Source organism: Sciurus carolinensis, chromosome 2, assembly GCF_902686445.1.
Source record: "Sciurus carolinensis chromosome 2, mSciCar1.2, whole genome shotgun sequence".
Taxonomy (NCBI): Eukaryota; Metazoa; Chordata; class Mammalia; order Rodentia; family Sciuridae; genus Sciurus; species Sciurus carolinensis.
The window spans coordinates 114,263,981-114,408,159 of NC_062214.1; positions in this window are offsets into that span (position 1 = coordinate 114,263,981).

The window sequence follows — 144,179 nt, forward strand, 5'->3', positions numbered from 1 at the left end:
AGGATTAGCTTATTTTTGTTTTGCCTTTAAGGGCAATCCTGCCTAGAGGCTAGGATGAACCAGGAGATCTCTTGAGGTAAGATCAAGGACTCCATAAGAATTTCCATTAATCCTTTAAAAACAAAGTAATGAACTGGCCAGAGCCTGGATGTGAACTAGGACTCATGAGTTTTAGCCTCCATCCGAAATGGACTGAGTTACAGAGTGATCTGAGTTACAGACTGATCACCTTTATGCACTTTAGCTGTCTGTCCAATTAAATGGATAAAATAGAGTTGCTTTAGTTCTTTCAGATGTTTCCAACAGGATTAATTTTCAGAGAGGCATTATTGTAAAACCTATTGGAGGGTATGGACTATTTTTTCTTTTGTTTTTGCTTTTCATTTGTATTCCCAGTGACGAGCGTAGCTCTGGCTCACAGTTGTAACCCAATAAATATTTGTTGAATGAACAAAGGAAATCAAAAGTACACAATGTTTTCTTTTTTAAGATGGCACACTTTATTATTTGCTACTTTAATGATTAAAAATTTTCAATAGTGGTAATGATAATAATACCATACACACACACACACACACACACACACACACACACAGTGCTTAAGAGGCTTACAAAGTATTTTTATGTATATTATCACAATTTTGTCCTTGGATCTGTAATTGAAAAAGCCAGGGTTCTGAAATTTTAAATGGATTTTCAAGGTCAGACACAAAGAGGGTGACCCTGTAATTTATTGTTCAATGGGGATAGTTTTGAGAGTGAATGAGAGTGTCATTTATAAGCATGGCAGTGTAATAGCACCAACTAGGACTGACAGGGAAACTCTGAGTGTGTGGTCATCCTATCAGCAAGTGACAAAGCCAGGACTTGAATACCTTACCTTACCATTATAGGCAAGTATCTAAGGATGAGAGTACCATCATGTTTTCAGATTTTCTGTTGGACTTTTGTCCATTACAGCCTTATTTCTCTTGTTAGTGCATTTCTATCCCTCACATAGCATATATAGAGAATTGGAAATATTTCGTGTTTTAATTAGAATGATGGGGTGGAGTGATGGCTCCTCTATCTGAAATAAAAACAGCAATTTGGAAGCCAGGGTGAAATCACACAGAACAGGGCTCCTGAAAGTGTATGTCGTGAAGATGTTCTTTCTAAAGTGCTACGATCTACCTGGACCACACTGTTCTTCCTGTCATTCAGGTGAATAACTTATTTCCTTGAGTTTTCTTTCTTCTTTTTACCTCATTTTCAGTTATTCCTTGCAGTCTGAAATTATTTACAATAAATTAGATTATGTTATGGTGACAACATGAAACTCTATGTGGTTGACGACCAAACCTTGTTTATTTTTTACAAAGATCACTGCTCCATGCTCTTGTTCCCTTTGGGCCCAGGCTGACGGCACACCCATTGTGAGAATGTGGCCATTTTCAGGGACCAGGGAAAGAAGAAACAGCCAACCACATACTGACTCTGAGAGGTTTGCCTTGGAATTGCAGTTGGATACAATTTATGTTTCTTTGCATGTTAACAAGGGTTTTAATAAGAGATGATAAAGCACAGAAGATCCTGTTGTACTGTATGGATCTTCACAAACCAGAACTATATTCAACATAGCTTTGGGGTTCACTATTTTTCTGTGTTGTATTTTCTGATTCCTTAGAAGTTGGCAGACTTCATAGATGGAAGTTCTTCATTGGTTTAAGCACTCAATTCTCTTATTGTGCTAAATAATAGAGAGTTCTGTGTATTCTTATACATATTTACAACAATATTTTGCATATGGAAGATTTTAATAGTTTGCCCACTTTCTAGGCAAACTATTATATTATCAATTACTAATTAGAAAATCCCATTACATTTCCTGAATACAAAGAGTGTTATTTTGTTAATATTGTCTTATTATAGTATCATGTCTTAAATTTTTTTGTTACTTTCATCAAGTCCTGTATAGTTTTCAGTGTGGGGGCTTTAAGTGTTTAACTAGTGCCTGGGTCTTATACTTCTTTTAGAATAATCAGAAACTGGACTTGTGGATTCTGCTTTTTCCCACTGGAAGGTAGAGAAGTTTGTTGAGGTGCCAGTGAACTGGAAACACTGTCCTGGTGTCCCATCAAAACTCATAGGGAGGCCACCTTGGTTGGGTGCCCATGGAACCTACTGGTGGGCATATACTTCTGGATCCCTACACAACACTGGCCTGGAAGCCACCTGCTAGCCATTGTGTGGTAGGAGCAGGAAGACAAGACTCAGAACCAGGAAGAAGCTCCTTGCTGTCCTTCAGCATTCTCTGCTGTCAAGGCCTAGCATTATTATCTTGTCCTCTGGCAAGGGAGAGAGCTCATAGGTACAGTTCCAGTGCAACAAAGCTCAGCAGAATATGCAGAGAGGCTCCTCAACTTAGGCTGGGCTATGTCCTGATAAACCCTTCATAAGTCAAAAGTATACTAAGTTCAAAATGTAGTTCATATATCTAACCTACTGAACATCACAGCTTAACAACACAGTACCAGGTACTGATTGTTGACCCTCATGGGCTGCGGCTCCCAGCCATTGCCCAGCATTGTGAGAAAGAATCATACCATATATTGCTAACTCGGGAAAAGATCAAAATGCAAAATATGAAATGCAAAATTTTCTACCGAAAATTCAAACTAAAGATTCTACTGATCATTTACACCTATGTAAACGAATTATCAAAAGTCAAACTATTGTAAGGATAATCTATCTGTGTTCAGAGCCAAGAAGCAATAGTTGAAACTGGCACAGGAACTGTAACTATACAATTGGTTGTCTAAATAAGAAAGGATAAGGGATTGTTATTAGTATTTACACTGAGCCAATGGGTATAGATAAATTAGTATGTGCTGTTCTTGGAGAAACTGGAGATGTAGAAACTCCCTATGACGAAGCTGAGCATTGAGGAATGAATAGAATCTGGGTGTGGGGAATAAGAGAATCAGTGAAGAATCCTGTGAATGAGAAGGGGTAAGCAGAGGTGTGAGTACTGGTAGCAGGTAAGCTTCAAGTGTGGCGTGTGAGGGAAGTAAATGTAAAGATGAAGCAGTAGTAGATTTTGAGTAGAGCATTTGAAAAAGAAAGACGGCTCAACAAATTTGTCTTATTGTCCTAATATAAACCCACAAATTTGGAGCTGTTCTTTGCAGGGGTATGCATTCTCCTTGCCATGGTTTGCATCTTTAGCACCCGAAGCACCTTCATCAAGCATACATACATGTGCTTCGCCACATGCTGGGAATTCAGTGCCTTCTGTAGGTTTAATGTTCAGTAGTTGAAAGAAAATGTGTTTTGTTCTGTCTCACAAAATCAGATGAAAGAAAATTAGTGGAGAATTTGTTCATAGTAGATCTTCGAATGTGATTATATTTTCATTTTGTAACACTTAAGTATCTGGATATGAGAAATGGAAAAGTTGACAATTTGTCTTTGTGTAGTACTGGCATGATTCATAGGAAAAAGAAGTCTTTGCAGGGTATTTTTTTCAGTATTGTACATGTGTATATAAGTATGAGAGCGAGAGAGAGAGAGAGAGAGAGAGAGAGAGAGAGAGAGAGAGAGAGAGATTATTCTTAGCCTATGTTCTAGAATGTAATTTTAAGAACAAGAGTATGTATTTATCTCTTCTTCCTTCATCTCCTGAATGGAAGCTCCCAGTGTAAGATCCCTTGAAAGAAGCCTGTTATTCAAATTCTTTACCCTTTACACAGGTGATGGGGACATGGACGTTCAGAATTGGGGAGTCGTCTGTCCAAGTCACCAGACTCTTAGTGGTAGAAGCAGGGTTTCTGCTTCTCAGGTCAACATTTCTTCTCAGTCCAGCAGGATCTCTCACTTCTCTCTAAGCCCAGGGAGGCACACATGTCAAAACATCAGCATCTGAATTTCACATGGAAATGGAAGTAAGCCCCTGAGATATGCCTCTGGACATTTTCGCTCTTGACAGAGGGATGCTGGATTAAATCTCTATATTTCTGGGCATTTCTTCCTCAGTACTCTTAGTCTACTTTTATTCTTTTCCTTTCTGGACCAGTCCACCGGGTCTCACTCTTTCCCCACCTTTGTGGATAACTACAGGCTTGGAGAGCAGCTACTACATTCCTTTGGAAGCCAGGAGTTGTTCTCCATACAAATGGGCCTTCATCTTTACTTTTCTTGCTCATGTGTCCCCACACTGTTCCCTCCACTCTGCTTATTTCCTGAGCCTCTGGTCTCCAAGCTCCCTGGTCTAACTTTGACATCTGGTAAACCATGTTGGGAAAGCTTCTCCTGGAATTTCTATACATCCTACACATTCCAGATAATAAGTGAAAAGAATTTGGTAAAAAAAATGAGAAATGAACCCCCCTCAAAAGTTTACTTTAGACTGATTTATTGGCTGACCTCTCTGTTCCTTGCTAACAAAATTGCTATTAAAAACAGGCCCATCTATCCCAATTCACCATATGTGACCCCATTAAATTCATGGCTGGCTTTCCATTGTATGTAACTCTATAGAGATTTGCAGATCTATTTCCAGCACGTAACTTCCCAATGACTTTAATGATAGCTGAACATGAGGAAAACACTTCAAAAATTTCCATTTCAAAGATTATTATAGCATATTTGTAAACAAGTTGAAAATCCACCTTGTAGGTAGTTGCGAAATATTTATTAGTACCTTTGCCTGTTCCACTTTTGGGTGGTAATGTCTGTACAGAAAGAACAAAGAGTGCAGTAAGTCAGTAAGTTTGTTTGTTTGTTTTATCTTTGTCTCTGACATTTGTTTTTGTTTCCTGTACTAAATATGAAATGAAACATTTAGAGAAATCTTAGGAATGGATAGCCATTCCCATTTTTTCAAATCCATGTTTTGCAAACTTCTTAAACAAGTTCTTGAAAATTTGTAAGGCAGTTTTACTAACTGAGAAAATTTCAATGAAAGCCATAGTAATATTTAAAGAGAAGAAATATGGTTTGGACTAGTGGCATGATCTTGTTAGGAAGCCCTACTTTGTAGAAGCTCTTTAGGGCAAAAAATTATAAAGTAGCATCTCCAAAATTTTGAAAAGAGTCACACCACTCTTTCCTCTTGATTGATTTGAAAATATGTGAAAAAGTAAAAGAACTTGGGGTGGGGGGGACCCCCCCGTTCCCATACCCTGTCTGGCTAATTCAGACCAACTGGGAAAAATCACATGATGGAGAACACATCAAAAATCCAGGCTAAAAAACTGCCAGATCTATGAATAGCAGATATGGGAACCAGCCCAAGGCTTGTGTGTAGAGGGGTGACAGATAAAAATAGTGCCCTAAATTTTTCAAAGGTGATTTGAAACCTCCCAAGTATAGATGACCTTGCTACTGAAAAGAAGATGACAAGGGCAAAGTTGAAATTGGGATCCCTGGAAGTTTAGACTGAAACTCATATTTGAGAAAGGAGAGCTTTCCCCTATCAGCAAGCTGCACACAGGCATGGAGCACTTCTTTTGCTTTGGCGAGTTCTTAATATATTTATCCTTCCCCTCTGCTCCTTTCAAGAAAGGAAGACAGCAGCTATGGATCGTGCATTTTCAAAGCCTCCCCATTTTCCTTTCCCTCCTGCTGATGAAAGTAATGTGCAGAAGACAAGAGGTAGGATCAGTGTCAAAATAAAATAAAGACGACCTTCTCACAGGTTACACCATCCCTTTTTTTGGTGGACATTCTTCACGGAGCCTCTGTGTCCACACTGAGCTTGATATCAGTAGGGGTGTGTCTTGCTGCTGCTGAGAGAGAAGTTTTAAGCACTTTCTGTTCTCCACTTCAGCTACATAGGAAGATCAAGTTCATGCCATTTTTTATTGGTTTATATTTGAGAAGGGAAGAAAGGGGGCAGGAGGAAGTGGAACTGTTTTTCAGTGTCCATGTCTAAAGGCAATCGCTTCTCTGTCCTGCTGTTGATTAAAATATCTTTATATTTTCCAATGCTCTCTGGGTTGGGATGGGGAGAGTTTGGTGACAGTGTGGAACATCACTACTGAAGTTTCTTTTGATGACAAACAGATGTAAATGTGTCCATCTAATTCTCTACTCTCAGGTCTCTGCAGATAGAGGTTAGTAATTAGCAGTTGCACCTTCCCCCTCTTTTTTTAAAAAAAAATTATTTTTAGTTGTAAATGGACACATGCCTTTATTTATTTATGTGGTGCTGAGAATCGAACCCAGTGTCTGCCTTACATGTGCTAGGCAAGTGCTCTGCCGCTGAGCCACAACCCCAGCCCTACCTTCCCCCTCGATCAAATTGAATTATCCATTTATTCATCATCGTTTTTTATTTTCTCGAAGTAGCTGCCTCCCTGACAGTCTCTCTTTGTTGTTGTGTTTATAAATAATATATAACAGAAATATCTCTTCTTAGTCTTAAAACATAAACTAATGACATAGCACAACACACTGACCCAAACTACCTTCCACTTGGAAGGTCGGGGAGAGGTGTAGAGTGTCATTCTGAACAAAGGGAAACTGAAGATCATGTGGGAAAAAAAAGATAACAACCATTTTCAACCTGAATGCAAATTTTAAAGTTTAATTCTGCTCTTCCTTTCCGGATTCTAGCAGTTTAAGGCAGTTCCAGACAGCACAAGCAAATTCTTTTGTGATTTCTTCTCCAGAGAGTATACCTTGTTCAAATTCCCAAATACTCAATGCATTTCATTAAGCTATACAGAAAGGAGACTATTATTCACTTAAAACATCCACAGACACTACAAACATACCATGGTACATTTATTCAACAACTGTATGCTCATAACCCATGCACAATCTTTAAGCACCAAATTACAGGGATTCGGTCCAAATTAGCAATAAAATACAATGTGTTTGCCCTCTGCTGGGTAGTAATGACTGTGTAGTTTTCCTTGCATACCCAGTGGCCTTGTAGGCAGCTTCATAACTGTTTTATTTAGTCACTAACACAGTGTTATAAACAAATATGGCTAGAATTTGTGCTAATTAAGGTAAACAGAACAATGTCGAATCAGTTTTTCTAAGCTAAGATCTGTGTGGAGGTGGTTTTAAAATTTTTCTTATATTGCTTTAGGCTTGTGCATCACATCACAGGAGATAGCTTATAAGTCATCATTTGATATCCTGGAAATATATTCAGGTTGTAGATAAATAACCCGCCTAACAATGCTAATGCAGAATGTCTGGCATGTAATTTAGATAGGAATCTGAACACCTCCTTACATCAGCTGTTAAGATTTTGCACTGAAGCAGAAATAACGTCTTATCTTCCATCTGGAAACGGGACATAGAACTGTGACACAAGTTATTTACAGAGTTACCGCAAAACAAGAGCGGTAACAGAGTAACTACAAAGCAACTCCCTGGGTTACGGCTGCAATATAATGCCAGATAAATAATCATGCCAGGGTAAATAAATTGGGAGATGCCTTATTTTATAGAGCATAAATGTAGCTTGCATTCCTGTTGGGGTGGAGGTTTCCTTTACATACTGGCATCCGAAGCATCTTTCCAAGTCCTATCCGACCAGGCCGAGTCACAGAGTGTGCACAGAGCACTCGGTCACTCCTACCCCTCAAGGGGAGGAAGCCGTGTCCACCATGGGGATGGAGCCTCTATACAGTCCAGAAAGACACACATACCTTTGGGTTTAAACTGATTGAACGAAGTGACTGGGTTAGACAGGAGAGGAATTTGGCTGGTATTCCGGGTCAGCTCCTCTCACAGTCCCAATTGTCTTTCTCTTGGCAAATGATTTATTTTTCTCTTAAAAATGGGGTGTGATTAAATATCCTGACTTGGGGTTTGGAATGTTTTCTCCCCAGAAACAACAGCCTACCAGCATTATTGGTTGGAGTGATTCAGGCATGAAACATTAAGGGTAGCCTTTTTTTGTTATTGTTGAAGGACTAGGGGACAAAATAATTACTGGCTTATACCATAGCCCAACAATTAGGAAGAAATGAAATCCTTTCTTTGACTTAAAACCATTTCTACATAAGTGCTGGGGCTCTGCCTCCTCCTCACGGCCCACCCACAGGATATCCTTTCGGTCTGGTGGACTCTGTCTTTATCTAGGGTCTTTTGGAGCAGGGTTGTAGCAGTAGCAGTAGATCGCAGATAAACATATTTTTTATTCAAAGCACAGAAGGTGAAATGCCCTAGTGTCTACTTTGTTGTTGTTCCTTGGGAAATTGACATAAGTAACTTGACAGTGTATGAGGGTGGGAACAGGGAGAGGGAAGAAGGCAGGATGGGAACATTGTCTACTTTGGGATAGACTTTGCATGGGGAAATCATGGTGCTGACTTCAAAAGAAAACAATTTATTGGCATTGAGAGAACTGAAGGAAGAAAACCCTGTAGAATTTAGTTAATGGGTAATCCATAATTTGATGGTGGTCTGCTGGGATCAGAGCATCTCCTAAAATTCTGGAATTTTCTTAACTGACTCCTCTGTCATAATATATAAGGCAGGGCATTTATTTCCCCCTCGAGTCCTTACCATCTTGCTAATTCTGAACTTAGCTAAATGGCTGAAGATGTTTTGGTTTGTAAGGCAATTCTTGTTCCCAGCTGCATTAAACTGCTATTATTAATTGCCTCCTTTTGGCCTAACATTATGCCTTTCTAACACACGTATTGTCGGGCTCTCTGCGATCATTGGAAGGCTGTGCCATACACAAGGCATTAAGCTTAAAACAATAGAAGCTGCTTATTTGCTAGTAGAAGATGTCAGGTGGAGACAAGCAGAGTTGGCTGGAACTGACTTGAAGCTCGTCAGAGGAAATAAGGGGAGAGGTGATCACAGCGCGGCATTAACGGCGCGTGAGAGAGACACAATTCTACATGGCGGTTTCCATCGTGCATTTCCCATGGAAGAAGGGGGGAAATGGGCGCCGAGTAAATGATGGGTGAATACAGAATCAATTGTCGTGTGTGACAAGACACTTTCTCTCTTTGTTTAATATATAAATCAGGAGCACTTATGAATTGATATTAATTAAAATAATGTATTTGCTTTCTTTCAACAGTAATGTCAGCCTTGTTAAAAAACGGAACGCTAAATCTTCATTAGACTTTCAATATTAAAAAAATCTCCCATGAAATATGAATTAACATTTAACTTGTTGCTAGTTAGATGAGAGGAGAGAGAAAGCAATAGGCGATTAGCATCGTGGACCAAAGCAGAAGCGACTTTCCCAAACCGGGGAAGAAGTTGGTGTCCAGAGTTGCCGGGATCAGGGAGTCACCCATCATTACCTTCTAACAGGAGGGACTGCATCTCAAGTGGAAAGATGGCTTCTATTGCATCCACAGAAACAAGTTCCTGCTTCAGAGGCTAATGCATAGTGAATCGACAAAATGTCTGAATGTGAAAATTTAGCTTATCAAGATCCGTAGAGTTCTGCTGATATATATTTGGGGGTACAAGCAAAACATTCTTTGTCTTAGAAGAATGCACATATATATCTTACTATTCCACAGTCTTTTTCACATTTAGGAAAATTGCAAAAACTCAGTATTTTTGCCACTTAGCTATGTTAAATTTCGTAAGTCAGCAACAGAACAGGTGGGTAAATGCTTTTGCTCATTCTCTTCAGACAGATGGATATTTGATGTCCTCTGATCTTGTTTCACCAGTGGCCTGAAATTAGAACAGATGTAATTGGAAAGGCCAAGCTGAGACCTCATATTGCATCCCAAAATACATTATGAAACTCCAATGATCTTATTGGCAAGGTGTTGTCTTAGGTGAAAGCTGTTCATAAATGCGCTTGCTTATAAAGTACACCATTGATCTTATAATTATGTTCCACCTGGATTTATATGCTTGGAAAATGTGATTGAATTTAGCCCTCTCTCCAGGGGTGGTGTGCACATGCCCAGCAAAACCACATGGTGGTGGTATGGTGTCACATATTTTCAAAGAACAACAAGAAAAGGGGGTTTGTTTAATGAGCTTGCACTCACAAGCCTGCTCATCTAGTGAACTGTGACTTTTCAAATACCAACCTATTAATGTCAAAGGCAATACTGAAGGGAACGGTTCTGTTTGATTTAAAAAATACAGACAATGTGAAGTCCACTATGGCCTAGTATCTATCACCTATGGGGCTCCATTCATGCCTAATGCTTTATTCAAGCTAAGACCTAGTTTTTAGATATCAGATTAATACATATCTACAGCTTTGCACCTTTCTAGTTTGATTTTTTTATCATCAGGGCTCACCGGGGCCATTTTCATTCCCTTACTATAGCATCTGCAAGCAGGTGGATTAGAGATAACTCTCATTGTGCTTTGTTTTTCTCCCGACACTGTCATTAATCATTCCTTAAGCCACACTTCAACTTCTAGTAATCAGGACTGGCTGCTCCTGAGCTGCACAAGAATTGCCTCTTGCAGTGTAATATGGAATTGGAAGCGAATGGCTGAGGCCAGATGCCTCCTCTGCATTCCCCATCTATCTCATCATTTAGGTATTTATCCATCTCAGGCTTGTATGGGGAGCACCTCTCTCCTTCCCACGAGGGCGCAGATTGCAACAGAGGATCAGATTTGTTACCCAGGCTTTGGGCTTTGATTGTCCTCTTATAAGTTCGGGATTAAAGTGAAATTTCCCACAGGGCTATGCAGGATTTGCTAGCATTTAACTGTTTAACCTGGCTGTTTGTGAATGAGAATCCTGTGGTCAACTATCCCGTAGAGAATATTATGGTAAGCCGAGCCTGAATGGTACACATTCCGGTGTGTTCCTGTAAAGATGGGCGCAGTTGATTCCAATTAACTTCATATCTGATATCGGTTGTTTTCATGTCCACAGAAAGCAGTGAGACTAAGGTAAAAAGAAAGTCAAAGTATTCCCTTTTATGAAATATAGATGTCGGTTTTAAATAAATGCAAATCTGCTCCCACAAAATTATGATTTCCATTTGTGCTATTTACACTAATTGGAGAATTAATCAGTCTCATGTTGGGTTGTTTTCTATTTTGCGTACTTGTTTTATCTTCTGTAATTTGTTTATCAATCTAACCTAATGACAATTGATTCTTTATTCAACATACCTTTGAATATGACTAAAACAAAAGCAGAGATTTGAATTTATTTACATTTACTATATTTACAATAATAAATATGTATTAAGATCATCTCCGGTTATATGTAGAATTGACACAGATGTGATTCCCTAATTTTTTGTTATTTCTGAGAGGAAGATTTTTCTAATGCGTTCTTTATTCCGAAAACCTAAGAGACAGGAAATTGAGAGGACAATTAAAAAATGAAGTCCATATCATTGTTTTTTTTTCTTTTGTTGTTGTTATCTACTTAAAGAGAGGATTTGAAATAAGTCAAAATTATTCTGTTACCTACTGTTGAGGAGTTGTGCACTGATCCCTATAGTTATTCTAGCTAATGTGAATGTGTTTTTTAAATGCCTAGAAGGACAGTGTCCATTTTATATGTTTCTTCAGAAAGAACAGTGCAATGCGGCAACAGAAATATGGAATTTAGCAAATCATTTTCAGATTCAGCTTCTGATGGAGTCTTCTTTTGCAAGGGAACTAACCAAATCATTAAACATTTTATTCTTCCACAAATCCTCCATTACATTTCCTAAAACCTGATTTTGTGACATGAATAGGTGAAATACACTGAAAGAGAAATAACTTCAAAAATATGATACTTGGATTTTTAAAAAACGTCGGGTGGTACAGATTTGAACCTTTAAAATAAAACAGTTTTAAGCCTGCCAGTGGAAATGCTTTTGTAATGGCTACTCTGGGTGGCAAAAGGATCATTTTGGAGGAGGTGAGGGAAGGGAAATAGTGAGGCACCAGTGATCTGTAGACTAATTTATTTGTTTTGCTGTGTTGGAGTCAGATATCCTCTTATTAGGAAGCAGCTTTCAAAAGCTGCCGTGATGGACACTGATCTTCAGCCTGGTGGGAGCTTTGCTTGGGGTTAGAAAACAAGAACACGGCAGGGTTAGTACTAAATATCTTTAGCCTCTTTTAATATAGCCACAGAATTGAGGCAGCAACTGCATTGTGGGCATATGGGGGGAAAGCCCGCTCTCTGTCTCTGACATGCAAGCACAATCTCCAGATTCACATGAGTAATTTTCAGCTGTGTCTTATGCTCCTGAAGTAACCTCTTCATTCCCATTGTTTTAGTGTGAAATCATTTCCTCGGGAGATAATTAGAGTTGCTCCATTTATTACATTAAATGATTAGCATGCACTTGAAATGATCCAGTGTATTTTCCTTTATTGCTGATGACTCTTAAATATGGGCCTCCATTCTTAATGGATAAATTAAGGTTGTCTTGGCTCTTTGTAGCCGACTGTGTAGCCAAACAAGAGAGACTTTCTTTTCCAAACAGAGGCCAGGTGTGCTGTGACTGAGGTCTAGGTCTGAAGAGAGTCTATTCATATAGATACCCACCTGGTTCAACAAAGAGCTCAGTAACACTGCTTAAAGGTTTCTCTCCCAGCCCCCTTAATAAAAATGCTTTTAATGACAGTACTTTATCTGGCATTACTCATCCTACGTGTGGAGTAAGTAAGTTTAACATAAAGTGACCCACGATCACATTTCAAAAAAGTGCCTCACTGGAAAGGCATGTGCATTATCTGAGTAAGCAATATGCCCTCCAAAGCCCTGGAAAAATGATATTTTAAGAATTACCAAATATAGATTTCATTTGGATGCAAGTACTTTTTGCTTCCTTTGAACTATCCTGGTTGTGTCACTGACAGAGCCATCTAAAACCCACTGGAAAGTTCCGATGGAGCCGGCACTGCATGTTAAATAGGCACCATTGTATACATAATTAGAAAAGGAGGAAATACACTGAATGAATCTTGTAGTTAACTTATATGTTCAGATTTTCATGAGATGATAACAAATGAAATGAATTGGGCATTCAGTTTGTTAAAAAAAACTGAAACCAGTGTGTAGCTACAAGATGTAAACATGCACAGATGTATGACTGACCAGAAAGAGGACTTCCACCTTTGCCCACTTTATCTAAATGTGAGTTGATCTTTCATAAGATTCATTATTAAGAGAGAGTTTTACATAAAGAGAGAAAACAGTTTCAAAGAATATAATAAAACATCTCCTGCAAACTTCAAATCGTTTTACATATTTTAAGGACGAGGAATCATTTTCTGCCACCTAGATGTGATGATTCAAAACTGTCATTTTGCTTTTATTGATTTGTTTATGTATTTATTGTGTTCTAACAGCATTGTTATTTTCAAGCAAACACTGCAAGATGCTGCAGAAAGTTTATGGTTCACAGCAGCAACTGCAGAATTAAAAGGGGAGAGTAGAAAAGAAGAGCAGGGGTGGGGGTGAAGTCAGAACTGGGCACTTCTGCATCGCGGGGACAGTGATCCTTCCTGAATGGGGTCAGGCCGTTGAGATTCCCACACTGATTTCTCAGGTACAGTGAATGAGGAAAAGGTACCAGAAATCAGGTATTTTCTCAGCAGGTGTGAAAAGGAATTTACTACTTCCTTCATATAAGGCATTTACTACTTCTCTCTTATATTTCATATCCCCGGAACCATCACATAAAATTCTGTGTAAACAGTAGCTAGATTTCACCACTACAGAGCCAAACCAAAAGGACCATGGAAAAGTTCTTTGTATCAGAACTATGGTCTTCAGAAGAGAGGCCTGTCAATACTTAGTGGAAATAGACTTTATGTTTTAGGTCCAAATTACTACAACAACAAAAAACAACAACAACAACAAAAGACTTTTCATTGTGCTTTGTTTTCTTGAATCTTTGCTGTGCAAGCAATCTGAGCAGATGTGCAGAATTTCTTTTTGAAAGTTATTTAAAATGTAATAAATTAGAAATGGTAAGGCTCTGGTTAAATACCTAAATAATTTCAAATAATCCTGGTATTTTCTTGTTCATGCAAACGGATGAAAACTTTCCTTATTTTGCCTTTTATATGATAGCCAAATGCTGCCAGACTGTGCGGAGGCACACTGACTTTGGGAAAACCCGATTGTGGAGATACACCGTGTAATGACATTCTCTCAGCTACATGCCACATTGTCCATTGTCCTCCCAGTCCTGTTTACTCAGATGAGACACACCATTGCAGAGAGGAGAGAGACTTCTAAATCATCTAAGCATTTTTTTTATATGAAAAATGATAGACATGCAGGAATTTTTCTGGGCATGTGGAGTGGTCATGTCAGGACTTCCACCCAGTCCCTTAGCTCTCTATCCAGTGCTCCTCCTACCACCAAGGCAATACAGAACACAAGAGAAACACCCCAAACACCTCCTTCAACCTCTATCCTCTAGCTAGAAATATTATTTACAAATGGGAAATTGGGAACATTCCAGTATGATTAGGTATGATCCTTATTGATGAATATTGCCCCAAATATGATTTTAATTCTATGCAAAACAGATTTCATTTAAATTACTTTAAGTGGATAATAGTCAAATTGTATTACCCTTTAGCTAACCATACCAAAAGGATCTTTGGGAGATGGCAGATTCAATTAATATAAAGGCATTGACAGTCTGTTCATGGTAAATCTATCTTTAATTTCTTTACGAACTTCTGAGAGCATTGTCAATGCATGGTGCTCTGAATCGGAGGAGACATTATCCGAAAAGAGTGCTGTAGTGTTGTTTCGCTCTGACAGGAGGCTTCTCAGGGAGAGGATGCTTGCAAGTCTTCATCAGTGTCCTTATAGAAGGAATGATCTACTTGCAAATGATGGAGATGGGCAAGAGGTTTAAATTGCATTTCTTTGTAAAACTTTGTGAATTTCTTTTTAGCATATGTCTCCTTTTCAAAAAGATGAAGTTATAACAGTACTAATACTGGTGGTGTGAAAGGTTACAATGGCTGAACACCATCTCTCTCAAACATTTATCCCATTTAAACAAAAATACCTGATAGCGTTTCCATTATTCACAAGAAATCACACACTATAATGGTTTCTAGCACTCCTTTTGTAATAGCTTATTTAAATGCTTGGGGCTCCAATTCAGATTTCTACTTTGTTCAGACTTCACAGAAACACTTTATTCAATTGATCACATTTTAAAATTCTTTATTGTACTCTAAATCACCTTTGATTTCTTAGAACACCAGAAGTAAAAAATCAGGTTTGAACTCATGTAAAATACAAAGTTCCTCTCCATGCATTTACTTTGTGGGCAACAATAACAACAACAAAACCAAACAAAACCAAAAAAGCAATAAATACAAAAACAAAAGGAAAAAAATTCTTCCCCACCAGTAATTTCACAAGAATTTAAGCATGCTACGTTAAAGGACCACTTGTTCTATGGATTGTTTTAGAAATTTGATGTTTTGTACAAATAGTTTTCTGTAGGTGGGAATTCTGTTTCTCCCAGGAACCTACTGTGACATTAGACATTTTTGACGACAATTAGAGACTTCAGTTGATATTCAGTGATTACATCAAGTTATAGATAACCTCACCCCAAAAAGCGAATCTCATAAATAAACATGAATTCACAGAAACTGACTAAACTCCTAAGTTTTAATAAGCTTGCACTTTAGGCAAGCCTTAGTATTTTAAATTTAAGTTTAGAAGAATGACTGTAGCCATTGTGGCTGACAGGTCAGGGTGGCCTAACTTTCCTTTATTAAAACTTTATGCCAGAAGTTTTAGTGCACTTCTAGAGAAAAAAATAAAAGAGAGAGAAAATAATTTAAAAGAAAATGATGGTAACATAAAATACTTTGTTTATTTCAAAAGATCTTTTTAATTTTGCCTTTATGCAAATAAGAGAACGTCTGCTAAAATAAATTCACAAAAAAGAGCAATTCAGTCATTGCAAAGATGATGACATAAGCTGCCAAAGTGAAAGGAATTCAGACTGGGGCTGGGGCATTTTGCTTTTTATCTAAGTCCTTTTCAGGTGAAAATGGAGTACCTATAGAGGAATATGGGATATTTGACTTTATTATGGTAATGCTGCAGCCCCTGAAGGAAAGATTCATGGAAACATACCAGTGTGTGCCTTGATATAATACAAGTAAAAGACTCCACGGTTACAATACATAATTTAACTATGCAAATACAGACTTAGGTGTGTGGTGATTTATCCACTTGCAATAGCTTGAAATTCTTTGAGAGGATTTTTAAAGACTTTATTGTCTAAAATGAATATTTATAATGCTTTAAAGATAGAGGTTACTTATCGGCTAGGCAATGATGTTTGGAACCAATAAAAAAATGAAATGAAAAAACATATTTAGAAAAACTTCGGAGTGGGTTTTGGATATGTTCTATCAAGACATGTATCAAATTACTTGAATTGATATAACTCCTTTTAGAATGTGATACCAGTATGCATATTTGCCATCTATGTGTGTGTATATATATATGAATATACATATATTTATTCATATACATAAAACCTATGGAACTATTGAGTTTTAATAAACCATTCTTAGTGTTAATTAAGGGATTCATCTGTTTATTATTCTTTTTTTTTATTAGCAGGAAAATCTAAGGTTTTTTTTTTTAAGATCATATGAACGTGTTTTTATATACTGAAACAGAAACATCAAAATTCATTAAGAACAAAGCTCTGGCATATTAATCTGTCTGCCAGTTCTCTGCCTAGTGTGAATTCATCTGCTTGTAAACCTTGAAAGTAGATATCAAAATAAAAATATTCAGTAACGATTTCTGTGGTATTAACAGATTCAGCTTTTATTAAAAACACAAAAGCCTGATAATCTTGAGATGTTTGCAATCTGAATATATTGATCATATATTAAAAAAACAGGTTTCCTTCTTACATTTTACCCTAAGTCTATATGAAGGAGCATCATTACTTGAGGTTTCAAATGTTATTTGATTTATATGTACTTGAAAGACATTTTTCCCTTGAAACAAAAAAAAAGGGACAAAATGTCCAAAAACATGGTAAATATATAGTTTCTTACTTACAAAGCCAAAATAGATTGCACACAGCCTTGCAAAATCTAAGACATCTGCTTTGTTTGAGGCAGGAAGAAAGACATCTGGGGGCCTGAATGTTTCTTTGTGACCTGCTCTAGTGTGAGTAACCTGTAGTTAACTAGGCATTTAGTCAGGTCCCAGAAAGATCATTGCCCGGACCCTGCCTCTGAGGCTGACGAAGACCCAACAGGCCAAAGCTGAAATGTCATACCCAAAAGATCACTGAAGCCAGGCAGTCGGGGTGGAAGCTCCGTAACTGGGGCAGTGTAATAACAGCCTTCAACCATTTATCTCTCCGGCAATCACAAACCTACACACATGAAATAATCGATGGAGCAGAAAAAAAATTTAAAACCTAAAAATAAAAATGTCAGCACCAAATCTTCTATAATCACTTCTTTCTTGGCTAATTTTTAATTCTATTGTTATTTTCAAATATCTTTAAATACTGTTTTTCTTTCTTGTTTTGGGGGGGACTTTGGTGATTTTGCACGGTGTTAGTAGAATAAATCACATTGAAAAATTTCAGTTATGGGTTTCTGCAATTGCATTTGACATTGACTTCTGTAACTGCAAAGAAGCCCCAATAAAGTAGCTCTTCTGCTGTTTGGTTATATTCCTGGATAATGTTATGTGTGTTCAGTCTAGCACAGAGCAGTTTATTTTCTCAAAGCTGCCTCCTTGATGTTTGGGTTTATTTGCTTGCTCATTGGCCAAAATGAGTATCCTTCTCCTGGGGTTCCTGTCCCCCGTGTGTGACTTTGTAACAGAGTCCAGATGCAGCATGAGGGCTCGTGCTATCTGACAAACAAAACTAAACCCCAAACTGCCTGTGAGTTGTTGATAAATCTTTCTATTGGAATTATACTTGTCTAAGTGGCAGAGATGCAAGATTCACTTCTTATTCAGTATTTGAATGTGCAGAAGGCAAATTTAATTGCTCCCCATAGGCAGGAATTTGGCAGAGAGAAAGCAGCGTGTTTTAATCGGTCTGTCTAGCTATATTTTAAAGCACCCCTTGCCACAGTGCCTGCGTATTCCTGTTGGCATTAATAGAACAAAAATATGTATTGGACTTGAAAGGTGTTTTGATGGTAGGTAAACACATTTATTTTTCACCTGACTCTGTTTTCTGTACTTGTTCTGCCAAAAAGGCAGCTGAGAGGATGGTGCCTGCATCAGAGGGCATTAAGAACCAAAGTACCACCTTCAGAATGCAAATACAGGTGATTCAACTCAGTGAAAAATGCCCATGGTGGCATTTAGAAAACAGACCCAAAGAGCAAAGAAGAGAGATACATGTACATAAATAAAGCAAAACCGCTGCCAGTAAACCAATGAACCAAATGCTTTACTTTGAAAATATGTGATTTCCTTGACCAAAAAAAGTGATTCTTTTTCTGTTTATCATTACTCTTTATAAAAAATACTAACATAACAAGTGGTCAATTCTCAATGTAGAGAAAAACAGTGTAAATAGCCAGACTGCCAGATTTTATGAGCATCAAAATATTCAAAGTCGATGTTGATTTAGGAACAATATTAACAATAGTTTAAATAAGACAACTTTTGGTACTTCTCCAGTGCTATGCATTTCCTGAGCTCTCCATATATCATAGAAAGATCTCTTTCACCATAAACATGACTATGTTCAGATACCTTACTTCTGATGTGTTTCTCATTGTAAATTGTTTTTACTTTTCCCCTGCAAATATCATCTCATATTCATCTGCTGCATTTTACCTGGAAACCTTCTTATACTTGTTTGGAAATAATGTGGATTTTAAAAGCACACAAACTGAATTAAAATATATTCTTCTCTCTACTCATAGGCTTTTAGACACATTTTATGCCCCTCTCCCAGCCTTTCTACAATGACTGATGGAAATAAGGACATGTCTTCACCTTGCCACTGGCCTCCCAGGTTAAAGCAGGATCAGGTCATTGGCTTATGTGCAGGGCAACTCTTTTCTCCCTCCCTGAAATGACATCACATTGGTTATTTCACATCATTTTTTAAGATGTCAGGGGTATATAATAGCAGTAAGCAAAGTTTTCTGCTTTGTCAGGAAATTAACATTGTACCAAAATAAAAATAAGTACCAACAGCCTGCTGTGTGATGAGATGCTGGAAGCCAGTGAAATTGAGGCTGCTATCTTGACAGTTGAGAGAGCAGACTCTTAAGGAAGGGGGAAAAAAAAGAAAAGGATTTTTCTATAAATTTAAAGAATTTATCCCAATTATGTCTCCGTAAAGAATACTTTTCTGATGTTTAAGAGCAGTATCCTCTATTACCACAGTTATTATAGCAAAATGTAAGAATGCATGAGTGGTGGGTGTTTTGTTGTGACATCTGAACTATTTGTAAATATTGTTCACAGCTTTCTTAGCATATTTTAGCGAGGCAACATTTCAGCAAAGTATAATTTATTGCACATGATATAGATGGTGAGCTTCCCAACCCATTTGCTGTAGATGTGTTTTCACAAAAGAAAACCGACACTAGGCATATTAGATCAAAGTAAGTCTCAGTCTGTGGGTCTGGAGCCCTGGTGTGGTTGAACTGCCTTTGTGAGACCATCAGTGAGGTCAAGAGAGTGCTTTACTTGATGTCAGGGTCCCGAGTAATGTAGGTTGGTTAGGGGGAAGAGTGTAATTTAATTCTCTGTTGGTGTGACATGTGTATGCCTATATGCATATATGCATGGATGGATGGATGTGTTTACATATGTATTTATATGTATATCTGTGTGTCTGTCTGTCCATCTGTATTTGTGCATTTTTATCTGGGTGGATTCCTTGGTTGTGGCATGAAACCCCGATTCCACCATATATGGTAATTTTTTTGTTTCATTTCCCATATGAAAAAAATATATATACAGACTTTACCCCTATGGTTCATTTGGTTTTGTCTTATTCTTTTAAGTTTTCCTCAAAGGGAGATAAAGGTCTTGGAGGAAGTGTTAAGCTGGTTTCTTTTCTACCCTTTCCCCTGCCTGCCTGAAGTGACAATGAAAACAAATCCTACTTTAGCTGTTTTTTTTTTTCCCCTCCCCTAAGCTGTCACTTTGGAAGAAAGAGTTGAGACTATTTTGAAATGGAATTCTGTTTTCAGAATACAAGTTAACAGTGAATTGTTTAGATAGTAAAGCCTGTTTGTTTTCAATAATGGAAGTCTTGGCAAACTTCACCTTCCTCCCCTGTTTCTACTCCTCCTCCTCCCTTTATTGCTCCTTCTTCCTGAGCTATGAGGAGTTAGGTCAGCTTCACATGAAAGCTGCAATTATTACATGCTTAATAGTCTAGTCACTGTGGTAGTAACTTCGCAGTATCTCTGTAAGTGGGATTATCCCCATTTTACAGAGAGGTAAATTCAGACTTGAAGAGCTAAAATAAGTTGTCTGAGAACACACAGTCAGTGAGGCATGCAGGGATTTCAGTGTAGGGTTGTTTTTCAAGGCTGATGCCCTGGGCTGAGGATGTGCTCAGTGGAATAGCATCACCTAGCATGTGTGGGGTTCTGAGCTCGATCTCTAGCACCACACACACACACACGCACACACACACACACACACACACACATCTCCTGATACTCTTCCCTTCTTCACAACATTTATATAGTAAAGGTAAAGTACAAAGGAACAGTTATCAACCAAGGTCAGAATCACTTCTATGAAACTTTAAAAATGATGCAAACACTCAATTTCTATTGCTGAAAATCCAGTCCAGCAGATGTAGGGTAGGAAACTGGCACTAGTATGCTTTTGAAACAACACAGATGATTCTGATGCCCAGTCAAGAGCCACAGGCATAGAGTGTTCCCCCTTCCCCAGTCATGTACTGAGGCAATCTGAAAACATATGAGACATTTGTGCTAAGTTAGCACCAGATGAAGTACTTACTCCTCTTTAATATGGTTGATATACTGTTCTATCTAAGTTTCCCTTTGTAATTTTTTTTTGCATTAATTTTTTTTGGATTAGATAGTCTAGAATGGCCACTGCTAAATGCTGGTAAGCTAGATATTAGAACTGTTTTCAGAGGCATTTCATCTGTAGAAGAGAGCCACTACAAACAAAATGATGATCTATGGGGTAAAGGCATTTACCAAGTCACCCAATGTAGAAGTAACTTCTCAGTTTTCTTGGCTGATGGTATTTGTTTAATTGAATATCATTCTCAGTGGTTCTCAGTCCATACCTGATTCTCAGTGGTGTCAAAATCAGTGTCAGGAGAGATAATTGGAAAGCCTTATTTACCCACTAATTGCAAATTTGCTATTTGGTTTATTAATGTCATATAATATAAAAATGAATAGCAACTAGAATCCTTCTTTTAACTCTAATATTCTTGTATATTGCTTACATTATACATTAATAAACCATCTGTAGTTTGAGTAGGAGCACTCATGCCCTGTTTACATCTGCCTCTGGGCATTGAACAATCACAGATGCTATAGTGTAGTTCTATAATGAATTTTCTGAATATAGGCTAAAATGATTTTTTCCCCTATAATCTTCCAGTTAATGGCTTGTGTCAATAAATTCACTATTTGTGTAGAAACCAGCAGAATATGAAAATGCTCAGCTTATGGCTTACTAAAACTGGAAAAATGACACATGCTGCTGATTTCATTTACCTTAGTGCACCTCCCAAGTCTCAAAGACATATTTTCAGGCATTTTGCCATCAATGCATATAACTGATCTCGGGAGAATTACTCAAACAGCAACTCCAAAAAGCATCCTCAGAGAAATTTGATCTCAACTCCAAAGTCTATTTACCAAGTAACAGTCAAATTAAAATGGAAGAATTTTTCAAAAAATGATAACTTAGTGGTACCTTTCCTAGTCTGATACAGGATTTGCTGGCTTATAAAATAAACTTTTCTATTTTACAAAATAATTATTGGTATTTGTAAACAGCATGCCTGTGCATAACTCCTACACATATCTTAGTTTAAAAAAAAAAACTATTCAGTGAGTTTTTACAATAAAAAATGTTCCACTCTGCTCTTGACCTCCTTTCTCTGGCACCTCACCCCGTTGCTCCCCAGAAACAAAGGCAAAGATGTTGAAGCAGCTGAGGCACATCTATCTCTGTAACAGAGAAGTGACTCTGCATGACTGTCCCAAAGGTACCAGCACAGATCTCTGCCTAGTTGAACCCAGCAAAGACCCAATGATTCATGGATGACTTCCACACATTCCCCTCTCTCTAAGTAAAACTATACATTGAAAGAAACCTTCAGTTTATATATAAAGTATAAGCAGCAAAGGTGTGCTGTCTTAATTTTCAGCCTAACCCTGGAGACATCCTTCATGGCATCAGTAGTAAAGCAGGAACCAGGACTACATTTTCCTATTCGATAATAAGCTATGGAAGTTGCATGGGGTCGAGTCTCTAGGAAATCCCCTCTTTCTTTGAAAAAATGTCATTGGTAAGATAGGAGATTGGCACCACAATGAGCAAAATATAGTGCGGGCTGATACGCATTGTCAGGTAGAATTTGGTTTGAGACACTGACTTTTGTCTGCGTGGTGTCTCCGTTCCAAAGAAGATGGAAGATGCAAAATTGCAAGTTTCCAATCTCTGGTTAATGTGGTCTATACAACTGAATAATGTATAAGGAGATGTTCCTTTGATAATGTCACAATTATTCATTGTACAGCCATAAACTCAAATATTCACATTAACAGCTAGGTATTATTTTTCTTCTCTGAAATTAAGTGAGCGGCATCAGTGGTCATAAATGAGAGCATTCATCAAAGGCGGAGCCATGGCAGAGGATTAAGTGAATGCTGATGAAGTGTCCAGATTCCCATAACTTGGAATGGAGCTGCATTCAGCATTCCTTTATTATCCATCTGCCACATAACAAAAAGTCTCCTATATTTAATGCAGGTTTGCCCTAGGCCACGTAATAGGATTAGGAATAATTTCTACAAATTTACAAAAACAAATCACATGGGAAGGCTTAGAATTTGCTAATAATTTCTCCATAGCTGGGAGATCAAAGGGATGTAAGAGTCCCTAGCCAGGCGGTGGTTTGACCCTGGCCAGGCTTTCTTAATGAAAGGGTTAATCTTCTCCGAGGTGACCATAGAGGAGCAAATAGTGTGACCAAAGGCAGATTCAGGCCCCCAAAAAACAAGGAAGAAAATAGTCTGAAAAGTACAACAGCAAGAAAACATTTACAGAATCACTCTACATTTTCTGGTTAGAAAAAAATAAAACTGCAGAACCTCATTGAAAGGGGCAAGACAAAGGAAGAGAGCTGGCTGAGAAACAAGCCCAGGGAAGATCAAAACCCCTCACCACTGCCTGCAGGAATAAAAGAAATTAGGCTGCTTGCTTCTCTTTTTAAAGGTTTCCCCATTGTGGTCAGGTGAGGGCCCCAGGAATCTTTAGCCCACTCACACTGTTCCTGTTGGACTATCCGGAAGAGTAGGCTACCTGGCAGGGTCTGCTGGCACACAAAGCCAAGCCACCTCAGGCAGGCAGTTCAGGTGTGCCACTTGATAGATAGGCAAATTGGGGCTGAAAATCACGGATTCTTACACGAACTTTAACCACTCTTAAAGGGAAATGAAAGTGAACAAAGGCATAAAAGGCATACTAAAATAACCGAGGGCAGCAAAGACCAGCGGGATTGCTGCAATGTCTTCCAGGTTCTTCCTTACTCATTTAGACAAGTGGCAACCTTGAGTCCAGATCTCCTATTCTGCCTTTCCTTCCTAGGGGCCATAACTGGGTAGCCAGATGCATTGTGTCAACAGCTTCACCTGCCTTTTTTCTAACAATGGTTATGGGATCCCACTGTCAGCCCACATGACCTTTGTTAAGACATCCTGAACATAGGCCTGAGCTTCTTCTTTATCTAGCACATCACTCTTGAAATGGAGGGTTAAAACATAGAATCCATCTAGCATGAGAAATGGTGGATACCTGAATAGTCTCAGGGAAGGGAGAACTAGTCCTTTATGGAGATGAGAGGATTTCTATTCCCAAATCACTCAACCTGGGCATTGATCCAGCTAGAGGGAAATGAAAGGTGTCTGCTTCTACCACTGCCAGTGTGTTAAGACTGAGGGTGTGACTGAGATTAAAGTCTTTATGGAAAGCTCTCAAAAAAGATTAAATTGAGAGAAACTGAAGGATCCTGATTGAAAAGATGTCTCAGTAGTCAAAATGGTGGTCTCAAATAAGATAATTTTTTTTTTTTTTGAGTTATACCTCTTTTTCTCTCCTGGCTCCTGATGTGAAGCAGGCCTATAACCGTTGGCTCCTCTCTGTGAGGAGGTGAAGGGCATCATTCACTCCTTCACCCCAGTGCCCTCTGATTCTCTCACTTCTTTCCCTAGAATTGAGAGAAAACTGTCTGTAGACTGTTATGAGCCTCCCTGGGGGTGGTGGAGGAAAGATGCCAGTGTGGACTTCTGAAAACTACTACTGTGTCTACTGGTTTCACATAATGCTAGGTTTCTTGGTATGGGTGGCAGTGTGGAAGAACAGAGGTCTTCTGAGAGAAATGGCAGACTTGAGAGAAAGTACAGACTACCTTACTCTCCACTCATGAACTCAGGGAGTGCTAAGGTAACAGCCAGTCACATTCAGGTGAAAAGCTAAGAAGTCAGATTTAGGTCCACTCTTGGTTGGATTGTGCCCTATCTGGTAAGTGCTTTGCACATACTGGTTACTGTTCTGAATGTGTTCTGTGTATCAATTGATTTGATTTTCACATAATCCTATGATTGAGGAATAATTACTATTTATACCTTATAGAGGAGGAAAGTGATGCTTAGAGAAGTTAGATAATCTCCTTAAGGCTATAGCAGGTAATTGGCAGAGCCAGGTTTTCAATCTGCATGGTATGGTAGACTGTCTCTTTGCTCCTTTTTCTTCTTTGACTATTACTTGTAATTATAGACTAAGAGATGAGGAAACTTTGAAGGTTTCTAAAAAAATTTTCAGATTATTCCTGGCATGGTGGCGCACTCCTATAATCCCAGCGACTTGGGAGGCTGAGGCAGGAGGATCAGAGGTTCAGTGTCAGCCTTGGCAACTTAATGAGGTTATAAGAAACTTAGTGAGACCCTGTCTCAAAATAAGAAATAAAAATAACTGGGGATGTGGCTCAATCTCTGGTACCAAAAAAAAAAAATCAGATTATTAACTTGATTAAGTAATTGGCTTATTTAAAGTTGTAAACCAAGTAGCTGAGCTTAGATGAAAGAACCCAAGTGCCAGGCTACCTACCTATCCAGAACTTCCTTCCCATCACTTCTTAGCCTTGTGGCTGAGATGAAGTACAGAATTTCCTCCCAAAAGGCAAGGATGCTTGCCTCCTTTTTCACCAAGTAGAAAGCCCAACTCTCTTTCAACATCAATTTCCATCACCTCTTCAGATGCAGAACAGAGAAGTTCATTCATTTAAAAATCTATGCTAGTGTTAAATTTGGGAAATGTGAAGATAGACTCTTTCCACCCTTGAAACTCTTACTGTCTACAGAAGAAAGGTATAAAGAAGAGAGCTAGAAACCAGGGAGAATGGTACTATCAATGGATATCTGTATCCATGTGCTATGGCCACCTGAATGGGGAAGAGAAATCTTCATGATGAGGACAAGGCTCACTTTGTGGAGGAGCTTACATTTGGAGGGTGAAATCTTTACATAGACAATAAGAAGAAATACATCTTTGAATGGAAAGTCAGAAGGAGTGAAACCTTGGAAACATTAAAGAGAATGCTGCATTCTCTTTAATGGAATTGGATTCCATTCAGTATAGATGTATTGGACTGTACTCACTTTGAAAGTGTGAAGTAGGGGGCAGCTAGGAAATTCAGTCTGAACTTGGCTTTGAGAATGAGAATGAAAGATCCACCAGATTTGATGGTTAGATGAGATTGACAGTACCTGGGGGCTTGGGAGAACAGGGATCCCCAGGTTTGTCTCTTGGGTAGCTAGTTGGCTTGTGTGACTGAGTAGACTCATAAAAAAATGAGAAATGAGAAATATGTGTAACAGAGTAGATAAGGAAGATAATTCTATTCACAAGAAGATTTTGTGTGTCCATTGGATAACCAGGTGCACTTTCCAGCTGGCTATTGGAAATAAACATCTGGAACTTGAGGGATACAACCAAATGGGAGATGAACATGGTGGCACATAGGTGGGAAAGAGAGCTATAAAATATATAGAATGAAAAGAGCATGATGTCCAAATGCTCCAGAACAGACAGAGTACAAGAAACCCATGAACAAAACAGGAAGTGTTTGTAGAGAAGCAAGAAAATAAGTAGCAGAGAAAGGTTTATGATGTAGAAGGGTTAGGAAGAGTGTGATACAGAAGGTGTGGTCGGTGGTGTTTTTCAGAGGCCAAGGAAATTAGGGACTGAAAAATAGCCATACAAAATATTAAGACTGAGATTTGGAATAAGAATAATTTTAGAACCAGGTTGCAGGAGCTGCATGAGTGAATGAATGATTAAAAGCAAGGATTGAGTAGAGTTAGGAAATAAAAGGAAGATGGAACAATAAAATAGGTAAAAATCTAAGGACATAGGAAACCTCTACAGGCCCAGAAGAAGGGCTTGAAAAGAGAACTAGGTTGAAGACATGCAGTATAGCCTCAGGGAAGATGCTGGAAAGACTATCCGTGACCAGGCTGCCTCGGTCATGCCTGCCTCATTGGACGTGTTAGTAAACTTCTTCCACTCAAAGTCACCTTCCTTGTAACGAGTGATTTATCTAGTTGGTGGAACTTCCTGGAAGGGGCCTGAAGAAGGACCCAATGGTAGAGACAAGGAATGGGATGGGGACTAGTTGGAAGTCAGATTATAGGGGAAGTATGTGCTGAGGGTGGAGCACAGGGATAGGAAGAAATACTGCATGGATGTCATATTTAGGGTAAAGAAAGGAAGAAAAAAAAACAGTTTTGTGTTAACGGAAGATGACTCTTGAGAGGAAAGCTTAATGGATAGCAGCTCTCAGAACTAACTGATGTTCAGGGAGCACAGTGTTACTGATGTAATACTTGCTACCCTGGCAAGTATGTATGCTCTGATAGGTGTCAGGGTGTGTGTGTGCTCCTTGAGCTCTTTTTCAAAACAGCAGAACATTTTGGAACCAAGCCACTTACTCCCATGCTGGAAGTATTCATACACAGCAACAGGGAAGTTGTTTTTATTCTCCTTTTTCCACGAATGCCAAAGGGACAGCGGTACTCTTTGCCCTCTGTCCTTTGGTGGGCACCTAGAATGTAGGACTGCAGTTTGATGAGTGTTGTAGCTTCAGCAGTAAGTTGGTGGTGGCAGGATTGGTCAGGCTTGTTGCAGAGAAAAAGGTCCAGAGAAAGTGAGGTCTGAGGCTCTCCAGGTCTTTGCTGGTGTTCAACTCATCATCTCACAGGAGCAAGGAAGGAGCTAGGGTTCTTATTTTGGAAAAGCCTTGTTGGCCATTCAGTAGGAATCAGTGCATAGGTGATGGTGTTGATGGCTGTGTTGGTGTTGATGGTAGCGGTTTTATGGGAGGGGCTGGTGACAAGAGAGACAGCTTTTAGTGTTCTTGTCAGGACTCCCAGGTTTATTTGCCAAGACCAATTCAAGAAAACATTGAGAATGAGCATTTGTGCTTCTCCAGCCATGGAGTGGAGTGCTTAAAAGTCACACAGTCTTGAATTCACATAGTCACACAGTCTCCCAAGTACTGAGGCAAGTTATTGAATTTGTTGAATTAGGTGGTGGAACTTGAGTGGATGGAACTTGGAGTTATTGGATAAGAATATTAATGTTAATGGCTACATTTATGTCACAGATTGGGGGAACATGGACATTTTAATGAAATCATTTCCCATCTTACATTTAAGCCTAGTAGGCAAGTTTACTCAGTTACACACCTGTAATACTAGCTGCTGGGGAGGCTGAGACAGGAGGATGGAAAGTTCAAAGCCAGCCTCCGCAAAAGCAAGGCTCTAAGAAACTCAATGAGACCCTGTCTCTAAATAAAATACAAAATAGTGCTGGGAATATGGCTCAGTGACTGAGTTCAATCCCAGGTACTCAAAACAATAAAAATTTAAAAAATAAAATAAAAGAGCAACAGTTAATTATGTTAGAGTGCTGCTAAGCTTTCAATATCAAAGGATTCCTGAATTTTATTCAGAGACATACTCTGTTCCCTTCCCTCTTTAACCAAATTTGTTATTTCTGTCTCCAGTTATTCATCATTTAAAGGAAGATAGGGACGCATCTATTTACTAGTGACTTTGTTACCTATTTTAATCCTATCAAATTCTAAAAAAAAAATTCACAGATATAGGAAACAACCCAGCAATACTGTCTGATTCAGAGCTATATTGTGTTTATCAAAGTGTGTTTTGTAAAGTTTATAGTTAGATGTTAATGCAATCATATGAAGTAAAAATCCTTATTTCAAAGTTTGGGAAAGCTGTTCAAACAAGTTTTATTTCTGCAGAAATAGTTTCCCAGAGACTGACTATGCTAATAACATGCATTTAAATTTCCCAAGTTTACTTGACTCTAGAAATATTTTCTTTCAGAACAATTACAGAACTTGTATTCCATGGGCCAATCTTTGGAAGCTTGTTTCTGGGACAATATAGGACAGCATAGACTCTTGGGACCAAGAAACATTGAAGCAGAAAGAACCTTCTTGAATGAGTCTCACCTTCTAGGTGAGTCTTTAGCAACGAGCTGTTGCTGTTCTGTGCCTTCTCTACAACATGATCCCTATCTGTTTTATTTGCATTTCTTCAGAAGCATAAATTATGAAATGGGGAAATTCAGTAGTAACTCCCAGACAAAATTCCTTGTTATTTCTTGGATGGAAGGAAAATGGTACTTTGTAGTTTTTGTATAAAAGTCGGACTGATTGGCTGTGTGTTTTTGTTAAGTGAACACCAGCAATTTCAGGCAACAGCAATTTCTATAGTAAGTTCTCCAAACAATGATCAGGGCCATGAATATGATGTATTTTAAAATGTCATAAGAAAGGATTATGGATTTGTTTTTACCCAGAATTTTTGTCTTCCATTGTTTAAATCTTCCAGGTGTTCTGAATAATTATCATTTAACTGATACATCATGGGAACTCTCTCCTTCAGAATGCACACCCATTCACTGTTTTAGTTCCACCAGCTAACCCATTTGAAGACTTATTTACCTCATTGGTGGGTCTTAGCAAAGATTAAGTCAGCATAGAAAACTTCTAAATAGCTGTTAAACTAGTCTGAGATACACCCAACCTAGAGATGCTCATGCAGTGAGATTTGAGAAGGGTTCTAGTTTGTTTGTTTACAGTTCTCCTTGGGTGATTCTGATGCACACCTTGAGCTGAGAATTCTTGGGATGGATATAATTAAAATCGGAATAATGGATTATTTTTCATTTATGAAACAGCATGATGTGCTAAACTTCATGCAGTTCTCATTGATGATGTTATGTATACGAATGTAGGTTAAAGTAAAAATGATTAGAAATTATGCTTATTTGAGCCTGTCTTATATTCTAAACATTCTTCAGCAGCCAATTTTGGTATAAGTGGTACAATGCCAGCCCAGGCAGGAGACAGGCTTATCATCAGTGGATTGTTATATACAAACTCCCTTTGGTGAGGCACCTTCTGTGAATGTGGTTAATAGGCACTTTTGATTAAGGGAAATACAATGTTTCAGGATAAAGGAAAATAAGGAGCAGTGGGTTCTCTGGGGGATGTTGTATCAAGAGGTGATAATGAGAAAGAAGTAATGGAGCTGAGCTTTCATATCTTCGCTTGATGTTCACATCAGCTCAACCTACTCAGATCATTGACATAGTTACCAATGATGATATTTTGGATTTGCATATAATAGAGAAACTGAAGCCACCCTCTATTCCCACGAGGACATTGCTTTAAAAATGACAGTGAACAATTTTGCAGAAAATGGGATGTTCGTCAAATTAGAGGATCAAATTCTATCATCCTTCAGTGTGAGTAGGAGGAAGATCTGGTTAATAAAGTGTTGCAACATCTCTAAATCTCCTAAATAAGCTTTCTAGGATGCAGTGATGAAATGATAGGTTATTGTACAGAGTGGAAGATCCAATTACATTCAGAGTAACAATTTTACCTTTTTTTTTTGGTTGTTTTCCTGACTTGCTGGCATGCTAAAAGAATGAATTTTGAGAAAAGGTTGGGATTTCACTAACCGCTTATGGAATAGCTGAGAGGGTGATCTGTCTATGACATCTGTCACCATGCTGATCTCTTAGGTAGATTCAGAACTGTCCCAGAATGGACTCTGAGGATAAGTTGGGTACTATATGGCATAGAGCATGGTTTTCCTTGAGTAGCTTGACTTAGAGACTAATTGCCTCAGTCACATAGCACCTTTGAGAACCTGGGATTCTCATATTGTTTCTCTCAAGAATCCACCATCTCAATCTACACTTGCTAATATGTCAGAGGAATTGTTCATGATTTTATAAAATACTGTGCAAGCTTTTACATTTGTATATCTATTTATTCAAGCCATAAGGTAGATTCATGACTCTATCCTATTCCTGTTTTATTTAAAATGAATCATTTGCCTAAATTTCTATACATAGCACCTGACTGGAATCTCACATCACCACTCCCACCCCCACCAAATACTCAACTCCAATATTGCCATATAATTGAAATTAGATTAAAAAATTAAATGACATTTTGCGAACTGTTTAAAAGGGTCAGCAATGTGTTTGAGCACTATAAGATTAACCTTTGCTCATTGGGGAAAATGCAGACTTCAATAGGGATTCTGTGGCTGGGGTTGCACTTGCTAAAAGTTTAAAACAGTAATTTTTTCCTAAGAAAGGTCATCTTGAGCTAAAATGTCAAATAAATTATTTAGATTACTGAATTAGAAAAGTGAGGATCTGACAGGCTGAATTTTTTATGCACATTAGCCACAGCTAGGGTCTCTCTATGCTCTTTTTATTAGGTAAAGTGCACCCCTTGCCTCTTATTAAAAATCCCTCCATTTAGTCCAATACACTTCCTTTGATAGATGACTGCTGCTTTTGAGCATCCAAATACATGAGGCTGCTGAATGCATATGGCCTGTATTCATTTTGCATGTCTCCAGTCCCGATTCTAGTGAGAAGATACATGGTTACAGAGAAGAGAACATGCACAAAAGCACAAACATCAGCAACACACATTTGTATACATGTATATCTACAGATATACAATGATATGTCCTCAAGCATGTAGGTAAACATATATAATTTTTTGAAGTGAGATAACTTTGGACTTCAGTAAAACAGCAATCCTCTCCAAGAACATATAGTGTTTCTAGTAGGGAATGCATAATATTACCAGATGTTCTCATTTAAGTAATGATGCTAAAGACATGGCTTTGTGGAGCATGTGACCTAAGCAATTCTCTTGAGAGAAGAGTTATCTTGGGAGGAACCTCTAGGTACCTCTGCCACCTTGGAGATATGGTAATTTTTCTGCTTAGTACTTATTTAATAGAGGATTGTAAGCCTTTCAAAAAACTTTCTGTTACAGATAGAAGAAACTGGTATTAGTACTATTTTACACATGAGAAATTGAATTATAGAGCTGTCAAGTTAGTGATAGGACTTGTTTACTATCATAGATTTCCAGATTTGAGTCCTAATACTGGCTTCTGTATCCTTCTTCAACAGGATATCTAGGTCAAATCTCTGGTTTCTTTCTTTCTTTTTCTTTTCTTTTTTTTTTTTTTATATTTTTGGGTGGAACTGAGGATTGAACCCAGGGCCTAAGTGCTTGCAAGGCAAGCACTCTACCAACTGAGCTATATCCCCAGCCCAAATCTCTGGTTTCTTAAGCCCAGAAGTTCTTCTAAATGTTTAGTGAATGCTTTTATGCCTATAGATGGCACACGGCATTTCCAAGGGTCTTCTTACCTTTTATATATAAAATAGAATGTATTCTGTATTTTCATAATGCTTTTAATTTCTACTTTTATATCTAGCTTATAGATGTCTTTTTCCCAATTTCTCTTTTCCGAGAACTTTATTGTCTAGATTTTTTGTTTTCCTAGCTGCTTTTCACATCTACCTTAAAAAATTCTCTTTCCTTAACGAAGAATTCTAAAATGTGGAGAACTTAAACAGTGTACAATACGGGGGTAGAATTCAGATTCAAACTCAGAATTTGGAGAGTCTTGGTTCTAAATCTGTGTTGAATTACGGTCATTTATTTTTTCTTTGTCCATTAAATTTCCTTTTACTCCTTTCTTGTGAAATTTCCTCCTCTTGCCATCCTCTTATTTTTCCTATTTACTGTAATTCTTTTATTTGGGAAATTTTAGTGCTCTGTTATTTTTTATCTTCTTGAAGTTGGGAAGAGTTTTGACTGCCTGTGGCTAATGGAATGGGAGTAGACATAAAGTGTGTCAGTTTGGGGTTGAGAATAGATAACCATCACACCCCCTCTAGCTACTTCAAATGTAGTGGCACTTGTGGAGGACTGTGGTTGTGATGGTCAGACTTCAACTCTGAATTCGACTATGCCTAGATGCCCAGGAAAGGCACCACAGGCTGTAATGGATTTTTCATGAACAAAATATTAAGTTTTTGTTGGTAATTCTGTGAAATTTTAGAGGTATTTGTTATCCCAGCAAAACCTCACTAAAGCAGATTGAAGACTCTCCTTTAAGAATTTTATTTTCAATAAATTTATGTTTTTTGCTCTTTTTCCCCCCACTCTTGACCTTTTATGTTCTCCTTTTATGTAAGGTCTCAGTGAATATCTAAATTCATAAGAGGTGAATGATTTTTTTCCTTCTATCTTTGATGACTTTTCTCTGTGACATTCTTGGAAAATTGCTATGCGTGACATCTTCCTATGTGTAATAAGTAATGAGAAAGTGGTCACACACACACACACACACACACACACACACACACACAAAATGTTAAAGCTCATTATTCTATTTATTTGAGGAAAACAATGCACTGGCAATTGTGGAATTTACAAACATTCAGTTCTAGAGAAAGAGTTCAAAAAGAAGAAAATTAAAGTTTTACTATGTCTATTTCTTTTATAGTACTGCAAAAATAAAGACATATAGCTTTACCCATAGCCCATTAGGTCACTGAAATTTGGAATGCATGACTGTGGTTTTCAATGGATCTTTAATTTGAAAGCATCTGAGAAGTGTCTAGGAATTGCTGGGCCCTAAATATAATTTTCCAATATCATCTGAAATTTTGGCATTGGAGTTACATTAAATTTAAACTTACAAAATTGGCTAATGCAATACGAAGGACAGCTTAAACTTTCCTAAGTCTAAATTCTGCGTAGAAGGTAGTACTCTCAGGTTAATGTACTCCCAAACAACTTTCTGCAATGAAGAAAAGGCATCTTGGGTTTAGCAGGTTTTTATTTGTATAAAAACTCTTGTATATTTGTTGTGTGAATGTGTGTTTGTGTACACAGGTATGGTCTTGAGTTATAAGGCATTCCCTGAAAGTTGAAGTAAGTGTATGTTATACATCTTATTCAGCATTCCATACCCACATGACACTTCTAGAAGATTCCTGCAGCCAAGCTTTCAGTGACTCCTGAGTTAAGTCTTAACTCCTTTCTGTTTCTCCATAATTTAGTGTCTCTATGAAAACCACTTTCATTAAGCACCTTCTCTGATCCAGCTGACCAGTTCATTCTGAACTTAGAGCCTTTGTTCTTACTGTTCCCTAACTGGGAATTCTCTTCCTTCCTCCTTCTCCTCTACCTTTGATTTGTCCATTTTGCAAAAGTCAGTGCCAAGCCCAACTTTTCTCATAAGCCTTCTTTTATTGCAAAAGGCAACACACTTCTAGTGTCTGTTATTGAAATTGGAGTATGCTTTGTAATAAACCATATACCTCATGTATAAACCATAAACCTCATGTGTGAAGTCCAAGCTATGAGATAGAATAATTCTTACATATAAGTTCAGGAAATGGCATCCATCTTTGGAAGTTGAGAGGTGACCAATAAGTCATAACACAAGAGATACAAGAAAAAGAATGAGAATTAAAAATGGAGAACCAAAAAAACCAGAGAAAGTTATATGTGGAAAAAATGGGGACTCATTTTCCGATTGCTGAGTATCTGCTAGGATGTTCCTTTTCCCTGTAGTTCAGGAACTACAAACACTCCAAGAATTTGTTTACCAACTTTCTATCTCCCTTAATTAAAGACAGATTAAGGTATTGTTTGTAATGAAAGTCTATGTTGCTAAGGATAGGAAGTACACTTAGATAGGTGGAGGCTTCCATATATTCTCTAGGGGTTCACCTATCTCTCATTCTACAAAATATGGACCTCTCTGTAGCAGGGGAAATTACTTGGGACTCTCAGTTATAAGTGACAGAAGCACAATGCAAACTAAACTAACTTAATCAAATGGGAATTTATTAACTCTCCTCAAATAGAAAGAAAGAAGGTAAGAAAGAGAGAAAGAAAGAAAAAAAAGATTGATTTCCATGAGCAATTCTTCAAAAGAGAAGGTTCTAAAGTGAATATATCAATAAATTTCCACTACACCAAGAGAACTAGGTATCTTACAAGTATTTTGACTCTCTCTCTCTTACCACTGGGGTAGACTCTAAGAGTTAGGATGTCAGGATATGCAAAGTTTTCCCTTTCCAGACTGAATACAATGGGAAACATTAGGATATAGGGAAAGGTGAACCGAAGATGTGTAAAGTATGCTGAAACATATATAGTCCTTGACTCAGGAACTGATTCTCAAGCTAATGGTATTGGTGGTATGATAGGCTACTATCTGAATGACTTACCCTAGAGTGTGATGAATGTATATTTAAAATTTATATGACTATTGGAAGAAAACATGAAAGCCCTTCTTTGTAAATTCATACTTCTTCGGATGTTCTGGATTTGAAATGGGTGTGGTTGGATGAGAGAAAGGAACCAGCATCGGGTGTGTGTGTGTGCGTGTGTATGTGTGTGTGTGTGTGTGAAAAATCTGTGATCTCAATCAAATGATATTCTGAACTGTGTCAGAATTGATTGGATTAAGACAACCAACCTTGACTTTTGCAGTGCAGTCTATACTTTTCACCTGGCTATCAGTGTGTGGTGGTGGTATGCAAGGAGGAGGTGAAACCAGGATACCAATGGGGTCCTGGTTAAAACAGCCCATAGGATTGATAGATTTTACATAGGAAGAGGAGAAAGCGGAGAGCCAGTTCTCTCCGCTGTGGCTATCAGACTTCCTTACCACCTCCACCTGATCACAGGGCTTCTCTACTTCCAGGTTGTATAGAAACCCTATCTCATTTGTTTCTAAATCTTGTTAGAAAATGGGGAACAGATTTCTCTATAGAGAGTCTAAGGAACCTAGTGACATTTTTTTCTCTTAGTTTCACTAATATATAAATAGAATGAAGATAGGTCTGTATATTATTCCTATGTTGTTGATTTCTTCACAACAGGCCAGGACATTTGGCTTAACCCATTATATCCCATCAACCTAGATGAAGAACACCTATTAAAACTTAAATACAGTATATAAAAAGAATATAATTATATTTTAATAGTAAGGATGTAATTATATTTTAACATAATACTATAATACATATATATTCTCTTATGATTTCCATCTTATTCTAATGCACCCATGCCAATTTCATTGAAATATTAGCATAATTCAAGCCTCAGAATTTAGTGGGAGCTACCCTGAGGCCAAACTCAAATTCTCGTACATCCAATTGTTTTAAATGTAGCCAAAATAAGCATATTTTAATCCATTTAGAGACTGTCTGGTTTACATATACCACAAAACTACATGTAACATCTGCCAATCATATATAAGACAAGTTCTATAGCTATGAAAGCTACATAACTCAGAGTTTGCTGAGTTACCTATACAAGAGAATAATCCCCAAAGGAGAGAATAAAGTCAGATTTCAAAAATGAAGATAAATGTTAGAAGCAGACGATATGGACGAGCTCAAAGTCTGGGTAGCAGAGGGCTTAGAGAATGAGTAATCATTAGTAACCGGTAAGCCAACACCAGCCTCCAATGATAGAATGGAGAAGCACACTTCTGGAGCTAAATATGTGTTGTTAAAATGCTTCTGGAGCACTTTACATATTGCCAGCACTAAATGTGTGACCAGGGGCAGGTAATCAAAAGATTTAGCTGAAAGAGACAGCAGCTATTTCACTGTCTCTGGGATCCTGTTAAACTTGTAGTCAGCTACATAATTGAGCACTTATTTCATATCTTAGTTCCTTCGGCATTGGTTTTATATCCTCACAGCATATGCCACAATCCACTAAGAACATAGTGGGTTGCACGAGGAGTGCTTCTTGATTGATTGATGGATGGAGTCCCTTATTTAGAGAGATTTCCATGTAATTGAACCACTGTCTATTCATTTTATGTTTGTAAATATTTTTCTAAGTGAGTATTCAATCTGTTCCTCATATATATCCAAATTCTGTATCTTATGCATATTTTTTTGGCTGCTTCAAAATCCAAATGAATTTCTCACTCTCAGTTCCTGCCCAGAGTGGGACAATAGGTGATATTTCTGGCACTGAATTACCCATTGGTGCCTCTGCCTGGGCTCAGAGAGGGAGAGTGAAACATGAAGACAACAGCTAGAGGGAATCTACTTAATTTAGAGGTGTTGCTACAGTACAACAAAAGTTCTTGCCATGGTAAGAAACAATAGGAAAGGGCCCTAGGATGAAATTATGGTGAATTTCTTCATTGCTTTGTATTTTTGAAAGACTGACTCAGAAATTCACTTTAGCCATCAGCACCATGAAGGCAACACTCAAACTATTTGTTTATCAATTGGGTAAAAAAAAAAGATTCTGGTTCCAAATCTTGAATAATTGTAGAAGAACTTGAGCTGGAAAAATTTTTACCCATAACCATGAGAGGATTTTCCATTCTCTTCCTCCTTTAGCAGTAAGGACATAGCCACATGCCCAGTGTCAGGGTCTCCTTGACTCAGTTCTTTGAAAGGCCCTAAGATACTCTCATTTTGGGGTTAAAAAAGCTATTGTGAGTTCAGTGAAAATCTAATTTTGTATATATAGGCTTCTGGAGAGAAAATAACTGCATGATTGTGGATGATCTTTATGATTTCTGGCAAGTTATTCCCTTCCGAGCACTGATTAATTACCAGACCAGAGATGACCATTCCAAAACCTTTGATGGTTAGCAGAGGAAGTAAAACATCTATTCTCAAGCTCCAGAAACTGGCTTCTCAAAGGTTCTAAGAGTAGAGCAGGAATTGAACTATAGGGAAACTGTTTTCTTGATTCTACAAAGAGTTGCTTTGAAGAATTCACCTGGTCATAAACCTCTAGGTCATGAGCATGACAGAGACTGTTCTTGACATTGGTGAAAAAATTCCAAAGGCCAGTACTTTAGACTGACCGACATATTGGCTTTTGTTAAACAATTCAATACAGGGTCTCATGGTTCCTGGCAGAGTTGACTTTTTTTTTTAATAAAGGTATTTAGAATTTCTTTTGGTGAAACTGCTGATAGAGTTTGAAGGTCCTGGGACTCAGGAAAAGGAAAATATGGGGCAGGACTTCAGTTTGTGCTAGAGAGCAGATCCCTAAAACCATGGCAGGATGGGTAATCAGGAAGAAAAATGCTCCGTGGGGTAATCTGTGTTCCAGAATTATAAGCCAGCTAAATGCAAAATTATATAATTTAAGGGAAAAATTTAGACTGTTCTACCACCTATTGTTCTGTTGCATAATCCTTTGCATAACAGAAACTAGCTATTATCCTTTTTTTTTTCATTTGTTATACATAGTTACTAATTGTCTACAGGTAAACTCTGGATACCCAAGGCCTTATAGGGCAAATGTCACTCAATCAGCAAACTAAAAGGTGACGTACAGTCATCCCTGAGCATATAGGGGAGGTTGATTCCAGGACCCTCTATGTGAACCCAAATATGTAGATGCTCAAGTGTCTTATATAAAATGGTGTAATATTTACATATAAGCTATATAATCCTCCCATATACTTCAAATCATCTCTATATAACTTATACTACCTAATGCAATTTAACTGTGTAAATAGTTGTTAAGTTGTATTGTTTAGGGAATAATGACAAGGAAAATGGCATCTGTTCAGTACTGACACATTTAGAAATTTTTTTTCAACCAACTGTGGCTTAATCTGTGGGTACAAAACCTATGGGTATGGAGGACCCACTTAATCTTTTAAAATTACTACCATTATAAACTTTCTGTACATTAAGAAGAACCTACTATCTCTTCATTTCTAACTCTTAACTCAACCTTTCTTTAAAACAACTTAAAAATTCACAAATTTCTAACAGCTATTTGTGACTTGCTGTTCTGATCATTTGGCCCAGTTCATGTGTCATTAACAACCACCTTGGCCTTCTATACAGCCACCTATATAGCATCTATTATGTGTCAGGTAACAATTATGAAAGCTTTGCATATATTCACTTGAATTTCCTGTTTACAGCAATTCTATGAAGTAAGTGACATGGCTTTCTCATGTTATAGATGAGGAATTGAATATCAAGTTTCACATCTAACAGGTGGCAGAGCTGAGATTTGAACCCAAGCTGTTCAGTTCCAAATTCTGTTACCCATGTCTGTATGTCTCAGTTCAATCTGTGATCCTTTCCTTATACCTTCACTTTGTCCTCTGCTTTTGAAATATGATTTTCTCAGAATATACTAGTTTTTAAAAAGTGAGCCACACATTGCCAGTTGGTTATAATCTGCTTGAAATTAGAAACCTGTCTAAAGCTCATTTTTGTAGTTTCCATAATCAATATAATTGCCCATATAAGGTGACAGCTCAATATGCATTGTATCTGACTAGATTACACTTGATAGTGGGTTTTAGTCAAGAATTTTTACACAATTTTACTCTTGCTTATTTTCTGTGCTACTAAAACACCTTGAATCTTACACACAGAGTGATTGAAGAATATGTTACAAATAGGAATGTCTATTGCAACAAGTATTTGAGCACCTACATTTTTTTTCTGGCCCTGAGCAAAACATTCCTATACAAATGAACTTTAGTCTAGATAAGGAGATACTTTTAATAATCCACATGTAAGAATGTAGTGTGGTAACTGCCACAAAGGAAGAGAATCAGGTATCAGAAAGGAGACTAGTGGGATCAATGTGGTCCAGGGGAGTCAACAAATGTTTCCTGGAGGAGGTTTAAGATCTGAAGAAATGTTCGAACAGGGGTTAGAATGGCCTCTGAAGCTCTGCACAAGCCTGGAACCTGCCTATCTCTCAACTCTCACTTTATGCTCCTCTCTTTTGTTCTTTTCAATCCTGCCTCACTAGCCTTATGTAAGGTCATCACGTGTTCTTGGATTCTTTAATCTTTTATTTCCCTTTTCTCATTTCAGCTGATGTACTTTAGACATTGTCAGTCAGAGTTCTCCAGAGAAACAGAACCAACAGGACACACACAAACACACACACACATAGACACAGACACACACACACACACACACACACATACACACACACACACGGATTTATTGGGAGGAATTGGCCAAACAATGTGGAGACTGTTAAGTTTGAAAACTCAGCGAGAGTTGAGCCTCAGTATTGAAACAGATCATCTTCTCTGAGAAATCTCTTTGCTCTTAAGACTTCCAACTGTTTGGATAGTTCGTTCACTTCATTAAGGGTAATCTCCTCTACTTAAAGTCACTTGAATGTCGATGTGAACCATACCTACAACACACCTCACAACAACACCTAGACTAGTGTTTGATTAAATAACTGGCTATTTCAGCCTAGCCAAGTTGACCCATAAAACTAACCATGACAGGCATTAATATCCATGTTCATATAGTTTATAGTAGTGATAATTTTATGGCTGGCCTTTAGAAATATTCTTGACTTACCTTCATCTTTATGGGCCAGATCTTTCTACCGGCTCCCTTCTTGGAGGTCTCATTCCTATATTTTAAGAACTTTCCTTGACTAGTGTTTTCTAATTTGCATTTAAAATCCTTCTTGATGTTGGGAATATTGTCCAAAATTCACTGGCACTCAGTTCTGTTTCTTCAGGACATAGTCTACAATAATTCCTAGCCCTGACATTTTCTTATATCCAAACTGATAGCTTCGTCTGAACTCATTATTAATTCATTGATTTAATCCTTAATTCATCAACAATGATTTTTAGTACTGACGGTGTATAAATGCACCATCCTGTATGTCCTGGTGCATATATAAGATTGAATAAGACATCTTTATATTCTTTTTATTCCCTACATTACTATTTAGCTGACCACAGAGAAACACATTTACTACTCTTCTGCTCACTTTCAAAGCCTTTTAAATCTTCCTGCACTTTATCCCCAGTGACGGGGTTTTCTGTAACCTGAAGGGTATCAGTATTTTCTGCAGGCACGGGGATTTCATTGGATACTCCCTCATCTAGATCATTTATAAACATGCCTTGGCTTTGATCCTTAGGAATTTTCAGTGCTTAAACTTACCCATCTAAAGTAGAACTTGTTTGTGACTTTCCCTTTTATAATTTGTTAGTTTCCTTCTTATAAATTAATGTTCTTTCAAGTCTTTTGTGACTTCTTTATGAAAAGTTCCTACTGAACCACAACATACATACAGAAAAATGACCAAATGATGAATTTTTATAAGGTAAACACACCCCATATAATACCACCTAGTTCAGAAAATAGTTATCAGCACTCCCCCAATTCCTCCTCATATCTCTGTCCTTATAACACACCCTTAAAAGTAAACAGAAGTTTTCTGATACCATAATTGGTTTCAATTGTATATAAATGGACTTATACAGTATTTACCATTTCCCTCTGGTTTCTTTCTCTTAACACTATTTTGAGAGTTTTAGTGTTGCTATATCTGTGTCATTTGGAGTAGCAACCCTTGGTTTATCTTCAATGCTGTATAGCATTACACTGCATGGGCAAACAAAATTTATTTGCCCATTCTGCTGTTAATTAGCACTTTAGTTATTAAGTGCTACTATGGACGTTTGGATATGTATTTTGATGCATATGTCTATGCATTCCTATTATGGTTTGGATGTGAGGTGTCCCCCAAAACGTCATGTGTGAGTCAACGCAAAAAGATTTGGAGGAGAAATGATTGGGTTACAACCTTAACCTAATCATTAAATTAGTCTCTGATGGGATCAACTGAGTAGTAACTGGAGGCAGGTGGACTGTGGCTGGAGGAAGTGGTTCATTGGGGTGTGGTTATGGGGTAAATATTTTGTATCTGGAGAGCAGAGTGTCTTTTCTGTCTTCGTGATCATCATGTGAGCTGCTTCCCTTTGCCACACTCTTCCACCGTGATGTTTTGCCTCACCTGGAGCCCCCAGGAATGGATCAGACTGAAGACATGAGCCCTAAATAGAACTTTTCCTCCCCTAAAATTGTCCTGATCAGATCTTTTATTCACAGCAGCGAAATAAGCTGACTAAAACAATTCCTGTTGGGTGTAGATGTAAGAGGTGAAGCGTGGAATCGAAGAGTGTGCACGTATTCACCTTTAGTAGAAGTTGGCTAACAACTTTCCAAAGCTGGACACAAAATTCTAAGCATTCCTATTGCCCTATATTCTCATTAATCCTTGACATTGTCAACTTTTAATTTTTAGCCTTCCTATATTGTGTTTTGAATCTCATTTTTCTAATTAGTACTGACAGCAACATTTAAAATAGGTAAACTAGCCATTTTGGTGTTGTTTAGGAGGTGCTTACCTAAGTCTTTTGCCTATATTTCTGATGGCATTTATTTTTTAATCAATTTATTGGAATTATTTATGTATTATAAGTTATGTACCAGGTATATATTGCAAAAGCTTTCCCATTATGTGGTTTGTGGCTTCAAAATGGAGTCATTTGAAAAACTTACTTTTAATGTAGTCCACAACAAAACTTAAACATGGGTATTTATGGCAGATTTATCTGTAACTGCCCCAATTTTAAAGCAATTAAGATGTCTATCAGTGGGTGAATAGAAAAACTGTGGTGCACCCAGATGATGGAATTGGATTCAGCACTAAATCACTCTAATCAGAATGGCAATTATCAAGAATACAAGCAACAATATATGTTGGCAAGGATGTGAGGAAAAAGGTACACTCATACATTGCTGGTGGGAATGCAAATTGGTGCAACCATTATGGAAAACAGTTTGAAGATTCCTCAGAAAACTTGGAATGGAACCACCGTTTGACCCAGTTATCCCACATCTTGGTTTATACCCAAAGGACTTAAAATTAACATACTACATTGACACAGCCACATCAATGTTTATAGCAGCTCAACTCACAAAAGCTAAACTATGGAACCAATGTAGGTGCCCTTCAACAGATGAATGGATAAAGAAAATGTGGTGTGTGTGTGTGTATATATATGTATATGTGTGTGTGTGTGTGTGTGTGTGTAGATATACATCTATATGATGTAATATTACTCAGCTTTAAAGAAGAATGAAAATTATGACATTTGCAATTAAATGGATGGTGTTGGATAATATAATGCTAAGTAAAATAAGCCAAACCCAAAAAACCAAAGGTTAAATGTTTTTTCTGATATGCAGATGGTAATTCGCAATAAGGGGAGACAGGGCTAGGGAAGAATAGAGTTACTTTAGATTAGGTAGAGGGTAGTGAGGGAGGGGAAGGGATATGGGGGTAGGAAGGATAGTAGGGTGAAACAGATGTTATTACCTCATGTACATATATGATCCTACAACATGTACATTCAGAAAAATGAGAAATTATATTCCGTTTATGTATGATTGAACAAAATGCTTAAATCCTTTCTACTGTCATGTTTAACTAATTAGAACAAATTAAAAAATTAATAAAAGAAAAGAAAAAGAAATGAACCATTGAGCCATGGAAAGACATCCAGGAAGCTTCAGGAAGCTTCAGTGTGTATTCCCAAATGAAAGAAACGAATCCGGAAACACTACATGCTGAATGATTCCAACTATATGACATTCTGGAAAAGACAAAACTATGGGGATAGTATAAAGATTAGTACTATCAGCAGTTAGCAGGCAGGGAGGAATGAAGAGACAACCAGGGCAGTGAAACTATTCTATATACTACTATAATGCTAGACACATGTCAACCATTATGCATTCGTCCAAACTCATAGAGTATAAAACATCAATAGTCAACCCCAACATGAACTATGGACTTTGGGTGATAATGAACGTCAATGAAGGTTCACTCTTGGTAACAAAATGTGCTGCTGTGTTGAGGGATGTTGATGGGGCAGGCTGTGCATGTGTGGTTGTGGGAGGTCTATGCAAACTCTAACTTTGTACTTACTGTTTGCTTATTTTTTCTGTAAACCTAAAACTGCTCTAAAAAATAAACTCTGTGAATTTAAAGTCTATATGCACACACATATATATTCACTATATAAATGTAAATTAACTTTATATCTTGGAATAAACCCCACTTGGTTGTATATTTTTAAAAATTCTTTTACTGAAGTCAATTTGGTAATATTTTTGTTTCAATTTTTTTAATTTATATTTATTATTGAAAGTGTTCTGTAATTTTTATTTTTGTAATAATATCAGATTTTTCTATCAAGCTTGTTCTGGGTTGATAAAATGAGTTGGTGTCAGCTCTTTTAGAAGTATTTGTATAAATTTATAATTCTATTTTAAAATGTTTGATAGAATTTACCAGTGAAGCTTGGGGTTTTCTTTGTAGATATGTCTTCAACTAATGATTTAATTCAATATTTTAGGTATAGAAATTTTATATTTTAAGTTTCTCCCTATGTCATTTTTGGTAAATAGTTTTTTGGGGAGTTTTTCCATTTCAACCAAATTTTGACACAGAATAAATCAGAATTTTATGTTCTTTTTAATAACCTAGAATCTACTAGTAGTATCCCTTTGTGAGTATCTGACATTGATAAACAGTGCATTGTCCTTTTTTTAAAATCAGTCTTATCAGGGAGTTTATCATTTTCTATTTTATCATCTTAAGGAATCAAATATTGGTTTTGTTGAAAATTTTTTCTGCATTTTATGCTTATTTCCTACTTGATTCAAACCTGTTTTTATCCTTTGGTTAAGTTTACTGTTCTTTGTTAGACCTATCCACTTTTCTCATTGACTTTAGTCTCTCTTCTTCTAAACAACATACATTTTAAGACTATAAACTACCCTTGCTGGAAGTTAATTCAGTTCAGATAATTTTCTAATTTCCCTTGTGATTTCTTCTTTGACCATGAGTTACACAAAAATATGTTGCTTTATTTTGTCAATATGTGAAAATTTTATAGTTATCATTTTTGCACTGATTTATAGTTTTATTCCATTCTTTCTCCTTCTGAAGTTACATGTTTACTAGATTTTTCTACCCATTATCTTAGATGCCTCTATCTCGTCTGGTGTTTCCTGAGCTTTCTATGCTTTTTATTCTCCATGCCACTGGCCTATATTCCAATTCGATAATGCACACTTTTGCTAAGTCAAATCTGCTTTTAAACCTATCTACTGCATTCCTATTTTTTATATATTTTTAATTATTATATTTTTCTACTTTTGGAATTTCCATTAGATTATTTTTATAGATTCCAATTCTTGGTAAATATCGACTTTTTTATGTATTTTTTTGACTAAATTAGGCACAGCTAATTAAAATCCTTGTTTGATAATATTTGGTTACTTGTGGGTCTATTTTTAGTCTCTTTTTCTTTCACCTATTTCTTAGCATGCTGGGTAACTTTTGCTGGAATGCTGAGTATTTTGCATAAAATGTTTGGAGACTGAATTTTTCTTTCCCTAAAGTATATTCATCCTATCCTCTGGCAGACGGCAAAAAATATAAGTCAATCAGGTCAATTCAGTCAAAGTCAGAGGTAATTCAAGGTGATTTTAATTTTAAGGGGTTATTTACATACTTTTAGGGTGTTAACAACTGACAACCCAGGTTTTTTACCGGGTTCCTTTCTCATTCTCATTATTGGGTTTTGATTTTCTATTTTTGTTTCTTGTACACTGTGAGATTTCCAAAAAATCTATTCTGTTTTTCACTTGCCTTCTCCTTGGCTTCTTATTTTTCCCATTCGATCTGCATATATCTGCAGGAGGACGGTGCAGGAAATCGGCCAGTGAAAAGTACTGGGCTTACATTTTTCATCCTAACTTACCTCTGGGGTGTAGACCTTCATAATTTCAGGTGTTGTCTCTCCAGCCCCGTGAACTTGCCAAAAGCTATCTTGGCTTCTCTGACATAAGCAGTGGGATTGTCTGATTCCTTATCCTCTTTCTGGACCAAGAGTTGGCAAACTCCCTAAGAAAGGCAACCTGTGGGATATAGAGCTATATCAGTGAGGTTTTCCTCTCTCTAGGATTATGTCCCCTCAAGCCCTTGTTGCCTCATCAGATAGCTGATTTAAGTTGCAAGTAAAAACCTTTTATGAATATTATTAATATAACCTTGCATATAAAATGTTGAAAACTATTAAGGTAGTTTATATATCATGTAATTTCTCAATTCTAATAAAGTTGCTTATGAATGTATATTCAAAAAATAGATGTGGGAATTTGGCTTCTGTACTAATCCTTCAGACGTCATGGATATTTCTTAACTCTTGGTCATGAAAGGAAGTTAGACAAAAAAGTATAATTTTCCTAGAGAGACTCTAAACAACTTAGCAAGACTCTATCTAAAAAATAAAATAAAATAAAATAAAATAAAAATAAATAGAGCTGGGGATGTGGCTTTGTGGTAAAGTACCCCTGGGTTCAATGCCTAGTACCAAAAAACAAAAGTATAGTTTTCCCAACCAGGTACATGGAGTAAGACCACAATGATATTGACATAGAGATAATTTCTTATTTCTGTAGAAACTTGCTATGAAAAGCAATTCAAGCTTTTATGTTTATTTCTTACAACATTTAGAAAAGAAAGAAGGAAAAAAGGTAGATGAATTCTAGAATTGGGGTAGAATATTGCCATTTAGCTAAGTTTAAAATTAGTGGGAGAATTTTGTATCTAGACACTGGGCTTTTTCATTGAAAAACTAAAAACAATAAATTTTAAACTTTTTTGGAAGGTGTCTCCTGCAGTGATACTTTTAGGCATAGACACAGGGCTTGATAACTTTTGGGCACAGGAAGTACTTTCTGGTTGTGTCACCTTTTGCATCATCATGTGTAAAATGAAGAGGACAGACCCTGCTTGCTTATTACATGAGATTTTTGTGAAGATGGAAAGAGATTGTGGCCACAAATATAGCCTAAAAACTACAGATAGATAGTTGACACAATTTCCTTGCTTCAAATATTTAAAGCATCAAGTGGTTTCTGAGCTCTGAGCCCTTAATTAGGACTTGTTTTTCTGTCTATTCAATATCAGAGATTATTGCTTCTTTAAATGCAAAAGGTAAACCAAAGTCTCTTCTACACCTGAATTTCACAGTTAATCCAAGCTAAACAAAGCTCATTTTGACTGCTTCCTGCTGTATTATTACTGCTGGTGTCCTCTCAATACCATTAACACTCCCTGTCTGTAATTCCTTTAACCCTCTGTTTTATTTTAAATCCCTATGTGTGTCTCTGCCAGCCAAGTAGTTTGTTCCCCTCTTATTTGGATTATGGGGTTAAACTGCATGGGCTTCTTTGGAACCCAGTTAAGACACTCTTCTTAGCCCTAGCTAATGGCATGCGGGTCTCCTTGCGTGGTGGAATCTGTTTCTCCTGTCCTCCACTGACAGAGCACAAACAGAGGGAGCATCCTCTGGCATCCCTGTCACCTACTCTGTTTTCTTTTTCTTGTTAAAGCCTGACTTTGCTAATACAAGGCTAGCTCCCCCCCCCCCCCATTTCTTAGACGATTTTGGCTTGTTTTCAACTCTCATTCTTTCTGTGGCATCGAGAGTAGTTAGTCATTTGTGCCTCAGTGAGAAGAGGGATTTAGTGAATAGGAAGACCATAGACTTTCCTCTTTGGTCTTTCCTTCCTTGACAGAGTAAATCCCACTGAGAAACAGCATTAATAGAGCATGACGATTTGAAGAATAGAGCCCTAACTGTTGACATTTCTGTTGTCAAGCTAGGTATTATGCTGTGATAGAGAAAAGACACATTTTTTAAAAAGACAATCTCCATGGCATTAGGTTTATTAGTGCAATATCATTGTCATTGTCCCCGACTCCCCAATACACTTAAGGATCTATCAATATTTCCATTAAAAAATCCCATTTGCTGTCATTTAAAAGTAGTCTGGCTATGTCAGATCATTTAAACTGAAATTATAGATCAATTATTTTTAGGTTTATTATTGAATGTCAAGGGTGGTTAAATTCACTGAATTGGTAGGGGTTGAATGGTCTCTGTTCTGGAAGAAAATGGTCAGTATAAAGATAGGGTATTGTGCAGGTCCTAGGGAGAAGATGAGATATTTAACTTACTTTAACATGAATCACTGTTAGTTATCCATGTGTATCAATGAAAGAATAGATTTACTTCTTCAAGATTGGCATCAGAAATGACCCAAAATAACCTTAGTTCTTCATTCAAGAGATATGAGACCTAATCACCAACTAGATACAATAAAAAGGGGTCAGCAGCCATAGGCCTCAGGAAAGACATGGCATTTATTGAGCACTCTTGATGTGCCATGTCCTGCCTCATAAAAAGCACTATAACCTAACATGTTAGGCCTATGGTATTTTACAGACAAGGAAACTAATATTCACAGAAGCTAAAAAAAGTTTCAAGTTATGCAGCTAATGAGTTGCTAAGTTTAAGACTCTCTGACACCAAAGACACATACAGAAGGTATTGTTTCAATGAAATCTATCACCTGATCCTGTTTTCTTTCTTGTTTGATACCTGCAAGAAACTATCCACATTGAAAGCTGCTTTCTGCTTCTGCCCGAAATTGCCACCAATATGTGATTATGCTTCATTTTTTTAAGATTCATGGTTGGATCTTGCTGGCAATTAAAGCTGGCCAAGGTTATCTTTTACCCCATTCATTCATTAATTTGGCCAGAACACTTTATCTATTTCTACTAGCAATATATTTGAGTGTCCTTTTCCTCACATCCAACCTAAAATAAATGGTATTGCTTTCTTATAGTTTTACAAAGCTCATTCTTTTACATGCTATCTCTTGTTGAAACCTTATACATAGTGAATTCCAGTACATTTTCAGCATCTCTGGTAGGCCATTTGGATTGCTGCTCTGTGGCTTGTCTATTCAAACCCGTGACCTTTTGTTTTTTCCTGATGGGGTCACTCATTTTTTGCTTGTATTTTAATTTAAAAGTTGTTGAAAATTGATTAGGCTACTTGGATATGCTAATTAAGCACTGATATGCTAGATGTCACTAAATCATACTATACATCAGAGCGGCAAATCTTAAGAAAATTATTCTGAAGATTCTTATATACTCTTACAGTTTAGCTAGGAGGCATCCCCCAAAAGCTCATTTGTTAGTTGATGCAAACTTTTTCAGAGGTGAAATGATTGTGTTATGAGAGCCTTAACTTAATTAGTGAATTAACCCACTCGAATAGATTAAATGATTTCTAACTGTAGGCAGGTAGGGTGTGGCTGGAGAAGGCAGGTCTTTGTGGGTGTGCCTTTGGGGTTTATATTATGTTACTGGTGAGTAGAACTCTCACCCTGCTTCTTGGTGGCCATGTCCTGAGCTGTTTTACTCTACCAAAGTCTTTTTGCCATGGTGTCCTGACTTGCCTTGGGCCCAGAACAACAAGTTAGCTCTCTATGGAACAAGATCTCTGAAACCATGAGTGTCAAATAAACTTCCTCCTCTAAAATTGTCCTTGCCAGATTTTTTGGTCATAGTGGCTAAAAAATTAACTAAAACAGAGATCTTTCCCTAATGTGTTCTCAAAAAGTGGTATTTCAGCCTTAAGAAAAATCTTTTCTTTCCCGTCCTAAAAATACTAGTGTCTTTTCAATGGGTTTTAAAGGTTGCTTTTGGTAGGTATATGCACAAGAATTATAGTTTAAGCATCAGCTGTGATAATACCTATTCAAGTCAATGATACTACTTGCTTTTTCACTTTCACAAACCAATTGAATAGAATTCAAATCAGTATTTTTCCCATTGAAAAGCATATGTTTCTTCATTGAAGACTATTTTCTTGCTAAATTGGATGTTTTACCTTTGAGCTATTGAAATGTTTTGTTTTTTATCTTGTAAATAAAAGAAAATTCTTTTAGTATTCCAACACTGAAATAAAATTTATGCTTGCTTTTGAAAAAAGAATTTTCAGGCTGAAAGCAAATAGGGTTAATTTCATAGACTATCATTGAAGATGGATGGTTTTATCCATATGGGTGTAGTCTAAAGTTTGCTACCATATTTAAAGGCCTTATGGAGAAAGTATTTTATGCTTTTAACATAATATTCTGACACTGAATATCTGCTGGGTGGTTTTTTTTTTTTCTCTTTTTCTAGGTTCTATGTTTGATTTTCTTCCTGTGGAGTGTAGTTCAGAAAATAAAGATCAGATGTAGATTTGTGCTTTTCTGTTGGACCATATCACAGGACGGATTCTTATCCTTGCCAGTGTGTTTATGAACTCCCTGAATAACACACAAGCAAAAACAACAACAAAGATACCAATATACCAAATAGCTGCTGTTTCCCAGGTACTATTCTGAGCATTTTATAAGAATTATCCCACTTAATCTTTGCATGGCATATGTTCACTGTCTTTTTCACCAATTTTACAGGACACTTATGGTTTAGGGAGGTTAAGTAATGTTTTGGTCAATTTTCACCACTGTGACTGAAGGACCTGGCAAGAACAATTTTAGAAGAGAAAAGTTAATTTGGCATTTAGGATATCAGAGGTCTCAGTCCATAGTCAGAGTCAGTCAACTCTGTTGCTCTGGGCCCAAGATGAGGCAGAACATCATGGCAGAAGGGTGTGGAGGAGGAAAGCAACTCAGGACATAACCACCAGAAGTAGAGTAAGAGCTCTGCACACCAGAAAAAAATAAAATAAAACCAAAAGGCATGCCCCCAAGTCACCTAATTCCTCCAGCCACACCCATATTTGGCTATAGTAACTGCCCAGTTAATCTGTTCAAGTGAATTAATCCACTGATTAGGCGAAAACTCTCATAACCAATCATTTCACCTTCTAAATTTTCTTGCACTGTCTCACATGTGAGCTTTTGGAGGACAACTCATATCTTACCATAACAGATACCTTGCCCAATGTCACATAACTGGTATTAGTGCTTTGGATGTAATTTTATTCCAGTATAATATACTACTAGGGCAGATGTTATTATAATCGATAATAAATTTAAACCTAATTGAATTATCTTATTGATAACAATTTGAGTCAATCATCATTGATTTTATACTGAAGTTGCAGAAGAGTTCACACTTGGAGAAGCATCAGCTCTGACATTTTTTTCCTTGTTCCCATGTGCATGTATTATTTTATCTTCTTCAATCCATGATTTCTTTGCAGGAAACATTTTAACTGATCTTAACCTTTTGAAGGTTAACAGTAATGAATAATATTCATAAGTCTACAAATATAGGCATAGTGACAAGCCTGAAATCCATCATGATCGCTAAAAGCAGACCATGAATGAGACTCAAGAATCTCCTCTAGATCGCAACCTTTCCCATACAGAGGTTTTTGCTATCTTGATTTTCATTTCTTTTTAGTTGTGTTATTTAGGTACACATTTACAGAAAGTGGCTAGTTTTGGCTCTTCTTGAACTTTGTATAAAAGGAGTCATACACTATGAATTATTTTCCGAATGAAGCTTTTTATGGCTCTTGCTTCTTTCTTTTAAATTTATGAGATTCAACCAGGTATATGCACCTGGACATTTTTGTAATTAGTGCTACATGGTATTCATTGTATGTATATAATATTCTCTGTATGTACACATTTGATCCATTTGTGTTAGATCATGCTCTGCAAACTTGGTTAAGTTGGGAATTATGTTTTCCAGAATTTCTTTCCCTGTTGGGTTCTGAGTTGGAGTTGACCAAAAGAAGAATGCATATATTGGAAAGGTAGAAATAAAGAAGTAAATTGATTCTCTGAAAGTTGTCATGGTGAAGAAGACCTGGTGACAGACATACTGACAGACATGGTCAGTGGATTCGAGCTCATCCACACTCTTTTTCCATCTCTTCTTGACTGTTGGCCCTGTTGACTAGCATGGGCCCTGACTGTGCATCCAAAAGAGGTGCTAACTACTAGAGGCAATGACATTTTAGGGACACCTCTGTGAGTTTCCTCTTCCTCTTTTCACTTTTGTTTGGTTTTAAGTTTGTCTGGTTAGTGATCCCTTCTGTGATCCTCCAACTCCCCTTCTGGATCTTTATTTTCCAAACTTGTACCATGACTGTGTAAAGTCAATTCCTATAATAAATCCTTCTTCCAAGCCATTCAGGGATCGAAGATCATTTGGGTTGTTTCCAATTTCCCAGCTAATAGGAACAATATTACTTGTTATAATTGTATCCTGAACAATTTTAACCAGGCAATGAACAATGCAGTTTTTGGAACCCGACATTTGTACAATTTAGGGAGCTCTCTTAAAGCACACCTGTATGCACACATATGTACCACTATGAATACAAAATTTGCCTTAGTGGTAATCCATGCCTGTGAAAGGCCTTGTAGTTTAATTTAGTTACCTTCATGATAAATCTGCTATTTCTCTTGGATATAGTGTACCAACAAGGGTTGAATTCCTTAATTATAAAGATACATTTATGTTTGCTTTTAGTAGATAAGGCCAAATTGTATCCCAAAGTAGTTAAGAATGATTTTCCCTCTGACTATGAGTCTATTTTTCCATAGCCTTAGTAACACTTTGTATGGTCAGGTAGGTGTATATGATATCTCACTGTGGCAGCTCACTGATTCCAAATGAAGTTGAGCACCTTTTCAGATAGCCCGAGTTCAGGTGCCGTAGAACACAGAACTTGAGGTAAGGTTCATGTACTGTGGCCTTGACAGAGATAAAAGCTGAGGGAGTAGCACTGAGGGGCCAGGAGGGGGAGGCAGAAAAGGAGAAATGGCTAACTCAGGGCTGTTAACTAGCCACTTCTGTTATAAAGTGCAAGTGACTTCTTGATCTGAGAGATGGTATAAAGGATTCTTTCTTGTGAAAATCTATAGGTCATAGAGTTGTAAAGGAAGCAAGCCAGGAAAAAGAGAGAAGATTTCGTCCATTGGCTCCTATTTCCCAGTGTCAAGGATTCTTTCCTTGGGACATTGGTCCCCATACACTTCTGGGCTGCACATGCAGTAGTGCTAAGTTTCCTAACCAGCCGATGAAATGTCCCTTGGAAAGAAGGTGAGATGTATTTGGCATAGGTTTGAGGTTAGGTGCTATTGAATTGTGTTTCCGTGAAATTGGTTTGAATGCCCTTAGGATTAGTAGCTTTGACAATGTCTGGGGCTGGACCAAGTGACCAGAGGCCATGGGGACAGTTAAAGTCAAGATTTGACATGGTGTGCATGAGGTACACTTATGCTTATTGACCATTGGAATTTCTCCTTTCATGAAAACCATTGAATTATTTTTTGTGTATTTTTTTGTTGAATCACCTACCATTTATTTATATAAATCTTTGTACATATTCTGGATAATAAACTTTGAGGGAGATATCTTGCCAACAACTTTCCCTAATCTCTGGATTGTCTTTAAGTTTTTTAGGTGTTTTTTCATGAAGAACATATTGTTATTTGCCAACAACATGATTCTACATGTAAAGAATCAAAAATATTACACCAGATAGAGCACTAATTTCCAGAATATATAAAGAACTCAAAAAAACTCTACACCAAGAATACAAATAATCCAATCAACAAATGGGCTAAGGAAATGAACAGACACTTCACAGAAGAAGATCTACAAGCAATCAACAGATATATGAAAAAATGTTCAACATCTCTAGTAATAAGAGAAATGCAAATCAAAACTACCCTAAGATTCCATCTCACCCCAATTAGAATGGCAATTATCAAGAACACAAGCAACAATAGGCATTGGCGAGGATGTGGGGGAAAAAGTACACTCATACATTGCTGGTGGGATTGCAAATTAGTGCAGTCATCTGGAAAGCAGTGTGGAGATTCCTTAGAAAGCTTGGAATGGAACCACCATTTGACCCAACTATCCCACTCCTTGGACTATACCCAAAGTACTTAAAGTCAGCATACTACAGAGATACAGCCACATCAATGTTCATAGCTGCTCAATTCACAATAGCCAGATTGTGGAGCCAACCTAGATGTCCTTCAATTGATGAATGGATAAAGAAACTGTGGCATATATATACAATGGAATATTACTCTGCCATAAAGAATTACAAAATTATGGCATTTGCAGCCAAATGGATGAAATTGGAGAATATCATGCTAAGTGAGATAAGCCAATCTCAAAAAAACCGAAGGACGAATGATCTCGCTGATAAGCGGATGATGACACATAAGGGGGGATGGGAGGGGTTAGTGTTAAGGTTAGGGTTAGGTTTAGGGTTAGGGTTAGGGAGGGTGGCAAGAATCGAGGAAGGAAGGACTGTATAGAGGGAAAAGAGGGGTGGGAAGGGTGGGGAGGAAGGGAAAAAAATAACAGAATGACTCAAACAACATTACCCTATGTAAATTTATGATTACACAAATGGTATGCCTTTACTCCATGTACAGAGAAACAACATGTATCCCATTTGTTTACAATAAAAAAAAATGGAAAATAAATATTACACCAGAAAACTTATAGAAGTAATAAATGAATTCAGCAAAGTAGCAGAATATAAAATCAACACCCATAAATCTAATGTATTTCTATCCATCAGTGATGAATACTCCAAAAGAGAAATTAGGAAAACTACCCCTTTCACAATAGCCTAAAAAAATAAAATAAAATACTTGGGAATCAATCTAGCAAAAGAGGTGAAAGACCTCTACAATGAAAACTACAGAACACTAAAGAAAGAAATTAAAGAAGACCTTAGAAGATGGAACAATCTCCTATGTTCTGGGATAGGCAGAATTAATATTGTCAAAATGACCATAGTACCAAAAGCTTTATAAAGATTCAGTGCAATTCCTATTAAAACCCCAATGACATTCTTCATAGAAATAGATAAAGCAAACATGAAATTCATTTGGAAAAATAAGAGACCCACAATAGCCAAAACAATCCTTAGCAAGAAGAGTGATGCAGGAGGCATCACAATACCAGAAGTTAAACTATACTACAGAGCAATAGTAACAAAAATGGCATGGTATTTGCACCAAAATAGACAGGTAGACCAATGGTACAAAATAGAAGACACAGAGATAAACCCAAATAAAACATACAATGGAGAAAAGACAGCCTCTTCAACAAATGGTGCTGGGAAAACTGGAAATTCATATGCAGTAAAATGAAATTAAACCCCTATCTCTCACCCTGCACAAAACTCCACCAAGTGGATGAAGGCCCTAGGAATTAGACCAGAGACCCTGCACCTAATAGAACAAAAAGTAGGTCAAAATCTTCATCATGTCAGCTTAGGACCTGACTTCCTTAACAAGATTCCTAAAGTGTAAGAAATAAAAATAAATAAATAAATAAATGGGATGGATTCAAACTAAAAAGCTTCTTCTCACCAAAGGAAACAATCAATAATGTAAGAGAGAGCCTATGGAATGTGAGAAAATCTTTACCATATGCACTTCAGATGGAGCAATAATCTCCAGGATTTATAAAGAACTAAAAAATCCTAACATCCAAAATACAAATAACCCAATCAATAAATGGGTTAAGGAACAGAGCAGACACTTCACAGAAGAAGATATACAATCGATCAACATAGTAATTTGAGAAATACAAATCAAAACTAAGATTTCATCTTAGTCTAGTTAGAATGGTAATTATCAAGAAAATAAGCAACAGTAAGTGTTGGCGAGGATGTGGGGAAAAAGGTACATACACTCATACATTGTATGTAGAACTGCAGATTGGTGAAATCACCCTACAAAGTGGTATGGAGATTCCTTAGAAAACTTGGAATGGAACCAGGATTTGACCCAGCTATCCCACTCCTTGTTCTGTGACCAAAAGACTTAAAATCAGCATACTAAAGTGACACCGCCACATCAATGTTTATAGCAGTTCAATTCACAATAGCTAAATTGGGGAGCCAACCTAGGTGCCCTTCAATAGATGAATGGATAAAGAAACTGAGGTATATATACACAATGGAATATTACTCAGTCTTAAAGAAGAATAAAATTATGGCATTTGCAGGTAAATGAAATGAGTTGGAGAATATCATGCTAAGCAAGATAAGCCAATCCCAAAAAACCAAAGGTCAAATATTTTCTCTGATAAGTGAATGCTGATTCATAATTAGGGGTGGGGACAAAGGAAGAGAGGAAGAACTTAAGATTGGGCAGAGGGGAGTGAGGGGAGGGGAGAGAGTGGGAAAAATGGTGAAATAAGATTAACATCATTATCCTATGTACATGTATGATTGCATAAATGGTGTGACTCTGTCGTGTACAGAGAAATGAAGAGTTGTGCTCCTTTTGTATACAATGAATCAAAATGCATCCTGCTGTCATGTATAATTAATTAGAACAAATTTTAAAAGATTTTAATGTAATCAAACATATCAATCTTTTCCATTCAGATTATTACTTTTTGGTATCTTATTCGAAAAATTATTTCTAAACTCTTTGGATGTGAAGACTTTCATGTTATAAAGATTTTTCACCTTTTAAATCTTTAGTTTTATTTTTCACACTTAGAATTGAGTTTTATGCTCACCATGAGGTGTGAACCTGCATATGAATATCCTGTGTTACCAGCACATTTTAAAAAAAAGTTATTCCCTAATGCTCTGAAGTAACATTTGTCATAACTTGTGTCCATACACATATAGGATTATTTCTTGGCTCTCCTTTGGGCAATTGTTTATCCCAGAGCAAATAACATAGTAATTACTATATATTTTAATGACTTTTGATATCCTATAGAATACATTTTCCTACATTGGCCATCTTCCAAAGTACTTCAACTATTATTTTATTTGTAAGTTTCCATATAAATATTAGACTCAACCTTTTAAATTCAACAGGAAGTCTGTTGGAATTTTGATTTGGTTTGCTTTGAATTTATCAACTTAAAACAATTGACAAATTTACATCATTGTGTCTTTAGTCTTATAACACATGAATACTGAATATCTCTCCATTCATTTATGTCTTTTTAAAATTATTCCAATGTACTTTATTGTATTTTCCTTTCATAAGGGGAAAGAGAATTCCTTCTTAAGAGGAACAAGATATCCATGGCATCTTTTATTATAATTATTTTTAGACATCTCATATTTTTGATATTATCTTTGGTGGTATTTTGAATTTTACTTTATATTGTTTCTGATACACAGAAATGTAATTGATTTTTAAAATATTGATGCTAGATTATGACAATTGTTAAGTTCTCTAATTAATGTTATTATGCATAGTTTTTAGGTTTATACAATTATATCATGTGTAAATAAGATATATTTTTCCCTTAATGGACTGAGTGGGACTTTCAGACCAATGCCACAAAGAAATATGTTCAATTTTATCAAATGTTTTTTCTGTATCTATTAAGATAGGTATATAATTTTCTTCCTTAACCTATGAATATAGTAAATCACATAGATTGATTTCCCTGTAAGAAAGATACCTTAACATTCCTTGAATGAACTTATTATAGTATTTTTGTAGTATCCTCTTTGTACACGGCTATGATCAGTTAGCTTGTATTTTATTTTGGAATTTTTAATGTGGATTCATGACTTAGGTGGTTCTCATTTTTTCTTATAGATTCTTTGCCAGATTTTGGTAGCAAGGTTATGTAGTCTATTAAAATGAGTTAAACAGTGGTTCTTTCCATATTCTCTGGAATAACTTGTGGATGTTTACAATTGTATTTTCTTTGGATGTTTGATGTTTGATGTATCTCAATGGTAAAGTTATTTGGGAGTGGAGTTTTATTTGTAGGAAAATGATTTTGATTCAATCATTTTATCAATGCTATTTTAATTTTGTCAGTATGAGACAGGGAACAAACCCAGGTCAACTGGAGTGAATACTTGATTGGTGGAATGGACCCAGCTGTGAATAAATGACTCTACCCATGGGCTTAGAAAATGAACATCATCTAGCTTATCAGACTATCTCAGGGTTTCTTTTTCATTTTGTATAAGTTATATGTTAAAATTTTCTACCTGCTTGTGCATTTTATTTAAATTTTTAGTTGATTGGTATAAAGTTATCCATAATTACTTTTTGTAAACTCATTTCCATTGTACAACAAAGAAAATATTGAATTCATTTGAAGAACTATATGTTGTCTTGATGATGGTAAAAAGTAAAATTTTCATAGTGAAAAGCCAATACTTAAGGCACATGAAAATTTCTCATATCATGTGTGAAAATTGGATATAGTCTTAAGAATATTTTTCTTTTTTTTGTAGCCAAACCAGTTGAAATGGCATTTTCCAAAATCTACATGCGATCAATTAATTTCCTTGTTAAAACTGGTGTTCTCAAAGGGTGACCTGGCTATCTCTGGAAGTCTTTGAGACTCTTTAAGTTCCCAAGGTCAAACATTGTTTATGTTTTCACTCTTATTCTCTTATGAATGTATGTAATGGAATTTTTCAGTGTTTCCTTGATGTCTCCACAGATGAATTACAGAAACAGAAGAATTTAGCTTTTTTTGCCAAGTTATGAGCTGGGGATGTAGCTTAGTAGTAAAGCACTTGCCTAGCAGTTTAATCACTACAACTGGAAAAAAAAAGATTTTTTTCACCAGGTGCACCTATGATCACACCTATAATTCCAGAAACTTGGGAGTCTAAGGCAGGAGGATTGCATTCAAAGATAGCCTCAGTAACTTAGCAAGGCCCTAAGTGACTTAGCAAGACCCTGTATCAAAATTAAAAAAATAAAAAGGACTGGGAATGTGGCTGAGTGGTTAAGCATTCCTGGGTTCAACTTCAATACCAAAAAGAAAAAAATTATTTTTTTCTAAACTAGACATTAATGATATTTGTAAAATTAGAAAACAAAATTTTTCTCACTAATTTTTGGGGAAATAGTTCTTTTTCTTTTTACCTTTTTTGAAGAGAATATGACTTTATGAACAGAGCAATACAATGTATCTTGTCTACTGAACTGTAAAATTCATGTATGAAATGAAATAAGTTCCGTTTGGTCTTCTAATGTATTGCAAAAAGACAGAAACCACCTAAGTCACTTTATAGTTGTTCTCACCACCTCTCTGACCCCCACTGGGCTGGTTCTAGGACTTGGGTACCCTAAAATGGAACTCTTAGCCATAATTAAAGCAGGCCAAAAGGACCAAAAGTGTCTTTGTCCTTCCCAAGATATAGGGAGCATGTAGGAAGGTTACATACTGTCTACATTTTTATATTGAATACAGCTGCTTTGGAATCTTCTAAAGTATTTTTAATACTTAAAAATACTTTTAACTACTCAAATCCACTTTAATAATGTATTATTGGAAATTAGTGATTACTCTCAGGTAATTTTTCAATCTAATTTTTCAGATAAACTCCACGCATTTTATTACTACATAATTTTCAAAGGAACAATCCTATGTATGGAGGATAAAAAAAGAACAGAATGTTTCTATTACATCTTTCTGAAGCATCATTTTTACTGTAAGATTTGGAAAAAACAAATTTATGTAATTTTGAAAGTTAGAAATTAAATTTTTAAAACACTGTGGGAAAGTCAATAGCCCTTAATACCTGTGAATAATCTGTGGGTATCATGCCTCACTTTCTCCAAGTAAAACTCCTAAGGAGATCTTATTTTCTATTAGTATAAACAGGAAAAATTATAAAACATAGTAGATAATCTAAAGTCCTAATAGTTTTTCTAATTTTTTTAAAACTCATTTCCATTGGAAGATACCTTGCATACAGAAATTTAGGTTTTCTACCAATTTTTGAGTTGATTTACTTTTCCAGTCCTTTTTTTCTTTTTTTTTTTTTGCTTCTCCTTCTTCTCATTGGATTTCATCATCCCACAACATTAAATCTATGTTGATTTTCCTTCAGTTTTTTCATCAAACGATAATGTCTGTGTCCCTGTATTCTGATTCTCAACTATGAATGGGCTTTAAAGTAATATTTAAATTCCATCCTCTCTCCATTCTGTTCTAAAATAGTTTCCATTTATCTGCTGAAGGTGCACATCTTTTCATTCATTATAAAAATATTGTTTTTGCCCACATGAACATATTTATAATAGCTGCTTTCAAATGCTTCTCTGCAGATTACAATTTTGCAATATCTTGGGCATTTATGGAATAGCTTCTGCTAGCTGCTATTTTTGTTGTTCTTGTTGTTTTCAGTACTAGGAATTGAACCCAAGGGCATTCTACCATCGGGTGACATTCACAGTCCTTTTTACCTTTATAGAAAGTTATTTTTCTGATAAAATATTTATGTTGTCATGAAATACCTTTATTATTGTCTTAGATAAATTAATAAATACATATTTTAGACATTTCTCAGTTATAATTTTTAATATAGTAAATATGGATAGAAGGATAAATAGTAACATCATCAGAGGCCCTTTAGAGTCATCAATGATTTTTAAGAGCAGAAAGTGTTTCTGAGAAGAAAATAAAACAAAATTCACGTCCTTTAGCGGAGTAGATGAGGTCTGCTCACCCTCCAACGCTAACTCCTTCATGAGCACCTGTACAGACAGACATACGTGTAGCCTCTGAGCCTTTGCTTTTGTTAATTCTCCTAACCAGGGCACAGTCTCCTCCTTGTCTTGCTTGTAGACTCCTCTTCATCTCTTCAAGAACTCACTCAGGAACTTTCCCCTGTGTTTTTCATGAGCTCAAGACCCCTCCTCCTGCCCCCACCCCCATGCTCCTTTCCTATGTCACTGTACCTTATACATTCCTCTGTCAAGTACAACATCATATTAGAATTTCAAACACTTTGTGTATTACGTGAGTTGGCTTAAAGTGCATTTGGAACCACAAACCTGTTCTACTTCGACTTTGTTAATCTGAGTGAGCTACAATTTGGAATAGAGACGTTGCCTACTTATTCTTCTATCATCACATGGCATTTTCTAGAGCTTTGGATTTTTTCTGTGTTTGTGTTTACCCTGTTGCAGGACTCCTGCATGGGTATTTTGGCTTCGTGTAAAGTCAGGAAAGAACTCTTCTATTACTAGGGACTAGAGTAGACAGGATAGTGTGTGTTCAATAAATCTTAAATGAATGAGTGGGTGCATGGATGAATGAAATTATATAAGAAAATATAAATGAGAGATTTAACTTTTATGGAAACTCAGCTTTGGATGTTAATTTTCAAAATCTTATAATATACATCAAATGACCTGTATATATAATGTACTGTATAGTAGCTGAAAAAGTAGATGTTCACAAGGCATAGGGGATGCATAAGGGTTTAAACTCAAAATATCTGTAGTTACCAACAGGTTTGAGGGAAATTGGTGCTTGAACCCCTCCTTGCAGTAGAATTTCTTTAAAGTTCTCTTGTTTGTTTGTTTCACTTTTAGTAGAATGTATCATTTATGAAAGTGGAAGTATTTTCCAAAAGAATATTCTAAAACATTCCCAACATGTTGTACTCATTCTTTGATGTAACGTTGATGCAGGATGTTCTTCTTTGAAAAGCTCATAAATCTCACTCAATGGGTATTAACCTCAAAGTTCCCAGTGTAACAAAGATGGTCAAAATGCACAAGAAGGACTACTACTGGCATCTCCTGAAATGTCATCTATAGTAACTAAGCACAAAGATTGCTAAAATTTTAAAGGATAAAGACATATCTAGGGCTGGGGATATAGCTCAGTTGGGAGAGTGCTTGCCTTGCAAGCACAAGACCCTGGGTTCAATCCCCAGCACCACAAAAAAAAAAAAAAAAAAAAAAAAAAAAAAAACATATCTGACCCTCAAACCCTCCCATTTCACCATTTTGGAAACGGTCCATTTTTAGTGACAGCACTTTACTGACTACCCTTCTATTCTTTACTTGCTTAGAAGGCTTTGTTTATTCTAACCCTCATTAAATGAGTTCACAATTCAAAATTCTGTACTGCTGTACTAAATTAAAGCCTGAACCCCCTGTGGCTACATAAAGATTTGGGAAAGTGATAATTTTTCTTGATACCAAGACATTCCAATGATGTGCCTTAGTGGTTATTTTTACCATGGAAAAAGAGAGTGAGAGAACCTGTTGGAAAATGCAGAGAAGCATGAGATACTTAGCTGTAGTACATGTTTGAGAGCTTTCAAAATGAACTGCAGGATTCCAAACCAGACCTCTCTGTATCCCAGAGTTCACCTAACCACACAATCCTTCCTGAGAGTCTCCTTGACATATAAATTGAATGACATATTTGAATTCCACATAATTCTTTTTCTAAAACCTAATTAAAATCAATTCCCTGGCATTTTGCTGCTGTTAGAAAAGATGATGCTGTTAGATGTTTCAGTCATTAGCAATATGTTCACTGGATTAAAAACAAATTTCTGTATAATATTGTAATGATTAGTGAATCTATGATAATCTAAGCAATTATTAAGGAACAATGCCTACCCTAACTTGGTATCTTGATTATTTGTTGATGACATCTGCAAATGGAGATGTCAGGAGGCAATATTGTATTGTTTAACTGTGTTAATTTATTTTATTTATGTAAATTTCATGCTTTTCAGTATTTCACAAACTTGAATACTGGTTAATTGTCTAACCAGTGAAAATTGGGAATAAAAGTAAATGACAATATAAACACATTAAAGGTTTTCTTTGAAACCTCAGCTCTTAAGGTTAGTAAGCCTCTTACAATTTTAATTAGACTTATTTTGATTTCTAAAATGAGAATTGTTGTTAAATGTTCCTAAAAGGTTGGCTGGTTTGGGGAGTTAATAACTGTTCATAATGATAGTAACATTTAAGTTGCTAAATGTGAATTATGCTATCAAAAAAAAAGATCCGTGGGGCTCAAAGTTTCACTCTGGAATATTGAAAATGTCTTTGTATTTAAGCTGACTTTCTTTTGACATAGGTGGATGTATTCTTTTTAGATTATTTTAGATATTTTCTTTCATGGACTCGCTGTCCACCTGATTTACAGGTTTTGCTAAAGGATGGGGTAATGAGCATGAAATAATAGGTTAGAAGAGTATATACTTTAAATCATGGATAGAAATAGAAGCAGCTTTGATTTTGCCTTCACGGACTATCTATATATTACTGAGCTACGCGGGGTGCAAGTGTTGAGCAGAGTTAGACTGTGAAGTTAGTAATATAAGTGAAACTGAAACCTGAATTTAGATCCCACGAGGCAACACTCACCATTTGCTGAGTTACAGAGGTTTATGACACACTTGCATTAGCAGAAATTTTAAGCCCCATCATCATCACATCTTCAGATACTAAATGGTTTTTAGCAGAACTTTGGTGGAGAGCAACATGTTTGTAAGTTTCCTGTTATGGGCTAGTTCCACTGAGAACCTTGCTCAGGCTAGGAGTTGGAGGATAGAGGATGTTGAGTACAGTCTTGGATCCTTAACCTGTGGAGGAGTTGTTCAAAGTACAGCGAAAGCCAGCAACCCAAATGTCAGTGTCTTCAGCTGTATGGCAAACGTTAGTCAATCCTGGTTGGCTGATGTGGATGGGGTGAGATAAAGTAATTGGTGAAGTAAAATAGGAAGTCAAGTTGCCTGTAAAAGAAATTAAGGAGATGGAGGTTGTCCTCACTGCTACTCTGGGTGGTCTGAACAGGGAGGCTCAGAACCATGGTTTGTGTGTGGCTGGGGTTTCTAGAGACCCAGTCTGGTCATTAGGAAGGTCTATAGGATGTTCAGGATTTAACTAAGCAAGCTGTGGTCCATCACTCTAATTCTGTCCAGGGTCTTCAGATATAGGAAGCTAACCATGAGGGTTGGGGGAACATCCCTGGGAAAAGAGAGCAGAAGCTTGGCGTACTTATCCCAAACACGGTTCACATCTGCCTGGGATCAGTAGGACTGACTACTGCCAGTGGGACAGATATTGCCGGAGGTTCCTTCCTTGTGCCCCCAGCTGAGCAGCAGGGAGGACAGAATTTCAGATTTCCCACCAAAGCATCAATTCTTGCAGCTTTATTTGTTTTGATATGGTTTGATATTTGAAAAGGTTGATTTACTTTTGCCTAATTTTTTCACAGCTTCATTTATTCACATAATAAATGTTGATTCATCATTTATTGTTCCTCCTGCACTTTTTTCCGAATTCTTATGACAGGGCTTGCAAGTATTTATAAGTGAATGCTATCGGTTATAAATAACCTGTCTCTTTCTATAAACATGTTTTGGGAAAATACATCATCTTTTCTTTCTTCTCTTTTTTCTTTCTTTTTTTTTATTCATCCTCTAGGTATATCAGTTATCCCTTCCATTAGTTAGATACATATTGCCTTTTGAGTCTACCATATGATATAGTGGGGCGACAAGAAGTAATGCTGTTTTGGAGGACTCAACAAAGTACAGTGGTGGCATGCAGGGCAGTGTGTGCCTTCAGCCTGGCAGGTGTCTGGGGACATATTACTGTGGAGGAGTTCTTTGATTGGTCTTGACCTTCCCTGTTCTGGAAATCTATCTTTCTTTCTTTCTTTCTTTCTCTTTCTTTCTTTCTTTCTTTCTTTCTTTCTTTCTTTCTTTCTTTCTTTCTTTCTTTCTTTCTTTCTTTCTTTTCTTTCTTTCTTCCTTCCTCCCTTCCTCCCTTCCTCCCTCCCTCCCTCCCTCCCTCCCTCCTTCCTTCCTTCCTTCCTTCCTTCCTTCCTTCCTTCCTTCCTTCCTTCCTTTCTTCTTTCTTTCGGTCTTTGCAGTGCTGGGACTGTGCATGTTAAACATGTGCTCTACCAGTGCCCCAAACCTCCTGCCCCTCTGTTCTGTATGGGCTGCTTTTCATCCTTAGTAGACTCCTGCTTATCTTTCAAGGTTAAGATCAAAGTACCTCCTTGTTGAAATCATCCCTACTTCCTACAGGCAGACAGCATTGTATACTACTTATAGGTCCTCACACCACCTTATTGCAGTGTGATGTTGTCCCTACAGGTCTGTCTCCACCACTGAACTGTCAGGCAATGGGGGCAGGGACCGTGAGTTGCCAATATTCATGTTCCTAGACAGAGCACAGGATCTATGTCAATTGACAAAGGTAAATTAAGGCAAACAATAGGTTTTAGTACATGAAGGCTGTGAAAACAAACTACTGTAGACGAGTGTACTTACAAGCAACAGAAACTTAATTCCCACAGTTCTGGGAAGTGTACAAAGTTCAGGCACCTGTAGATTCAGTGTCTGGTGAGAGGTCACTTCCTGGTTGATAGATGGCAAACTCCAGCTGTGTCCTCACATGGTGGAAGGGGTGAGGGATTTCTCCTGGGACTTGTTTTTAAGGGCACAAATCCCATTCATAAGGGCTGCACTCTCATGACCTAATCATCTCTTGAAGACTTCACCTCTTATTAAATCTCACATTAGCAATTAGGATTTCAACATATGAGTTTTAGGGAACACAAACATTCAGACCATACCAAAATGGAAGAAGCACTGCCAGGCACTTTTCCTCTGAAAAAGTCCACCATGTCACAGACTGTCTTAAATCGATCCTGACCAGAAAGAAGGTTATCCTCATTATTTGAATTGGTCAGTTAGGGAATCACAATTTAACAGCTCTCCATATACCTGAAAATACCATTACCATTGAATCCATAATGACATCTGCTTGTGAACAGGTGATTTTCCCTGGAATTGGTACCTACAAGCTGAACTCATGAAATAGAGAATGCACAGTATTTGGAGACTCATTTTTTTTTCTTTCTTATTTAATCTTGGAAATGGAATGGAATGAACTGAACTGAACTGAAAGAAGTAGTAAAGTTGTATTTGCCCCAGTCTTTCCTTTATGACTATACAAGAATAAATGAGAAGAAATGTCTTCTCAAAAACTTGTACCAGGGCTGGGGTCCTAGCTCAGTGGTAGAGTGCTTGTCTAGCACAGGTGAGATACTGGGTTCAATCCTCAGCACCACATAGAAATAAATAAATAAAATAAAGGTATAAAAATATTTGTACTAGTGTAGCATTGTGGATAAGATAGACCTAAAAAAGGAAAGAAATTTACAATGGCTTTCTGTTTATTTTTTGCAGATGTCTTGGGAATGTGAAGAAGGGACAGAGAGTCACTGAACACTACCAAAAGCCAGGCTTTAACTGTGTTGTATTTTTTTAAGCTCAGAAAAAGAACATCAATTAAGTACTGTAATTCCTACTTAGTACTTTGGAGCCCAAGTGACTAGCATACAAACTCACGTCTCTCAAACACCACAATTCACTGTACCACCTTGCTACTGATGTGAGATTTAAAAGTAACAACCACCACCTCCTCTAGGCTGTCTCCCCTCAACTTCTCATACAATTATACCGATTAGATTAAAATGTACTCAAACATCTTAACACAAGAGAAGTACTAAGGTCACAGTTACTTCTTATAAGTTCTTTCAACTGAAATACGTAATATCGGGAGGTAAGTAGAAAGTGTGTATTATTGTTAAGGTATATGAAGACTAAGTTGTACCACCCAATGGTTATAAATACAGCACATATCATGAGCCATGTGGAGTGATATATTTGAGAGGACAAATACATTTAAAATATAATATATTAGAAGTCCTTATTCTCTTCTTGGCCACCTCACTTGATTTTCTTTGTGTCTAGATTGTTTCGTATAGTAGTGCTTTACCAAGCCAGGCTAGACACTTTGCCCATTGTTTGCTTAAAGTTAAATTAAAATAATGTACATGCTTTAGAAAAATACCTGTATAAAACATCTTTATCAGGCTAAGTGTAGTAGCATATGTTGTAGTTCTGACATGTATCCTTCTCCAAGCTTACGAGTCAGCAAATTGGTCATGGTTCCACTCTATCCACTGTCTCTTTTTGTATGACCGGCAAACTCGGAATGCTATTCAACCATTTTTAAGTGGTTAAAAAAAATTCCAGATAATAATATTTTATGAAATATATAAATTATATGAAATTCAAATTTCAGTGTTCATTTAGTTGTATTAAAACACAAATACATTAATTTGTCTGTGTATCAGATATGGCCATTTCCTTGCTATGACAGTAGAATTGAGTAGTTGCAAAAGAGGCCAAGACAGCCTTGAGGCTTCATATATTTATTTATTTTAAAAAATAATTTATTTATTTATTTATTTATTTATTTATTCATATTTTTAGTTGTTAATGGATTTTTTATTTTATTTGTTTATATGTGGTGCTGGGTACCAAGCCCAGGGCCTCGCACATGCTAGGCAAGCACTCTACCACTGAGTCACAACTTCATCCCTCAAATATTTATTATTGGTCTCTTTACAGACAACTTTCCCCACCTCTGGTCTAGGCAGGAAAGAGGTTCGTGTTTGAAGATATGTGGAAATGCATACGGAATGCATCCACTAGATATTTTAGCTCAACTGTTGAATATATGAGGGGAATCACTCTTCAGATGTCTCATCCAAAACTGGGAGGAAGGGGAAGTAGCTGAAAAAAGAAAGTGTGTAAGATTTAAAGTGGCATCCTATATCCAGACAGCCTGGAAGCAGAAAAGAAGGAAAACATATTTCTATCAGTCTGGCTTACATATGGACTCTGTAGACTTGGTATAAATAACATGATGCAAAGGCTAATCATTTTTTGCTGATGTCCTGCCTTCCTGCCTGTGTGTGAGAGCAACTGATTACCTATATGTTTGCTTAGAAGGGCTTTTTTGTTTCTCTCTTGATGTTCATTAGACTTACACGCCTGAGAAAATACCAAATCAACATTTCTTTTGTTGTTTCTTTCTCTGTAATAACCTCTGCACCAGCTAAGCCCTCTGGTATGAGGGGAAAGGACTTGGCTGCCAGACCCAGGCAGCTCTGCTTTTCTCTGCCTCCTTGAAGAGATGGCCTCAATATGAAAGATGTTCTGGTCAAGAGCCTGCTACCTAGGATATTGCCCATTCTCTGAGTGGCACTTCCCACCCACCCATCATTATCGAAATACACTTGACTGCTAATTTCCTGGAAGATTCAAATGCTCCTACTTCAAGGTCATCTCAAAGGAGAGTTTAAAGAGCATTGTCTCCCCCTCCCTTCCCTTGTAAAATATGTATATTTACAAGAGCATGCATAAATGGTCACCAGGGAAGATAAGCTATCAGAGAGTTGGGAGATGTCTTTCCTCATACAGTTCACACATCACTGAAGCAGATAAAATTGGTTTTGTACCTAGCCTCCGAATACACTGTTAAGGACTCTGTCCTGAAAATTGATCTATACCACTACAATAAAATTCAGAGCATCTCTTTCATAAATATCTAACAGTGGCATCAACGGCTGCTGCTCCTGCCTGGCTCCCAGGGACTGCGCTCCAGCAGGCAGAGGGCAGCCTGTAGCTCATAGTCTCCCTATGCACCATGGCTGTCGTCATTGGCTGCATGGAAACTTAATTAAAGCATTAGGTTGTATGCAGTAGGATGCAAGCCTCAGTTTACAGTTATTAAAATCAGTTGCGTGACTGCCCATGAAATGTTAGATTAAATCTCTGTTTAATTTAATAATAATAACAATGGCCTCCGAGATCCACAACTTGTCATTTCCCAAACTCTGCATGTGGTTTCTTCATGCTTCTTCCTGTGGCCCTGCGTGCTGCACATTACTGTCAGGCTTTGTAAGTCACAAAAAGCCCACAATGCTGCAGGATTTCTTTGTTCTGTCTTTTAATACTAATGCCATTTGAAAAGTCAAGGCATCCTTGTATCTAGAGTTTTACATAAAGACCTTTCTTGGAAGCCGTATGTGTACCATATGGGACAGCTGTAAAAAACAGAGGATAAAAATTAGGCAGGCATAATATCAGCTCTTAAACACTATCTCTAACTGGCTATTAGACACAACTTGATTGGATATATATAGAGAAAGATGATTTCTTAATGAAGAAAAAATGTGATCCAGTCTTAACTGGTAATATGCAATCTCAGATTTGAATCAGAAACCTGGTACATAGCAGGTTTTTAATAAGTGTTTATTAAATAATAGAATGAGGGACAAATGAGCAATAGCTTTGGAGCCCAATGATGTAGGTAAGAGACTCTGCTCTGTTACTCAACAGTATCTGGTACTGGTCAAGACAAGGTACTCGGTCTCAGTTTAATTTATACTTAAAGGGAGACTGAGTTTCTGCCTCTCTAAAGCAGAGGAAATGTCTGCTTCCCAAGACTTCTGGATAGGCTGCATTGGATACTTCATGCAAAAGTACATCACAAACTTGCCTGAATTATGTGATGCATATGATTTTTATTCTTTAATGAAATAGCTACCTATGCATCAATGTTTTCAAAAAAAGTGTTAAGAAGGGTTGGGATACTGCAAGACAAAAGATAAATTATTATTAATTAAAAACTGGAGATCTGAAAGAAAGAAACTGTGTAAATTAAAAAATAGTACATTAATGTTAGAGTAATTTTGTTAGCATAATAAAAAAGATTGAGAGTCATGATATCTAAAACCGAGTAGTGGTTTTGTTACTCCTTAAGTATGTGATCTGTGGCAAAGTTTCTCTTTTTGCCTCATTTGATCAGGAGACTGGACTTGTTTCAAAGAGTCTTTTCCAGTCTGTGATTCAGTGATGCAGATTTGAGCCATCTCAAGAGCACATCAGGTTCACCCTTTTAAATATTTGCACATGTTTCTGTACACTTCAGAGGTTTATTTTGTTCCTGTGTGAAATATTAACTCTCCCCCTAAAGGGTCCCTAAGTCCAAGTGGGAGACAGAAGAGAAAGGACATTGATAAAATATAAACCTGTTTGAGGTTTATATTTTATATTTATATTTATATTTGGCAGAATCAAATTGTTAAACACAACTGGAAGTTTCTTTCTTTTCTTTTTCTTTTTTCTTTCTTCTTCTTTTTTTTTTTTTTTTTTTTTTTTGTTTGTTTGTTTGTTTTTTGTTTTGTTTTGTTTTTTGTTTTTTGGTACTGGGAAATGAGCCCGGGGATCCTTTGTCACTGATCTACTGAGCTACATCCCCCTATCTTTTAATTTTTTATTTTGAGACAGGGCCTCACTAAGTCACTGAGGGCCTCGCTAAGTTGCTGAGGCTGGCCTAGAACTTGCAAGCCTCCTGCCACAGCCTCTGGAGTCTCTGGGATCACAGGCATGTGCCACCACACCCAGCCATCTGAAAGTTTCTAAGAGAGCTTTCTGAGAAGCTGTCCTCAGTATTTTTTCTTCTTTTCTATAGTTGCTTCTTCCGGGAGAGCAGTGGCATCTGAAGCTAGGAGCTCCAGGTCTATGGGGAAGAGGCCTATGATTCTCTCTGGGCTCTTTGCTCTCTGGTTGAGTCATGGACAGAAAGCTCTCTGGTGGTAACAGTTCATGGGGACTTTATTTACCCCTCAGTGACAGATGATTTGTGAAGAGCTAATGGAGGCTGAAGTCCTGAATTGCACTTCCCTCAGCACTTTCTAGGAGTGACCTAAGTCTCTAAAATTGGAGCAGGGGATTGCGGTGATGTCAGGGAACCCACCACTGCCCTCTTCTCACCCCTGCCATGAAACTCTGTTTATAAAGTTTCATGTCACCTGACTAGAATTTGCATTTTGAAACTCTTCTGTTTGAATTTCTCAAGTGATCTCCTTACTTGTTAGGAAGACAAAACTTGTATAAATGGGAGGAAGGTGAATGACTGCTGGTTGATGGCGTGAATTTTAAAAAACGCTACTTACCTCAAAGAAAATTATGTTTCCAAAATCTCCCATAAGGGGGTCTCTCTTCTTATTTACTACTGCTCTTCTTTACGACTTGGAGATTATGTGCATCTATCTTTCCTCCATCCCAGTTTTCTTTATTGGGTGACTTTCTCCTTAGCAATTTGAATCCTTTGGTTTCTCTTGGAGGGGGTTAAAAGTGAAATAAACAATTATGCTCCAGTGAGGGAAAAAAAACAAAAAACCCAAATGAAACCTAACTATCCTCTCTTACTCCTTGAGGGTTGCCGCTGCAGTCTCTTTTATCTAGAATTCACTGGTGCTAACCTGAGGCCTGTGGTCTTATTTCGTATCAGTCAGTAATAAAGAGCCCTTCAGCTAAATATGGTTGCATTCCACTATTAACTGCAGCTCTTGAAGCAGTCATGGAGGGAAGGGGAGTCGGAGCCCCTCAATGTCAAGACGTTTAGAGGCACTCTAGCATCAATCACAATGAGCGTCGCTAAGTGCCTGCTTTCATTTACATGAAATATTCATACAGCATTCCGTTTTGCTTTTCTCTCTTCTAATCATCACTTTTCGGAAGAAGCTACAATCATCTCAGTTAGGGGAGGGTGTTATGGGACGTGCTGTACCTTTCAAAGTCAGGCTTCCTGCAGATAGCTAGTTCTGTAATGAGGCAGCAGACTGCATAGACCGCCAAAGGTCTCCCTCACAGAGGCTGGCCTTGTTATCATGCACTATTCATCTTCAAGTATACAACTTAGTGCAAATGAAAGTAATTAATTAACCATAACAAACCTGTCAAAAAGCTATTTAGGATTTTGACAGAAAAAAAAAAATTTTTAACATTTGCTTTAAGTGGAAAACAAAAATTGTCTAGCTCAGAAAATTCAGAAGCAGTTCTATTTGCACAAGCTTTCCCGTTACTGTTCTCTAATTACATGATAAGTAGCATTTAAATTAATTTTCAGTTCTTTTGACTTATATTAATTGTACGATGCTTTTCAGAGTTGATACAAGTTTTTAAAAAGCACTAGGGTGAGAAAATTTATTCCAATTTAAGTAATTTCAAAAAGCAGGTAAGGTATATTTTTAGTCATCCACATTGTGATTAATAGTATGTGGTAAATGGGGCGTCTTTCCCTTTCTTCTTTCCGCCCCACCTCCTTCCTTTCTTCTTTCTTCCCTTTCTCCTTTCTTCTTTCCTCCCTACCTCTTTCTCTCCCTTCTTTGTTTTTCCCTTGTCTTCTTCCAAAATATCAATTTAGTTGTGTACTGGCCCCAAGAATGGCATTTGTGTGAGTGACACCAATCTTGGGTCTGAAATGTTAGCGGTATACTAGTTTGATTATGATTTTTAAGACTATTTCATATGCATTTCTGATGCCTATAGAAAAATATCTTCTACGTAAGAATTTTGGCACATTTTTTTTTCTATAAATTAAAATGTATTTCAAAGGATTTTGCTGTGTTTTATTTATTACCCTTTGGCTCTGCAAGTCTGACCATGACATAAGGAAATTTAGGGGTTGGTCTTTGCATGTAGAAGTATCTTTGGCAAATGAATTTTTACATTCAAAGAAATGTCAGGTTAATCGTTAAAGTCTAATGGCAGTAAGAGTAAACGTGTAATGTTTTTGCTCAGAGTGCTTCATTTTTAACAGATGGAAGTTCATAATTGGTACACACTAGATAGGCAATTTTTAGAGTTAGAAATGTTAATGGCCCTGAAACAGTTTATTCTTCATGTCCGTTTAACCCCTTATTCTACATAAACTCATGTAGCAATCTGAGGGGCCGGAATGGAGTTGCTTTTCATTTAGTCTGATGGTTTTCTCCTTCACAACACAATACCAAAATCATAACTGATTACTCAGAAAAGAAATAAAAATGAAAAACTGGTAAAGCCTTGGAAAAAATTCTCAAATCCTGGTGCTATCTTTATGCATATTAATCCACAATTTTAAGCATATTTGTTTACTTTTTGACCCATTTAAAAGTGGAGTATATCTTTTAAGATATACTATATTTCTCTAAATAACACAAAATACATTAAAGATCATATTTTAAGAAAAAAAATCTAAATTCAAATGATTTGTAATCTTAAGGATTAAAGGGTGGGTATTATAAAGCAATTGGAAACAATTCAGGTCAATGATCTTCAGTTACCTTAAATAAAGAAACAATCATACTTAGTTATACAGAAAGCACAACTGTGATTTTCCAAAGGGGAAAAATGCCATATATGAAAATTTGGGAAAATTATATATACTTCTTTTCATGTCAAATTCCCTAGGAACTTTGCTCCAAATTGAAGGTAAAGGAAAAGAGTTTTGATACATTTTCAGAGTTGCTCTTTGCCCTGTGATCAACATTTATGAATAAACAAGTGAAGTGAAAAAATTGAGAAGGTTGATTACCAGCAAGTGCACAGAAACTTCAGTTTTAAATGTTGTTGTGTGGCTACATTTTCCCTTTACTCTGGAGAGGAACACCCCTTCCCCAATCCTCTACTTGGCTATTTAAAGTCGATAACAACTTGAAGATGTTCAATCTTTGTTTTTACTTTAAAAGCACTTTTCTAGGAAAAAAAGCCCAAAGGGTAATAAAAGTTGTTATTTCAAACTGCAACAAAAGTTGCTACAAGAATTGTACACAGAACACAATTTGGGGTAGTTTAAAAAGATTCTGGCACTTGGATATCAAGAAAATACTGTGGGGTGTTAAGATCCAGCATATTAAATGCAAAGTAGGATTCCAGAACAAGTACTTTCTAAACGTTAATAAGTTGCTGAGCATGTTGACACCCACAGTTCCACCCATCTTGAATAAATTTAAAACCTTTCTGAGCAGTGAAATTGCAGTATTTTCTAACACTGAGTCATAAGAATCACAATCCATCATTTGCCCTGCCCCCCCATATGTGACTTTAAAATTGATTTGCTTTTACTTTATGGCTTGATATTGTTGTGCACATATGTAAAGATCTCAAGTTAAATAACAAAATAGATCATTTTCCCTTCCCATATGCCCCATAAAATGTAAGTTGGCTCGAGTTTCAAGAGTACTAAAACCTGCTGAAGTTTGAGGGGCTTGAGTCAGATGCAACCAATCCATCATACCTGTGTGGTATCTTTAATTCCTTTGAGTAGTCTCCACTATTTACATACCATAAAATTCGGCCACTTAAAATTTACAATTTGCTGAGTAGTAGTAGGAAATTTACTAAGTTATAAATTCATCACCACAATCCAACTTTAGAACATTTACATTACTTCTAAAAAAAAAAAAAAAAACTCATACCCATTTGGAATTAATCCTTGTTCTCACCACTTGCCCCAGGCAACCTCTAATTTGTTTTCTGTTACTATAGATTTCCCTTTTCTGGGTATTTCATATAAATAGAATCATGTGTCTTTGTGTTTTGTTTTGGTCACACAGCATGTTTTTGAGATTCATCCATGTTGTAGCATGTATAGGTAGTTGGTTCCTTTCCATGGCTGAGTAGTACTCCATTTGTATGAAGGTACCACATTGTATTGATCCATTCTCCAATTGATAGACATTGTGTCTACTTTTTGGCTACTGTGAATGTATGCTGTCCATATTCTTGTGAGGAATGTTGGTAATGATAAATCTCTACAAATCGAAGATAGCTTTGGATATGGAGAACTAAGCAAAGTCATTTGAAGTCTAGTTGGTAAGGTAGATAAACAGTGAAAAAATTTGTTTATATTAAAAGCCAAGTATCTTTACAGGAGAGAGTTAAGTGATTTTTTTCTGGAGGTATTTACAAAGAACAGTTATCAACATATTTTGAGTAAAGTCAGCATCTTTATCATTTAATTATTCTCCCTATAGATCTACTATATTTATTTTAAAAACAAATCCTATCATGACTTAGGCATGTCCTTAAGTATTTCACTTTTCTCAAGCCACATTTCTAAGAGCAAAATTTAGCCTATGTTTGTATAGTAACTCTATTGTCACTCTGATAGATATCAAGTGTAACTCAGAGTAATACTTGGTGTCCAAATTTTAAAATAAAAAATGTTGATGAATACAGTTAAAGTAAATTAGCCAGATTATAAATACATTCACAATACTATCATTACTTTTTAGGTGTTCTGCTACCAGAGAACAAATATAGAATTTGAAAAATTAAACATCCTGCATTTACTCTTTTGCTGTGTTTTTGTATGTTGATATCTCTTAATATGCACTATCTCTAATACAGAATGTATTTGTGGTTCTATGCTGCATTTCATTCACATAATCTCATATGATCATAAAACTGATGAAACTCATCATGTTCCTGTTCACTAAAACTATTTATTTGAAATTTCTAAGGTCTCTGATTAATAATTGTTTAATTGCATATGATTATTTATTGGTTACAAAGTTATTTAACGTCAATTATTTAACCAAAGTTAAAGGATCCATGCTTAATTAAAAATTGTGCATTTGTATTCTGGTCTCTTTGCAAAGATGAAACCTAAATCCATCAAGTCACCTTAGAACTTTGAGAAACTTCCTTTTTTTTTTTTTAACATCTGTAGTTCTCATTATCCAGAAGTTATTCTGCCCCCTCTGTTAAATTACTTTATGCTGCAGCTTAAACGAACATGTCTTGCTTTCATCTAGCATTTCAAATAGGGCAAAGACTGCTGTACAATTTCCAAACACAACTGTGCTAACAGAGATGAATTACGAGAGTTTATATAATTTATATTAGGAATTCATAGACCTAGCAAAAGGGATTAGTACATTTTATTTCAGGGCAGGAGATGATCCTGTCATTAATGGTCGATACTTTCATCATCTTTTAAACCTGAGGAATTTCCTGGGTGACAAGGCTGTAAGGACATATCAGAGATTCACAGCTGTGAGCTTTATCTGGACATGCACTGCTTTACTCCCAGTATGTGGACTGCGTTCCATCAAAACTGGATTAGGCTGTCAATCATGTCTTCCGATGTATATTGTATTATGATTTTTTGAAAATGTCACTGAGATCAGAGTAATTTCTTGGCTAATTGCATCTTGTCTCTTCTTAATACCGTGCATTTAATGGTTTCATTACCTGACATGACAATCACAGTCTCTGGTCCAGTATTAAGGGCAATTTTATTTCTCTTCTTTTTTACACACATGCACATGCTTACACACATCTCAGGCACTTCTTTAGGATGAAAGAAAAAATATATTTGAGATGCTTCTGTGTTTTATGAAATAAAATATATGTGTAGGATTCCTTGTTTTCCCTATGGTCTAACATATACATAATAGCTGAAATTGTTTCTGTAATCCCAAAGCATACCCAATGCTAATATAGTATTTTCCCTTCTTGTTATAGAACTAGATTAAAGGAGATATTAACCTTTAAGAAACTGTCACTCATTACTCACATTGCCTGTGCCTTTCTCTAGAGAATTTGCTCCAAACACAAAAATATTTGTGTTTCAGTATTACCTATTTAGCTAGGAGAGATTCATTTGGATGAACATTAGGTTTCATTAAATCCTACTTTGGTGCATGCAGTTCTAGTACTACCTGTTACTGGTGGGGAAAATAATGGGCAACAAGAGATATTAAAATACCTATAATAATGAGTTTTGCTATAAAGATAGTTATTAAAAGTCTCCCTGAGCACACTCAGGCTTAGATTAAAATAGGTACCAGAGATACAAGGATAAATAATGTACTAATCTCTCACTAGTAAGGACAAGTAAATTTATGATTTCTGGGTAGAAAGAAAAACAGGATTTAGGTGTCTGTTTTTGTCTGTAGCTCTTACAGAATATCTGCAGTGCCAGAATGTATTACCTTGGTCTGTGGCGCAGAGGTGGGATAGTTAACTCCAGGCCTGGGTGGAGCAAATGCTTCAAACGAAGGCTTAAGAGATAGTGCTCTCATCATTGAAATGCAGTAGCTCCCCATGGGTTCTGTTGATTGTGTATTGAAATCTAAAATGATGGTGGTGGAAGTTGGGGTGGGGAGTGCTAGTTCCAGGGGAATGAAGAAGATTTTAGGGATGGATTTTGTTCCATCTGGGCTTCTGACAGCTCCTATGTCCCATCAGCAATGGGGAAGAAGTTATACTTCTCCTTTCCTTTGATTTTTCTTTTCCACTGAAAATACTAATTGTGAGCAACAGGGTAGGAGAAGTGGATGAAAGATGGGCAGATTTTGCCTGGCGTTCTTGGTAGGGGGCGGCAGCTGAAGGATGCACTCGTGTTTGGATCTGACAGCAGCTGTGGTATCCAATTCAAATTCACTGTGGCAGGAAGAAAGAGTGTGAATGCTAAAGTATCCAAGGTGTTTGTAAATACTCTGCTTTGCTAACCATTCAAATCTGGTTTGCATAGATTGCTGCAGTTGCCGGTATAAATGTAGAATGACATTTATAAAAAAATAGTGTGCAACCGGTGATGAGTTTTCCTTCTAAATGTTTTTTAAAACAGTATTGCACAATCCATTGGTATTCATATAAAATAGAGAAAGAGTGATGATTAAAAAGCAGCTTCTGACTACTGTGTATTTCAGTGGAGAAAATTAATTGTGATTTCACCAAAAGCTTCCTGCACACACATTAAAAAATCACCTATATTCTAGCTTCAGGTAGATTTCAAAGTCAAGGAACCATTCATTTGTCTTGCACAAAGGCTGAGAATGTGTAGTGGACTATCAAAGAACTTTCAGACATGGAAAAGCGAAGGGACAGTTTTCAAGTACCCTGTTAAGTAGATGGCTTTATTTGTAGACTGACTTCAGTGGGTCTCTAAATGAGTACCCTGAATTCCCTTAGAAGTACTGGAAGGTGGAATTCATGCATTACAGGCTCCTTCTGAGGGAGCAAGTGTCCCTCTGTGTAGCCTCCCACATCAGATTTTTTCACACCCTTCTGGAGGTCTCAGGATGATAAAGTTACAAAACTGGGAAGGATAAAGAATATGAAATTCTACCTATTTTTGCTTTGTGGCAGTAGATTTAAAGGAAATCAGTGGGAATTTTAAAAAGCAGAGATGGGACAAGCCTGGACACATTTTTAGTTTTCACATGGAAAGGACATTGCTACACACCTACATTTTGGACCCATATTTACAATGACTGTGTCTGTTCTCAGCACATTCAGACAGATGTGGGACCAGGCTTCAGTTTTTGAGCTTGGCTCATGGTATATCTTTTACTTCACTTGTCCTTCTGTGTCTCCATGCAGTAAGGCTACTGGCCCAGCCTAGGGTGATACAGAACATCTGATTTCACCTTTGAATAGCTTTGATTTTCCATTTTTTCCTTATCCACCTGGGATCGCCCTCATTGCCCTGGCTTACAAATGAGACAGCAACCTCATTTTGACCTGAAGAGTCCAAGGTGATAGATGGCTAAGTGATTCCCAACTGTTTTTCATACTGTCTCCTGAATGGATAAATGTGTCAGAATTAAAAGATAGTTTGTGCTTTGACATCAGAGGGGAAAAATGAAACAAAGCTGAGTTGTCACCTGCCTGGTAATGCACAAACACCAGAGATCGATGTGTGTGCCGCTTTGGAAAAGATCACAGGTGACAATGGAGCTTTACTTAGGAGACAACAAGAAATGCCTTGATTGAGAAGAATTACTTAGGCAATCTCTTGCTGTTATACTTGGAATTACAGTTGACAACTCCAAATGTGTCATCGATGCAGTTTTGAGCTGTGGGCATGACTCAGGGCAGGTTCCTCCAAATTAAAGTGTTCTTATGTGGGCTTTGGTAGACTCAAAACCCTGGTGGAATGGTGTGCAGACTGTGCAAAGAAAGGTGTCTGTGCATATGTGCAAAGAGAGTCTCAAAGAGTGTGTGACCGAAAATCAGACTTAAGAATGACTATGATAATGAAATGTCAAGATCATTAACAATGAAATCCACCATCAACAGTGAATTTTTAACATATGCAGTGGTTGGTGCAAAAGTCAGTGAGTGAGGAAAAAATTACAAGGAATCAACACCATTCTTAAAAATTCCCTTAGGGAAAAAGTACCACTTTAGAGACCAATATACTTTTCAAAAAGGCCAAGTGATTGGACTTCCCTCTCACCAGTTGAGTTGCAGATCTGGGATTTGCTCCCTTATCAAACTGGGGTGCAGTAGGTAAAAACAATGGCACAACTGAAACAACCTGCCTGTCTCTTAACTTTGAGCACATACACTTAAATTCAAGGAGGATAAGAATGAATATATAGGATGTCTTCACTTTCTTTGATCATACCAATAACATTGGAGGATGTCTAGGCAGGCATGTATTATTTTGTTTCTTAGATTAGGAAATCGAGGCTCATGGAGATTGACTAAACTAAACTAAAGCACCTTAGTTTTAGATGGAAAAAACTTATTTATTACTTTGACTCAGAGAGATGAATTGTATTATTTCTATGCTTCCATACAGCATGTGGCAGAATAAAAACTAGAATTTATTCCTCAGCATCTCATTCCAGTTTTTTTCCCCATTAGAAAGAAAAAGTAAAGCTATCCAGCAAGGATTGTTAGTAATGACAAAAGTAGCAAACATACTGTTATTGTAATTGACAATATTCAAGATACTTTTTGTTTACCTCTTTCCTTGGATGTGTTTATGCAGCAGCCTCATTTTCCTTTTCTCATTTTCCTTTGCATTACCAGTTCCTGTGGAAAACCTAAATGTGACCAACTTTGCTTACCTGTCATGTTAATTCTGTCTTTGGGCTTTAGCACGTGTGCAGTGAGATGATATATGTGAGGGTCTTTTGACATAACTATAAATACAAGGCATTATTATGAGTCAGATCAAATTTTATGAACAATATTATTGCTACTACATATGGTTTAGTTATTGTGCATAACTGTGTTTCCCAAGAGTGACAAGGAGTGGGGAGAAGAGGACATATCATACTGACCCAAGAAGATTTTTAAAAATACATATCACACCCTTGGTAATCCTAACTCATGTATCGTGTGCCTCTACCCTTCAAGAGGAATGATAATCTAGGAGACATCTGAGTGTGCATATTTTAAACAACCAAACAAATATAAACTCCCAGGTGATTCTCTGCTATCTTTGGTCTGATAACCACTCATGAGCACTCCAGGGGGTGAGTTCATTCATCTACTCATTCATCTACCATGTACTTTTGAGCATCTCCCAGGCTAGGCACTGGGCTAGATAATTGATTTGTTTACTACCTCTTAAGATAAAGAGTGACAATTTCCATAGTTTTCCACCTATATTTTTATTAGAAACATATTTCAAAGATGCTAATACTTAATCCTGTTTGAAAATACTTAATATTAATGAGGAATTGATAGGTAAACACATTTATGAACTACTATTTATCTTAGGAACAGTGGATCTTTGCAACTTGGCAACTGCCTGTTTTTACATCCCTAGTCACCTACATCTGTCTCATTTGGACATCTGGGTAAATATAGGAAAAAAAGAGATCAAGGAAGTGCCCGAATACATCAATGATACCTACTAGAAGGATCTTTTTAGAGTCTTTATTGTGATATACAGTGACCATGAAAAGCAATGACTTGCTGTCACTGTATGTACTTTATGTTTGGCTCAAAGATATATTTTTATACTGAAAAGAAATATAATATAGAATCAAGATTATGGGTCCAGGAAATATATATTCAGTTGATGCAATGTATTGCAAGACAATTTCTTTGGCTAAATTATAAGGCTAAGTGGCACCTAAGATAGCTGTTAGTTGTCTTCTCTTTAATATATATATCCACTTAAATTCTCTTATTTTTATTTCTCCTTTAGCCCACCATGAGCTCTTTTGATTTGCTGTTCATATTCCTTCAGCAAAGCATCAACTCTTTCCCTTTCCTAACACTAAAGTGCATGATTTATCCAGTCCTTGTGTTTGTTCCTCCCCTGCTTCAGAACAACTGGCAGGTTAGGATTCTGCTTCTTGATCTTATTTTTGTAATCACTTTGTACTTTTGATTTTCCTATTAACAATGTAGCTAAGCCACATTTAACTACTTTGGGAAAATGCCCTGCCTCTGAATTTGGTCCTGGTATCTTCAGCATAAATGTAATTTTGATACTCAATTTTCAGGTGCCTTTCCAATTTCCTCCCATTTTGTTTATGTTTCTCCAATGCATATTACTGTGGATCTCAAATCTCTACTCTGGAAGTATCTGAGGAATTTCTGAAAATATAGATTCTAAGGCCACCTTCCAGTCCCACTGATTGAAATTTCTAAGGTGTCACATTCTGGAATGACAAAAATAATCTATGTCTGCACTGTCCCATCTGAAAGTCACTGGCCATGTGTAACCATTTAAATTTCAAGTTAAATAAAATAAAAAATTTAGTTTCTCAGTTGCTTTAATGATGTTTGTGTTCAATAGCTGCACATGCTATTATCAGCTTAAATCCAGGTTGTGGGTGCCAAGAAACTTTTGAGTCTGTCCTTCCCAGATTGGAGAACCACTACGTTGAATGACTGGTAAACTCCCATTGATTTTACACAGCTCTACTGGTTTAGGAGAGGGGATGACTTGTGTCTCAAGACAGAACCTTGCATACACTAAGAAATATATTTCTATGAACCCCAAAAGGTAGCATCTGTCTATAATTCAATATTTTAAAATGAGGGAAATAATACAAATAAGAATGGTTCATTTATATAAATGAGAGGAGGATACAGTTGGTGACACTTAGGTAACTAATTAATATAACTGATATCATGTTCACCTGACAGTAAACACATACATACACACATATGCAGAATCCCAAGGTATTTCAACTTGCCATTGAAAAGTGGAGCCAGAAGCATTTTGATTAGGAGAAACATAAACATGTTAGGTCAACTGGATTATATTATAGTCAGGTATGTTTTGCCATTCAGTAAAAGATTCTCTGGTATGGATTAGCTGTCCCTACTTGCAGCTGAAATTGGTGATCAGGGTAGTGGAATGATCCAAGAATGAAACCCTTAAAGTTACATTGGAAGTCACTGTTTCCATGGATCTTCTAAACAATTTCTATAGGGTAAACTCAATGTTAAATGTAATAATGTCAATATGTATAAAATTGGTTTTTAAGCTGTAAGATTTAGGGCAAATGTATTTCTTTCTTAGAAGGCAGACACACATTTACAAAATGGATTTCATACTTAACACAATGTCTGATATAATGCAGCTCACCCTGTCTTCCTCCCAGCCAACTAATCACTACTTAACCAATGTTTGGGATTAAGATGGGAAAGCTTTATACAAATAGAAAAAAAAAAAAAGGAATTTCTACCTGTAGAGAGGATTCCAGGAACCAATCAAACTCCCGTAGAGAGATCTCCAGAATAATAATAAAAAAAACTCCAGATAAAAAATGGAACCCATTTGCCATATGGATTATTTCCATCTGAGGCATGATATTTAGGTAATGTCTACTCTTTTTCACTTGGTTCTGATGAGATCAACATAAGTACTAGTTCTGAAAATTGTAAACCTCACTAGGGGATAAAATTATCCACATCACTTGTCAAGTAACATGGCAAGGAAACAGTTTTCAGATGTAAATGTTAACTTTCCTTTTCATCTGAGATATTTTCTCTCTACATTCTCTACCACATTGCATGGCGATCTCTTAAAATACAGATGATGTGCCTGTTTGAAAAGTGTTCCTGGTCACCATTTTGTTCATTAAGATCAACTGAATCACTAAGCACACTAAAGATATTTTATTTGTTCAAATTCTGTAAAATACTCTAAGACCTGTCATGGAACAAAAAGACAGAATGACAAGTTCTATGTGACAAGTAAGTAGTCAAGTTTAAAAAAAGACTGCACTTAGTTTGGCAAAATTGCTGAATTGTAGTATAAACTAAATATTGTAAGTTGCATTTGATGTTAATCAGCAGTTTTAATAGGAGGATCTTATTTCACCAACATTGCAATCATAATCTGAAATATTTAAATCTATTTCTCTGATGTATAATCCTTTTCCTCTGTAGGGTTACAGTTTCAGGTGATAATAATTCCGGTGATAGATATTCAGGTCACAATTTATAACACTATCTACAATCAGTCATGGCCACCAGTATGGGCACAGACTAGCCAGTATGCAAGGTATAACACAGAATTTACAATTGTAAGTTTCCTATTAGGTTAGGTTTATCTATGTTTGGAAGCAGATGGATCATGGTCAAAAATATTTTATGGAAATGGATAGACCTGAGTAGAATTCAGGCTTCTCTTGTGAGTCTGGACAAGTTATTCAGAGTCCTGTTACTCAGTTGTCATGTCTATAGAATAGCACCTAAGTTAGAATTTCATTGTGTGAAATAAATGAGATTATGCATGCAAAACAGCACAGTGCCTGGCACATAATATGTGTTTAATGAACATGATATATCAATATCATTGTTTTTATTTTTATGGTGTCAGTTGTTTCATATTCTCAACTCATTTAAATTGATGTTATTTTCTTAAGTATATGCTTAATTTTTTTTTGTACCAGGGATTGAATTCAGAGGCATTCAACTACTGAGCCACATCCCCAGTCCTATCTTATTTAAAGACAGGGTCTCACTGAGTTGCCTAGCACCTTGCCATTGCTGTGGCTGACTTTGAACTTGAGATCCTCCTGCCACAGCCTCCTAAGCCACTGGGATTACAGGCATGTGCTAACATGTCTGGCTATATTAAAATTTTTGAAGATTTTTTTGTTTTATATTATATACTTTAGTTCAAAGTATTTAAACAATATAGAAGTATAAAAGGTAAGAAGTAAAAGGCTTTCTCCATTTCTATCCTGATTCTTTTGGATTATTTAGGGATATCTGTATATATGTATATGTGTGTGTGTGTGTGTGTGTGTATACACATATGTGTATGTACATATATATGTATATATATATATACATATATGTATATACTGTTTAATGCATATTTTACCACTCAACAATGTATCATGGGCATTTTTCTCAAATGTTTCTTTAGCTGTATATAGAATGAATTTTTATTAAATAATTCTACATTGTTTAGTATGGAAACTCAATTTGCTTTTATGAGTCCACTAGGTCTACTTTATTTTAACATCTTCATGGTATTCTATAAAGGCATAGATTCTGTAATTTTTTAAATTAATCTCCTAGTGAAAACAATGAGGCTACCCCCAGTTTTTCAGTATATGCTTCTTATTTTCCAAACAGAATTTGTTTTAGGACCTAAAATGAAAATCCTGATTTCTCGGAAGACTATTTTCCCAGTGATTAAAATATCATCATATCTTGAGCAGTTTCAGTATATCAAAACTACTTGTATGTCTTAGGGAGCAGCTATATATCACAGCTTTCTGAAGATTTCTATGACCTTCTCCTTGAGTAGTACATAATTTATTAACAAAAATGTGTATTTTAAAAGTTTCTTCCATCTGGATTTCTTTATACCTTTAAAAAGATTGCTCTACCTACCGTTTATTGAGCATCTACTATATGCTAGGCTCTTTCATTTCTTCTGATCAAGTTAAGAAACATGCCCAAGGTTAAAAATCTAGGATGTTGCAGAAGTGGTACTTGAACTCAACACTCAAAAACCTTCTCCTCTTTCAGCAAGCTAACTGAAAATGGCCAAAAGACAAGAAGCCAATTAGGTCACAAGGATTTATATGAACACAATGAAATATGCATTAAACCTTAACTATATATCGCTACAATCCTGGAAACTGAATCTAATCCTCATTCTTCTGATTACATTAGCCACTCCCCTGCTCAGAATGCTCCAGTGACTTATCTGCACCCTCAAAATGAAATCCAAGGTTTTGGTGATGCTCTTCACTACCTGTTTGATTTGGTCACTCGTCAGCTACTGTAGGGAATATTCCTCAAGCTTATCTGACAGCAGTCACTGACACCATGGTCTAAGTTAAGCCAAATAGTCTGGACAGAGAAACTGAGGTAGTGGTAAAGACTCGCCATGGAATGAAGGTCTTTGCAGTTGCTGAGGGTGAGTTTGAGCTGAGGGAAGGCCTTGTTCTATCAAGCATCCCAGCAAGCTGTGATGTGAGCTCGCCTGCGCTACCTTGCCTCATGTTGTGTGCAGGAACTTGCCATTCCCCCAGTCCTTTGTCTCAGACCTGTTGCTGGGCAGAATTGCTTAGGCATGCTTAGTTTGTTTATACTACCTGGACCCTCGACGTATAGTTCACCTATAGGCTGACTCTGTTATACTTTAACAAGCACGTTAACCTGATTGGATAATGTGCTTATATATGTCCTGTGCAAACCTAAATAAAATTAGATTCGTACCTTCAGAGCTCAATCTCCGATGACTGAGTAAGCGCACTGGGTAAGGCTAGGTAGGGTAAGCATCGTCCGTCCTCACCCTCAGCAAACTTGTCTCTGAACATCTACAAGCTACCACTTACTTGACACACTTTGCTTTATTATTTTGGCCTCTATTAAATTTCAGCAAAATGAGCAAGCATCCCAGTGTTTGCATTTGTCTGCTGTGACTGAATAACTTTTCTGCAGATCTAATGGGGCCTGCTCACTGTTGTCTTTTAGGTCTTGTTAAAAAATCACCCATCTCGAGAGGTCTTATCTGACTATCTTAACTCCATGCTTCACTCGACTCCCTTCTGGTCATCCCTACCCCTCCACCAAGGGTAGCAGGACTTGATTTCCAATAGCATAGTTTAATTTCACCAATTTTTATAAGTTTTTTTTTTTTTTTTTTGATGTACCAGGGGTTGAACTCAAGGGCCCTTAACCACTGAGCCACATCCCAGCCCTTTTTATTTTTTATTTTGAGACAGGATCTTATTATGTTGCTTACAGCCTCGCTAAGTTGCTGACTTTGAACTTGCAGTCTTCCCACTTCAGACTGCTGGGATTACAGGCATGTTACCACGCCCAGCTTCATAAGCCTTTTAATATTCATTTAAATGATCTGTTTATACTGTCTGTCCCTTGTTTAGTGCCTGGACCCTACGATTCTTTTATAAAAAAAAAAAAAAAATTAAGTTTTTTTTTAACATTCCTTAGTCTTCTTAACAGTTTTGTAGGAGCAAAACTGCAAAACCTCGTAGTAATTCTCAGTAGACCCAGGAAATTCAAGCAACGAGCCAAGAGTTGAATGCATTTGATCTATGAAATGATTTGGGTTCATAATACTTTGGGGAATAGTGACTTTTTTGTGCATGTCATTATAAAGATGAAACAATATTTAAGTAGAATATTGAGCAAAATAATGAAATATATCACTAATGGTAATATATTTAGAAAGACATATATAGCCCAACAATGCACTTTAAAGAGATGAAAATTATCTGGAAAACATGATTCGTGGCTTTACTCCCTTCTAGGAAAAAGGAGAGAAAAGCATAGGAAAAACTATAATAAATTAATATATTTAAAATGTGGTAGTAAATTTCAAGAGCATTTTCATGGAAATTATAGTGTTGTTCAGGAGCATCCATTATAGGATGTTTTTTAAAATAAAAAATGCGTGTTGCTAATTCATTTATGATGACTATGGCACAGATGGTATTAATATCATTATCTCCTTGAATCATTTCTCTAAGCACCTTATTTTTTTTACCAAGATCAATTATTTTAAGCCTAACATATGTTTTTAAAATGTATCTCTTACTATGTGCATTAATATCATTTGTATCTGTAGTCTCTGAGAGCTTCTGTGTTTGAATACACAGTTGCACTGTTTGGATACCACGCGCAGTGTTGCAGTGAAGGAAGAAACCTGTTGCTAACAACACAACAACCTGTGTGTTTATATTTTGGGGGTGGCAGGCAGGGCAGATGGTCTCAATTTTTGGTCATTTTCTGTTTTAGGTTTATTTTCCAACATAATGCAATTGCACTCTTTATTCAAGCACCTGTAGTAGTCAATTAAAGCAAATAACACCACGTGGGATGGACAGTGTGTTCCAGTGAAATGAAGCTGGAGAAGTGGTTCTTTCAGGTGGCTCAAGACAGGTCATACAGATGGTATCTTTAGAATGTACATGCTTGAGTTTGTCGGGATCATGTGACCTGTGCTCTGTGTTGGCTGCTGGTGCACCGCTAGGGTTTCCATCTCAGTCTGTCTCAGGTGTGAGGTGGAGCTGAAGAGTTTGTGTTTCTAATCCGAACAAATTCCCAGGTGAGGCTGATGCTATTGTTCTAGGGACCACACCTTGAGAATCAATGATAGGAAAGACAGATGGATGCTACTCAATACAGTGGTCAGAGGGTGCTTATATATGTCTATTTTGGGGAGACCTACATGCAGGTATGGGAAAGACAAGAAAAAGCAACAAAAACCCTTCATGGACACTCATCAAGCAATAAGAGGTTGCTCCTTTTGTAGTTTAGTTATTTTGAATCTCTCCAAGCACCTTTCTGACCCTGAATATAAATTTATTTGTGTTGGGGTGAGTCTGGGGAGAAGCATGGGATGCAATTTGGAAATAAAGCTTGCCAAAGGATTTTGATAATTTCTCCTCTTTTCCTGTTTTAGAATCAAAGCTTGTGCCTCACTTGTACTATTGTTATAGGGATTTATGTCAGAGAACAGCTTACTCATGGAGGAAGTTCCTTTTTGTCAGCAACTATCAGCATCTTTAGACTGGGCTCAGCTACCTCCTGAGCACACTCTGTGACAGATGTGAGAGCCCTTGAACACTAAGAACCTTTCCTCTGTCATGGCAAAAAGACAGGGAACCAGTGGAAAGTAAGTGCTTGGGGAGGGAAGACCCAGAAATCTTCTGTATGGGTACTATTTGACAGCTGAGGGACCGTAGTAGGTGCTATTCAGGGATGCTCCCTGGAAGGGAATGGAGCATCTTGTAATAGTCTCAAAGGATCTATGGGAATTTTTGTACTGGAAATTGGGGCCCATATAGCAGAATGGCTTCTAAGGAAAATTTCGACCTCTCAATTCAAAACTGAGTTCCTTTGAACTCTCTCAGTTCAAAGGAAACTATCATAGGATTAGTATTTGTTTCATTGAGATATGGAAATATTGTTGCCACTGGGGAGAATTGTTAAATACTGAGTGTTCAGGTATACCCCTGTTTAAGCCCAGTCTTGAAATTACCACTCAAACCTTCTTTGCCCCTGAATTCCTCCAGTTCTAGCCCATCAGCTAGGCTTGAGTGCCCTACCAGCTGGTTATCAGAAAGCCCATTGCTTGATCTCAAGAAAAGACACCAGTAATGGTGAACTGAGCAAGCCCTGACAAGTCCAGCAGCTACCTGAAAGAGACTGGAGCAGTTTTTTTTTTTTTTTTCCTTCCAAAGTAAAAGGCCAGCCTCTACCAGTACAGGCCAGAAGCCCACTAAGTCCATGAAAATCCATTGAAGGACTGAATCTCCCCTCTCAAATCTTCAAAAGGGTCACATGTACTTTGACTATCTGCCTACTACAGGGTATGGGAGCCCCTTCCTATAAGTTCTGAGCATGCTTGCAGAGCGGAGGCTGGGATTATGGGCAGTACTCTAAACACCTGATCATTATTGCTCATGCTCCTCTTCTTTTCTGGCAGAAAGTTGGTCCACTGTCAGGGACAGTCACAGAACAGAGTTAAGGACATACAAAATAAGGATTTCGTCCTCTCCATTCCTGAGGTGTGGTGAGAGCACCAGCTCAGAGAAGAGAGAAAGCATGATGCTTACCTAAAGGATTTGGATTTTCTCCTAGAAGCAGTGGGGAACCTAGTTTAGAATTTTAAACAAGGGAATTACACAATAAGAGCTGCATTTGGAGAGTTCTTGATGGCATTAAACATGCAGGTTGTAGAAGCTATGTACAGCATCCCTTTGCACTCAATTTTATTTCATAGTGAATATTAAAAGGAGAAGCTTCCATTGAATCCCTAAAATAAACTTTGATTTATTGAAAATATAAATCTAACCAGTTCACTCCCATATTTAAGTCTTTGTGATTTTCCTATTGCCTAGAAAATGGTCTTCATCTATTTGATCATAACTCTTACTAAAAAAAAAAAAAAAAAAATTGAATTCCCCTACTTCCATATAGGTATATTTATTTAATTAATTCTAAATAATATGCACATATAAAATAGTAATGTATTAGGAACTTTAAAAAACAGATAAACAAAATTTAAAAGCATAAAATAAAACTTAGTATAAGCAGAATTTATATTTTCTTCCTACTCTCCAAAAGATGACTGCATGCCCCTTTGGAGAAGACACAGGACCTGAGACTAGAGCAGTAGCTGGCAGCCTGGTGCATGAGCCCTTTGTGAACTGACACTCCTCCCATCTCCCAGCTCCAGACTCCTCTCTCTCCATTGCTAACCTCCAATGCCTCTAAGGCAGGTTGCTGTATTCATCAAGTTTCTTCCCTTTTGGTTTTTGTTCATAATGATTTTTTTTTGTGTGAACCATAATTCTTCTACTGCTTTCTTCCCTTTGCTTTCTCTAAAGTATCTCTTCCCAAGCTGTAGGGACCTCTGTAGATAATGTAATGTAGATAGTATTTGTCTTGTTACCTCCCATATGTGAAGGGCTCTGTGAGGACAGGGTCTAGATCTAGGTTTTGGTTGTGTTTCCAGTGGTGAGCACGTACACCTAGCACATTCTTAGCGGTAGCTTTAATCAAAGGTCCAAAGAAGATGTATTCTGCCCTTGTAGATTTTTTTGGATTGACTATTTCACTTAGCCTGTTATTCCAAAAAACTGAAGGCCAAATGTTTTTTTTTATGATAGGCGGATACTGATCCATAGTGGGGATGGGGATAGGGAAGAATGAAGAAACTTTGGATTGTGCAGAGGAAAGTGAGGGGCAGGGTGGGGCAATGGGAATGAGAAGGACGTTAGAATTTGACAGACATTATTATCCTATATACATGTATGATTACACTACTGGTGTGACTCAGCACCATGCACAACCAGAGGAATGAGAGTTATGCTCCATTTGTGTATAATGTGTCAAAATGCATTCTACTGTCATGTATAACCAATTGGAACAAGTAAAAAAATTAATAATAAAAGAAGAAGATGTATTTGAGGCTATGGAAAGGACCATATGCAGGGTGGGGATAATTATTGTTTTTTTTCCTCAACTTTATATATAATTTTGCTGACTGTGGATATTTTATTGCTTATAAAATACTTATTGCTATTAGTAATAATAAACACTAATAATGATGCTAGATGAACAGGATTATCCTGATAGACACATCAAATGGATTCTTGCAGGATAGCAATTTAATTACTAGTTAATTATACTAGGATCCTCCTCATGAGGAATAATAATAACAATAGTACTTCCTTGTGTTTATATTCTGCTTTATTACTTTGTACATGGTTTAATCTACAAAATCACATTTCCAAATATGCTTCTTTCAAGGCTCTGACAGAGAGGTGAAATTCCTTTCGATTAAAGCAAACTTTCCCAAAACAGGTTTTCCCCAAAGCAGCTTTATCTAAGTATTCTGCAAGATGACGTTTATGTCTATATAAGTATGGGAAACACTGAATCAAGGAGTCAGATACTTTTCCTACTTTACGATTATAAAATACTTGTCTTACAGGGGCAAATTGGCATGATGTATTTCCCAAATATTTTTGTCCACATGAAATCCTTTGCTCAAGAATCATGTCATTGAACCATTCTGGTTTCACAAAACTTTAAGAAACCCAGGTTTAAAGCACTGAAGATTCATCTCAGTAAGCACAGCTAGTTTGGCAGACATCAAATCAGGATCACCTGTTAGTTCTGCACCACTGTGACAGCTTTAGCCACTGGCTTTTTAGCAACACCCAAGAGTCTGATCCTCAGGAAGGAAAAATTTAAATGCAGTACCTTTTTACTGAGTAAGTTTCCAATAAGTATTTGTTGATTAAAGAAAATTTTGAGGAACGCCTAGGTCAGAAAAGCCAGGCCAACAGAGAGATTTTAGTGACATGGAGCTTAAGAGGACAACAGAAGGTCGTGGGCAGGATAGAGTAAAATAGGATGTTCAGAGGGCAAAGAGCAGCTGTAACAATTTTAAAATACACACCAGGTTGTCAATCCCAACTGCTGATGTAAGCACTGGGTTTGCAAAGTTGTCATGGCCCTGATGCTAATATCTGGAAACTTTCTCGAAGAAACTCTAGGAGCTTTTTAGATTCTCTCCTGACTGCTATTTCTGACTTGCTTGCAGTTGTTTCATGTATAAGTAATGGACAAGTAAAGAGAACGATTACCCATCAGCTGTCTTTGTACCTTTCTTGTTACTGTTTGTGTATGACTTATCTCCCCAAGTAGATTATGAGTTCTTAGAGAGCACAGGTCATATCGAATACATTTGGATATTTTCCTTGGTGCTTTATAAATTCATTAGTGAATGAACAAACGAAATGTCATATGATACATTTAACTCAACTTTGTCTCTGGTTTCTGGGAGGAGGATTCTAAATTCTTGACATTTGCGAAGTAACTGGGTGATGGTGATGATGATGATTGTGTCCATGATGATGGTGATGATAGGGATAGTGGTGGTGATGACGGTGATGAAGATGGTAAAGACAATGATGATGGTGATGATGATTATGTTGATGATGATGTTGATGGCAGTAATGGTGGTGATGATGGTGATGATTTTGTTATCCACAATCTCCTTGGATTATAGCTGATAGTTGATGCTACCAGAATGGAAGCTGGACTTGCTGGAAAGTCCATATGATTAGAGGACTGGGGTTTTGGGTCACTTGATATCAGCTAGATATTTCACCCTCTGTGGAGGGAAAGGAGCTGGAGATTGAGTTCAGTTATACATCCAATGATTTAATCAATCATGCCTACATAATGAAACCCCAACAAAAACTTTGGACCCTGAAGCTCAGTGGAGTTTCCTGGCTGATGACCACATCAGTGTACTGGGAAGGTGACATATCCTTATTACACAGGGAGAAAGCATAAACGTGCTGTATTCCAGACCCCCTAGACTTTGTCCTCTGTGTCTCTTCATCTACCTGATCCTGAATAGTATTGATAATTAAGCTAATTTTAAGTAGAATGCTTTGCTGATTCCTGGGAACCATTCTAGCAAATTATTGAATGAGAGGGTTCATTATGAACCTTTGGATTTGCAACAAGTTGGTCAGAAGTAACTGGTAGCAAATGGAACCCCAGAAGTGTGTGGCAGGCATCTGAAGTGCAGGTAGTCTTATGGAGAAGTGAACCTTTAACTTGTGGCTTCTGTACTAACTCCACATGGCTAAGACAAGAAGTGACTAGCAGTCTACCAGCTGGTATCAGAATATGAACCAAAAGAAAACACTAGTGTTTTGACTCTCAGAGGAATGGATTTAGCTTCTAACATATTCTGCATTTCTCAAGAATAGGGTCACTGTCTTACTCTTGTTGCGATTGTCCCATCCTAGCATCTAGCATGGTGCATTACTCCTTGAGGGTGGTTGCTTTGGTAAAGTTAGATTACCCATTAGTTACATGTGTGTTGAAAAGAGGTTGATTCTTCCAAAATCTTAACTCACAATTAAGACCTAATGCAAGTGCACATGAACACAAATACTTGATCAAAAATGCAAAGCTGACTTCATTACCAGGTTTTACAACTTGGCTTTGGAAGTGACTGGAAATGATTCCATTGTGCTTGCTGTGTCTGAATGCTTATTCCACGTGTGTTTCTACTGAGCATTTTTGTGGCCATGCTGTATATTTTACTATATACTGAAAAAAATATTAAATATGTTATGAGGAAGGCTCAAAATGAGAATTTATTTCCTGTTTTTCTGGTCTGGGGATGGTCATTCAAACTTTTCAGGCCTGGAGGTGGGAGAGGAGCCCTTCAGGCCATACATTAGCAGGGGGAGTACATTGAACTGTGTGTGTCTCATGGAAGCCAGGTCCCAGGGGACAACTTCTGAGACATCACCCAGTCCAGCAAGCTGCCTCAGGTATAAGATTCAAAGAGGTTCTTCTCTTTTTCACAAAATGCCATCATTCCCTTTGATCTTTTTTTCCCCCTGAGGTAATCATCCTGCTAGTATTCCTGTGTGGATCCTCATAACTTCTCCTTGGCTTTTCCCTCTCCTTCACCTCATTCTTCTCCTTCCTCTTTGTCTTTTCGTCTTCAACCTCTTACCATATGTGTCTTCTCCTACCATATGTGTCTTCTCCTGCTTCCATTTTGAAATTTAACTTTTCTCCTGCTGTGCCTGTGTTCTCCTCACCTGCAGATTCCTGTTTTGTTTAATAGGAAGCCCTCTCTCCTGGTTCCAGAAGAGCTGTTAGAATCCTTTCTAGAGCACTGGTGTTGATGCTGGTGGCTTAACAGATATGTGGGGCATTATTCAAATTTGAAATTGCCCTTTTTTTCAGTGGCAAAGGACCAGAACCAGACCAAAGTCTGTACCAAGCTCTTTATCTCACGTCCTCTTTAATTGCACAGAAAACTTCAACCTATGCCCAAAGGAATTGCTTTGCTGGGTAAATTCTGCACATTAAACTAACTTATGGTCTGCCAACAACATGGAGTAAGAAATACTTATTCACCACACCTGTAAAGCCAATTAGAACTTAATAGAGTGTTCACCGACGAATAGCATATTTCTGAAATCGTGAATTCTATTCCTGTAGGTATCATGTGAAAGGTAGTTTCACTGGGCACATGGCATTTATAAATTCTGATGGGCATTTCCTTCTTTGTTGAAAAGTGAACCTAGTTCAGTTTGCAGCAAATACGACAATAGGCTGTGCAAATGTATGTCTGAAATGCAGCTCTGTGGGGGTTAAACATTCAAGCTTGTAGGAGACAGCATCAGTTTCAGGTCAAAGTGCTGTTCTTAAATGATCAGTATAGAGCAGAAAAAAGGCATTGAAGTGACCTTGCTGAGGGTCTAAAACTGCACCGAAGCCTTTTCTGCATGATTAAGTGAGCAGAATCTTAGATTAGCTAAAAGCAGTGCAGAAACATAATGAGTTCACTTATTTTGGAGCATTTAATAACAGTTATAGACAGTTATGTGATCAGGCGGAGTTATGACTTATTCATTCTTTCATTGCTATTAAAATTACTGCATTTGAGGTTTTTAAAGTCATTGAAATAAAAAAAGTCTGATTTATGTTAGGAGAATTTAGCTTGCCCTTTGGTCTCTCAGTTTTTAAATGATATAATTAGACTTTTTAAAGACCATTCTAAAAGCATTATTAGCATTTTGTATAGCAGAAAGTAAATGCGTGTTTTGTGGATAGTTTAATTTTAAAAGGCATAATAATACTTGATTCAGACAGTGATATTCATAGATTATTAAGGAAAGATTTTTTGTATGAAATTTCTCAAAAGGCAATTGTATAATTTTAGTAATAGACTATACAGAGTACGTGTGGATTTTGCTGTGTGTACACACAGATACGCTCTTCCTAATGCACTCTCTAATTTCATTTTGAATGGACATTACAAAGACATGGAAATAATACAACACAGCTTTCCTCCCATTTGGGAAAGTAAGGATGGGAAGAGAAAGTACCAGAGGATGTATTAACTCATGACCTTTAGCATATTTCCTCCGAAATTACAGAGCCATCTATCAGCCTGGGGGGAAAAAGCCTGCTTTAATCATAACAAAGAGATTTGCAGGTGGTTTGAATTAGCAGTAAACAACAATCATTAATAAATCATTTTGGAGGAATATGGAAGTTTCATGGATGCAGCGACATTTTAATATGCTTCAACTTTTCTTATGCATTCCACTGTATGCAAATTCATACACTGTCCAAATAGTTCCAATTTATACATTGGTTCCACTTTCAATGGATTATTGTATAATGCATTAAAGGGATAGACAAAACATCTCACCATAAAAATGTGAATTAAAGTACTGATTTTAGTTGGATACTGCAGTAGGATTCTTCAATGTACACATCTTTGCCTACAAAATTGAGCTGACTGCAATATCCTTAAATAACAGCTATGTGGGCCATAGGTGTGTTCTGTAAGTAGTTTCGTATACCTCTTTTGAAGACTTAAAATGCAGTGCATTATACTATTGAAGGATGGAAGCTGAGAAACACAATGCTAAGGGGTGAACACAAAGAAGCCCTTTAAATAGCCAGCAATGGAAATTTGTCCATGTGATTAAATGGGTGGCCCAACTTGTATCGGTTAAAACATGACTATACGTGATTTGGGGTCTAGATAGGTTTCTGTTTGGGAATATCCACTGTGTGTTTTTGCCTCTCCCTTTTCTTTGGATGTAGTTGAATTTAAGTACTGCAGTTTGCTGTCTACGTGAGTACTCGCTCTCTGGTGAGTCCTTAGCTAGTGTAGAAGAGCCGAGAAACCAGTTGTTTGTCCTGGTTTGTTCATTGGCAGGGAACAGTAGCAGTTTTCTGGAGGGGATGGTCAGGTTATGTGGGTGACAGCTGAGGGGTCAGAATCGGACAGAGGAGGCAGCCTCCAGTGACTTCCCAGCCCTGGTGCCATTTGAGGAGGCTGTTCTGAAAACACCCTCACAGTGTCCTGACAGTGATGACGGCTCCTACCACATGGTTTCCAAGGGACAAGACAGCTGGAAGCAGGAGACACGTCAGGCCCACTGATGGGGGTGGGGCGTGGGGGCATGTTACTGTGGTGGCCTGCAACTCATGCAGTGTAGACTTTTGTCCACTAGAGACTGATCTCCGCCCAGTAAACTTGTCCGTTAAGCCTTCACGGTTTAGACTTGAACTATGGTCTCAGAGGTGAGAGGCGAGCGTTTCATCCACTAAGCCATTTAGCCTTTTCCTTTGAAGGAAGATTGATTTTAAAAAAGCTATTAACCTCCAGTGATTTATCTCATCAGATCATCTTCATTTTCTTCTGCTTATAATAAGACTATATTATATAGTTTTATTCTTCAGTTAATTCAATGAGACGATCTGAAAGGAAAATACATGAGAAACATAAAGAAGAGAGAAATAATAGAAAATTATCAGCAACACTGAAATGAAAATGTTAACAGGAAAAACAAAAGAAACTAAGCCAATGTTATCTCAGATTTCAAAGGTACAATCACATAAGACAGAATGGTTCTATGTAACTCGGTTTTACAGAAAAACTTTCTGTGTGTCACATCAATTCCAGGGCCATACACCATGCTAATGACATAGGCATTACTTTCCCTTTCCTAGTGAGAAGACAAAGGGGATAGGTTTCATTTTTTGCAGTGAGTAAAATATAAGCTAAGGAGCCAGTGGTAATCAATTCACATTGAGTATATATTCAGAGGTGCACAAGAAACAGCAATTTTCAAGGAAATTGCATTAAAACACATTCTGTTCAGAGCCTGAAATTAGACATTTTATCTATTTTTAGTGAAAAATGTGAAAAATGTGTTAAACAATATCCTGTTCTGCTGCCTTATCCCAAATCCCTTTAAAGTGAACTAGACACCAGTCGCTTTCCCTACTGAATCATATTTGATTTATTGCATTATATTGATTGAGTTTCTACTTTGGAAAAAGTGTTACATTTTGTGAATAATGTGTTAGCATTAATGACTTTAATTCATTCTCCATAACTTTATGACAGACACTAATTTACATTTCTTCTGGAGTACCTGATAGCAAAAGAAGTTCTGGCATTTTAATTTTTTTTCATGTATATTGCCAGGCTGAGAGAGAGTGGCAAATGTAAGAACCGGGCAGGAGGAATGACCTGCCTCAGGAGTGCGGGCTTCCCTCACCCTCAGCCCTCACCTGACACTCAGGTATGTACCCCGAAAGTCAAACTGAAGGCTTACAATAACATTTCAGTATTTGATCAACCTAAGTGACAATACACACAATTCTCTGCCCTTTTCAGGGCTTATTTAACACTCATGGTTGAAATTCCTTTTGTTTCAGGTACTGTTAGTTTATTTAAGTTGGTGTTTGGGCAGGTGTGGCTAGCTTAACAATGGCAAGTTCTGACAACCTATTTCTAAAGAAATCAAAGAAGTTGAACTTGTCAAGCTCTTGTTCTCTGTTTCCTGAACTGGTCAACGAGATATCAAGTAAGGAGATTTGAAACTGAAGAAAGAAAAGACTAGAAAAATATTTGCAGTAATGAAGTCAACTGTCCATAGTTTCTGAGAAAATGAAAATGATGATAAATTAACTCTTTGGTAGCTGGTTACAAATCTTCTTCCTATGTATTTCACAGCATACAATGAGTAGGGTTAGTGATGTATTTTCTCTAATTTTTCTACCTTTAGTTTTCTCACCCCACTTCTGTTTAATACAAAGATACCTCAATCCTGGAATTGGCATTTGGAAAATGAATTTGAATGAGAATTTTGAAAAGCAGAGCTAGTGCCGAAAGTGAAGGAGATGTCTAGGAGGTAAAAGTAGTGATCCACAAAACTCAAGTGTAGTGCAGTTTTGAGAAAGGGAAAAGTTTCGGCTTTGAGGAGAACAGGATTGGGTTGGGAAGAAGAGGATGATCGTTGCCCCTGACCTCCATCCAGCTTGTCCATGGTGCAACTCCAGTTTTAGGAAAGCTTCTGGGTTGCATGAATCTACTGTGCCCCTGTCTTTTATCTTGATTCCATAGGGGGCAGAATTCTACCAGTTCTATCAGAATTCTCCCTTCTCCTATCCCAACACCTAACTGACTGAAATCTTCATTCCTATTGGATTTCCTGAGTGTGATTCTTTTCACAGTGGTATCAAAACCTCAGTATTATTGTGGTTCTTGGATATTTCCTTTACCTTGACTTTCTAGGAGAAAGGAGGTTTACAGGTGATGGGCAAAATAAGAAATGATCGATTGCTCTAGAACTTTAGAAAACTATGGAAAATTTTTGATGCAATAAACTATTTGAATTTGGCTACTTATTATAAAGTATTATACTTAAAAATCTGTAAGTTTCACTTTCTTACAACATATACATTTTCTTATAGTTTTCAAGATGTTCCCTATAGAAAAATGCAATAGTGGAATTATCTTAGAGCAAATAAATTAATTAACTGAGCTTTGCTGATCTATGTTAATATAAGCTTCCATCCTAGACATGAATGTCATATATTAGCAAACAGTGGACAAAATGAGAAATTAAAAAAAAAAAAATAGGAAGCCCTCTCTTTTCAGTTTACTAACCAAATGTACTTTACCCCTCTCTGCTTACATCAATTAAAATATTGTAGTGGACTTAAAAATAAGATGGCACGTCTCTGTTGATGAGAGATGCTACTTGTTTTAAACTCTAAGCAGAACAAGCAATAAAGATAGAAGATGAAGATCTGAGAGTTCCAATGACCCAAATCAAACATAATTAAAAAATCTGAGTTATCTGTTTGGTGAGATGATGAGGAGTTTCACTGGGCAAATCTAATGGTTCAGTGTCTTTGTGCTACCCTATCTTTTCATTTCACCTCACAATACATAGGAGGAAATCAGTTCCATATGGGATTCAGATTCTTGGTCTTACATCTCATCTCTTGCCCTACTCACTCTTCCCTCTTTAACACCACCTGGTCACTGTGTTCCTGACTTCCCACAACATTGATTATTTTTCTACTTTGGATTTCTCTCCTGCTGTCTTCGTGACTATGATCATGGTAGATGATGATTCAGCTCTCCTTGTCACCCTCCATTGTCCCTTGCTGAGCATTAGGTCTCTTCCTTTTCTCAATTCCTCATGTATTCTAGTAACTGTTGTGCCTGCTGATCCATAGACTGTTTTTGCATGATTTGCCCCAATCCTGATGGAAGCCATCCCAATAAAAAATTTCTGTGACTGTGTAGCATCAGTGGTTAGGAAGGGACTCACCCCACCAAATAGAAGGTGCTGAAAATACATGTGAAGTGAATTTTCATAATTTGTGTATTATGCTGTTAGGTTAGATGCTAAGAGATGCTTGCTTAAAATTGTGGCAGGATTATTTCTGAAATTTCTGACAATATGCAGTGATGTGTCTAGAATTCAGTCTTCCCCCCGTACCTGGGTATGAGGCACGTCCTGGAGAAGCTTCCACCTAGCTATCATGTGGTGTCATTGAATGGCTCCTGGCAGAGTCATGACCCACAGGTTAAACCTGCCACTTATGTTAGAACACTGCACCAAACTCATTGGAATAACAAATGAAAGAACCTGTGCCTAGTCATTTCTTTGCTTCTCTTTTGAAAATCAACGTGTGATTTTGAAAGATGTTACTCATGCAAAATGATTAATTTGTGACCACAGAGAATGGAAAGTTCAAAGAATGTGGTTTCATTTAATTGGTTTTTCTCTGAAAGGGAAAAAATGTATCATGCTTATCATGAACTGAAAAAGTGAATCCAATAACCCTACCAATCCATTTGCTTTATTATGTGTCTTTTTGTTATTATTGAACGTTACTATTGACTTGTTTTTAATAAAATTAAACTCTCTACCTTCCTGGCACTTCTTGGATAATTGGTATTAATTGGTATGTTTTCCATGTAGGCATCATTTTAGTCTAAATTCCAAAAGGCCATTATTTCTAATGTCCAACTACATCAGTAAGTTAGCCAGGCAGATAGTTATTAAAAGGTGTGTTTTGAATGTCTACCATGTCCCAAGAAGTACTCATTCTAAATGACACTCATTCTTGAAGTGGCTGGTGTATCAATATGTACAGTATTGTCTCTAGACCAACTCGACACAGTCCCTGAGTCATTCCCCTGTGCCCTCTGCCAAATCTGAGTTTATTCTAGCCTCTTGCAAAACTCCAGAAATAATATTTTCTTCCCAACTCCTTTGTAATTTTTGACTCTTCTTTGGAGTTTTGCAGCTTGGGATCCAGGTAGGTTTTTCTAGAGTGAATATGTAAGTTCCTCAGAGGCACTGAGGTAGTTCTTCAAGTTTTATTTTTTTAATTTTTTGGTGCTATTTAATTAATTAATTTATTTATTGATTGATTGGAAACGGGATTGAACTCAGGGAAACTCAACTACTGAGCCACATCCCCAGTCATTTTTTGTATTTTATTTAAAGACAAGGTTTCACTGAGTTGCTTTGTGCCTCACTGTTGCTGAGGCTGGTTTTGAAATTGGGATCCTCCTGTCTTAGCCTCCTGAGTCCCTGGGATTACAAGTGTGCACCACTGTGCCCAGCTACCTTTTTTTTTTTTTTTTTGATTCATTGTACACAATCGGGTAACTTTCATTTCTTTGTTTGTACACGAAGTAGAGTCACACCATTTGTGTAATCATACATGCGCATAGGGTAATGATGTTTATTATTCATCCATAAAAAAGAATAAAATTATGTCATCTGCAGGTAAATGACTGGAGTTGGAGAATATCATGCTAAATGAGATAAGCCAATCCCAAAAAAACAAAGACCAAATTATTTCTCTGATTAGTGGATGATGATACATAAAGGGACTGGAAAGCAAGAATGCAGAAAGGATGGATTGTGTAGAGGAAAATGAGGGATGGGAAGGGGACAGGGGGAAGGAAAGAGAATGGGTTCTTCAAGTTTTAATGGGCATTTTTACGTTCTCAGGGCATCTTGTTACCTCTAGATGGCTTATTAGCATCATGAATCAAACATGTACAATGTGATAGGGAGTTAAAGCCATTTGAGGTGGACAAGATACCATGCTTGTGACTTTTTCCAGAAATAGACCTGTAAGATCTAAAGGCTCCACTCTGAGTGGGGCAACTCAAGTCAACCCAGTTTACAGATTTGGCTCTATCTGTTCTGTGATTGTTGCATTCAGCCTCAACTCTGAATTATCCTCCTATATTATATTCCTTAATATCCAGCTTCCAAAAAGGATGGTTCTCAGCTCTCATGCTCATAATGCAAACTGGCCATGCTTGAAATGGAAGGTTATTGATGGAAATTAAGAATTGCTTATGGCAGCACAAAAGCCGTGCTCAAGACAGGTGCAAATAAATGATGATATAAGAGCCTAGTGAGTTTGACTGTTGACCAGAAGCAGCTCTGCAAATATTGCCAGGGGAAGTTTATTTTCACCTGGTCTTTACCTGTTTCTCTTTAGAGGCATGGAAAGTGAACATAAGGTTAAGAGAAGTAATAAAAAGAGAAAACAAAACTGTAAACTCAATTAAAGACTTGTCTTTGACCATAAGTGGTGGGTCTATTTGCCCAGGGTGATTTTGACTGGGTTACAATATTACATCCTGCTTTCAGCTGTCTCTCAGGTGGAGTGAATTTGTGAGTGCTATAAGCACATAGTGAGATGAGCAGTTTCTAGTCTCTAACCAAATATTTAAACTCAGAGTATAATTTTTCAGAGTAATAAGAATATAGCTGGTGTTGCCTCCTGCCCCACCACATACTAAGTTTCAATTTCCCTCTGTTTGGGTCACTGGTTCCCCCTTAACAATGTTTTCTAGCTCCTGCCTGCTTGGCTCAGCTCATGCCCTCTAACTGCCCTGTCCTCCTGTAATCACCCCTCACAGGAACAGGCCCATCCCCATAAGACTTGCCATCCCACAGCTGCTAATGTGGCCTATGTGGTCCAGCCACTTTCTAGTCTTGGCTTCACTCCACCAATCTGTCTCACTTTCCCCCATAGCTACCAGATGACCTCTTATGCACCATGTTCTTAATAGCCTTTCAATAGCATTTGCTCTCTTTTTCTTATTCCTCCATCCCTGGAGAACCTCAGACCCAAATTTCCAAAGCCTTTCTGTTATCTCCACTGTAATATGTCGAAAACATAATGAGAAGACTTTGGGGCTTATATATTGAGTTTTTGCTAGTATGATTGATTCTGATTATAAGAAAATCAAATTTCTCCAAAATTGTATAAACAGAACATGAAGAATATCACTTATTATAAAACATATTTATGAAAAGCTAATTTTAGGACTCTAAAAAGTTTGCTGTGTTCATGTATGGAGTTCTGCTTATATAATTATAATGCACTAATTGAAATAATAATAATAATAATAATAATAATAATAATAATAATAAAAAGGGAGAACAGTAGGGTAGAGGAAACAGATCAGGGGGAGAGCAGAGGGAAGTGAAAGAGAAGAATAGGGGAATGAGACCGATCAAATTATATTAAGTATATGTACAAATATGGCATAATGAATCTCACTATTAGGTAAAATTATAATGCATCAATAAAAAATTTAAAAACTTAAGTCATACACATTCTGGAGTTCAGTTCCTCATTTATAAGGCAAAAGAATTGAAGGCAATGGTGGGTAACTTGAAACTGTCTTTATTCCTGGTAACATCACACTTGGTGTTTTCAGTATAAAATGATGTCTCCTTAAGTTACCAAATCAATAGTGATTCACTGGTTTGTGAATTCCCATGCTTAATAAATGGAATTCTGACTTTTCTTAACATTACATTAACCCCTTTAAAAACATATATATGTCTGGTTCCAGAGATGACCTTTGACTTCTGACATGGAAGTGACTCTTAATTTCAAGGTAATAGGTCTCAGATGAGAGATTATTTAAATATATCTCAGCCAACATGCAGATTGACAAGCCTCCGAGACAATTTATGGCAAGCTATTTAGACAAGAATGCAATATGCCCTTTGCACTTATTATAGGCACAAGGGAAATCTGGGTCTGTGAAACACTGGTGATTGCTAAGTTTTTGACACCTACACACCTAAATGTGTAATTGGTATAGTCTTAAAAAGATAAAAATATCAGGATGTAAAGGGGAAAGAGGAGCATACTGTTAAGGTTTATTTCACAATCTGTTTTCAAAGTTCCAGTTAGTTCCAGTGTTCTAGTTTTCCTTGTGGTAGGCACGTTTCCTTCTTCCTCTTACATTCACTTTTACTGCTTTCAGGAATGAACGATTCCTTCTAATAACAAAAATAGTTATGACTCCAGCAGAGATGATTTGGAGATTAGACAGAGGATAAGAATTTTGTTTCTTCCTCAACATGTGCTGATTTATAAGATTTTGAGAAAAAAACATGTTTTTATGATTCCTTGATTTTCATTTGACAATATATGAAACAGTGTAAGAAGGATTCTTTTGCATCTAGATATATTTAAGCTGAACCAATTTTTAAGTTTTTCACTTAGAAATGAATTTTTCTTCATTTATGAATCTGAACTTTATGAGGCAGCTATGTGACTAAATCTCTCATTCCCTATAGGTGAAGCATGTTATTTTTCCAAGGTTATTTTTTAGTCAACAGTTTAAGCAAATCCAGTTGGCTACGAAATTGAGAGAATTCTTTTAGCTTTTGGTGTGTGTACTGATATGCATAGAGGTGGAGAAAACGTTTGCTTTAAAAAATGATATACTCACTAAGATGTCTAAATATACTGGGCTATTTCTGACTATATGTTTGTAATTACCAATGCTTCCAAAAGTCCATCTCCTGCAGAAATTACTACTTGTTCCACATTCCCAGTTTATCCCTTAATGAAAGAGAGAGGGTGGGAGCTGGTAAGAAGAGTTATGTGCCCAGCCACACCTAAGGAAGACCTTAAATTCCATTGACTCTGTTTGGTATGTGACTGTGTGAAAGTTAATATTTTTAGTCCACAAAGATTTATGCAGATCATTTTAAAGCCCTACTCATGGGGGAGGTCATGTCCCCTGGGTGTCATCAGAAATTTTGATTTGTATTAGCTGAAACTCCAGAGTCAAATTAATCAAAAATGTCTTAAAGGTATTAGGAAGACTTTGTGTTTAGGTGACATTTTTTCTTAGAGGCTGGAAGATGAATTTGGTAAGTATCTTTTGTTCATTTGTTTTAAAATTACAGTAGTCCTTTCTTGCTTTTTAAGTCACACAGTATAACAGTGCATAAAGTAAAAACCCCATATCCCATGCATCAATCACTAGAGTTAACTGGTACTAATAGTGTTTTGTTGCTTAAGCAAAAACTAATCTACACATATAATTGCACAACTTGCTTTTATTTATTTAAGCATAGACCATTGGTATGTAGATCATATCAAATATTTATGTATTTCTCTATAGAAGGACATAAGGATTGTTTCTAATATGGGACCATTACCAACTATAGTGAGTAGTCTTATTCTTCTGTCTTTATATTCACACTGATATTTCTGTTGAGATAAAAACCACTGAACCACTTATACAAGTTTAATTTAGCTTTCTAAATATTTTTAACATCATTCAAAAGGAAACTATAAATAGTTTCCTTCCGTGGGTATAATCTTTCTCTTAAGGAACATAATACCCACCTTACAGATTGGGTATGTTATTGGTTGCTGCTGTTTCTGATTTATATCTATGCTCTTTTACATTTTTACACTCTGTAGAGTGCTTGTGAGTTGATGAATTCTCATTGGCACATCTACGGTTTATCATAGGTAATGAATACACTGCCACAAGGCCACTAGGCAAAAATAAAAAATGGGAAAATTAATATAAAGTTTAGTGCAAAACAATATCACTGAGAACAAAACCTCTTTTATTCTAATTCTCATTATTTTCTGGGCTAATTTCATTGCCCCAGATCAATTCAGGGACACAACAATTATCATTTACCTTTTCCTCTGTCTGTTTGAGGTCAAAAAGATTATTTACCCTACTGCTTCATCTGGTGTTTTAATATATGGAGAATCAAGGAATCTATGGGACAGAAAAATTCACCTACTGCCAATAGCAACTATAATTTGTTTATTGGGGTCATGAGAATTAGAAAGTTCCATATGCCAAGAAGTCAGTGTTCTTAAATAGAACCAAGGACTGGTGACCTTTCATGCCCTTCTTCAAGGAAATTGTTCCATCACACTGATGACTTTGTCCTTCCAAATATCCCAGGATGCAAGCAACAGACAATCTTGAAGCTTAGCACACTCAGAGCAGTGCTTGGATAAGCACATCTGTTTCCATGTCACTTTGTTGTTAATTTTATACCTTTTCACAGAGTTCATTTTCAGCACATGCAAAATTAAGACTTCAAGTTTCTCTAGGGGAGCATAACGAGCAAATTGTTTCTAGTACTGCTTCTTGCCACTTCATATCATGGTCCTAGTTAAGCACTGGAGTGGTTTCAGGTGGGGCAATCGAGGCCCCACATTTCATCACTCAGATAACCCTGGAAAATGCATCAAATGATCTAGAGTGACTCTCCATTGATAAGACAAAATTAACTTTTTATCTAGCTCTACTTTCTACTTTCATGGGAAATTGGAACCCTTTGTTAATAATTATCACTTTATTCCCACCACACCCACAAGTAAGTGAAGGCACCAAATCTCTTGTCTGGACTATTGCAGTAGTTTCAAATGACTCTTTTGAACCTTATTTCATTTCCACAGTTACTCTTTATACCTAACAAGTTGGTCATGTTACCCTCATGCTTCTTTCTGTGACTCCTTTTTGACCACAAGATTAAGTTCAAACTCTGGGTTATACCAACAAGGCTAGCCATGATCCTCCAGCTTTTTCTTTCAATAAAACCCTTTGCCCTATAGGCTTTGTCATAGAGATGGCTCTTCAGTCCCAATACCCTCCAGGTTGTGGCCTTTTCCACACAGCCTTTGTGAAATATTTCTCCACTTCACCCTCACTTCCCACTGGGGAGTTGAACATTCTATCATTTGTGCCCACCCATGTCTGTGACTATTTAAGTTATAGCTGCTGTACTATCTCATTAGGTGTATTTGTTGAAAGGTCTGTTTTACATTTCTGGACTGTGTTTCATTGACAAACATAGGCTTTTCTGTTTTACATCATCATGTCTATTATAGAGTAGGTGATGACTAATGGACCAAATAACTGGTGAATAAATATTAATATCTCCATTGCTACCAAAGGAAAATCAGACCGAGCTTATCAGAGTCATAAATAGGATGCTGTACGTGCATGCTTGCCTTTACCTTTGGTTTCATTCCAAAACAGATTTAAGGCATTTTTCAAAACAATGGACACTTTAACAGGATGATAAATAAAGGGCATTGCATGATAAGACTAAATTAAGAGTAATTGTGGAATGATGATTAGAATTCTCTATGTACTTTGGCTTTGTCCATAAACAAATGCACACTTCAATGGTACTGTTAAAAAGAGCCAGAGTAGACAAGACTAGAGACTCTTTAAAGTGCAATCTGGCTTTACTAAAGGAATTGTGGGATTAAAAAGAAGAATGGAGAAATTAGAATATTTAGAATACCTTGTCTGTCAGCAAGATCGAGTATAAACATGTGGAATTATATTCGTGATGTTAAATTTAAATGTCATAGTCCACGCAGCTGACAATAACGGCATCTCCTTGTTAACACCAAAGACCTAAGGATACATGTGCATTACCATTGGATATTAAGTTATATTTCTTACTGTATAGGGGTGTCCAGGGATATTTGGTTTAAAATTTTGGAACCTCTGTTCTGGAGGCTTGCTGCTGAGTGCAGTATGAAAGGTAGACTAAGAGTATGTGTAGTTCAAGGGAACAAGTCATTTTCTGCAAATAGGGAATAAACTTTCAATGTCTAATTTTATTTTCTTAGTAACACAATTTTAGCTAGTTGTCTATATTAACTGTGCTTATAAGGCATTTAAGACCTCATAATTTGGAAAGGTCAGAGAAGCTGAAATCTAAAAAAACTATGTGAAACTAAAAGGGACACCAAAGAATGAAAACCCAGAGATATTCATAGACAAAGAAATTAGTGTATATGACACTAAAAAAAGGTCATTGGTTATAATGACAACTATAAATTATAGGATTTGTTCTACTCTGAAATCTGAGCAAATGTACTTCAATCACTGGGAAAAGATCAAGTGTTTGATTTTAATGTAGAAATGTAGAAGAAGTATAGAAAAATAATATTTAAATTCTAGATATAAACTTTAATCATTTTCCAAACAAGGAAGTTACAGTAAGTTCAAGAACTTCAAGAGTAGTTAAAATTTATCAAGATCAGTGATGATCTGATTTGCATACATTCTTATTAAAATACTATTAATGCGATTGACTCCCAGGTAGAAGACAGATGCATACATCATGTGATAGCTGCCTTCAGAAGAGATGATCAATTACATTTGTTGAGTTTTTTCAATTTTGAAGGGAGGCACAAAATTAAGTGATACTAATAAAATCTCTAATTAAACTTCAGATAAATATCCATTATTTAAGAACTCATGTTCTTTTGTGCATATACTAGACCAGTTTCTTTGTTGAAAGTAAATCTGATCTTTGGATACATAGTCCAATTTCAACTTAAAGAGTGACAATTCTTGACAAGATCTGTTCATCAGGTAATCATCAGAGTTTCCGTCTTTCAAGAAAAATGTGTCTTCTCTTATTCCATTTCAAATTAATAGGGCTTTTATATTGATGTACCTGAGAGGGGAAAAAACAAATGGGATACATGTGAACAGTTTATTTCCAATTTATTTTAACATTGTGAGCAAGAGAATCTCTAATTTAGTTTTCAAGAGAAGAACCACCCACAAAATTCTTTAGTAGATTGTAGAGCTGAGTTTTCTCCAGTGAACTCTACCAAGCATGTCAGTTCCCAGTGGAGATAATAACCCACCTTCTTTCCTCTAATATTTCCCTGTATTTATAATCTCTCTTTGTATATACTACAGAAGAAGAGGAGAGAAGAATTTGGTGAAAGCAGGATCCTGGAGCTGGGAAAGAGGAAGTCAACATCCCACTGAATTCTTTGGATTGATGTTAAGTCCAATGAAGTAGCCAAAATTCCCATTTGGTAGAGATTTTGTAAGACGAGTTCTCAGGGGCAGCTGTATGAACCCAGGCAGTGAACCTTGGAGCAGCCTTATGGAAGAGACCCTTATCTCTATGTGTGCATGGAACCATCTGCTCTTCAAGAGTGAGATGCTTTGGGGTGAATTCAGAAGTAACACACCAGCCATGGTCATTGATTTCCTCATATGAGGTGGTGCAGTTTCTTTGGAAGTCTTAGAATTGATAGCACATGTGGATCAGTGGGAGCAGAGCAACCTCTGAGAGATGTGACTAGTACAGCCCGGTGACTGGAGCTCACAGAGATCCCTGGGAGGCAACACTCTGGTCACTTCTAGAAATCCCTGAAAGATACTTGGGGAATAGGTTCAATGGCGTGGGGAAATCACAATTTTTATTACATGGGTATATGCATTTAACCTGTTCATACCTTTGACCTAAAAAGCATAAGGAGTGTTACTTTCTTCCTATTTAAAAAATTGTTCAATATTTAACACTTGCAAAAGTGTGCATATGTGTGCATGTGTACATAGTCAATTCTTATTATTTTCATATTCTGTATTTGCAAACTTCCCTTCTGGCTAAAATTTATTCCTAACCTCAAAATCATGGTGCTTTCTTGGTTGTTCACAAACATGTAAAGAGCAACAAAACATTTGAGTGTCCTGATGTGCACGTTCCCAGATGACACGCTGCCGTTTTGTTTCAGTCTTCGTGATGTGATGAACAATTCTCCTTTCTGTGGTCTATTTAGTGATGTTGTTTGTATGACTGTGCCTTTTACTGGTGATTTTCCTGTTTACAATGGCCCCAAAGTGCTGATGTACCCTCCAGGTTCTTCTGACTGTGATATGCGCACCAAGGAAAGAGTTTGAGGTAAGGTTTGCTCAGGCATGAATTACAGTGCTGTAGTTCATGAGTTCAATATTAAATGAGTTAACAATATTTATTAAATATGATGTCTCCAAATATGAACATACATAAAACAAGGCTATGCACTGCTTCGTTGGAAGAAATGTTACAATAGGATCACAGAAAGTTGACTCTATATCCTTTAGGAGCAAGTTTCCACATTTGTTAATTCAATGTTAGCGATGACTTTTTATTAGACAGAACTCCGCTCAGTATAATGAAAAAAGCCTGTTTAGATATGAGACTGTGTATGTACAGCCTATTCTCATTCTCAGTAGTTCTATATATGTGTATATCTACATCTATCTATACCTCTGTGTATATGTTTATATATGTGTATATATACTTGTATGTAACCTTATATGTAAAGTGTAAAATAATAACAATGTATACTCACCCATTATAAGAAGCAAACTATCACCAACACCTTTGAAATTCCTTACACATTGCTTCTAAATGTCATTTTCTTTCTCAGGATAACCACTATCTTTAACTTTATAAATGGCTTTCAACATTTTTCTTTGTTGTTCAAAAATATCTTTAAACACATTGTTTAGTCATGTTTTTAAACTTCATATAAATCGAGCCAGGCAGTATGGAACTTCTGTAGTTTCCTTAAAAAGAAAAAAAACAACAATTTGAGATTATGTCTATAATATTTCATGGTGTATGCATATAATTAGGGTTCACTAACTTTTAGTATTATATAAAGAATTCAAATGAATAGATTGGAAACAGCATTTATACATTCTATTGTGTGATGCAATGGGCTGGAAAGGTTAGGTCTTTACGCTTGCCTCTCAGTCACCAGAGATGGGCGTCCCATGGAGGTGAAGTGACCCTCGAGAACTGAAGCATACATCCTGAAGGCTCACAGTGGCCACATTCTCTGCCCTTGAAGGCCTGCCTTCAAGGGGAATCAGGGCAGTGTTTCTCTATGTCTATTACTTTGGAAATTGCTGAGATAAACCCAGGCATCAGGCTTATGTTTGAAGAGAAGAGGGTAAAAGATCAACATCCTGGCATTTATAAATGAAGATGTTTGAAAAAAAGAGGGTCCTTGTCCTGAGTGTTTAGTGTGAAAATAAAAATTTTTAGAGACTAAACCTACATTGTAAAATGGAAAATGCATTCCATTTGGCATAGTATTAACTTATGAATGTGGATATATAAATCATAAGAACTCTACATCATAATTCTATGTCAGCCACTAATTCTACTACTTTTAGGATCAGTGAAATGCCTAACTGAGAAGGCATAAATATCTTCATTCTCATATCTGTCTTTGTGGTTGTGATTTCTTTCTCTGTAGATGATTCTATTTTTTTCTACATTGTTTGGCGAAAATGGTTATTTCCTTGAATCATGGATTTTAATACTAATTAAGGTGTTTTAGTAAAAAATTTATTAAAACTCAGATTTTATTTTTAACCATAAAGATTAAATCAAATGTGTTTACAAAGTTTTGCTTCTTTCTGGTACATTCCACAAAATGACAATCACTAATTTGTTATGTCCAAAGAACAACTTATATCTGTTATTTGTGAGTTGCTCTGTTCTGTATTTGTAATCTGATATTCTGTGATGTGTCTGAAGTCTTTCTCTTATTAGTCTGCAGTTCCTTGTTTTAGCTTTTGATTGGAAAACCAACCAATAGCATAAATCTTTGTTGAAAAGAAAATTTCCAATCTAAAGGTACAGACTATCTTATGTTATTCTCTGTTTAACACTGTTAAATAATTTCTGTGGTCACAGACATATGGAGTTTTATGTCTGTCTTAAATCCACTACTATTCAAGCAACAAAAGACCTATTGAGTAGATGCTTTGTCAATTCTTTGACAAAGTCAATTCTAGAGAGGAGTCTTTGAATTTTGCAATAACTGCCTTTTGAGGAAAATGGACCCCAGTCTATCTTTCTTCCTTTTATTGCTATAGCTTATTCTATGTGCATAAAACCAGATCACTGAATCTAGCTGGTCACAATTCTTTGACCAGAGAGTGATACCAAATGCAGACATTCATGGAGTGCCCTGTGGATAATGAAATACTGACCTAATCAGTTCTTCTCTCTTAGTTTGGAAGTCAGATGTGTAAAAATATGTGGGTCACTTCTGTTAGTAATTGCCAAGCTGTATATCCATTGTGTCCTGGTTATCTATTCTAGCCACAGACTGCCAATCAAATGTTAGGAAAAGGACAAGGACCTCAAAATCTAGGGGAAATATGACAAGTGGGTGGATTCTAATGCCAATTCTATTATTGACTTGCCCTGTTTTGAGGAGCAGAAATAGCATGAAGAAAAATTAGTAGGTCAATAACCACTGAACAACTATTAACTGTAGCTTGTAAGGCTACTGAAGTCTTTTTTAAATTTGTTAAAGACTGTTGTGTTATAGCAATTATGTTTTGTGAAACTAATAGTACACAACTTCCCTAATTTGTGTGTGTGTATGTGTAGATAGAGAATAATAGTCTTCTTTTCTAACACTGGATTGATGATCTCTCATCACAGGTAACACCACCCAGACAACAATGAAGACATGACTAAGTGCCTGGCCCTGTCAAACTCACCTTGGTTTCCACCTTCTCATCCTTTCCTCCTCACTCATTTCCTTTGGTCATATTCTCCCACTTGACTTCTCACTCCTCTTTGAAATTCCTTCTTTTGCCTTTGCTTTTAACCTACTGGTGACATTCAGTGATACTTCCATTTAAGATAAAGCACGACTTGTGAATTAGAAGGTATTTTGAGTTTCTTACAAAAATCAAAGAAATGAAGTGTTGTCACCAACAAAGAGTTAAAAAAATTAGCATTGATAGAAACAGGAAAAATAAGAGTTGAAGCCTACTTTGCCTGTAACATTTTAGTGTATTTTTCCTAAAGTGAATATTTGGAAGTCACACAGACAGCAGAGAACATGAAAGATAAGGTTAAAAATTCCATTGCATAGAACTTAAAAATTACATGAGGACACTTGAATTATTTGTCAACAGAATTGAACACATTTTTATCTTAGTGCTTTCATTGTAGGCCAAAAATTTTCCTCTGGCACCAAGAGAGGATGAGATGCTGCTTGGAATTTTCCTCAGTAAGTTAGGTCACTTAGCAGCCTCAGAAAGATGCTTTCTGCTTAGTTATAAGAGACCTGCCTCCTCTTGTTTTTAGTTCTTATCTCCCTAAATGCACTCTTGTACTGGTACCACTGCCTTAGCACCCTGAGAAGGAAGGAAGTGGGTGGGGCTTTGTTTTATCAAATTTGAAAGGACAAAAATGATGTTCTCAGATACGCTTTGAGAAAATAGGGTCTTTTAAGAGTCTGAAACAGTGCTATTATGAGATGGTAATAATAAATCTTGCTGATAAGATCAGTTTGTGTTCCCAGGATGTCCTGGATACACCAGAGCCATAATTTCATAGCAGACACATGTAAAGCTACCATTTAGCTATTGAAATTGTTTCCAGTAGAAAATTTTCCTTGAAGCAGATTGTGTTGAGAAGATGACCTCCAAGGTCACATGTTAGGATGGCCTCTTTGCACCCCTCCCTTAGAGCAGCTCTCTGTCATTCTTGGAAAATTGTATTGCCTGCTTAGAATGGAATTTGGGGAGAGTGGTTCCTATTCTACATTGGTAGTTTCTTTGTTGTTTCACCTAGGAAAGTGATTTTTTTTCTTTCAATTCTGATTTCTGTGAAGTTTTTAGGCATAGGTGAAGTACAGAAGATTAGTCAGGAAGGGTCCTGAGACAGTGTCATTGAAGGCAGTTCTGTATTGATATTTTTCTTTTTTAGGAAAAAGGCTTTTTAATGTTAGTGTTTAGTATCAGTTTTTATTTGAGTAAAAGGGTAGGGCAGCTAAGAAGAATTTAAAACCTAGTACTGGGGCACCTTTATAAGCATAGCGTTTTATTTTCTCTAGGCAAAATAATCATAATGATATTCACATCCTCACCCATCATGCTCACTGCCCTACCCCGTATATTCCCACGTGCCATCACATTGTGAAAGAATAGTTAGATCAAATCTATAAAATGCTTTGAGCTTTGAAAGATCCTCTGAAAATACAAGTTGTCATTATGCTTGTCTCTTACAGACAATGTGCCACCACAGATGTCTCCATCTTAACTCAGGGCCCATCAGTTTGTGATATTTAAACTTTAGAAAACAGTGGGAGCTCTCTGACAACTTCTAAAGAACCACAGATCTATAGATCTTAGTGGGAGACAGAGCAGCAGGATCATATGCCCAGGAAACCAAATATGTACTCTTTCTTGTCCTTAGTCCCTGCCCCACCTTGTTTTCTCTGGTCACCCTCTCCTTTCTCACCTAAATGCCACCCCTCTATCCACATGGTCCTAAGCCCTTCTAATTCTCTTCAAATTTTATTAAAAGGGGCATCTTTATTAAAAGGGATCCTAAGAACTCATTGTCATCCCTTCAGTCTTTCTCCCTCATTTAGAAGGTGGCATGAAGGGTTTGATGTACAGAACAATATCATCTGCTCTAATGATCTGTAGACTGGAACAGGAGCTCAAAGGCTGCAGCCTTGCCATCTCACACTGTGCAAGGGGAAGCGACTGGTGCTCATGTTTGACTGGAAGGATGGGAACAAAGGATGTTAGGAGGACTACACGGGGGCCATGTGGGCCACGCGAGTCATAGCAAGCCTTGTGAAATTGTTTCAACTCCTTCCCTCCACCTTAGCTGTTGTGACAAACGTGTCAAAGCTTTAGACAGGCAATACTGGATGTTGATGGAGCCTGGGTAGATGTAGAACAGGATTGCGCCTCCAAGTCAAGGTGCCATAGCAGGGAGGAGAGAAAGAAAAGTCTTTGTAGAAGGATAAAGTTACTGACATTTACTCTTAAACTAGGAAAGCATTACTATGTTAAGAAAACTTGTTTCAGGGCTAGGAAGTCACTTTGTCACGAGCGTTCCAACTGCTTTATATTTGTTTCAATGACATTACAGCTTTTTGACCTGAGATTGAAATATAAAAACACAATCTGAGTACTCAGAATATAAATTCATCTCAAAGTGTGCAAGTAGTTTGCTCCCAAATGTGAAGGGGTTTTCTTGTCTTCCCTGGGTCAGCTGTCATCAACCTGGACATTTCATTCAGATCATCTATGAACAAATGTGTTTGGGTAAGTTGCGACTCCTCTGCAAGAGAACAAGCGGGCCTGAGTGAAAGCCCGGATGGCTGGTTTCCCTCTGGGACACGTGTCTGGGTCTGAGCTCAAAGCTATGATCGGAAATTGCCCTGAGTGAGTTGCCAATGTTCCTGCCACCTACTGTAAGAAATTTTAAGTTCAAAAGTCTGGGAATGCTTCCACAGACTATCTAGAACTATAGAGAGAAGTAAATATTGGATTCTAACAGATGGCACCTTATTTTATGTTCATTCCTTTCACATTAGCAGGAGCAACCAATAAAAGAAACTAGTTGCCTTTACCAGAGGAAGCAAAGGTCACCATGTCTGGGAACAGAATTGAAAGTTTCATTGGCTTGAAATCCACAGTATGTCTAAACCATCACCCAGCTTTAAGTGGAAGTTAGTGTGGAAATATGTGTCTGAAGCAAGTAGCTGGACTTTGCTTGGCTTCAAAGGGGGAAGAGTTCAGAGTTTGTTTCATCAAAAAAAAAAAAAAAAAAAAAGAAAGAAAGAACTGGATTCTGATTTTCTATGTTTTATACACAGGTTGACAAATTTTTACTCTCTCTCTCTTCTTTTAATGGTTTAAATTTGCATCTGCAAAATGGGGATGAATACTCTTTATTGACCTCCTAAAAATGCTGTAATGCAGGTAGTTAATGTCTTTAAAATCTAGGGTATGTAGCTGTTCAATCAAGAGGTTTTTTAATATTATTATTATTATTATACCAATCACAGAGTGAGGTCACACCAAATAATTGTTTTCTTTCGTGTCTAATGATACATTCTTAAACCTCTTAGGGGTCCACTTTCATCACAGAGTTAACTGGAGTCCTGTTGATTACTCTTTGAATGCAAAAAGATTGCTAATATCCAGTGGGGAAACAGGTACTCTCAGGCACTGTTGGTGGGAGCGTAAATTAGAACAGCCTTTTTGGAGGGTAATTTGGCAAATTCTATCAAAATTTAAAGTGCTCAAGCCCCTTTATCCAAGCAATTTCACTGGTAGGTTTCTATCTTAGAGAAAAATTAATTTCCACGTGTGTACAAAGGAGCATGTGCAGGGATCTTTTTAAATTTTTTTCCCAGAGAATAAGGTGTTAGAAACTTGTAAATGTCTGTCAATTCACTGGCAAAACTTAAAGTGATGGGTCAACCATACTGTGACATCCTATATGGCAGTCAAAAGGAATGAAGATGTTTGTACTGATGGGAAGCTCTTTAGATGTATATATGAGGGGAAAAAAAACCACCATGTTCACATTCATTATTTTTATACGCGTATATATACAAAAGTAGACAATGTTGGTAAAGTTTAGGAATATATATGCTATACTGATGACCTCTGGGAAGGAGACTATAGAGTGAGCGAGAGGATCAGTAGCCTTTAATTTTCTCTTTATTTCTGTATCATTTAGATTTTTTGAATTAGAGAAACTACATGGGTATTTGTGTATAAAAATAATTGACTTCAGGGATATTTTAATTTTCATTTAAAAATTTTCAAAGTAGTTCTATAGTCTATTTGTATTTGAGATATCGGCAGGATTGGTGGAAAAAGAGAAAAATTTGTCAGGGAAAAGTCAAATCGTAAATATATCATCCTCATTGATTTCCTTTTTATCCTTTGTTCTCCCCCACCTCCCAATTATCACAAGACACCTGAGGAGTACACATGTAGGAGTAAGAAAAACAAGGTAGAACTTTTGAAACTATATTCCACAGAACATATGCTTCAGATTAGAATATGAATCCTGTTATTCAAAGCATAATCTACAGAATTCCATTTCTTCCATTCTCTTTCCTAGAACTTCATTCGCCTGTTATGTTTTGTCTGGAATGGTCCTTACTGTCAGCCTGACAGTCAGGTATCTACCTACCATAATTAGTTAACACCTTACACAATCAGCACATCACGTTTCTGTAGCCATCATGAGTGGTCCAGACTGGGCAACCTCTTGATCAGAACAGGCTAACAGTTCTATATGACGTTGAGGAAGCAGTTTTCTCTTATTTTTGGAGGTTGGCGAGTACTACCTGGGAAAACTCCCATGAGGCAAGCCAGCTCGAAGGGGAGGCTGACCCAAGGAGGAGGCCAGAGCTGAGTAAGTTGGAGAACGGAGCTGGATCTGGTGCCGGAACTCAACCAACTCTTTCATCTGACTGGGACTGTAAACTTCCTTTATTCATAGACCTGTTTTCACTGGAATTTCTGGTACTTGCAAGTGAAACCATCCTAACTGATACACTTGATGAGTCTCACATCATGAGAACATGTAATATCCTGGTCCAGACCATGATGTATCAGAGAACTGGGATTTGAATCCTGCTATCATTTACTTGGAAAAGTAATAAAGAAACAATAGTAGTGCCTCTCTCATAGTAATGTTATTGTGATTTAATGAATTAATACATGTAAAATGCTTGGCCCTGTGACAGGCATGAAATAATATGAAATGAGTTATTATTGCAGCAATAAGCCATTGTATTTTTAAAAAGTTGTCTTATAAGATAGTTTTACGGACTCTGAATCAAAGTAGATATGGTTTCTCTACTACAGGACTTCTTGATACATTATATGTTGTTTGTAATGTGAATTTCCAAGACTGAGATGCTGTCCTTAGTGCTGCCCAGAGTTATTTGTTCATGAGAAACAAATTTTGAGAGATATTTTGAATGACTGACTAATGTGTAAAATTGAAATACTGACTTTGAGAGGACGTGAATTAAAGTAGGGCTCAGTGTACCAGATGTCCAAGGGTCTATTGGTTTGGCTCCTGTATATAATCATTAACCTGTTTCTGCAACTGGGAGATATGTACTTGAGATATTATGTCCTATGCCCACCTGAAAAATAAAAAAGGGATACCTCTCTCTAAAACTTAGTCTGCCTATGAAAACCCTATTTTCATTTGCAGACAATGATCAGAAATGCAGTGCAAAATGCTTCCAGTAATAATAGCTACCATTAATTGAGCAGTTTTAATGCACTGAGCACTGTTTAATTTTTCATGTTGATTATCTTGTTTAATCTGCTCAACAGTCACATTCAGATGTGATGATCTCCTTTGTGCAGATAAGAAAACTGAAACTTAGAGTTAGTAACTGTCAAAGTTCTGCTGGTTAGTGGCAGAACTTGAGTTTGGACCCAAGTCTGTAAACTTATAATAGTAACCAGCACACTAAGCTTGTATAAAGTCATTAGAAATTATCTTAAGACTATATCTAGATATTCACAATCTAAAACTAGGGATCTTCCTTAAACCAATTTGTGTATGGATAGATAAGAGTACACACAATACTACTAGTCTAAAAAAAGAGCTTGGTTTTCTTTACATCTTATATGGATTTTTAAAGCCACCAGTATCAAAGGACCATCACCGAGAAACTGAAAACCCAACAACGCGTGGCTTCTTTACCAAGAAGTGTCTGTTTCTTGCGACAGTCAGATTGCCTTTCAGTCTTTTTCTGCATAGTTGATAATTCAGAAACATTCCCCTATACAGTAATTAAAGATGAGTTTTCCAGCCCTGTTGAAAAAACTCCTCAATTTAGCTATGACAGGTTATATTTTATAATGAGGTGAAAGGATACCACTGCTGGAGAAAAAAAAAAAAAGGCGGACTGTGCTACTCACAAAAGGCTGTCAAATATTATATGCTTCAGTGTAGCAGCTCCTTGTGAAAGGCATACTTCCGGTGGGTTTCAGATTTTCCTTGGTCTATCTGTATTCTCAGAACAAACAACAGTGAAGGAATTGTAAAGCTCTTTAAGGAGTCAAGTTCTCGGTGACCGACTGGGCCGTTTTCCCTTGGAGCAGAAGCAAATGTGTGCACGTACGTGGCCCTGCTCTCTGTCTCTCCATTGCCCACTCAGAGGAGCCCTAATTACTGTCCAGGCCTGTACAATAAGGGCAGGGCTGAAGGATGGAAAAATTCACTCTGGCATGCATAACCTTTCTATGCATCTGGGATATTTGTTAACAACCAGATTTTGGACTGTTTCAGTAGACTGTCAACCCCTGTCACACCCTCTTGTTTCCTTGTTTGAATGTGTTTTGCAAAATTATTGTGATTGTCATTTTTGTCCTGGCTAAAAGGTAACAATGAGATAACTTTATTTCCTGTTTAAATTTAGATCAGAATGCCTATGGAGTTCCTATCACATTTATTGGCTCTGTGTGTATGTGTGTGTGTGCTGTTTTGTATACATGTGTACACACCCCCCCCACACACACACACTCAAAGCTGAAATAGTTGGAACCAGGCCAGTTTTCATCCTTACTGTGCCTTCTCAAATGAGATTCCGAAACCCCAAGGACTTGCAGCCATTTGCCCTTTGGAAGTGGCTAACAGGTTTGGATGCTTGTTAATTTCCTGTGGTTCTTTTAAGCCCAGCCAGCTGTGTGAGGATGCGAACTTGCTGTCTTCCACGTTGTTCTAGTAGGTGTTTGAGAAACTTCCCAAATGGGACTCATTTCTTATTGCTTTTTTTCTCCCCAAGCTGAGACTATTTTTAATGGTGAGACATATGTGTGTGTGTATATGTGTATATAAATATATAAAGTATATTATAAATTATATACAATTAATGTATAATTATACCTAATACATAATGTATAATACAATATCATTAATAGTACAATATTAATGCAACTCATTCTTTATAAATGTATTCTTCACTTTAAATTATATTAATAATATGATTATTATATAAATTATATATGAATTTTTTTAAACTAGAATGGTTTTCTGGGAGGTGTCCAATCTTCTATAAATGAAGAGTCAAAGGGAAGTAGAGGAAGTAGAGAGACTTGGGGACATCTAGTTTTGTGTTCAGTTCTATGACACCAGGGACTCTAATGTGTAAACAAAACCAAAAGGGAAAATTAAATTTGTCAGCTGGAAATTTTTATTTAAAAAGTAGTCACAGTTATAGGAAATATTACAGATTATGTGACACCACACAGCCTTTATTTATCTGACTTTTCATTGCCACTGAGTACATGTTAACCTTGAGAGCAACTTAAAAAATTCTAGAGATATGAGTCCTTGATTTCCTGTTTACTTTCAATAATAATTCAGGTTTTGTGTCATAATACTAATAAATATTGCCAAAAAGACAAATTATTTCTGGACTTTGTTTCTTCAGAGGATGATATCACATTAAAACTTGGCAGAAAATGTGTTTGTTAAATATTAACTTCAATGGCTTGAAAGGAAAAATATTGGGAACCAAAATATGTTGGACAAATAACATTATATCTTAGTGGATCTGGGAGAGAGTCTCGTCATAAAGTAGGAACTCCAGTGATTTATATCCCATTGGGAAAAAACTATTTCAGTATATTTTGTTTGTTTGTTGCACTATTCTCTGCATCACTCTAATGTTTATTGCATTTTGGTGTATATTTAATCTTTATTGCTTTTTTTCTCTAAATTGTTGTATTTATAAGTTTAGGATCCACAGAGGACTGTCCATCCCAATTTGTGGCAGCGCCATCTAGTGGTGGAATAGCAGTTTTTTCTCCCTAGTTTAAAATGACCCTGTGGATGGAGAGCATGCTGGGAACAGAAGCCATTTTGTGAAGCTCAGTGGTGCCTAAAATGGGTAAAAACTAAAATTCCACTTATGTAACGCTTTTATCTGCTTTGTGTGCATCTTTCTTTTCTTATGAAAAAGAGAAAGGATAGTAACCCATGCCAGCTTTATCCATTCAATTTCTTTATGAAGAGTTATCTTGTATTCAATGAAGGCTGGTAATGCTTCTCTGTGTACAGTTCCTCCTCTGACTTCTCCAGTTGATAATATTACTGTATTCTAGGATTTCACACATTAATCACCCTCTCTCCAGTCTTTTTCTTTTCCTTTGTAGGTCTCCCTCAACTGTCCCATATTAAAATCCCAATTTAAAAGATGTTTAAAGGAGAAGTTACAAAGCCTTATTTACACCTGGTATTAAATAACCGAAGGAAAACATCATTGTAGGAGGCATTTATCAAGTATCATATGCTGTATTTAGTTCCACTTCCCTTTTTCCTGTTTTGTTTTTGGAACTTCCTCACTTCTGGGGAATTAAAATTGATTTCCTTAGCTTACCTTTGCATATCCATGATATTTATGCCCACTGAATTATATGTCTTTCCTCAACTTTTTCTGGATTTGTCATTGTGACCTTACAAATGTTGAACTGGTGTCCTGGTCTTGAAACTCAGCCCATGTAATACAGTTACTGACCTCCACTTACCAATCTTCAGAAGTGCAGGTTCTAGAACCAAAGAAGTTGGTGTCACTTCCTAGTTATGTAACCCTGAGTAAATAACCAGCTTCTAAAAGTCTTTTTATCATCTATAAAATATAATTTTCAGAGCATGGTTTTAAATACAAAGCACTTAGTACATTTCTTGGCACGTAGTAAGTTTTCACTAAATTTCAGATGTTATCATTGCACGTTCTTTGTGATAGAGGTTGGATGATCTTCCCTTTAGCTACAGTCTCAACTTTAAATGAGAAGAACTGCTGCTGAAATTCCTACTGCTAGTTTGGATCTCTTATATTTTGTGGAAGCCCATCAGTACATACTTACTGTGTCACAGAAATGAAATACTATCTTTGAGCATTGCCTATGCCTTTCTGGGGATAATTCTACAGCTTGGTCTGTTTCCAGCTCTCCTCCCTTTACTTTTCTTCCTCTGACATCCTCTTTTAAGGCCCCACTTGATTCAGAGGTGTGTTCACTTGGGTTAGGGATGGAAAATTCTTTTTTTTTTTTTTTCTTTTAACCTGCTTCTATCATCTGATGGTCATGGGGGATTAGAAACTAATGGGAAGGTGACATCTGCAGATGGTTTACTCTATTAAATGATCTGTAGCTCCTAATCCTCAAAGCAGAACTCAAATGGAAATGAGACTTTCACAAAGAAATCACATTTGAACATGGCTTTTATAACTACACCAACAGTTAGTGTGTGATTCTGTGTGCAAGACTATCTTATTTCTTTGTGTAGCTATAGTGCTCCTTGCTTTTTGGCATCTGAAGAGGAATGTTTTATTGAAAATTCCTTGAGAGCAGCAACCATGGCTTATTCTTCTTTACAGTCCTCACAGAGCTTAGCACAAAGCCTCTCACATGGTAGATGCTTCATAAATATTGGTGAAAGAAGAAACTATTTCCCCCAAACAGCTCTTCTAGAAAGACCACTTCAGGAAGTAAAGTGCCCCCTCCCCCTGTTTGATGGTTAGTATACTAGGCTTTGAATATTTTGAAGTTGACTCTTATCATTGTAGGCCTTCCCTACAACCTCCACAACAATTTTATTAAGAATTTAAACTTGTTAGTTAATTTTTTGAACTAGCTTACTATATTTGTTTGTTTCAGGTATAAGAACCTAATTCATATATCCAGGTGTCTTTGGAAAAGATAACCATAGCTTTATACATAATAGCTAACCCTCATATTCTTTTTTACTCTTCCAAGTACCATGCAATAGGCTGTATATACCTTATTCCCTATCCTCACAATTCTTCTCCCTGAAGAACATCAACAGTTTTATACATAAAATTTGTTCCAACACTTCACTTATTGCAATCTCTTAAGAGGAAGAATTATTTTTACAGATGTTGAAAATAGAACTGTTAGCATCTTTTTTACCTAGTGGAATTATCTGCATGAGTCCAGAATTGGTGTGTGTTCACTTGTTCTTTTTGCACATCTACGCATTCATTAGCTCACTTATAAATTTAACACTTACTGGCTCCCATGTGTCAAGACATGGGAGAGTTCTCACAGACCAGAAACATCAATTAAATGCTGCCCTTACCTGATGAGCTCACCAATCTGTAAATTAGAGAGATAGGTAAACAAATGCTTTGTGCATTCAATGTGACTATTGTTTGCAAGAAATGTAGAGATTTGAGGAACAAGGAGAGAAATAAATTTCATGAGCTGTAAAAGACCTTGCATGGAGGTGGGAAGGGGTGATCTTGAATCTAGGACTTGAAGAGTAACTGGAAGTTCACCAGGTTTAAAGAAATGTAGAAATAATAATAATGCTATGGAATAGGATAATGAGAAAATTATTACTCTTTTCCACTCTTTCCTCTAACATAAAGCAAGGACTTCCTCTTTTTAAATTTAATTTTATTTTTAAGGGACTTTATTTTTAAAATTTTAGTTCACTGGTAAATTTTTACCTAAAGCTCATGGTAAATATGGAGCTGTTGACTGAGTTTACCTGAATACGATAGCTAAATTAGTGAAAGAATTACTAGATAACTTTACGCACACCTTTTGCTGAATATTCAAAAAATAATAGAGGTTCACTCTGGATTCTAGTTAACCTGAGTATTTTGGATGGACTTTCTCTCACAGGGGCAGAAAGATCAGATCAAGCGACAAGTTGTACTATTACTTGATATAAAGTTGAAACTATTGCAGTGTGGCCCAAAGCCCAGGCACACAAAAACAAGTGTTCTCCATCAATCATGTTATTGGCATGAACTATTTAGCATGGCTCAAAACTATGCCGCTCTCATTAGTGGGAAACTCCAGGGCCAAGAGCACATCTCCCAGGAGCTAGACTTTTGAGTCAGTATTGAAGATCTTGGGAATATGTAGGGTTTGGATAGCCCATGCCTGCTAAATTAGCCCTTTACAACCTAAAAGTTGTAAGGGTTTCTAGGAGTCAGGGTATTTTCCTTTCAATTCTTCTTTATTATCTCCTATATTAGTTCAGTAAATATTTCTTGGTTCTCAGTTCTTAGTGGGCTAACCAGCTTTGGTTTTTATTTCAAGATACTAATCATCCCCAGTATGTGTGTACGTGTGAGTGGGGAGGGTGTTCCAGTACAAGGTACCAGCAGCTCCAGAAGTTGGTTTCCCAGTGCAACTCCTGCCCATTCCATTACATTGGTACCAACATTTCAGTGGACTTTGTGTGTGTGTGTGTGTGTGTGTGTGTGTGTGTGTGTGGAGGGGGACAATGTTATTCTTTGCTAGGTGTCCTGACCCTAAATATGTAATTTGCATTAGATGTCATATAATAGCCAACACTGCGAAGTGTAAAACTTTTCTTTTTATGTTTTCTTTGTTTTACAGTAATTTCTGTTGGCCTTTAAGACTATCTGTGCTGGAGATGACAGGAACTGGAAGGAGAAAAGGTGTGGAGGTATAGGAGATAATTTCACTATTGATAATTATTTGTACATAAGCCACTTTATAAAAAAAAATTTCACCTCACTAAAGTAGCCTGCATTCATTCTATAATGTACTGTGTATTCTTAGAAAACAAACATGTAGTTATTATGTTCTTTCTTTTAAGATCGGCATGTGTTATGAGTATTTTATTGAATCTGTTAAATATTTGTGCATTATAGACATAACAGTGGGATTCATTGTGCCATATTCACACACACACACGATTTGGTCAATTTCATTTCCTAGTATTTCCCTCTTTCCTTTCCTCCTCCCTCCTCACTGTTTCCCTTCCTCTACTCCACAGATCTCCATTCTGTTTTCTATGAATATTTTAAATCTTTCTGAAAAAGCATTCATTTTTACTTTCTAGAAAGTGTGTGGTAGAGGGAAAATTCCTTCCCCCCTGCCTTTCATGCAGTTTGCCTGCATTTCCAGGGAAAACCCATAGTTAACAAAATTAGAGGTAAATCAAAGGCCAGTTCTTTTTATTCCTGCTAAGGAGAACTTAAAATTGATGAATCTACTCTGTTGGAGCTGGAAGGCAATTGTTAACTATATGAAGAGTGGAAGGAGGGAGGAGGGTGACATTTCTCTCCCCCCTTCCCATCCCTCCCTACTTCTCCTTTAGCAACTGGTTTTGGAGAATGTTTTCTAAATGCATCGCCTAGTGCTGTCCACTGGTCACCCAGTTTGCTGATTTTAGCTCTGACACCTGTCTTGTGAACAGACAGTTTTATGTGGGAAGAAAATCTGTATTTTGTGCCAGTCACTTAATGCATTGTACTTAATAGTAAAATCAGAGATTTGCTCTATGAGTAATATAGAAACAAAACAAAACAAAATCCACATTGACTTGGTCCATTTAATAGGGAAAAGTTATATAAATTAGTTTCACTTCGTTTAGACTAAACCATTACATAGAGTTCTAACTTGTGACTTTCAAGTTGTTGCCACTTTGGTGGAGCTGTCTCTATTTATTCAAGTTGTGGGTTGGTATTTTTAATCTATCAGAGCCATATTTACATGTTCACTCTTTCAGTTTTTAGCACCACTCCATGCACTCACTAACTGAGTACTGCCCACACATTTGTCTGTTAATCTGCACATTCATCTCCTGGAATCTTTTGTAATAGTCCTCTGCATTGGCTGGTCTTGACATTTTGCCTTCTCTGTCATAGCTCTGATTGGACCCCAAGCCTTCTCCTTCTTAGCTGATCACCAGGACTCAGGAAATTCAACCTGCTCTGGTTGGCCCTACTCCCCTATTTGTGAACAGACAGTTTTATGTGGGAAGAAAATCTGTATTTTGTGCCAGTCACTTAATGCATTGTACTTAATAGTAAAATCAGAGATTTGCTCTATGAGTAATATAGAAACAAAACAAAACAAAATCCACATTGACTTGGTCCATTTAATAGGGAAAAGTTGTATAAATTGGTTTCTATTTGGACGTGACTCCATCATTTCCCCACACTTTCCTTTGTCTTCATCATCTCCTTGCAGCTCAGCCTGTCAACAGGCTTAGACCTCAGATTGCAGAATCCCTTATGGTCCCCTGCTCTTGTGCACATCAGCTCCTCCTTCATTGGTGCCTGCCTGGACCAGGGTTGTGGCTGTCCAGTTTGTTCTCCTGCCTCAGTTCTTTCGCCTTTCCAGTCTATCCATCATATTACTCACTGATTAATCTTCCTAATATCCTCATGTCATTTTATTCTCAAAAACGTTAATGACTCCCTAGTGCTTATTAATAAAGTCCAAACTCCTTAGGTTTGCTTTTTTTTTTTTTGGTCAAGCTTCCCTATGCCTGACTGTCTGCCAGCTTTTCCAGCATTGTCTCCCTCTACTCACCTTTATATTCTCTAACATTGGTGCAGACGACATCGCTGGTTGTTCCCTATGAGTGCACTGATTCCAATCTTATCTTGACTCCTGCCACCCCTCAGCCTGGGTTGCTTTCAAGTTTGCCTGCTCCCCTGCCTGCCCACCCCACTCCCTGCTACCCAGCCCTACTAGGATCTATCTCACACTTACTATCCTCCACCAAAGGTCCCTAGCTAGAAATACTCTTTTAATTTCAAATGGCTTTTTATAAGAGGAGCAGTTGTACTGCACCCGTAATACTACTTTTTAATTTTTTTTAAAGAGGGGTAATTTTTTTTTACAGAACTTACTCCATTTTGTGTTGTGTTAGTTTTATTTATATCAATACTTCATTTCTTTTACCAGAGCTTCACAATAGAGTTTACATTTACTTTTTGTCTTGTGTCGCATAGAACCTATTTTTAGCACAATATCTGAAAAATGCTAATGATGTGTGTATCGAACGAGTCGAGTGAATAAATAAATTAATATCTCCAGAAGAAAGAACTACTGATGGAAGTCTAGCTCATATCCTAAGCCAGTGTCTAGATGTGAATAAATTAAAATAATTACCCTCAGCACATCAATTTTTCCAGATATTTTGTAATTGCTCTTATCATGTAAAGCATATCAAGGTAATTGGGCACAATGTGTTTACGAGCTGTAAGATATATTACTGGCCCAGATTGAAATTTGTTTCCATCTAGATTAGTAATACTGCTTCCTAATGACCTCTGCATCTTGCGGCAGAAGTCATTAGGGTATTTATCAGAAATAGAAATCAGATTGAAAAGCTATCACATTTCTCCCCCGCCTCTCTTCACCTTCACCTAAAAACAGAAAATATTTAGTATTCAAAACATTTACTGTTCTATTGCTTTTAAAGAAAATCCAAAATTTAAAATACAAACACATTGTGTGCCTTTCTCATATTCTGACCTATAAAATTGCACACCTTAAAGTTATTTTGAAACTCAGAAGCAGAAAGGGAGCATCAAAATGCAACGTTGTCAACACATTCAAAAATCTTGTAGGTTCAAGCTCTCAGAAAGGGGCTTATTATTTTTATTCCTTCTGCTGAATCTCCCATTTATATGGCATCGCCTTCCCCAAGGATCCCCAATAAGCTTCACCCATTTTCCCACCACTGAAACAGAGAGGTACCCCTAGGCTGGAGAGCAGCTCCCATTTAATAGTGCATAACAACAGAACCAGGGCTGTCAAGCTCTGACAGCTTGAATGAGGGAAGATTTCAAACAATTATGAGTGGGATTTTAAATTCCTCACCTGAAATACATTGCAGAGTCCTTATCACAAAAGGGAGATACTTTGGAAACTGCCTGAAAATTCATCCAAGAGGAGTTTAAGAGAAACTTGGCAGGTACTCATGACACAACAGTTGAGAATAAGAAATGAAGTGGTGCACTGAAGGGATTTGCAGAGTTGAACATAATCATTGATGTAAGAATGAGGCCAGGACCCAGGAGATGCAATCCCTGCCCTTTGTTACGAGACCTCAGGGACTGCAAGTGTCTAAACCCTTCCTTGTTGTTCTGTGTTTTGTCTCAGGCCAAGCAGTGTTATTCTTATTAGCTAAAAAACAGGCACTGTCTAGCTGGGTAAAGCCCTTTCAGGACTGGACAGGAAGGGATGTTAGTGCTATTAACACAGCACTCTTTCAACATGTTCATTCATACTTAGCACCCTATTGAAAAACCCATGATCAGCACTAGTAGGTCTGTTTTGTTGAGAAGGACTTTAAGATGAATAAGTAAATACAAATCCTATTGTAGCCAGGTTCAAGGCACGATAGACAATCTTGTCAAGATGTTCTAATGAATTTCCAGCTGGAGTATCTTGTAGTTTGGGGACCATGTTGCCCTAGAATTTATTTTAGACTATTTTCAATTGCATTAAGTTCAATTCTGTAAGTAGCCTTTCTAATGTATCAATTTAAAGGCACTTGAAATGAGGAGTTGAATAAGTGGAGTTCAAGCCACTCCAGCCACTTGCTTGACTTAGACATAATTATTTTAATTTCCTAAAAGGTCGAGGGGAAGGAGAATGGTTTGTTAATGGTTATATGTGCTCCTGATCTCTATAAATCTAAAGTCCTGTGGCTGTATGTTTTAGATTCACAATTTTTGGATTTTAGAACCCAAATATGTTAGGTATATCACATATTGTGCTAGAAAGTTTAGTGGCATCTAGGCTGGTTGTGTAATTCTTATATTAATAGTTCTGCAGTGAAATGGATGCATATTAACTTCAGTTCAAATTTATTTTGCCTCAAATGAGATACACAACTCTTTTGCTTTCCAGAGATTTTCAAGTTTCTAAATTACAAATAAGAGACAGGTATTTATTCCACCTTCTTACTTCATTCCTTAAAACAGAAAATGATAAAACAACAACAAAAACTCTCTACTAATGAGGAAACTGAACCTCAGTCTAAGGTCATACAACTAGCAAAGGATGGCTGACAGGATGTGAACCCAGAGCCCTTCTTTTCTATTTTACCACATTGTCTTTCTTTCTTTCTGTGACATACTCACTTAGATTGTTTCCCTCTTTTGCTCTTGGTCCTACTGCTTTAATATACATGAATCCATTGAATTTTTGCTTCACATACAGTACTGGTCCTCATGTAATATTAAAAATCCTGAAATCTTCTGGAGGTGACAGTTCAAGTCTCATATCCAGTTTAATCCTAGCAACTGGTGGGACTTGTTTTACTTGTAAAAATGTCATTGGAGCACCTAACAGGCAACCATGGGGATGGGGATGGATAAGCACATGAAAATTTGGGTGTTTTCTTGGGGTTCACTAAATATTTTCAGAAATAGGAAAAAGAAAAAAGAATGTTGTAGGATTATTTTTTATTGCAATTTTCGTTACATCAAATAAGATTGGGGAAACATACTGTTTTGAAGTTATATGAAGAATGTTTTTTGACATCAAGCTAACTCTCCACATGTTCCTTAGGAATGAAAGGAAATTCTTTTACCTCTTTCCTTCCCATTGTTATTGCCCCAACAATTTTTGAGTAGTGTGCTTAAAAGGAATTTGATGATAAAATATAGTCAAATCAGCCTCAAGGTGAGATTGCCAAAAGCAGCATACCTGGACAAAAGTTCTTTGAAAGGTGACGGACTTTACAAACTCCATTAATAACTAAGTCAGCAGGAGATTTTCCTTCATATCTAAACTGATGCTTTTTGCTGCAGTCCAAATGGATTCTTGGACTTAATAAGTGCCATCCTTGTTCATAAAGGAAAATGAATTTCGCAATGTAAAACTAAATTTTTGATAACTTCATGATAATGCACATCAGATTAGTTTGATGCAAAATCATATCACACGGTGTCAAAGCTTCCAAAGGCCAATTCATCTTTTTTCCTGGTTACAAAAGTTCTGTTTTTACATATGAAAACTATTCATGTCAGTTTATTTATGAGTACATTGAACATCTCCTCAAATGGTAAAATCTACTCTAATTCAAAAATATAACACTGGTCAGCATCTACAGACATAAAAAAAAAATTATGGAAACATCTATGCAAGACTGTTTTAAAATTTTAGAGGATATTTTTGAAAGACAATTATAAGGGTTATATATTGTTCAAAACACACCCAGAAACACTTTAAAATCAGAGTTTCTGTATTGTTATCTCTTGGCAAAAACTGCTTTGTAATAAAAATTATTATCCAAAAAACATTTTTTATTATTTCATAATGGATCTTGAAACTCTATCAAAAGGGAATTGTTTTCTGCAATTAAAATCTTCAGACACATGGATAGCTGTAACATTGTTTTTCATAAGGTCAGCAACACCATCAGTTCAATTAATCCTCTCATATATTCTCTACATTCATCAGAAGCTGTTCTCCTCAGGGCAGCAGGCATGATGGCCTTGCAGAGTAGGGAGCAGCAGATTGGCATCTCCTGGTGGATACTGCTTGTTGTTTCTGTCTACACTATCAAAAGATTTGTTGGAAGGGGCTTGGAGTCTTGCTTTCAAAAGTCTCATTCTCTTTCGGTTCTGTTTGCCTTTGTCTATATAGTTAGGAGGAGCAAATGTACACTCGTTTTCAATGTTTCCTGTGTACATCTGTTTGCCTAGTGACATAATAAACTGATCTTGTCTATCATAAACATGTTCAGATTAATTCTGTCAGTCACACTTATTAGTCCACACCTTTAAATGACTAGTGATATTAAAATAAGAACAAATAGGCCTCTTTTCTGTTTCTTTTTTCTTCCATGCATTTTTCTCATTGTTTGTATCTTCCTCTTAACATGCCTAGAATCACCCTGTAAGAAGGAGTCCTTTCTGGTAATCTGTTTAAGACTGCCACTTTATCAAAATATAAATGCATTTTAGAAACACAGTAAATAAATGCCTCTGAGTATGTTTTAGGGTTTTTCTTTTATAATACATAAAGTGCTAGTTTCATGTTTCCACCTTTTCTAAAAGTGCTTTTTAATTTATAAGAAACCTTTACTGAAGTGCACTGTTTAAGTTTGGGTATGGGGAGAATCTGGAGAGAGTCCAGATAGAGTAATAAAACTCAGTAAGCCTATATGCAAATACATTTTGGAGAAATGGTAATGCTTGCCAAGATTTTAGTCAAACTGCCAAAAATTGCATTTTACAAAATGCAGTGGTGATACTTGTGCATTTTTCGCACTGTGATTGCTAATGGATAATTCCCAGTGGTTGTAGAGAGGACCGGTCCAAAGAAGTTGCTTTGGAGCTTATGTATGAATTATAAGCTTAATACAGATATGATTTAAGACTTTTCTTTTAAAATTGGGCTCCACGGGTATCTAATTCTTATTATTCCATGTTATGGAAATGAATTTAAAGGGCAGAAAAAATGTAGGAAAAAAATGTTCTTCGTTTCAGGCACTGATTGTAGAATATTTTTATGAACTGGTCCACCTTATGATTGCTAAAAGAACACCCGGAGGAGAAGTGAGTTCTCTTTCTAATAGTGTTGAGTTGGTGTACAATTTATATTCTGACTTTGCCATTTTGGTTTTTCCCAAGTCCAATCTCCTTTTTAAAAAGAATAGACAAAAAATGATTCAGCCAACTATTTTTGAATAGAATATGAACTACCATCCGATCAACATGGCTACCAGTTATGCTTTATCATGAATCAGCTCTGTAATTGGTGCTAGCTGTGTAAATGATGATAATAATTGGTGTTTAACTTTTAGTGTACTCCTGATGATTAAAGAAAGCTGAAAAAATGAAAGCATTTGGTTCATAATAGGTACTCAATAAATGCGAGCAGTTATGTGATTTCTGATTTAACCAGGAAATTGAAATCCAGTTATACATTTAGAAGAAAAGACATTTCAGATAAGCATGTCTAAAAGATAAAATAGAGAAATTGATGAAAGGAATCATTTAGATATTTTAAAATCAGACACATTGAAATTTTTCAGATGACAGTTCAAGTTGGGGATATAGCTCCATGGTAGACACTTGCTAAGTGTGCATGAGTTCTTGGGTTCAATCCTTAGCACTACCAAAAGAAAAAAAAATTCAAATGCCAGTTGCATGTCTGCATTCTTGGTTAATCATATTTAATTAAAATATTGAAACTGTTCCTTAGAAATTCATTCCTAAAACTAGAAGGAATGCATTGTTATCAGAGTGGATAAAGTGTATCCATGTAATTGATAATCATTGCCTAAATTGCAGAAGTGAACACATTTATATGAAAGATTTATCTCACATTATTTGTTAGACTTTTTAAGTAAATTCATATTTAGAGTTGTCAAATAAAATATAGGATGTCCAATTAAATCTGAATTTCAAAGAAACAATAAATATCTTTTCAATATAAGCACATTTATACTGAATATTATTTGTTGCCTATCTGAAATTTCAACTTAACTGGGTATTGTGAAGTCTGGAATTCCAACTCATATTTGAAACTCTTGTTTAACATTTTTATGACTACATTATGAGTTATTCTACTATAAAACCAAAACCTTTGATTATAATTGATCTCATCCCTTTTATACATATCAATTCCAAGTTATTTCTTTTTTCTGTATTTTTTAGTTATAGATGGACACAATATCCTCATTTTATTTATTTATTTTTATGTGGTGCTGAGGATCAAACCCCCAGTGCCTCGCATGTGCTAGGCAAGTACTCTACCATTGAGCTATAGCCCCAAGTCCCCAAGTTAATTCTTGAGATTCTTTTTTAAAGTTACATGGAGAAGGGATAGTAAAGTTAAAATTCGAGGAGAACCCTGAAGCTGACTAGTCTGAGGAATAACTTCTATAAACTGCATAATGAATATCAGGCGGCATTCGCATTTCTTATCTTTTAATAAGTCAGAGCAAAAGATCTCTAAAAGCAGAAGATAGCTGATATCATCAGATTCCACTACATGGCATTACAAAGGAGAAAGAAGGAACAATCGATTCAGAAGTTCTGAGAGACTCTCTCTTTGTAGGCTGCATATACAGTGTGGGAGGCTCCTCGAACTCAGCCTTATAATGAACCTACAAGAGGGAGAGATTATGCTTTCAGTTTTATTCATAGTATGCAAAAAAATTTTGAATTAGTTTTTTGGTGGCTAAGCACCTTAAATCGCCCATAAAACATCAGCTTTATTGTTCAGGGTATGGAATCAGAAAAAATAGAAACGGGTTTGAAGTATTAAATAAATACACAGAAAACTTGTTCATCCACGTGCCTTACGTTTTAATAGTAAATCACTAACTTTTTAGACTTGGAACTGCTTGCTAACACTTAGTTCCAGGGGGAAAAATGAGAGCAAAAGAGAAAATTTCCCCTGGATTGGAACAGAAAATAATGTTGAAGCAAATAGAACTCTATATACTTCTGACAGTTCAAATGATACATAAGTACACAGGCTGACAAGGGCTGGTTTGTCCCTGCAGTTCACTTCGCTCAACTCTGCATGGTTCTGTAGGACAATGAAATTCAATGCACTTAGAATTTCCTAAAAAAATAAAAAGAGAGAGAGAAAAGAAAAAAGAAGAAGAAAAAGAAAAAAAGTGAGCTCAGATTCTTTTAAAAGCATTTCTATGAGAAAACGGATCATTTACATGCCAAAAGCACTTTTAATGTGACATATTTAGCACATGTATTATTTAGAAGGAAAGCTGCTTGAACTTAGTGAATTTTAAAGTCTATAAAATGGCACCCCACTGAGCAGAAAGGTAGTTGTTCTCTGTTATGTGATTATTTGGAATAATAGACTTGTACATAACTTTTTACGAAATTAAAGGTATGACATTTACTTTCGTTTAGCCCCATAAATTGCACTTTAGAACATAAAGAATGGGCTGATGTATGAATTTGTTGTTCCTTCAAGCAATTTAACTGATTTTTAAAGAACAGTTTTGGGTTTCATCTATTGAGTAACACATCAAACAGTTATCTTAGTAGATTTAATGAAACTCCTGTATCGCTTAACTCTTCTGAGAAGTGTTCAGGAACATTTAGAATGAGAAAGGTGGACCTCCTGGTTTGTTTTGTTTTCTGCTTCCCTGGGGCTCACACCCAAGAGTGCCAGGTGCACTCCAGGGGTGGTTAGCATGCAGAGGGGTCGTGGCTACACACCAACCTAGGCACCTACTGTGTGGTGGGACAAATTTCAGACTCCAAGTTTTTCTTCAGAGGAGAAAATTGGAAGTTGCAAATCTGATAATATGTTGGATATTCTTCTGACATCCAAATTCCCAAGAAGACCCAGTTCCATGAGCCCACTGTCTTACATACAGGGAGCACTTAGGAAACATTTGTTCCTTGGACATTTGTTCTTGGGGACAGAGTAGTCAGATCTTAATAAATAAACAGGGATCTGTTGAAAAAATAGGTTGAGTTCTTGAACCTTCCTAATGTGTGCTAATTTTGCCTTGAATGAAAAGAGATTGATTTTGTAAGCTGAACACACACACACACACACACACACACACACACACACACACACACACACTCTCACATGCATAACATACTGGCTGAATATGTTGCAGCCAACTAGAAATCTTTTTGGTCCAGAAGGGATTCTCAAGGAAAAACATTAGGATAGAGCTTATTGTATTGCTGGATTCAAGGCTCTATATGTGTTTACCAAGCAGATCCAGCATGTATTCAGCCTCTGAATTTAAAGAAGTGAAGGGCTTGCCAGGTGGTTATTAGAGTGGGCGTGTTGCAGTGGTATGCAAGGCTGTTTTCAGATTTCCGTTTTTAAACTTCTCTCTTCCCCACCTCCTTCACTCCCTCCAGAGATTTCAATGATAGTGTTTAAATTTGCTCCAGGTTTGAAACTTGGCATTCAGGAAATCAGCTCTGCAGCTCTAGAGTAATTTATCTGGGTTTCCACAGAGACTTTTGGTATCTTTTAGAGATAGTGACGCTCATTCGAAACACAAAGCACCGTGGTAGGTTATATATCTGCATACTCCTATTATAGGGTGTGTTTTTTCTTTAAGAAAATTTTGCTTTGGCTAATCCACAGTAAGGTGTTTTTCACTACTTTTGATTTTCTAAATTAAGTAACCAAGATTTTGGGTGTTAGAAAATTAACTCTAGTAATAAACAATATTTTTTACTGTTTGTCTACCCATGTCTATATTGCTGTTATAAGGGTTTTTCCAGAGAGAGAGGTGAAACTAAAAGTGGATCTACAGCCCAAAAGGTGCAATTATGGTCATTTAAGCCAATGACATAATTATGTATATAGTGTATATATTTATCAGATATGTGCAGCCATTTTGAACTCTTTATGTATTATCATAGCCACTTTGCAGCTTTCTTGAAACAATTTTCAACATCATCTAAGCAAAAATCACTGCCAAGGTTAAATGCTAAAAATATACTTCTAAATTACATTGAGGTTATGGCATAGAGCCAGGAAAATCAAAGAATTCTTTAATCTTACCCTCTTTCTCTATTTCCTTGAGATTAATTAACATCAGAAATTTAATTAATTTTTGTTGACATCAGCAGTCTTTTGTCCTTTTTTTTTTTCTTTTCTTTTTTCTTTTTTTTTTTTTTTTTTGAGGAATATGGTCTAAGACAATGTTTACCCAGAAGGTCTTCCATGTAAACTGTTGGGAACTTTCTTCAGAATCTAAGTTTTCTTCTTCATTTGTGTGTAACATTAAATTTCCATTCTCAGACTAAACACCACTCTGCCTGGGTTTATGACAACTTTTCTTTTTTAAACCCCAAATTTAGCATCATTTGAAGTCCAGTTTATTTCACACCTTTGCAGGGCTCTCTTTAATGCAAGCAGGTAGCATCTCTAAACTTCCCTTCCCTTAGCAATCCAACAGTTACTAATATTCACATGTGTGTGTTGGTAAAAAGGAAGGTTTCTTTTAGCAAGCATGAGGCAAGGTTTTAATTTGTAGCTGATAATTTGCTACTGGAAGCTTACCCTGATTAGTCTTCTTACTGCACCAACAGTTTTTGAGGTGGTGTGAATTACCTGCTGTGTATGTTTTTACCACTCACTCAGGGATGAAAATGAATTACAACCTAGCCCTCAATTAAAGCTTGAAATAAGAAAACCTCAAACTTCTTTTATGTCCTCACTTCTAAAGAACAGAATTAGTTGCTTCTGATATCATTGGAATTGTAATTCACACTCTTGGAAATCCTGCAATGGATCTTTCAGCTCCACTCAAACAAGCACCTCTCAGCTGTTACCCAATTACATTGCCTTTGCTCCAAGTCAAATCATCATCCAACAGCTGAGAATTGAAACAAACGCCATTTGTGAAAATGAGCCATGATTTATTGATAATGCAGAATGTTTTTAAGTGTTAATTCTCCCCATCCTGCAGAACTTAGTATGTTGGTTTTGGTCCCATTAATTGTGAAATCTAGGAAACTGAGTCAGGACTTTGATTTAATTTGTCATTAACACACTGTCTAATTTTCAGCAGTGCTGGAAAGAAATACATTAATGAAAACTTTGACTAAATATTTTTGACACACTGTTGTTAGGTCTTTTGAGAAAATGTCCATCACTTCTAACCAGTTTGTTACGAGTCTGTTGAAGCTGTATTGTGTTTGTTGGGTGATATTGCCATCTCAAAAGGGAACACAGAGGCAGTCAAATAGTCTATGTGTTTATTCACTGGTTCATGTTCTTATTAGGTACTTATTATGTGTTTTATTTGCTCATGCCACAGGACATAGAGAGCTCATGAGTCCTAAAGTACTTTCACTCCACACAGGAAAACAGCTTATTCTGTTCAGTTTCAGGGAGAAACATCCTGGGAGGAAAATGTACTTGTGACTACTCACATAACCTGAATCATCTACTGCTCTGAAAACCTCAGATTTTTTCTCTGAAAAAAAGGGGAGATGCCTGAGAGCATCTTCTCATGTAACACTTGCCTGGTAAGTGGCAGTGAGAAGGAAAAGCAAGCGGGTTCTGTTGCTGAAAAGTGACCTGCTGATGGTTGGAAGGCCAGTGCCAGTGGCAAGGCACCCGATCCCATGACATGAAGTCTATTTTCTGATGAAGTTGAGGAAATATAATGTGCTATCTGAATTCCAAAAAAAATAATAGAGGGCTGCGTAGGAAGGAAAAAAACAGAGGATCCAAAATGTGCTTCCAAACAGATCATGAACTCCTCAATAAAGGAAGTCTGTGTGTCCATTTCTTTTGTGTTTTCTGTCACATCAAGTTCAGGGTTGAATTCACAATGGGTATAAATTATGGTGCTGTGATGAACAAAGCGTTTCCAAGGTTATAATTCTGGCTTATGAGACCCAAGGAAGGGTAGTTTACTAACGACTAGATACACCATCTTCAAACTTTACAGAGTTTATTTTTGACATTAGCACAATTACATCAAATTTATCAATGAATTTTCATTGTATTTTCCTCTACTTTGAGTAACAAATTTCCTAGTTATGATTTTATTCTGAAACATCATAGGAAAGGTAATATGTGCCTCTCTGCTTATTTGCTTCCTTCCTAAAAAGAGCAAAATCATCTTTCATCTAGTTCTTCCTGCATCCTTTGCTATCATAGGAAAAGATTGTAGCTATGCATTATGTGATGTAACAATATTATTAGAGCTCTATACTTAGGAACAGAGGAGCAGACAAATAGTTTAAAAATGGCAAATTAATTGGCTTCAAGGAGAGTCCTTTCCAATGTAGGAAATACTTTTTTTTTTCTTTGCTGGACTTAGCCTTTCTGGAGGTCTTGTATTACTAGTTGTACATAGTCCTTATGTGATGTTTTAATGTTTTGTTTAAGAAAACTCTATCATTAGCTTTTGTTTGGCTTAATGTGATTATAAGGATTTTGAAAAATTGATGTCTTCTTAGACATAAGTTGTGTCATTATTATAGCCACCCAGGTTTAGCCTGAGTTGAAATTGGACCACTGTGTGTTTGATTTTGTTATGTATATATTGGGTGGTTCAGTGAGAGCTGAGATAGTTGCATTAGGTAGAAAATAGGAGGGTTCACTAACTCAGTTGCTCCATCAGGCCAATAACCTGAGAACATGGGTGGAACTGAGCAGAAATGGGAGCACAGACAAGAACATGAGGTCACTGTGCTAGATGACCTCAACGAGGCCTCTGTCTGTCTCCACTTCCACTTTCCTTTACTTCTTGTTTACTACTTCATTCTCTTACTTTCCCACTTTCCTTCTCTCTCTTTTACCTTATCTCTAGCAGATTCTCGGCTAAATATCAGCTGTAGATTTTTATAGATTATTTTCCTATTATCTAAGAGTTGGGTGAAATAAAAACACATAATGTATTTTGTGTCTTAGATGTGCAATAGAATTAAGAATGACAAAATAAATGTCCCCAATTGGTTACTTGTACATATGAATACATAGAAAGCGTTTTTATTTTGTTTGTTTATTTGCTTTTTCTAAAAGCAGGTGAATTTGGGTCATCTGTGACCTCCTTCAGGGGATTCTTCTGTTACAGTGGAATGGAACGGGAACTTCAGGTAGCCCATGGGTGCTGAGCCCCTCGATGGCCCACTCAGCACACTCAGTGGCTTTATTTTGGCAAAATTTTCACCCTCTCACTCCTCTCTCCCTCCTGCCTCTCATCCACAACACATAAATCTGGGAGTTTATCAGTTACATAGAAATTAAAAGTTATGAAATGTGATCTTGATTTATCAAGCTGATTATTTTTGCAGCCAGCTGGATTCCATAAAGCAGAACTACTAAGTTATTGAAATTCTGGTTGTTTTTTCTCACGTGTCAGATAAAAATCCTAAATACTCTGGAGACAATAATGCTGAGTAGTGAGGCACAAAGCACCAAAGCAAAGTTTCGGCTGCTAATATTTCAAAGTTTTTCTTTTGGAAAAATGTGGAAATGCGAATGATTTCTGATTTGTATAACACTTAAGTGCATTTTGCTTGCCTTTCAGGCAATTTATTCCACTTAGCATGAGATAGCATATATTATCATAAATTAAGATGATTTTAAAAGATGGAAAACTAGTTCAAAAAAGCAATCCTTTAAAAGTTCATACACAAATCTAGAGCATTTAGAAAGAGGATTTCGGGGATTTAAAACTCATAAGCTTTTTGTTAATAGTGGTATAATCTGGCTCTATTCCCAAATAAATCGATAAAAAAACCAGCCTATTATCAAATACAATTTTAAAACATTTTGTTTTTAATTTTTTTTTTTTTTTTTTTGGCTGAAATGGGAATCAAACCTGGGGCCTCACACATGATAGGCAAGTGCTCTACCACTGAGCTACATCCCCAGTCTTTCTATTTTTTATTTTGAGATAGAGTATTACTAAATTGCCAAGTCTGGCCTTGAACTTGTGGCCTCAGTTCCATGAGTAGAGCCAGGATTACAGCAGTGTGCGACCATACCAGGTTTCCAGGGCACCTTTGATGACTTTACCCCAAATATATATATATATTTTTTGGCGGTACTAGGGATTGAACCCAGGGCCCTGTGTATGTTAGCCAAGTGCTTGACCACTGAGCTACACTTTCAGTCCCAAATACATGCTTTTTCTTTTTTTTAAAAATTTTTCTTGTACTGGGGATTGAACCCAGGGGTGCTTTATCACTGAGCTACATCCCTATTCCCCCCCCTTTTTTTTTTTTTCTTTTGGAACAGAGTCTCACTAATTTGCAGAGAATCTTGTTAAATTGTTGAGGCTTTCCTCAAACTTGCAATCTTCCTGCCTCAGGCTTTCAAGTCCCTGGAATTACAGGCATGTACCACCATGCCCAACCCAAATACAATTTTAATAGATATCACACTATGAGATTTGTCTTTTTAAAAAGGAAACTCTGAAGTTAGTTTTTGAAATTTGTACTGAAATAAATGCATCTACTAAGTCTACTAGCTTCATTATATTTTTGAATATGTGGGGTGTGAGAAGATAAGATATTCAAAACAGATCATATTTGAACATTCTTCAAAAAATTAAAAATAGGACTACCATATGATCTAGCAATCTAGTAGTAGCTAGGCCGGTTGCTATGTCATGGGTGCTGACAGAAGATATGAGATTTCTGAGTCAGAGACAAAGAATTTTATTATTCATAATGCAGCAAGTGGCATTGTGTTTGTATGGGTACCCTTTGGCCACCAAGTCTCAGTAGTGAGACACAGGGTATAAAGGTAGATATTACACAAGCAGAGAGTTTGTGTTGCAGCTGAGGAACACTGAGCTTTCAGGACCCACTGATTTTATCTAACAAAGAATAAGCAAACTCTCTCTTTATCCTAGGGGGAGAGCTGACTTCATTTCTCCATGACTGCTTACTGCAAATATAGCCCTGAGAATGGCCCCAGAAAAGAGTCCAGGGTCTGGCATTCTTTGCACGCTCAGAGCCCCGTAGAGAAGTGCCTCCCATGGTCTTGTGGTAGCACCTGATAAGTGATGAGACTCATTAGTAATTTAAGGGATTTTAGTCCCATTCCATGTCAAACTCAAATCAACTGCTTTCTCTTCTGATTTCTTTCTTGTTTTCAACTCTATTTTGAGCTCTTACTGGTATGTATCTCCCAGTGGGACATCATAGTGCTAACAGGAGTTAAATCAGGTGAAGTGCTTCTAAGGCTTCTTCTGCCTGTTCTGTCTTAAAACTAAACTCCATGCAACTCATCACATGTCTCTTAAGAGCACTTCCAGGGTGTTCCACTGATCATTTTCCATTGTAAAACACCCATTTTATAGCATCCATTTCAATATGAGATATCAGAAAGTCTGTGTTGAGGTATTTTGGAGTTCTCCATGATTTTACATTAGAAAAAGTCACATTCAATGTTTATCCCTTGATACTACCTGGGTTAACAGGTTATATGGAAAAAGAAGAACTCAAACTATCCCTGTTCGCTGATGACATGATTATATATTTAGAGGAACCTGGAAATTCCACCAGAAAACTTTTAGAACTCATAAGTGAATTCAGTAAAGTAGCAGGTTACAAGATCAATGCTCATAAATCCAATGCATTTTTATACATAAGTGATGAATCTTCAGAAAGAGAAATTAGGAAAACTACTCCATTCACAATAGCATCGAAAAAAATAAAATACTTGGGAATCAATCTCACAAAAGAGGTGAAAGACCTCTACAATGAGAACTACAGAACACTAAAGAAAGAAATTCAAGAAAACCTTAGAAGATGGAAAGATCTCCCATGTTCCTGGATAGGCAGAATTAATATCGTCAAAATGGCTATACTACCTAAAGTTCTATACAGATTCAATGCAATTCCAATTAAAATCCCAATGATGTACCTCGCAGAAATAGAGCAAGCAATTATGAAATTCATCTGGAAGAATAAAAAACCTAGAATAGCTAAAGCAATCCTCAGTAGCAAGAGCGAAGCAGGGGGTATTGCAATACCAGATCTTCAACTCTACTACAAAGCAATAGTAACAAAAACGGCATGGTATTGGTACCAAAATAGACAGGTAGATCAATGGTACAGAATAGAGGACATGGACACAAACCCAAATAAATACAATTTTCTCATACTAGACAAAGGTTCCAACAATATGCAATGGAGAAAAGATAGCCTCTTCAACAAATGGTGCTGGGAAAACTGGAAAACTATATGCAATAGAATGAAACTAAACCCCTATCTCTCACCCTACACAAAACTCAACTCAAAATGGATCAAGGACCTCGGAATCAGACCAGAGACCCTGCATCTTATAGAAGAAAAAGTAGGTCCAAATCTTCAACTTGTTGGCTCAGGATCAGATTTCCTTAACAGGACTCCCATAGCACAAGAAATAAAAGCAAGAATAAACAACTGGGATAGATTCAAACTAAAAAGCTTTCTCTCAGCAAAGGAAACTATCAGAAATGTGAAGAGAGAGCCTACAGAGTGGGAGAATATCTTTGCCAACCATACCTCAGATAGAGCGCTAATTTCCAGAATCTATAAAGAACTCAAAAAACTCTACACGAAGAATACAATTAATCCAATCAACAAATGGGCTAAGGAAATGAACAGACACTTCACAGAAGAAGATGTACAAGTAATCAACAGATATATGAAAAAATGTTCAACATCCCTAGTAATAAGGGAAATGCAAATCAAAACCACCCTAAGATTTCATCTCACCCCAATTAGAATGGCGATTATCAAGAATACAAGCAACAATAGGTGTTGGCGAGGATGTGGTGAAAAAGGAACACTCATACATTGCTGGTGGGGTTGCAAATTAGTGCAACCACTCTGGAAAGCAGTGTGGAGATTCCTCAGAAAGCTTGGAATGGAAACACCATTTGACCCAGCTATCCCACTCCTTGGCCTATACCCAAAGGACTTAAAATCAGCATACTACAGAGATACAGCCACATCAATGTTCATTGCTGCTCAATTCACCATAGCCAGATTGTGGAACCAACCTAGATGCCCTTCAGTTGATGAATGGATAAAGAAACTGTGGCATATTTATACAATGGAATATTACTCCGCAATGAAGAATGATAAAATTATGGCATTTGTAGGCAAATGGTCGAAATTGGAGAATATCATGCTAAGTGAGATAAGCCAATCTCAAAAAACTAAAGGACAAATGATCTCGCTGATAAGCGGATGAGGACATATAATGGGGAGTGGGAGGGGCTGGCATTAGGTTTAGGGTTAGGTTTAGAGTTAGGCTAAGGAGAGCAGTAAGAATGAAGGAAAGAAGGACTGTGTAGAGGGAAAAGAGGGGTGGGAGGGGTGGGAGGGGTGGGAGGGATGGGAGGGGTGGGGGGGAGGGGAAAAATATAATAAACATCATTACCCTATGTAAACGTAAAAAAAATAAATAAATTAAAAAAAAAAAAAAAGCATTTTATGTTAACATCATAAAGCATAGAAAAAAAAAAAAAAAAAAAAAAAAAAAAAAAAAACAGGTTATATGGAAAGAAGTAGCCTGGTGAGGTGATGCATCCTATGGCCAAGTAGTGAATCAAACCCAAGTCTCTCCAGAGCCTGGCATCATTCCACCACCACCCAATGTACCCCGAGGATCAGAGGAGATGAGAGGTGGAGGATAGCACATCTTAGGGCCAAATTATTAAATCCACCTTAACATGGTCTCCTAATAAAGCTTGAACATAAAGCAACATTCTACATTAGCTCAGTTTGACACATTCAAAATTCTTTCTTGAAAGCCTTTTTGCTGCAAAGGGATCCCTCAAATGTAAGTGAGTTAATGACTAAGAGAAGTTTGTTTTTACAGTTTGAAAGGGTCCTCCCATTTGGCTGTTTGAGATGTTGATGAAGATATTGCCCCGAGCCAACTGACAAGAGAGGAAAAAACTTGGAGAAGGAGGGAGAGATTTGCTCTGAAGTCAAAATATAGAGTGCTGTACAGGAAAATCTTCCTTGGGAGACAACATTCTCTTCAAAGAAAAGTGAGTTTGTTTTGGCAGGGGGCCTTGGAATTCTAGTTTGCAATTTAAATCTTCACTAAAAATTGCATTTTTAAGGCAGGTGCTTGTCTAACACAGGTGGTTAGTGTAGCAATCACTGTATTGACAGAAAAATATTATGATGAGGTGTGAAGACACCAACCTAATGAAATAAAATGAAAAGGAGCATAAAATTTTTTCACCTCTCTTTTCTTTCCTCCTTCACATACTCCTCCAAATAATTGTAATTTAATGTTCTATTCAGAGGAACATATTTATAACAGTGCAGCTCAATATTAATCTTAAAGTCAGAAAAATAACTTGTCATTTATTTAACCCCAGCCTGATAGGAGGTTAGATTCACTACTGAAAGTCTGTTACAAATAGCTGGGACATTCTAAGGTCACCAAATGATGGCTGTCATTTTCGTATTCAGTCCAATGATGAAAGAGCTTTTAAATGTTTGGACATTCAATCTATGTAGTGCCACGACCTGGACATACCCTTTTACTAAACACTAGCCCACTAAATCCTCTTAGAATGTTGTTTACCTCCAGATAAATCAAACCTGACAATGTAGGTTAACTTCACTGATTCATTTTTCAGCCACAAATGATTAATAATTTTTACAGAATGAAAGCTACAGACTTCTTATTATACCGTGGACTACAGGGAGTGATATAATTCTTGGATGTCATGTGAAATGCGAAGCCATTTTTCTGGAACTGATGCTCCCAGTTCTCTGCTAAGCACAGTAGCTACCTTGTCTCCACCAAAGGATCATCCAGCAGGAATGACCTTATCAATTACTGTAAGTCAGCATCTTTCCCCCAGAGTTTGAGCAAGCTGTTCTCTGCAATTTGTACCGGTGGCCCAAGACTAAATCCGGAATCCATTTCCAAGCCTAAGCATGTCACATGCTGTAGCAGTGAAAGACATGTTGCTGCAGTAAGCAAAGACGCGGGCTTTGCCAGGAGAACTTTGCTGGCTGACCAGAAACCCCGCACGATGGAGAAGGGCCAAAACACAAAGAGGGAAAATGAGTAGGGAAGGGAAACAAGAGCTCCTACTCTGTTAGGCTCAAGATGTTTTACCCTGGAAAGACTAAATGTTAAGTTTTTGCCAAGATTTATTTCACTTCTGTTTATTTTGGCCAACTCCCCGTTCTCTTCACTACCCGTACAAATAACTCTGGTGTTCATTGTGGTTTTTATAAAAATTAAGAAAATCAGCAAATGTTTCTGGTACAGGTGTCTCAAAAAGTCACCTGCTACTGGTTTGCAAGTTAGGCTCCTGCAGCTCCATTGTAATTTCCCTCTAACACTCTGAAGAATGTTTTCCATGATGCCACATTTCCAGGGTGGCTGAGCACATGAATGGCTTTATTTCTTTGACTTCACATGCTGCCTCCTTATAGCATTAGCTATACTATTAAGTGGTGATAACACTTTCTACACTTAGAATTGCTTTCTGGTTACCTGAAAAGGAGAGATTTCTTTGAGAGATACAACCTCTTTGAGAGATATAACCTCTCTTGACGTCAAGGGCACAGAAATAGTTGATAAAATAGATGATTGATTACCCACTCTGAGCTCAGCTCTTAGATTTTCCATTAGGTTCAGAAACTTTCATTAGGTTCATACCTGGAAAGTTTAGGCATTTCCCTTTAATATCTTTATCTGCTGGGATGTACTCTGATATTCCTGGTTGGGGAAGAACAGAGAAACTAAGTTAAGAATATTTTCTTGACTATATATATATATATATATATATATATATATATATATATATTCTTAAATCTTAATAATAACTCATCGAGATTTGTTTGATGTTCAGGCTGAAGCTTCAGATTAGTTCTAATATTATCTCTACTGGTTTGGCCATATGTATTCTAATCCTGTATAAAAACCAACATTTCATTCTTTCATAATACAATTATGGTTTATGGTATAATAAGAGCTCCATCCATTATGTGAGACATAGATTATGCAGGCATTGGACACAAGGATGGAATGGCTCCTCTTCAGCTGTTCTTTTCTACTGTGTAATTACATAATTAGGATATAGACTATCCATCATACAATTCTTTTTGTAATTCCATGGGAAAAGCTACTGAATATGGACAACAGATGATTCTTAAACCTCAATATCACAGCTGGTTTACATTTTTTACCCTAAATCCCGTAAGTGGGCAGGCCATGTTACAGAACCTTTTCATGCCAAATTTCCTTTTTAAAAATTGAAACCACTTTGGTGTTATTCAAGAGAAAGGGAGCATTAGGGAATGGCCGACTGTTTACCTGATGTTCATAAGTTCATAAGTGTTTCAGTGAACAGTTTCCTTTCTTTAAAAGGTTTTCACCACCCTTAATTCCCATTCTAGCTTTTCCATCTTTTATATTTTTTCCATTCTTCATGTTTTTCATTAAAGCCTTTCCTTTTACCTTTCTGTATTCAATACCTCCTCCATCATTGTCCAATCCATAAGCAGCTTACAATTGTTTAAAGACTTCAAGGTTCCCTTTGTAGGATCTCACTCAAGTCACTTTTTATGCTCAATGTAGCTACTACCTACCTTATTTCACTTATTCTTTCCCTAACAATACAAAAAGAATTTTTAGATCTAATTCAATTCAATAACATATTAATTATTAAAGAATTTTCTAAATACATTTACTAGAATTGGTCTTAAATGTATTTTTATCATTAACATAATCATATGATCATAGTAATTTCATAGCATAAATTGAGAAAAACTGGGACTTCGTTTGATACAAGAAAATGTATGGGTCTCCTACTATCACAAATATAGCTCAGTGGAAAGACAGCAGGATATAGAATATTGCAAGGGATGTAATTTTGTATTCATTTCTGTAAGTAATGTATAGTGGGAATTAGGCCAAGTGGGTCTCTTTGTTGCTCATTGCTTAAGTTACTATGGCTATAGAATGGAATACATTATGGGAAAAAAGAATTTTTAGCTCCAATCAGTTCAATCAGCATATATTAGACATGTATTCTGGGTGAGATACTTAGCCAAGTGTGTCAGGATAGAGTTGTTTATAAGATGACCTCTCTACCTCAAGTTGTTCATAATCAATTGGGAAAATAGGCCAAGCAACAACTAACTAATAAAAACTATTCTAAGTGTCACATAAAATGTGTCAATAAAACATGGAGACTGTGAATAATTTCATTTGGAAAGATGTCTATAGTGACTTAGTGGAAGAGTTGGCATTAAAAATCAGCCCTAAGTCAGGGTGTTGCTCAGTGGTAGAGAATGTGTGTACAATGTGAGAGGCACTGGGTTCAATCCCCGACACCAAAAATAATAAAAAAGAAGAAAGGGAGTCTTAATCAACAAATTTGAGTTCAAAATGGAAAGACATAGATAGATAGATAGATAGACGATAGATGATAGATAGAATTTTAAATATGAGTAATGGGAGCAAAAAACAGAGGCAAGAATGTTCAGGGAAATTTTAGAGAACAATTAGAAACTGGTGGAGGGATGAGTCTGGAAGAGTATAATTTAACTACAATTATGCTTTCATTGACAGAAGTTCTGACCTTTTTTTTTTTCCAAATGTCTTTTGTCCTTTTTAATATTTTCTCATACCTTGCTTTATTTTCAGGCTTTAAAAATTCTTTAGGTGT